General features: G+C 42.4%; 1 protein-coding gene across 2 annotated transcripts; it reads right to left on the bottom strand.

Moving 5' to 3' along the window:
• Nucleotides 1-43,907: 43,907 nt before the first annotated feature.
• LOC311132118 (angiopoietin-1-like) lies at nucleotides 43,908-124,810 on the bottom strand. Of its 2 annotated transcripts, none has more exons than XM_084165321.1 (9): nucleotides 123,905-124,810; nucleotides 85,831-85,986; nucleotides 85,236-85,357; nucleotides 82,369-82,601; nucleotides 63,423-63,550; nucleotides 62,363-62,464; nucleotides 59,664-59,830; nucleotides 48,012-48,142; nucleotides 43,908-46,425 (listed from the first exon to the last, which is right to left on the bottom strand). In XM_084165321.1, the coding sequence occupies exons 1-9, from the start codon at nucleotides 124,349-124,351 to the stop codon at nucleotides 46,262-46,264; spliced, it is 1,650 nt and encodes a 549-aa protein (XP_084021447.1). In that variant the 5' UTR covers nucleotides 124,352-124,810; the 3' UTR covers nucleotides 43,908-46,261. The 2 variants fall into 2 exon arrangements, with proteins under 2 accessions (XP_084021447.1, XP_084021448.1); XM_084165322.1 differs by having other exon boundaries at nucleotides 63,423-63,547.
• Between the last annotated feature and the right edge of the window lie 19,369 nt (nucleotides 124,811-144,179).

The following is a 144,179-nucleotide window of genomic DNA, read 5'->3' as shown; positions in this document are numbered from 1 at the left end:
CAAAGGTTGTGCGCAGGGTCCTGTCACTGGATAGGTCCAGGAGGCAGTCCTCTAGCTCCGACTACAGGTTACTGCCAACGCTGGTGGCAATGAACGGTTGTCGGATCCAGAAGTGGTTTTTGTCTGTCTCCTCTTTAAAGTTACTCCTGAAATGTCCAATAAGTCCTTGGAGGTGATGAGTGATCATTGCTTTTGTCACATCATCCAGGTGCAGTTAATTCTCCTCAATAAACTCATGGAGTCCAGTTAACATCTCCACACTCCCCTCCTCCACTTGTGCTGCCCAGCAATCCAACTTCTTCACAAACCCCTCAACTTTGTCGGCCAATGACATAATGTTAGTATTGGGGCCTTGCAGTGACATGTTAAGTCCATTCAGTCTATCCAAAAATGTCTGTCAAGTAGGCCAGGTTTTCCAGCCATTTAGGATCAGTCAGGCATTCTGCATAGGGTGACTCTCTATCCAGTAGGAATATGCGCACTTCATCTCTCATTTCAAAATACTTCACTTTGCGAAAACCACCTGACCTCAGCATGCAACAGTAACGATTGGTGCTCAGATCCCATTTCTTTGCACAGAACAGCAAACAGTCTCGTATTCATGGGGCATGCCTTTATGAAGTTCACAAAGTTTGAAGCACGCTACTAAGCTCATTATCATGAACCTTGGAAGCAAGAGCTTCACTGTGTATAACACAATGAGTGAATACTACGTGTGGTGCAATGGCTTGTACTTTTGCCTTCAGACCTTTATGTCATAGCACCAGGCCGATCTGCACACACGCACACACACAGGGGTTAAAACAAAACGATAACATCCCCTTTCATGTAAAAATAATAATGAGTTTAACTGACCAATTCCAGTCCTTTTCAATATTGGAAATAAAACAAAAAAGCCATCATTGTTTTACATTAACAGTATTCTTTCCTAAATATTTGATGTAAAATGACTCTTGTATGAAAATGAACTGGGGTTATATATGCATTAAGGCAAAGCTTTTTTAGAGAATAGAAAGTCGGTAGATTTTCCAATCAAGTACCATTTACTTTCTGTTATAACCAAATGCATTCTGATATGCATAAACATAGTAAGTAATGTGAATAGCCAAGTTAATCAACACCACTAGATGACTATATTGAGTGTACAAAACATTAGGAACACCTTCTTAATATTGAGTTGCACCCCCCTTTGTCTCAGAACAGCCTCAATTCATCGGGGTATGGACTCTACAAGGCGTCGAAAGCGTTCCTCAGAGTTGCTGGCCCATGTTGACTCCAATGCTTCCCACAGTTGTGTCAAGTTGGCTGGATGTCCTTTGGCTGGTGGACCATTCTTGATACACACAGGAAACTGTTGAGCGTGAAAAACCCAGCAGCGTTGCAGTTCTTGACACACAAACCGGTGCGCCTGGTACCTACTACCATACCCCGTTCAAAGGCACTTAAATATTTTGTCTTGCCCATTCACCATCTGACTGGCACACATACACAATCCATGTCTCAATTGTCTCAAGGCTTAAACATCCTTCTTTAACCTGTCTCCTCCCCTTCATTTACATCGATTGAAGTGGATTTAACAAGTGACATCACGAAGGGATGATAGCTTTCACCTGGATTCACCTGGTCAGTCTATGTATGGAAAGAGCATGTGTCCCTAATGTTTTGTGCACTCCGTGACTACCATATTCCTGCCATTGCTGTTGCCATCTAGTGGTGTTGATTAGTTATTGCCATTCTTATTATGACAGGTGGAGCAAAGCAACAGAGCATTTACGTTGTTGGACTAGTATCACCCTCATCACTCTTACCCTCCCCACAAAAGCAAACACAATAATTTACAATACAATGTTTATTTAAGTAACTGAAAAGTGCTTCTTTTTTTTAGGGTTCTTCATTTTGTTGGCTTTTTAGGAGGGGTGTATGCCTGAAGTTTAGCGAAAGTACTCCCCCTTTTAAGGGCGCTCTCTCTGCCTGTGTAAGTGCTGGAGGTAGGGGCTCTGACTGCTGGGGTAAGGCAGCTGTGATGCGTGTGATAGAAGGAGTCAGGCGCAGGAGAGTAATACGCATTACTCCGTCGATAAACAGTTGCGCAAACATGCGACAACAAAACTCAGGTACAGGGGAAATATCTACCCTGGCAACAACAAGGTAAGGGTAGCTCAACCGAGCTACACACAGCTCACTACAAACAATCACCCCACATACAAGGAAGCAGAGGGAACACTTATACAATGACTAATTGGGGATAAGGACCAGGTGTGTGTGATTAATTAGACAAGACAAGTGGAGTGATGATAAATGGATCGGCAGCAGCTAGTAAGCCGGTGACGACGAACGCCAAAACCTGCCCGAACAAGGAGGGGAGGCAGCCTCGGCGGAAGTCGTGACAGCAGCTCTTTCTGGCTGTGTCAGTCCTGGAGGTAGAGCCTCTTACTGCTGGGGTCATGGTCCTCTTTCTGGCTATGTCAGTGCTGGAGGTAAAGGCTCTCACTGCTGGGGTCAAGAATTTCAAAGATAAGTTTAAAGCATTTGTTCATCTTCCCCTACCTCTCCGTACCCCCCCCCCCCCCCCCCCCCCCCCCCCCCCTGAGAGCAGGGGTGGATACTTCCACCTTGGCTGGGGTGAGCACTTCCTTGGCATGGGTGGGATTCTCCACCTTGGGTGGGGTGGGCTCTACCACCTTGGTAGGGATGGGCACTTCCACCTGGGCTGAGGGTAGCTTCATCACTGTGGCAGCAGTTGGGTCTTCCACCAGGTAGGGGTGGGACCATCAACCGAGGTATTACTTTTTTTTCTTTTATAAAAAAAATGCATTGTTGGTTAAGGGCTTGTAAGTAAGCATTTCACTGTAAGGTCTACACCTGTTGTATTCGGCGCATGTGGCAAATAACATTTGATTTGATTAGGTGGGACCATCCTTAGGAAGGACAGGTACTGCGTGGTGTACCCATTCTTTCAGATTGTCAAAAATAAATGGAGATGGTTATACTGTACTTAATGTCAAGTGGAATATAATAATAAAATAAAACCTTTGCAATCACAAAATACATCATAAAGAAATTGCATGCATCAACTAACATAGCCTACACCAGGCCTAGCTACATATAGACACTACACTACTCACCCTGTCTTGGGAACTAGGCGTAGGGTATACCATGCACAAACCCCAATGCACAGGGGGAACAGTGTCACGCCCTGGCTCTGGGGACTCTTGTATGTTGAGCCAGGGTGTGTAGGGTCTATGTTTTGTGTTCTATGTTCAGTTTCTAGTTCATGTGTTTTCTATGTTGGCCGGGGTGGTTCCCAATCAGAGGCAACGTGAATCAGCTGTTGCTTGTTGTCTCTGATTGGGAACCATACTTAGGCAGCCTTTTGTGCACTTGTCATTAGTGGGATCTTGTTCCGTGTAGGTTTGTGTGTTTATGACCGAGGACTTCACGTTTCGTTTTGTTGTTTGTATCGTGTTGCTAAGTACACATTAAAAAGATGTACGCATATCACGCTGCGCCTTGGTCCACTTCTTACGACGATCGTGACAAACAGAGGAAGGCCCTACTTTCAACAAACGCCCAAGATACCACCTTGTGATACCAATGACATATCTAACCTACTCCCTATCCGAAAAATCATTACATTACCTTATGGAAACAGCACAGGCAGCAAGGCATCTATCCCGGGGTGGCAGCTTGAACCAGCAACCCTGTGACACTAGTAAACCTGTGCCATAATGGATCAGACCTTTTGGATGTGGCTGTAAAACGGTCTCATACTGTACAGGGGAGACGACATTATGCACTGCAGACATCCTCATCACAAGGACTTCAGACTTTTTTTCTCGGTCTCGGGTGTTCAACATAACGTTTAGTTTCAAGGGACAAGGAAACACTAAAGTAGTTAAAGTTAGGCCTATTGTCCTCAGAAGGTGCTTGTACTTTAACAATGAGTGAATGTTACATACCTTTTCAATTCTTTAAACATTGCTAGTTAAAAATGTATATATAAGTATAGGCTCACCTTCTCCCTGTCAGAAAATCAAAGTAGACATACCTTATGATGGCACCAGCAGCAGCAAGGCATCTTTCTAAATGTCAAGCATCCTTTCAACAATGAAATAGTTTACTTGCAGCAGAGAAACTATGTGGACATCTAGCAAATCTAGCTAGCTAGATACTGACAGCTGGCAAATTAGAACTTGCCTACACATTGCTGTGCACCTTTGTGACGTAACGTTGTGATGCAACATGGAAACCTGTTTCACGCCATAGGGCATAGATGCGGTAAAGAGGTCAATATAACTCGACCAAAAAAATGGAATTGCCATGGAAACGCGTGGGGGAAAGGGCCGTGGGGGAAGATCCTGAGTTGCCTTATTGCCCCCCAGCAAAATGAGCCTAAATTTAGGCTATTGTTCATATGTGTATTTCACACTATGTTGAGGTAAAAATCAGAGTATAATGCTTATATGGATATCAACCCCAACACATGTTAATGTCATCGTGACCAATCAACTACATTACATTTAAAACAACTTTGACTACCACCACCGATTTCCGTATGTAATAATAATAATATAATAATAATGTAGCTATGCTAACCTGTTTATACGAACGGGAGTTAGCATTTAGCAGTCACTTCTTCTAAATCTGAAATGGGACAACTTCTACATGTCACATATAAATCATGGCGGATTTGATGAATATCCACTTTGTTAGATCAGATTTGTTGAATGTGCGGCAAACGTCTGCGTTCCATTGAATCCTTTAAGGCATCTATGGTTAAAGTAGACTAGCTAGTAAGCCTCTGTTACAGTTATCTTATTGGATAAAAGCATATTCTCTTGAAAAAAATAGAATCTAATATACTATAATGTATTGAAAATAAAGATTTTCGGATATCCAAACTGAAAGAATGTCATCTTTTTATATTTTGTAATGTTCAAGCATGGCTCAGAATCAATGATTTATATCTATTGCTCAGAACTCTAGCTAGCTAACGTTAGATAGCGCATGATAAAGCATAAACAGTATCTACAAAAACACTAGCTAACGCTAGCTAGCTACAGTGCAATCAGAAACTATTCACACCCCTTGACTTTTTCCATATTCTTTTTTCTTACAGCCTGAATTTAAAATTGATTCAATTTAGATTTTGTGTCACTGATCTACACACAATACTCCATAATGTCAAAGTGAAATTTAGTTTGTAGAATTTAAAAAAAATTAATACAATGTTTTAAGCTGAAATGTCTTGAGTCAACAATATGTTCAGGAGTAAAAATATGCTTAACAAATCACATAATAAGTTGTATGGACTCATTCCATGTTCAATAATAGTGGTTAACTTGATTTTTGAATGACTACCCCATTTCTGTACCCCACACATTGAATTATCTGTAAGGTCCCTCAATCGAGTTGTGAATTTCAAGTACAGATTCAACCACAAAGACCAGAGAGGTTTTTCAATGCTTCACAAAGAAGGGCACCGATTGGTAGAAGTGTAAAAATAAAAATATCAGATGCTGAATATCCCTTTGACCATGGTGAAGTTATTAATTAGGCTTTGGATGGTGTATCAATACACCAAGTCACTTCAAAGATACAGTAGTCCTTCCTAACTCAGTTACCGAAGAGGAAGGAAACTTCCCAGGGAGTTCAACATGAGGCCAATCATTTTAAAACAGTTACAGAGTTTAATGGTTGTGATAAGAGAAAACTGAGAACGGATCAACAACAATACTAACCTAAATGACAGAGTGAAAAAAAGAAGCCTGTACAGATGTCACGCCCTGGCTCTAGGGACTCTTTTAAGTTGAGCCAGGGTGTGTAGAGTTTATGTTTTGTGCTCGTTGTGTCTAGTTTTTGTATATCTATGTTGGCCAGAGTGGTTCTCAATCAGAGGCAACGAGTATCAGTTGTTGCTGGTTGTCTCTGATTGGGAACCATATTTAGTCAGGGGGTTTTCCCACAGTGTTTGTGGGATCTTGTTCCGTGTTGGTTTGTGTTTTGCACCTGTGGACGGCACGTATCGATTTGTTCGTGTATCATTTAATAAATAAGTATGTTCACCTTCCACGCTGCGCCTTGGTCCTCTATATCCAACGATCGTGACAACAGAATACAGATATTCCAAAATATGCATCCTGTTTGCAACAAGGCACTTAAGTAATACTGAAAAAATTTGGCAAATAAATTAACTTTTTGTCCTGAATACAAAGCGTTATGTATGGGGCAAATCCAACACACACATCACTGAGTACCACTCTTCATATTTTCAAGGATGGTAGTGGCTGCATCATGTTATGGGTATGCTTGTCATCGGCAAGGACTAGAGAGTTTTTAAGGACAAAAAGAAACAGAATACAACTATACGCACAGGAAAAATCCTAGAGGAAAGCCTGATTCAGTCTACTTTCAGACACTGGGAAACTATTTTACCTTTCAGCAGGACAGTAACCTAAAACACAAGGCCAAATCTACACTGGAGTTGCTTACCAAGATTGAATGTTCCTGAGTGGCCTCGTTACAGTTTTGACTTAAATTGGTTTGAAAATCTGTGGAAAGACTTGAAAATGGCTGTCTATCAATGATCAACAATCAACTTGACAGAGCTTGAAGAATAAAAAAAAGAATGGGCAAATATTGTAACAATCCAGTGTGCAAAGCTCTTAAGAGACTTACTCCAAAAGATTCAAAGCTCTAATCACTGCTTCTACAAAGTATTGACTCAGGGGTGTGAATACTTATGTAAATTAGATCTTTCTGTATTTGATTTTCAATAAATTTGCAGACATTTCTAAAAACACGTTTTCATTTTGTCATTATGGGGTATTGTGTGTAGATGATGAGAGAAAAAAAAGTACATTTAATCAATTTTGAATTCAGGCTGTAACATAACAAAATGTGAAGTACTGTAAGTCAAGGGGTGTGAATACTTTCTGAAGGTACTGTACCTGTGATAGGACATAGCTCATGTCAGTAGCTAGCTACAAATATATAATGTGTGGTTAGGCAATTGATGTGTTCATGCAAGTGACTGAATAAAACAAAAATAAAAACGATTTCACTCAATGTCATTTGAGCAAAAAACATAGCTAGCTAGCTAGCTAGCTAGCATGATAGTCATCAAATAAAAAGGTATTTGTCACAGGCTTCCTAAACAACAGTTGTAAACTAACAGTGAAATTAGGGCTGGGCGGTATACTGTATTTTACGATATACCGGTATTGATGCACGGACCGGTTTGAGTTTTTACTTGACCTTCTATAACAGGATTTTAATGTTTGGTTTGTTAATTATAGTATACTTCGCTACTTGTCATCTCTCTCCGCTCTCTCTCGCTCCCCATGCCGCTTTCCACAAAGACCTAGCCACGGCCCCACCCCACTCAAGGAGCGCATTTTTTGTTCCTCCTCCACACTTGCGTTCAGACTCTGAATGGTCAATGCAGCACTTGCAACAATGTTGATGACAACTGTCATGGAAATTCTTACATAGGGACACACAAAGTAAATCTTAAATGAATCATTGTTTATTGTCAGCGCACTGGAGAGGTTCCAACCAACTCAATGCACCATATGTACACATGTCGACCAGGAGCTCTGCTGGGGCAGTCCCAGCAGTTGTCTTATATACGGCTATACACAGACAAGTTATATTTGCATGATTTAGCATAATTAAGTCATCATTAGCATTTCGTTTCATTCATGTGACCGACCAATACTGGTTCATAACATGTGACAGACCAATACCTCACAAGGCTTCTTCTCTCTAAGCTGAGACCTTGGAACTGAGATATCTTCCATTCTCAAAACAAAGGTCTGGGTGTACTGCCAAATCGCAGCTACTGATAGTGAGGATTCATTCAGTCAGTCACTTGCATGAACACATCAATTGGTTTATAGAAAAGCACAAACATAGAACATAGAAATGTATAGAATAGAAAAGCACCAACATTAAAATGTCCATCACATTCCATCCTCTTATCACTTGTGTGATAATAATCATTACATTTTAATGTAAGCATTTAGATTTTAGCTTCTATATCAACACAAAAAAACAGACACTTCATAATTTCAAACACTTCATTCTGGGTTGTACACTCCAATTAGTATGGTAATTATATGATCATAATAAAGGATATATTTCTATTAATGGGAGTGAGTATCAAAAATACACACACATACACAAGGGATCTTTAGATTCAGAGGTGAATAAATCTCTCGATGTTAACCATTGTTTCGATAGCTCTTACCACAATCGGGTTAGTTTGACCTATGTTTTTCACTAACGGTCCCTGGGACATCAACTTAGTCAACATATAAAACCCTGTTGTTTAACAATTCTGCTAAGAACATCAAAAGGTTGGTGCTGGCTCATCAGCTCAGTGTTCCACATGATGTAAACAGGTTAAGGGTTCAGATGACCTTACCCTCAACTTGTTAAACGAAAACAACCTTCAATCATTACTCATTGTCCGTATCTACAGGGGGAAATGGGAGCTCATCCAGAGTTGGCAGCTCATTAGTTTCACCATCCTCTGGAGGAGCAGAAAACATGATAGCTGCTGAAATCTTATCAGCTAGAGAGGCACAGATCGCCTTACAGCATGTTAATACAATTTCACAGGGAAGAGAGAGAGAACACGTTATAACAGTTTCACACCAACCTTGATAAGAATGAGATTGGGGAAAGGGTAGCCCAAGCTACAATCTAGTGGCTCTCCTCACAATTTAGGGACATAGCTCTGTCTCTAGAAGCCTTGCCTTTCCAAATCATAATTATAACTATTGATAAATTATCCAACACAAATTTAGAATGACAGTCCTTAGTGCTAGGGGGTTTGAGGTTCACACTGTTCTTGGTGAAATTATCTTCCATGCATCTAGATACCATCTGTGGTCACCTTTGCCATAACCTCGAGAGAGGACAGACCAGAACAACAGTATAGTTTAGGGCATTTCTGATTCAGGAAATCCAGACAAATGATTTACTGTATGACAAATTATTACTACTACCAATATTCTTAATACAGATTTCTAAAACAAATGTCAAAGTGAATAACTACACACAGTTGAAACCATTTCCCCCCCCCAAATTGGCTTATACTCCCCTATCATCTTGGCATCTCACTGCAGAGTTACAGGGTCAGGGAGTCAGAGGGCTAATCCTTAGGGAGAAATCCCGACCATCCAGCAGACCCAATCTGGTGAGATTTGTTATTGAAGCAAGACAAAAACAAACAAACAACACAACAACAGCAATACTATTTCATATAAAACTAGAGGTTGGGAAAACTTCAATCCATTTGTAGTAACTGTCAACCATTACCAACATATCTTTCTTATTTTATAGGCAGGCATGTGAATAAAACAATTTGCATATTAACCAAAGGGCAAAGGGCCCCAGGGGACTGGTAATTCCCCCTTTGGACACATGACTCACATCATGATTCATGCATCCAAAAAAACAACAACACCGCCTGTTAAATCAAAGATAAACAAATTAGAATAACACATCAAATTTGAAATGATTGTATAAGGTAATGGTAAAATATACTAGAGGCAGGGGCAGCGCTCTCTCTCTGTCCTTTCCGTGGTCCGAATCACACATGGGACAATTGATAAATTATAAACCTATTCTATTAATTAGTGTTTACATAGCCCATTTAAATCTCACCCAATGTCTCCAGTCTTTCTAGTGAGGGTGATCAGGCCTCACCAAGAAGTCAGAACAGAGGTCAGAGTTCAGTCAGCCCTATTAAGTGAGTGTTTGTTTTCCTGTACCTCAGACATTTTTTAAAGATATTTCAAACATTTCAAACATTTTGTGTATCAGGTTTACATTGGGTTTTTCAGTACATTTCTTCTAATCAAGAGAATTTACATGTGTGCAACCAAAACTCTGACAATATAAACTTTCATTTGTGTCCAGCATCCTTTCTAACCTATGAAAAAAAAGACCCCACACTTCTAAATCAAACAGAGTATTAACCACTAACAAATATTCATTAACAGGTGGGATGTGTGTGGTTGCTGGTGTGTGTGTGGCAAAAATCGTAGGCCTTGCTTAATTTGGGAGGTCCCTTAACAGCTGGATCCGGGTACTTTTGACTGCTCTCCCTTTCAAAGGGAGAGATACAGAATCATTGATAAACAAAAAAAAATTGTAGCGGAAATTCATCAGTCCTGGAAGAAAGAAAATAAACATAATCGAGTTTACTGCATCTTGGGGAGGAAGTCTTAATAAACCCCTCAGAGCTCCTCTTAAATCCCTGGTGCTACCCAAACTATAGAATTGATAAATAAATTGTCAAAGATGTGTCTTATTCAATTATTCACTTCTGTCCCAAATTTCCCAAGTCGTTCTTACAGCCTTTTTGAGTTCAGTGTGTACTGGCGGCTATCTATTGTTCCACAGGAAGCTTATCTCTTAACCCAAACACCAGATGGCTTAAACACGAGAGCAGTGGACCAGGCCTTGAAGAGTGAGCAGCCTCTAATTCACATCGCAATGCTCAATCCCTCTGTCTTACATCTTCAAATTACTAAGATATTGCATTTTTGGATTGCTATCTGAAAGCCAATTACCATTCACTTTGTTACTTTCACTAGTCTCCATATCTGTTTCCTTCAACTTGGACTTCCTTCCATATAGGAAGACCTCAATCACTACTCACGACCACAATCACTACTGCTTAAACATATGGATCACTCTCAAACAACATTCTGCCTTTCCCCCTATTTCAAGGTTTAAAACAAAACAAAACAAACATGATAACTTTCTCCATATTGGAAGGCATTGTTTTCATTTTAGTGTACCTTCAAAAAGTTACTTTATATTTGTATTACCAATCTCTGTTGAACATTCACTTTCTGCTTCAATATTTATTAAATCTATATTATTTAAAGATTCATATGTAATGCTTTGGAGGGATCAATATGTATTAACTGGGTTTCACTGGGTTTCACTGTCTATCAGTCCCCTGTAGATGGCATGCTCTGTCCATAATAAGTCACTACCTAGCACGTTAAATGATTGCGTTGGTGAATACAGAAAATCATTGGTTCTATTTAACAGGGTATGGGCTTATTTCAAAATGTATTACCAGGGTGGAGGAAATCTCATAATTTTATTATTATTTTTGGTCATTTAGCAGACGCTCTTATCCAGAGCGACTTACAGGGGCAATTAGGGTTAAGTGCCTTGCTCAAGGGCACATCGACAGATTTTTCACCTTGTCGGCTCAGGGATCAGAACCAGCGACCTTTCGGTTACTGGCACAACGCTCTTACCCACTAAGCTACCTGCCGCCCTAATAAGCGTGTATAGTTTATTGGTTAGGGGTAAATCAAGTCCCATACAATGCTTTAACCTCATTCTCATCAAATTTTCACGTACGTCTACGTGTGGGTGTGCAAGTTGTATATTATTATTATTTATATTGTAACTTCATCAGATCCCTAGTAACCCATTATACAAATAATGTTACTTTATCTCTAGTAACCCATTATACATTTGTGCTACATCATAAATTCCTCCTCTACACCAGTGTTCTATTCATACATGGGTTTAAATATTCACTAGTGTTCTATTTAACAACATATTCGGAAACAGTACATTCTCCTTTCATATCTCCATACATAATCCCTTTATAGTGTTATAAATCTTTAGGTTTTCACCTCCACACAGCAGCAACAATCACAGCGCAGCAGCCTGAGAGGTAAACATCTTTCAATGGCTTCTCCTGTCAGTGCTCATTACCTGTAGATCGAGGGGCGGTGGTGGACAGAACCCCTAGATAATGTTATAGATCTAAAAACTCAGAACTGGTTGGGGCATCCATTCTTTCACGCGCTCAGTAATCCTCTTTCACACTGGAGCTAGTCCACTGACAGCTCTCATTCACTCAGTAATTTATAGCTAAATGTCTCAATCAATCTTATTATCCATATTCCAATCTTAATAGTAATAATTTCATTCCATTTGTTTTCCAAATTTTAATCAGCCAAATTTCCATCTTAATAGTAATTTCCAAATTTCAATCAATCTTATTATCTTAATATCCACATTTCAATCAGTTTAATATGTCATATCTTACAATCACACAACTTTCACATCCACATTCACTTAGTACTATTCCCAAACACACTCAGTAATCTCCCTCATTACCCCATGTGCATCGTCAACGATTCTCTTGTCGTTACTTGCTATGCACCATAAAGTGCCTTGCAAAAGTATTCATCTCCCTTGGCATTTTTCCTATTTTGTTGCATTACAACCTGCAATTTAAATGGATTTTTATTTGGATTTCATGTAATGGACATACACAAAATAGTCCAAATTGGTGAAGTGAAATTGTAAAAAATAAATAACGGAAAAGTGGCGTGTGCATATGTGTTCACCTCACCTCCTTTACTATGAAGCCCCTAAATAAGATCTGGTGCAAACAATTACCTTCAGAAGTCACATAATTAGTTAAATAAAGTCCACCTGTGTGCAATCTAAGTGTCACATGATCTCAGTATATATACACCTGTTCTGAAAGGCCCCAGAGTCTGCAACACCACTAAGCAAGGGGCACCACCAAGCAAGCGGCACCATGAAGACCAAAGAGCTCTCCAAACAGTATAGGGACAAAGTTGTGGAGAAGTACAGATCAGGGTTGGGTTATTAAAAAATACCAGAAACTTTGAACATCCCACGGAGCAGCATTAAATCCATTATAAAAAAATTGAAAGAATATGGCACCACAACAAACCTGCCAAGAGAGGGCCGCCCACCAAAACTCACGGATCAGGCAAGGACGGCATTAATCAGAGAGGCAACAAAGAGACCAAAGATAACCCTGAAGGAGCTGCAAAGCTCTACGGCGGAGATTGGAGTATCTGTCCATAGGACCACTTTAAGCCATACACTCCACAGAGCTGGGCTTTACGGAAGAGTGGCCAGAAAAAAGCCATTGCTTAAAGAAAAAAATAAGCAAACACGTTTGGTGTTCACCAAAAGGCATGTGGGAGACTCCCCAAACATATGGAAGAAGGTACTCTGGTTGAGACTAAAATTGAGCTTTTTGGCCATCAAGGAAAACGCTATGTCTGGCGCAAACCCAACACCTCTCATCACCCCGGCAACACCATCATGTTTTTCATCGGCAGGGACTGGAAAACTGGTCAGAATTGAAGGAATGATGGATGGCGCTAAATACAGGGAAATTCTTGAGGGAAACCTGTTTCAGTCTTCCAGAGATTTGAGACTGGGACAGAGGTTCACCTTCCAGCAGGACAATGACCCTAAGCATACTGCTAAAGCAACACTCGAGTGGTTTAAGGGGAAACATTTAAATGTCTTGGAATGACTTAAGAATCTGTGGTATGACTTAAAGATGGCTGTACACCAGAGAAACCCATCCAACTTGAAGGAGCTGGAGCAGTTTTGCCTTGAAGAATGGGCAGAAATCCCAGTGGCTAGATGTGCCAAGCTTATAGAGACACCCCAAGAGACTTGAAGCTGTAATTGCTGCAAAAGGTGGCTCTACAAAGTATTGACTTTGGGGGGAGTGAATAGTTATGCATGTTCAAGTTCAGTTTTTTTGTCTTATTTCTTGTTTGTTTCACAATAAAACATATTTTTCATCTTCAAAGTGGTAGGCATGTTGTGTAAATCAAAAGATACAAACCCCAAAAAATCCATTTTAATTCCAGGTTGTAAACAAAATAGGAAAAATGCCAAGGGGGTGAATACTTTCGCAAGCACTGTACACACTCACTCACACACACTACAATGACACTCCCACAAAAAACCCACACACATTCACATACACTACATATACACACACACACACACGCAGATGACAACACAATCACATATACATACACTCTTAGAACAAAGGGTTCCAAATAGGTTCTTTGGCTGTTCCCATAGGAGAACCCTTTTTGGTTCCAGGTAGAAGCCTATCTGAATACTTTTGTAAAAAGATATGTCGTAAAAAAAAAAAAAAAATGTGCAAACATTTCTAAAAACCTGTTTTCGCTTTGTCATTATGGGGTATTGTTTGTAGATTGATATTTATATACACTGCTCAAAAAAAATTAAGGGAACACTAAAATAACACATCCTAGATCTGAATGAATGAAATAATCTTATTAAATACTTTTTTCTTTACATAGTTGAATGTGCTGACAACAAAATCACACAAAAATTATCAATGGAAATCAAATGTATCAACCCATGGAGGTCTGGATTTGGAGTCACCCTCAAAATTAAAGTGGAAAACCACACTACAGGCTGATCCAACTTTGATGTAATGTCCTTAAAACAAGTCAAAATGAGGCTCAGTAGTGTGTGTGGCCTCCACGTGCCTGTATGTCCTCCCTACAACACCTGGGCATGCTCCTGATGAGGTGGCGGATGGTCTCCTGAGGGATCTCCTCCCAGACCTGGACTAAAGCATCCGCCAACTCCTGGACAGTCTGTGGTGCAACGTGGCGTTGGTGGATGGAGCGAGACATGATGTCCCAGATGTGCTCAATTGGATTCAGGTCTGGGGAACGGGCGGTCCATAGCATCAATGCCTTCCTCTTGCAGGAACTGCTGACACACTCCAGCCACATGAGGTCTAGCATTGTCTTGCATTAGGAGGAACCCAGGGCCAACCGCACCAGCATATGGTCTCACAAGGGGTCTGAGGATCTCATCTCGGTACCTAATGGCAGTCAGGCTACCTCTGGCGAGCACATGGAGGGCTGTGCGGCCCCCCCAAAAAATGACACCCCACACCATGACTGACCCACTGCCAAACCGGTCATGCTGGAGGATGTTGCAGGCAGCAGAACGTTCTCCACGACGTCTCCAGACTCTGTCACGTTTGTCACATGTGCTCAGTGTGAACCTGCTTTCATCTGTGAAGAGCACAGGGCGCCAGTGGCGAATTTGCCAATCTTGGTGTTCTCTGGCAAATGCCAAACGTCCTGCACGGTGTTGGGCTGTGAGCACAACCCCCACCTGTGGACGTCGGGCCCTCATACCACCCTCATGGAATCTGTTTCTGACCGTTTGAGCAGACACATGCACATTTGTGGCCTGCTGGAGGTCATTTTGCAGGGCTCTGGCAGTGCTCCTCCTGCTCCTCCTTGCACAAAGGCGGAGGTAGCAGTCCTGCTGCTGGGTTGTTGCCCTCCTACGGCCTCCTCCAAGTCTCCTGATGTACTGGCCTGTCTCCTGGTAGCGCCTCCATGCTCTGGACACTACGCTGACAGACACAGCAAACCTTCTTGCCACAGCTCGCATTGATGTGCCATCCTGGATGAGCTGCAATACCTGAGCCACTTGTGTGGGCTGTAGACTCCGTCTCATGCTAGCACTAGAGTGAAAGCACCGCCAACATCCAAAAGTGAACAAAGCATCAGCCAGGAAGCATAGGAACTGAGAAGTGGTCTGTGGTCACCACCTGCAAAACCAGTCCTTTATTGGGGGTGTCTTGCTAATTGCCTATAATTTCCACCTGTTGTCTATTCCATTTGCACAACAGCATGTGAAATTTATTGTCAATCAGTGTTGCTTCCTAAGTGGACAGTTTGATTGTAAACTATACTGAACAAAAATGTAAACACAACATGCAACAATTTAAAAGATTTTGCTGAGTTACAGTTCATGTATGCACTCACTAACTGTAATTCGCTCTGGATAAGAGCGTCTGCTAAATGACTAAAATGTAAAATGTAAATATAACAAATATATTTTTTTAGTAAATATAAATACATTCATTAGGCCCTAATCTATGGATTTCATATGACTGGGCAGGGGCGCAGCCATGGGTGGGCCTGGGAGGACATAGACCCACCCTCTTGGGAGCCAGGCCCAGCCAATCAGAATGAGTTTTTCCCCACAAAAGGGCTTTATTACAGACATAAATACTCCTCAGTGGAGGTCTTGGGCTGGCGTGGTTACACATGGTCTGCGGTTGTGAGGCCGGTTGGACATATTGCACAATTCTCTAATTATGGTAGGGAAATTAACATTACATCTCTGGCAACAGCTCTGGTGGACATTCCTGCTGTCAGCATGTGTAATGAATACTCAGGGAGAAAAAGGTGTAGATTCACGCGCAGAGCGCGGCAGATGTTTATTACGCCTTCGCAGAAGGCAGGAACCGTGGTCATACACAGACAGGCAAACAAAACTAGGACTGGCTAAAACTGGTTCTCACAAACGAGCTAGGAAAAGGCTTAGTAGAGTCTAAACCAGGGGTGTCAAACGTCCGGCCCGCGGGCCGGATCAGGCCCGCAAACAGGTTTAATCCGGCCCGCGAGATGATTTTGTAAAGTATAAAAATGCGCTGCAATTTTTCAATAAAATAAACTGCTGTTCCAATTGCGTCCACTGGATGGCGCAATCGCAATTAAGCAAGCAAACTGTATATACCGGGGCAGAGCAAGTAGGTCAAGTCTGTGTTTACTCACAGCCGAGACATCAGTGACGCTGCAGTGAAAGCTAGCTACTTCATTGCTAATGAAATCGCAGTGGCTTCAAAACCATTTAGTGAGGGTGAATTTGTAAAAACATGCATGAATTTGTAAAAACAAGGCAGCGGAGATTGTGTGCCCTGAAAAGCGTCAGGCTTTTGTAAATATCAGCCTGACAAGAAACACAGTTGCAGACAGGATTTCCGATCTTTCAGTGGATTTGGACAGCCAGTTGAAGCAAAAAGTAAAGTCATTTATTGCGTTTTCGGTTGCAATTGATGAAAGCACGGATATTACAGATGTTGCACAACTGGCCATTTTCATCCGCGGAGTTGATGACACATTGACCGTCACCGAGGAGTTCGTGGAGTTGGTGCCGATGACAGATACAACGACAGCAGCTGATATTTTCACCGCACTCGTCGGCGCGCTGGACAGGGTCGGAGTGGACTGGTCCCGCGCTGTCAGCCTGGCTACAGATGGTGCGCCCTCAATGATCGGGAAAAAAGCAGGCGTTGTGACAAAGTTCAGAGAGAAAGCTCAAGGCTCACGCACAAGCACTTGAATCACATCCTGAAGTTGGCTGCCACTCAGGATGTGACGCCTGATATTGATGCGCTGGTGAAAGCTAAAAGATGCCAGGTATCAGGAGTCAAATAAACTATGCAACCCCACTTAAAGTGCTACATGAGACACCCTGATATAGTTCTGTGATCTGTGATATACTTCTGTGAGTCACTGAGGCATTGTGTGTTTGTGTGTTCTTTGTCCTCAGAACTTTCAAATAACTTGAGGTGTTTTATGATTAATAGTGATGTTGTGCTTTTGGACACACTGTCCTCAGGCTCCAGCTTTATGTTTATATGTTTTTATGTTGATGTGCTATTGTTTTTAATTGATTTTATTTTATTTGTATATTTAACCTATTCTTGACTCTGTGGTTCTTGCACTTGTTTGGGGAACAGGATTTCATTCTTTTTATCTACATTTCTGCCTGAGAAATGACCCCCTGATATAGTTCTGTGATCTGTGAAACAGTTCTGTTAATCACTGAGGCATTGTGTGTTTGTGTTCTTTTTCTTTAGAATTTTAAAATAAACTTGACGTGTTTTATGATTAATAGTGATGTTGTGCTTGTACTATTTTGGACACACTGTCCTCAGGCTCCAGCTTTATGTTGTATGTTGATCGTATTAAAACAAAGAAAACAATCTGAAGTTGTTGTTTTTAAGTTATATATACCATGATTTTTCCGGTCCGGCCCACTTGGGAATAGATTTTCCTCCATGTGGCCCCTGAGCTAAAATGAGTTTGACACCCCTGGTCTAAACGAACAATACCTCACAAGGCACAAACAGAAAGAACTGAACTAAATAAGGAGCTGATGAGACCAGGTGAGTAACTAACACAGGTGAAATCAATGAACAAAAATGAAAGACAGGGCTACGTTCAAGAACACAAAGAAACAGGGCTACGTTCAAGAACACAAGGTGAACTAAGAAAATAAATACAGAACCTTACAGTAAAGAGGCAGTACGTGACAGGGTTGATGCGATGGGTTATCTTGAAGGGACCAATGAAGCGAGGACAGAACTTTTTGCAGGGAAGGCGGAGCCGGATGTCTCTGGTAGAGAGCCACACAAGCTGTCCGGGGTGAAAGAGTGGCGTAGGTTGGCGGCGTCTGTCGGCAAAGCGTTTCTGGGTATTAGAGGCTTCCTGCAGATGCCGGTGAGCTGTCTCCCATACCCACTCACTATGCCGAAACCAGTCGTCGACAGCTGGGACAGTACCAGGCTCCTCCTCCCAGGGAAACATGGGGGGTTGGTAACCAAGGTCACACTGAAACAGAGTAAGGTGGAGGGATGAATGCGTGATTGAGATCTGAGTGTATTCGGCCAAGGCCATATACCGACTCCAGTCGTGTGGAGAGGCAGGATATTGTTGGGGGAGGTACTTCCCTATTGTTGGTGCATTCAACTTATTATTATTTTTAATGGGGGGGGGAGGGGGGGTAGAAGGATTACTTTATACTATTCCAGGTATTCCTTAAAGAGGTAGGGTTTCAAGTGTCTCTGGAAGGTGGTCAGTGACTCCGCTGTCCTGGCGTCGTGGGGGAGCTTGTTCCACCATTGGGGTGCCAGAGCAGCAAATAGCTTTGACTGGGCTGAGCGGGAACTGTGCTTCCATAGAGGTAGGGTAGCTAGCAGGCCAGAGGTGGATTAACGCAGTGCCCTCGTTTGGGTGTAGGGTCTGATTAGAGCCTGAAGGTAAGGAGGTGCCGTTCCCCTCACAGCTCCGTAGGCAAGCACCATGGTCTTGTAGTAGATGCGAGCCTCAACTGGAAGCCAGTGGAGTGTGTGGAGGAGCGGGGTGACATGAGAGAACTTGGGAAGGTCGAACACCAGACGGGCTGCAGCGTTCTGGATAAGTTGTAGGGGTTTAATGGCACAGGCAGGGAGCCCAGCCAACAGCGAGTTGCAGTAATCCAGACGGGAGATGACAAGTGCCTGGATTAGGACCTGTGCCGCTTTCTGTGTAAGGTAGGGTCGTACTCTGCGAATGTTGTAGAGCATGAACCTGCAGGATCGGGTCACCGCTTTGATGTTAGCGGAGAATGACAGGGTGTTGTCCAGGGTCACGCCAAGGTTCTTTGTACTCTGGGAGGAGGACACAGTGGAGTTGTCAACCGTGATGGCGAGATCATGGCGCGGGCAGTCCTTCCCCAGGAGGAAGAGCAGCTCCGTCTTGCCGGGGTTCAGCTTGAGGTGGTGATCCGACATCCACACTGATATGTCTGCCAGACATGCAGAGATGCTATTCGCCACCTGGTTATCAGAAGGGGGAAAGGAGAAAATTAATTGTGTGTCGTCTGCGTAGCAATGATAGGAGAGACCATGTGAGGATATGACAGAGCCAAGTGACTTGGTGTATAGAGAGAATAGGAGAGGGCCTAGAACTGAGCCCTGGGGGACACCACTGGTGAGAGCACGTGGTGCGGAGACAGATTCTCGCCACGCCACTTGGTAGGAGCGACCTGTCAGGTAGGATGCAATCCAAGAGTGAGCAGCGCCGGAGATGCCCAACTCGGAGAGGGTGGAGAGGAGGATCTGATGGTTCACAGTATCAAAGGCAGCGGATAGGTCTAGAAGGATAAGAGCAGGGGAGAGAGAGTTAGCTTTAGCAGTGCGGAGAGCCTCCGTGACACAGAGAAGAGCAGTCTCAGTTGAATGACCAGTCTTGAAACCTGACTGGTTTGGATCAAGAAGGTAATTCTGAGAGAGATAGCAGGAGAGTTGGCTAGAGACGGCACGCTCAAGAGTTTTGGAGAGAAAATAAAAAAGGGATACTGGTCTGTAGTTGTTGACATCGGAGGGATCGAGTGTAGGTTTTTTGAGGAGGGGTACCACTCTCGCTCTCTTGAAGATGGAAGGGACATGGCCAGCGGTCAAGGATGAGTTGATGAGCGAGGTGAGGTAAGGGAGAAAGTCTCCGGAAATGGTCTGGAGAAGAGAGGAGGGGATAGGGTCAAGCGGGCAGGTTGTTGGGCGGCCGGCCGTCACAAGTCGCAAGATTTCATCTGGAGAGAGAGGGGAGAAAGAAGTCAAAGCATAGGGTAGGGCAGTGTGAGCAGGACCAGCGGTGTCATTTGACTTAATAAATGAGGATTGGATGTCGTCAACCTTCTTTTCAGAATGGTTGACAAAGTCATCCACAGAGAGGGAGGAGGGAGGGGGAGGAGGAGGAGGATTCAGCAGGGAGGAGAAGGTGGCAAAGAGCTTCCTAGGGTTAGAGGCTTGACATTTAGAGTGGTAGAAAGTGGCTTTGGCAGTGGAAACAGAGGAAGAGAATGTAGAGAGGAGGGAGTGAAAAGATGACAGGTCCGCAGGGAGTCTAGTTTTCCTCCATTTCCGCTCGGCTGCCCGGAGCCCTCTTCTGTGAGCTCGCAATGAGTCATCAAGCCACGGAGCAGGATGGGAGGACTGACCCGGCTGGGAGGATAGGGGACATAGAGAGTCAAAAGATGCAGAAAGGGAGGAGAGGAGGGTTGAGGAGGCAGAATCAGAAGATCGGAGGGAGAAGGATTTAGCAGAGGGAAGAAATGATAGGATGGAAGAGGAGAGAGTAGCGGGAGAGAGAGAGCAAAGGTTGCGACGCACATTACCATCTGAGTAGGGGCAGAGTGAGTAGTGTTGGAGGAGAGCGAGAGAGAAAAGGATACAAAGTAGTGGTCGGAGACTTGGAGGGGAGTTGCAGTGAGATTAGTAGAAGAACAGCATCTAGTAAAGATGAGGTCAAGCGTATTGCCTGCCTTGTGAGTAGGGGGGGACGGTGAGAGGGTGAGGTCAAAAGAGGAAAGCAGTGGAAAGAAGGAGGCAGAGAGAAATGAGTCAAAGGCAGACGTAGGGAGGTTAAAGTCACCCAGAACTGTGAGGGGTGAGCCATCCTCAGGAAAGGAACTTATCAAGGCGTCAAGCTCATTGATGAACTCTCCAAGGGAACCTGGAGGGCGATAAATGACAAGGATATTACGTTTGAATGGGCTAGTGACTGTGACATCATGGAATTCAAATGAGGAGATAGACAGATGGGTCAGGGGAAAAAGAGAGAATGTCCACTTGGGAGAGATGAGGATTCCTGTGCCACCGCCGCGCTGACCAGATGCTCTCGGGGTATGCGAGAACACATGGTTAGACGAGGAAAGAGTAGTAGGAGTAGCAGTGTTTTCTGTGGTAATCCATGTTTCCGTCAGCGCCAAGAAGTCGAGGGACTGGAGGGTAGTATAGGCTGAGATGAACTCTGCCTTGTTGGCCGCAGAACGGCAGTTCCAGAGGCTCCCAGAGACCTGGAACTCCACGTGGGTCGTGCCTGCAGGGACCACCAGATTTGAGTGGCAATAGCCACGTGGTGTAAAGCGTTTGTATGGCCTGTGCAGAGAGGAGAGAACAGGGATAGACAGACAGAAAAAGGCTACAATAATGCAAAGATCGGAATGAAATGAACTAAACATCTGGGAAAGCGAGAGAGCGGGGCCTCCCTCACTTATGTTTCACTGAAACACTCAAATATAACTCTCCCAACTTCCACTTTAGAAATTAGAATTGTTGTAAACTACAGCGGTTCAATGTTTTCTAGGAATAGACTAACTTAGTTTATTCAGCTACTGTAGCTAACTTGGTACAGTATTCTTCCGTGAAAACCATCCAGGGCACCGAATCCTATGACGCCATAGCCAACTAGCATGCCAGCCTCCAATAACACGGTTTAGCACCAATACTCGGTTCAACAAACCACCAGTGTTTTAACACGCCAAGCAGATAATTCGTGTCCGTGTCTAACGTTGTGTAAAGTTTTGGGTTAGTTTTGACAGTTTGAGTGAGTACGTCGTCAACTTATTCAGCCAGTTAGTTAGCTAGACTAGTTAGCATAATAGCTAGCCATTGCTCTCTGCCAACGAACCAACCCCTCCTCCCACGGCACGAACACACAGAGAGAGCCAAGCTAACGTTAACTAGTCACCCATGTCCCGAAGTCCCTTGAACGACTCTGGTTACCAGTATGTAAAAACAAAACACAAATAAATGTAGGTTATAACTTACCCTTAGTAGCTACTATTAGCCAGTTAAGTGCAAAGCCATCCACTGAATCGATTCAGCCAGTTCGCGTCTGTCCCAACGGAGAGAAAGCGTCTCCAAATAATAAAGCTAGGTCGTTTCAGCTATTGTTTAGTTAGCTATCCAGGTAGCAACACGCTAGCTACATTTCGAGTATAGTAGCTACTAACTACCTAACGTTAACGCTTCAGATAATGAGGTTAGAAAAACAGCTGAATGGTAGGTAGCTAGCTGGCATAATTACAGGTACTCTTAAGCGTGAAATAACATTGGAAACAACTATCCACGGTTGCTAATAGTTACCAGTAGCTACCCGCTAGCTAGCTAGCTTTATTGGTCCAGGTAGTGAGTTAGCTAGCCTCGTGTTTCACCGGGCTCAGCCGAATACAATACTACCTACAATAATGACCTACAATAACCTACAATAACTACCTAGATAAACTACAATCTAAATACATGGTTTAAGCTTTACTCGACACCATATGAGCCAAGCTTACCTCCTCAGTCTCCCCACCAGTCCTGTGGCTGAAATCAGTGAGTTGAATGGTGTCGGTGTGGAAGACTCCAATCTGGAGGGTAACGCTCTGTGTCAGTTGCGTAATGAAGCCAGTGGCCAATGGCTGCCCGTCCAGGGTGTTAATCCTTAAGGGAGGGGTGACAGGTATAAGATAAATGTCAAGATCTTGTACTAGCTGGTGATCGATAAAACTACCTGCTGCTCCCGAATCAATCAAGCCCTCTACATACTTCGTAACCCCCTTCACGGTTATCAATACTGGGATGGAGAATTGCTTCTGGGAGATATTTAGAAATAAGGACACGCCTACCTGCATGGCAGCGGAGGGACCCTTCTCATCTCTCCGTGGGGGGGAACAGGGCAATGGCTGAGTAGATTATCTTTCCCTCCACAGTATAGGCAGAGCACTTCTTGGATCCGCCTTTGATGTTCGATACACGGGAGAGGAGCGTGACCCAACTGCACAGGCTCTGGAAGACTCGGACGGGATGACAGAATCATGGAAAGAAAAGGTTTTGTGTTCCTGGGTGGCAGAATTCTTTGGCGGTTGGCAATGAGGTGGTCGATGGAGATGGACATACAAATGTATTGATTTAAATCCTGAAGGTCACCTCTACAGGCCAGCTCCGTCTGAAGTTCCCTGTTGAGCCCTCTTTGGTAGACGGTAAGTAAAGCAGCCTCACTCCATCCACTCCCTGCAGCCATGGTGCGGAACTCGAGGGCATACTCGGCAGCTGAATTGCGACCTTGTTGAAGGTCTATGAGGAGGTCCCCTATAGGACGATCGGAAGGAGAGTGATCAAATACCTCTTTGAAGAGGATGTGGAAATGGGTCTCGGATCCGAGTTCTGTGCTGTTGGCAGGACATATGGCGGTGGCCCAATCCAGGGCTTTGTTTGTGAGTAGAGACACAACAAAATCCACCTTGCTCTTGTCGGTGGCAAAGTTAGTGGGGTTGTGCTCAATGTATTTGCTGCATTGCATCAGAAATCCCTGACATTTTCCAGGTGAATCGTCATACTTTCCAGGCATGGATATGAATGAAGGAGGGCTATGGGTTACGATACCTGGCATCGGAGGAGTAGGGATAGGCTGGCGGAGAAGATGGCCGATTACCTCCATACGCTTCTCTTGCCGGGTTAGGCGCCACTGTAGCCCCGCTGAATCCATTCCGTTTTAGGTGAGGTATTCTATAATGAATACTCAGGGAGAAAAAGGTGTAGATTCACGCGCAGAGCGCGGCAGGTGTTTATTACGCCTTTGCAGAAGGCAGGAATCGTGGTCACAGGCAGGAAATGGTCATACACAGGTAGGCAAACAGGCAGGTGAAACAAAACTAGGACTGAAGGCTAAAACTGGTTCTCACAAACGTGCTAGGAAAAGGCTTAGTAGAGTCAAAACGAACAATACCTAACAAGGCACAAACAGAAAGAACTGAACTAAATAAGGAGCTGATAAGACTAGGTGAGTAACTAACACAGGTGAAATAAATGAACAAAAATGAAAGACAGTGCTACGTACAAGAACACAAGGTGAACTAAGAAAACAAATACAGAACCTTACAGCATGTTAATTGTACACTCCCTCAAAACGAGCGGCAGGTAGCTTAGTGGGTAAGAGCGTTGTGCCAGTAACCGAAAGGTCGCTGGTTCTAATCCCCGAGCCGACTAGGTGAAAAATCTGTCGATGTGCCCTTGAGCAAGGCACTTAACCCTAATTGCTCATGTAAGTCGCTCTGGATAAGAGCGTCTGCTAAATGTAAATGTAAAACTTGAGAAATCTGTGGCATTGTGTTGTGTGAGAAAACTGCACATTTTAGAGTGGCCTTTTCTTGTCCCCAGCACAAGGTGCACCTGTGTAATGAGCATACTGTTTAATCAGCTTCTTGATATGCCACACCTGTCAGGTGGATGGATTATCTTGGCAAAGGAGAAATGCTCACTAACAAGGATGTAAATACATGTGTGAGAGAAACAAGCATTTTGTGCTCATTGAACATTTCTGGGATTTTATCTTTCAGCACATGAAACATGGGACCAACAATTTACATGTTCCGTTTATATTTTTTGGATTTTGTTCACAAGTCTGATTGTCCTTTAGCCATACCTTTATGTTTTTTGTGAAGGTGCGATAGGTGGTGCAGTTATATGTGTCTGATTGCAGTGTGTTCAAGACATGAGAAGCTCTCACAGAGAAAGCAGTTTGACTAAAGGTACTTTCCATAAGAGAACTATACAGTCACCTCTCATGGCAGACCTTCTGGATCTGCTGCCATGGGTTTGGGTTTTCTGTTTGACAAAAGTACTAGGTGGGGTGGAGCCAGGCCTTTTAGGATCTTGAATACAAGACATGCATCGGTGTATTGCACAAGATTTTCCCAACTCAGGAGCTCATACTTTCTGAGGATGTAACAGTGATGATAGCTATTGGGCTTTCTATCAAGCACTTTGAGAGCCTGTTTGTAGACAGACTGAATGGGTTTTACTGTTATACAGCAAGCTTGGGCCCAACTAGTCAAGCAGTATGTTAAGTGGGGGAGTATCATACCATTGAAGTTCAGTTTATTCATGTGGTGATGTTATTGTGTGCTCAACAGCCTAATCAGTTTTTAAGTGAGGCATGAGGTTATCTTTGGATGAGGCACTTCTCCTTTGTAATATGTGGTCTTGTAAAGAGGTATTGCTCTGGGTGTGTGTCTTCGTCAGCCATCACACCTCGTTATCTGCAGCCACGCCAGGGTCTCTGTCAGGTCCAGAGCATTTCACAATCAGCCAAACGCTTTTCATCCTTCATGTCCACGCGTGCAGCACATATATTACTTTTATTGAGTTGGAGGGAGCCGTATAATTCAAAACACAATCCAATATTTTTGTATCAACATTGATGTGTAATAGATTTTGAAATGTACAGTGACTTGAACGTTGTCGCCTAACAACATTGATGTTTTCATTGTTTCATGTTTCATCCATCATATTCAGTGAAAAGCAAAGAAAACAGTCAACATTTCCCCCCCCCTATACCAGTTAATTTATGCTTTGTAATAAAAAGAATGTCTTGGATATAATAAGTTAGAAATGTCATAATGAAATTAAACAAACAAAGGCCCTTCCCAGCTAAAATCCAGCAATGTGTCACAGCGGAGCCCTAAAACATGATTCAAGGTCATTATAGACAGGCTACCCAGGGTCTGATTTAGCCTTCGCTAGCATTGGAAAGAGCAGCCACCACCTTGCCTCACCTCGCTCACGCACCATTCTAAACCAGCTGTCATTTCCACTACCACAAACCATCCATCATGCTGAACACCTATTGAGTTCTTCAAGACGGAGGGGGGTTCCCTAACCTCACCTCTGTTTATACGCTTGTTCCTTTCCATTTATTTTGCTTTTTTACTCATAGTTGATGCAACCCAACATTACTCTAGCGCAACATTCTTGTGGGTTTTCTCCCCATAGCCAGACAGGAATATATATTACTCTAAAAACTAATAGGGTGTGCCAATAGCAACCACTTTCTTTGCAAAAGTCAAGAATGTAAGATTGAGGATCGTTGACCTTTTGGTGTTTTCAGAGCAGTTCACAGGCAGTCATCAGTGTCGCAATAGGATCATGGATTTTTAAAAGAACATTGTTTATTTCATGAGAGGCGCAGATTTATTTTACACATGGTACAGGTCCAACACAAGTGTAACAAATCTCAGAAGTACATCAACTTGATATGGATCATGTCTCTGATAACAAAAAAAGGGCTTTGCACATTTGGAGGAAACAATGTTTCTTTCATTTTCTAAGAAAGAGCCATTAACCAAAAATGCATGACCTAACACCTAATCTTTACAATTCTACAGAGACCACCGGGAAGGTTTTGGATTTCAGAGTCTGCTGCAATGAACAAGGGAATGACTTGGAATTGTGTGCATTGATGTCAATACTTGATGTAACGATTTTCAGTAGACTTGCATGTTATGAATTTTATGAGCAGAGTTTGTTTCCAGGGCTCGATTAACCCTTGTCAAACCTGTAACTAATTTTGGGACATCTGTTTTTATAGTCCCATTGAAGAACCGTGGAGAAGGAGATAAAGGAATGTGGCCTGTCATGGAAAACTGTTCCCAAAAAGACTGAAGATCGTTAGCAGTGGTAAAAGGGGTAAATTGGTCATCAAAAAGAAAGGACCAAGGCACTCTTCATATAATTAATTAAAATGCCTTTATTTGTATGGCAACAAAGATTGACTTTTTAATGTATATTATTGTTTACTGGGTGATGTCCAATGACTATTGACTATTAACTATTATGTAACCACTCCCTCTTCAATCAGGGTTGATTGTAAAATGCTTTGTTCAAAATAAGACATTGTATTATCGTATCTTTGTACTCCCTGACGAAGGCCATGCAGCTGAAATGCGTCTGAGTTGTAAAAGCTTTGTTCCATTGAATAAGCCATACAAATAAAGGCATTTTAATTAATTATATGAAGAGTGCCTAGGTCCTCCTTTCTTTTTGAGGATTAAATATGTTTTTATAGTTGGTTGAACTGCATCAGCTGTATAGTCTGAATCCAACCATTATCCAAACAACTTACACTGTATGTGTGCTAGAGGGGTATCAGATGCCTCTTCATTGGCTCTGTTGTGTCTGTCTTGTACTGTAATAGGTTACTGTACCTCAGTGCAGCTACAGACATCAAGTCAGTCATTCAGGAGTTAGAGTGCAGGATCAGCATCATGTGCATCTTGTTGCACAGACTCCAAGCATTGGAAGGCCTTACAGGCGGATGCCACAATCTGAAACAAATCTAGTAATGCTATTTGTTAAATGTTTCCCTGATTTAAGGACCCTAGGGGTTGATCCTAGACATTGTTATGCAGTAGTTGTTATTGAATTTGAATTTTTGGACACATGTTGGACGCACACGGCGCTGAACAAGCTGCTTTTCATTGTTTACAAATAATGTAGATTAATATTTGACAGATGACCATTTCCCTCTGTTTTATTTTCAGTGCTAAACAGCTGCCATTGGTTAAGTAAATGTAATCTACTGATGTAACCAAATTAGCCTCCTTCGGTAAATCAGATAACACTGCAACGATGCAACGGCCTCTGCGTGTTAGCATGGAAAGAAAAGGCCCCCATTCATTGTTTAAAGCTACATTTGATTTCCCCCAAGAAAGCAAACAATTTCTATTCACACCCTTCATACATGAAGGCACCCAACTGTTGTATCCAACTGGCTAGCATGCCAGACCTGGCTCAAGTTTTGGGGTTTTCCAAGGTTATTCAGACTGATTCATCTTACCATTAGTCAGGGTGCTAGAGCTCAGTACACGTTGAACAGTAATTGCTCATGAACTGCACTTTTTCTACCTGTATTCATTTTCTGTATATGTCCTTTGTCCATCTTTGATTTTGAGCCACACCCGAAATTTCCCCATTGGGAAATAATAAAGTCATCCTCCTCTTAACTTAATTTCACCAGCTGATTGATTCAACAGTAATGAATTTAACTGTTACACCAAAGGTATACTCTTAGAAAAAAGGGTTATCGAGCTGTCCCTGTAGTAGAATCATTTTTTGTTTCCAGGAACCCTTAAAGTACCAAAAAGGGTTCTTCAGGGACAACCGTAGAACGTAACTGGCGAACACATCATATAGGCCTAGGCTATTCGTAAGCAGGTAACAGCCAGTGGCTACATTTGTTTTGACACTTATGACAGCAAAGTCTTCTAACCTTCTGTCGCTATCTCAAAATAAATGTGCTTTTCCAAACCCCAGTTGTTCTGACTTTTAATACCAGTGGCTCTTAGTATTCTGAACATCATAACTTTTCAGTTATTTTCCTTCAAGGTAATATCCATTCTAACAATCTTTTAAATCTTAAGTCGGAAGTTAGCAGGAATTTTTACTTATAAAAAGTTAATCAGGGGGCCAAAGGACACATTCTGTTTTCATAAAGACAAGCATTTCCGCTATCCTCTTAGTTTTCATATTCTCTGTGTGAGTAGGTGGTCTCAGGGGGTTGAGATGGCTCTCTTGTGTTCACACTGCAGGTACTGTCTTTTCTCTTATCAGATTTGGCCTGCAACCAGCACCGTCTGCAGCCCAGGCCCCCCTTCAGCAAACAGGAAATGATCTGTCTTCAGCACAGCCAACAGGCCGTGGAGGCAGGAGTAGGGGAGGGCTGAGGGGGGGCCTAGAGTCAGAATTCACTTCACCTAACATCCTGAACATGTGAGCCCCTAGTTGGACTTCTGTCTACTTCTGAAGACATCAACATCCTCTTTTTGCAATGGAAAAGAAGAAAGAAGAAAACATCCATGTCTCCTGCACAGTGGAATGATTCCCCATCGCCCATCCTATACTTCTATGGTGGAGGGAGTCACTCACAAGACTCTATTGGTGTGAAGTTTGCCACCGGAGCTGCCGACCCTAATGCTCCTGTTCATTGTGTTTCTGGACCCCACTCTTCCCCCCACCCTAGCCCCTGTATGGAGGACATTCCAGTAAGGGTGTCAGGTCAGCGCAGGAGCTGAGGGATAAGCAGCAGTTTGCAGGCAGACATAATTTGTTTAACCTCTGATTAGGCCCCAGGAATGTAAACTATGAAGAGACACCGGAGGTCCCGACAGCATCGTTTGACACCTCTGCCATCTGTCATTGTAGAGAGCAGTGCATTAAGGGGCCGAGTTGAGGTGGAGATAAAAGCAGCTGCCCCGCACCTATGGGTCCTCATAATCTCAGCACAATTTGCCTAAATGTCCTGTAGGAGGACTCGCTCATGTCTCTCTCCTCTGTGTTTCTCCTCTATTTGACTTGGTGTGGAAGACCAAGGTATTGTCATAAGAGTGAGGGGCAAATTGCCTCTTTTGGTAGAAATGTAGGACCCCACTGCGCACACACTGGTTTAATCAACATAGTTCCACGTATTGTGATGTGGAATCAACGTGGAAACTACATTGGATTTGAACAGTCATCAATTTGTACTGTTTTCATCTCATTTCAACCAGCGTTGTAAACATTGAAATTAGTGTAAAACTTCAATTTAAATACATTGACTTAATCTGACTAACACGTTGTTACATCAATCTAATTTCAACTTAATCCTCAGAACTATGTATAAATTGAAATTGCGTAGAAAATTCCACGTATAAACATACAAAATATTTGTCTTCCTATATTCAATACATTGGCTTGTAGTAATTATGTTGAACTTCATATTTGATTCAACATATTTTATTTGACCTTGTTTCAATGTTGATAGTAAAATGGTAGGTTTGAATCAATGTCATTGTTTCAACTATCAGTTATCCATGGTTGATTGGATCTTTGGAAATTTAGAAGTAGTTACCATTAGCCCTATAAATATGATGCCAAATTCATGATATTAATAATAAACTTTTACCTTTGGATATTGTCTTTTATATATATATATTATTCATAATATACAGTATATATATGTAGCCTGGCGAATGTAAACCCAGCACAGGACACAAACTAATTTGGGGTTGTTTATTCTGTCGAAGCTTAAATTTAAAATAGGATAATTGTCACAACTTCCACCGAGGCTGCCTCCCCCACTTGTTCGGGCAGGCTTCGGCGTTCGTCGTCACCGGCTTACTAGCCACTGCCGCTCCATATATCATCATTCCATTTGTCTTGTCTTGTCAATCACACACACCTGGTTCTTATCCCCTCATTAGTCCATGTATAAGTGTTCCCTCTGCCCCCCTTGTCCTTGTGGGTGATTGTTGTTTGTGAGAGTAGTGTAGCTCGGTGGAGCTACTCGCACTTTGTATTGCTAGGGTAGATATTTCTCCTGTGCCTGTATATTGTTGGAGTATCCCGTACCATATATTGCCAGGGTAGATAGTTTCCCCTGTGCCTGTTTTCGTGTGTCGCTATCCAGCGCTATTGTGTACGACGGAATAAGCTCTGTATTCGGTGATTTACCCTCCTGCGTCTGACTCCTTCTATCACACTCATCACAGAATCACCCACCCGCTATGGAGTCAGCGGGAGAGGAGTGCATTACATTTACATTACATTTAAGTCATTTAGCAGACGCTCTTATCCAGAGCGACTTACAGTTAGTGAGTGCATACATTTTCATACATGCCTGGAGTTGTGGCACGGGTCCAGGAGCATTCCACGATGCTGGCCAGCTTGGGGGAAGTGATGGATCGGGTTCTTCAGGTCGTCCAACGCCTGGAGAGGAGAAGACCCGATCTGTCGAGACCAGCTGGCCAACCGGATTCAGCCACCTACACCCCAGCACCCGGAGGAATCCAGATATCCCGACCACGGGCGTTCGACGGGACGGCGGCGCTCTGCCAAGGATTCCTCCTCCAACTGGAGCTCTACTTCTCCAGCATTAGGCAGGCCCCATCGGAGCGGGAGAAGGTGTCCGTCCTCGTTTCCTGCCTCTTGGGGAAAGCCCTGGAGTGGGCCAACGCGGTTTGGAAGGAAGGAGGAGCCGCGTTGGAGAACTACGGGGAGTTCGCTTGCCTCTTTCGAGCGGTCTTTGATCACCCGCCCAAGGGTTGAGAGGCGGGCGAGCGGCTGGTCCACCTGAGGCAGGGGACGAGGACCGCGCAGGACTTCGCGTTGGAGTTTCGGACTCTTGCAGCGGGGTCCGGGTGGAACGAGCGGGCCCTGATCGACCATTTCCGGTGCCATCTGTGGGAGGACGTCCGACGGGTGCTAGCCTGCCGGGACACCGTGTTGTCTTTCACGCAACTGGTGGACATGGCCATCCATTTGGACAACCTGCTGGCAGCCAGAGGATGTCCTGGTAGGGGTCTGCCCGTTCCCACCCCGGACGACTCGGATCCCGAGCTGATGGAGCTGGGTGGAACCGCCGTCCGAGAGAGTGGAGGACGACAGCGACAGTGCCACTCTGGTGGCACGAAGGGACAGTACACCACATGTGGTCCTCTGTAGCTCAGCTGGTAGAGCACAGCGCTTGTAACGCCAAGGTAGTGGGTTCGATCCCCGGGACCACCCATATACAAAAATGTATGCACGCATGACTGTAAGTCGCTTTGGATAAAAGCGTCTGCTAAATGGCTTATTATTATATTATTATGTAGTCGTCAACGCTCTTTTGGGTCTGGAGGCGGCAGGCAGGGCACTCTCGCATCACCCCAGGTATCGAACAGCCACACTCGTTCAGAGCCCTCTGCTGCGCACTGTACCCTACCTATCTACTTTCCCGATCACACGGTAGTTCCCCAGTGTAAGGCGCTAGTCGATTCAGGCGCAGCTGGGAACTTTATGGACAGGGCATTCTCACGCCGTCAAGGCATTTCATTGGTTCCCCTATCCATTCCACTCCCCATCAGAGCACTTGATAGTCGACCATTAGGGTCCGGGTTTGTTAAGGAAGTTACTGTACCAGTCACCATGATTACCCAGGAGACTAATTGTGAGCAGGTTACTTTTTCTATTATTGAGTCTCCTGCTTTCCCTGTGGTATTAGGTATCCATTGGCTAGCACTCCACAACCCCACCTTCTCATGGCCGCAGAGGGTTCTCACGGGGTGGTCGCGAGAGTGTCAGGGTAGGTGTCTAGGTGTTTCCATTGGTGCAACCACGGTGGAAAGTCCAGACGGTACCTCCACCGTGCGCATTCCCCCCGAATACCTCGATCTGGCGCATGCGTATTTATAAGACGCAGGCGACAAAATTACCACCTCATCGGGCAGGGGATTGCGCGATAAACCTTCGGGTAGACGCTGTACCTCCCAGGAGTCATGTGTACCCCCTGTCGCAGGCTGAAACTGCGGCTATGGAAACATACGTCACGAGTCCCTGGGTCAGGGTTATATACGTCCCTCCACTTTACCCTCCTCCTCAAGTTCTTCTTTGTGAAGAAGAAAGACGGCGGTCTGCGCCCGTGTGTTGTTTATTGATCACTGAACAAGGAGACGATAAGATTTAGTTATCCTCTCCCCCTCATTCCTTCAGTGATTGAATCAATGCATGGGGCATGCTTCTTCACCAAATTAGATCTCAGGAGTGCATACAACCTGGTGCATGTTCGGGAGGATGATGAGTGGAAGACAGCATTCAGCACAACCACAGGGCAATATGAATGCCTGGTGATGCCCTACGGTTTGATGAATGCTCCATCCGTCTTCCAGTCCTTTGTGAACGAGGTGCTTCGGGACATGCTTGGTCGCGGTGTGGTGGTCTACATCGATAACATCCTGTTGTATTCCGCCACGCGCGTCGAGTATGTGTCCCTGGTTCGCAAAGTGCTGGCCCGACTGTTGGAAAATGACCTTTATGCCAAGGCAGAGAAGTGTATGTTTTTCCAGCAGTCCGTCTCCTTCCTCGGATACCGCATTACCACCTCAGGTGTGGAGATGGAAGGAGATCGCATTTCAGCCATGCGTAATTGGCCGACTCCAACCACGGTTAAGGAGGTGCAGCGCTTCCTTAGCTTCGCCAACTACTATCGAAGGTTTATCCGGGGCTTTGGCAAGGTCGCAGCTCCCATTACATCCCTGTTGAAGGGTGGGCCGTCCCGGATCCGCTGGTCTGCTGAGGCTGACCTGGCCTTCAGTAGACTGCGGGGTCTGTTCACCTCAGCCCTGGTATTGGCCCACCCCGATCCATCACTACTGTTCGTAGTGGAGGTGGATGCGTCCGAGGTAGGGATAGGCGTTGTCCTATCTCAACGCTCGGGCACGCCACCCAAGCTCCACCCCTGTGCTTTCTTCTCTAAGAAGCTCAGCCCGGTGGAGCAGAACTACGACGTTGGTGATCGGGAGCTGTTGACTGTTGTCCGAGCTTTGACCGTGTGGAGGCATTGGCTCGAAGGGGCGAAACACCCTTTCCTCGTCTGGACGGACCACCGTAACCTGGAGTACATCCAGGCAGCGAGGAGGCTGAATCATCGCCAGGCCAGGTGGGCCCTATTCTTGATTTTACACTGTCATACATTCTGGGTACGAAGAACGTGAAGGCAGACGCACTGTCCCGGCTGTATGACATAGAGGAGAGGCCCAGAGACAACACCCCTATACTCCGGCCTCCTGCATTTTGGCGCCGGTAGTATGGGCGATGGACACGTATATAGAGCAGGCATTACGCACAATCCATCTCCACCTCAGTGTCCAGCTGGGCTGCGGTACGTGCCTGCTCTTATCTGTGATCGTCTGATCTACTGGGCACACACGTAACCCTCCTCTGGTCACCCAGGTATCGGTCGTACAGTGCGCTGCCTGACCGGAAAGTACTGGTGGCCTACCTTGCCTAAGGACGTGAGGGTGTACGTCTCCTCTTGCTCTGTGTGCGCCCAGAGTAAGGCACCTAGGCACCTCCCAGCGGGTAAGTTACAACCTTTACCAGTTCCACAACGACCATGGTCTCACCTAAGTGTTGATATTTTGACTGATCTTCCCCTCTCCCAAGGTAACACCACCATCCTGGTCGTTGTGGACCGCTTTTCCAAGTCCTGCCGCCTCCTTCCTCTGCCCGGTCTCCCCACAGCCCTACAAACTGCGGGGACTAGTTGTCTGGACTAGTTGTCTGCATCTGCTGATGATGTTCATTCCAAGGAGACCTGGTACTGTAGTGTGTGACTGCTGAGGATCTTTGGCTACCAGGAAGCCACACCCGGGTAAAGTTGTCCCCATGGTCTCTACGTCTAACTAAAGGTAACCTAGGTAAGGGGTGTCCAACCCATTAGCTGCAGTTATCTTAAGCCATCCTGCTGTAGAAAGCATGTCTTCATCTTCCCCTAATAAGTGTTCTCTGAAGAATGACTCATGAATAGTGCTGACTTGGCTCCCGGTATCCAGCAAACAGTTTGCAGCGAGCCCCCCAATCTTGAGATCTACAACTGGACATTTGCCCACTAAGTGCTCAAGAAACCTGTCACGACTACAAGTACTGTCGGGTAAGCCTACAGATTTTCGCCGAATTGCCCGGCTCTTGGCAACCAAGTATGCTAGGCTTCTTGCACACTAGCATCTTGTGTGGTAGTGGACTCATTTACTGACATGCTCTTCTTTGTGCACTGCTTAACAATGTGCCCCACCCCTTTACACTTGAAGCAAATTGGCTGACCATCATCAGTAAACTTCGGTTTGGCTCTAGGTTTCCCACCTGTGTCATTACCAGTCTTCTCCTTGTTCAGAGCAAGACCCCGGACTGCGTTTGTTAGCTCCCAAATGGCTTTACTCTGCTCGGCCACCACTTTGAGAACAACTTCCAAAGAGACAGCTGATTTCTCCTGTACATCAATGGCAGAACACTGTGAATCCCTCGCTGTCTTGTCACACACCACTTTCCTACTCTTGACAACCTTAGTGTTACTGGGCTGGTCCTCCAGTGACCAGGTGATGGCTTCCTCATGTACATCAAACAGACTAGACTGAGGCCTCTTCCGGACTAACTTCCGCAGCTCTCTCTTGAGAGCAGGATCTATGACGCCCTCAATGAACTGGTTTCTGACAGTTTTATAAATGTTATCCTCGGGAATGACGTCTTGTCCTTGTTTCAGTACTGAAATAAGCATCTGCGAGAGTGCATGTGTGTAATCATGAAAATCCTCTCCCTCTCCCTGATGGCAGCCATAGAAGGTGTGCAACAGCTGAGATGCACTGCGCTTTTCTGTGTAAGCCCACCTTATATACGAGAACAGGTCACTGGGCTGCTTTGACTCCCCACCCATGCGTAACCGCACTTCCTCTAAGGCTGACCCCCTCAACAGAGATCGTATGAAATCTATATTTTCATCAGTACTCTGATCTCTGGCTCGAATTACACATTCAACCACCTCAATGAACTCATTAACTAACCGACCATCCTTAGAGACATCACCACTAACCCATATGAACTTGTGGACCCATTACCTAGAGCGGCAATAGTTGCCATTACTTCGTCATGTTTCCTATTTAGCTCTGCAATCTGTGACTGTAAGTCAACTACAGGGTTACCCTCACCACCAGTGGCGGCGTCACCATCACCTGCTGGCTCTGTCATTGTGAAATGTTTGTACACAAACTCAGTTCAAGGATATAATATAGAGTAGAAACAGTCTCTGAAAGTTGCTGGATGGATGGAGAGGATGGCAGATGTTCCTCTGCGATAGTCTGCAGTGATCTATAGTGGTTCACGGCGTTCTCTGGATCCCGGCAGTCTGGTTACAGAAGTTCCACAGCAACCCCAGGCAGGCCTCACTCCCCGTTCTCAGATCCCCTGGCACCGTCCCTCGTCAGATCTCTCTGGCCCCGTACCACTCTTCACCACTACCGTAATTATGCACTTCACTACCCTAACAAAGCTATCAGAACTGGGGGAAATGTCATATCAACAGATAAGTTACAATTCAAAAATGAAACAAATACAACACTCTGAAGCTTTACACAAAATAGAATGTAATTCTGATAATTACTCACACTTCAAATAATGTTATCATCAACTCCACAACGTGGTTCTGTGAGCACTGGTATTCAGCTAACAAGAAGCTAACATCCTCATGTCAATCTGAAAGTATCAACAGGCTAACATGACCATCTGGCATAAATATTACAAAACTAACACTTATACACTGCAGATGATGCAAAATATGATATATTCCGGTACCAGAGTAAGATAAAAAGTATTATTTACCCATCTAATGTAACATTGGACCCACGATGGATTTCAACAGTTCTCCAGTGTAATTGCTTGCTCTCACTCTTACACACCGTGCATGTGCAATCCCATAACCGCTTGCACACCTTATTAATGAATCTCTTGAAGGGACAGTGCCATCTAGTGGATATAAATGAATACAGCGACACACTTTTACCACCTGGCTGAAGAAAAGCACTAAATAAAATCAAACTTTAAATGCACTTCAAATAAAGTTTGATATGAATTAGTCCTATTTTTCAAAGTAGATTTTTGGTTGACATGAGATGTGACTACAACATTTTAATAGCTTGTAGATTAAATTTGAACCAACCATCCTTCATATACAAGACAATATCCAAACGTAAAAGTGTATTTTTAATACACTACATGAACAAAAGTATCTCATTCCAAAAATCATGGGCATTAATATGGAGTTGGTCCCCCCTTTGCTGCTATAACAGCCTACACTCTTCTGGGAAGGCTGTCCACTAGATGTTGGAACATTGCTGTGTGGACTTGCTTCCATTCAGCCACAAGAGCATTAGTGAGGTCGGGCAATGGTGTTGGGCGATTAGGCCTGGCTCGCAGTTGGCGTTCCAATTCATCCCAAAGGTGTTCGATGGGGTTGAGGTCAGGGCTCTGTGCAGGCCAGTGAAGTTCTTCCACACCGATCTCAACAAACCATTTCTGTATGGACCTCGCTTTGTGCACGGGAGGATTGTCATGCTGAAACAGGAAAGGGCCTTTCCCAAACTGTTGCCACAAAGTTGGAAGCACAGAATCGTCTAGAATGTAATTGTATGCTGTAGCGTTAAGAATTCCCTTCACTAGAACTAAGGGGCCTAGCCCAAACCATGAAAAACAGCCCCAGACCATTATTCCTCCTCCACCAAACTTTAAAGTTGCAATATGCATTCGGGCAGGTAGCGTTCTCATGGCATCCGCCAAACCCATAATCGTCCGTCGGACTGCCAGATGGTGAAGCGTGATTCATCACTCCAGAGAACGCGTTTCCACTTCACCAGAGTCCAATGGCGACTCCAGCTGACGCTTGGCATTGCACATGGTGACCTTAGGCTTGTGTGTGGCTGCTCGGCCATGGAAACCCATTTCATGAAGCTCCCGATCAACAGTTCTTGTGCTGACGTTGCTTCCAGAGGCAGTGCTTCAACACTTGGCGGTCCTGTTCTGTGAGCTTGTTTGGCCTACCACTTTGTTGCTCCTAGACGTTTCCACTTTACAATAACAGCACTTACAGTTGAACGGGGCAGCTCTAGCAGGGCAGAAATTTGACAAACTGATTTGTTGGAAAGTTGGGATCCTATGACTGTGCCACGTTAAAAGTCACTGAGCTCTTCAGTAAGGGCCATTCTATTGCCAATGTTTGTCTATGGAGATTGCATGGCGGTGTGCTCGATTTTATACACCTGTCAGCAACTTGTGTGGCTGAAATAGAGTATCCACTCATTTGAAGGGTTGTCCACATACTTATGGCCATGTAGTGTATCATGAATTTAGCATCCTATTTATAGGACTAATGGTAATTACTTCTAATCTTCCAAAGATCCAATTAACCGTGGATTAATTATAGTATACTTAGCTACACGTTGAGATGATGGTGTCCTTTGTTGGGCAAATCATATGTTAATGTAGCCTACATAAACCTAGCTTCAGTCCGAATTTACTTTCACATACAGCTTGTGACAGAAAAGTTAGGAGTTACTTTAAACTATTCAATGCTATTTAGGTAGTCTACACAAATGAGTGTGGAAGCTGATCACAGTCTAAATGTGTTTACATGATAGCTCAGCTGAAACAAACACAGCTTGCTTCCAAAGCTAAGCAGGGTACCTACGGTGCCTTCAGAAAGTATTCATACACCTTATTCCACCTTTTGTTACAGCCTGAATTCAAAATGGATTAAAACAAATAATAATCTCACCCATCTATACACAATACTACATAAAGGCAAAGTGAAAACATGTTTTTAGAAGTGTTTGCAAATTTATAGAAAATTAAATACAGAAGTATATCATTTACATAAGTATTCACACCCCTGAGTCAATACTTTGTAGAAGCACCTTTAGCGGCGATTACAGCTTTGAGTCATCTTGGGTATGTCTGTACCAGCTTTTGCAAATCTGGATTTGGGGATTTTCTTCCTTGCAGATTTGATCAAGCTCTGTTGCGTTACATGGGGAGCGGTGGGATTCATGTCTGGGCTTTGGCTTGGCCACTCAAGGACTTTCACATTCTTGTTCTGAACCCATTCCAGCGTTGCTTTGGCTGTATGCTTGGGGTCATTGTCCTGTTGGAACGTAAATCTTTGCCCTAGTCTAAGGTCGTTTGCACTCTGAAGCAGGTTCTCATCAAGGATTTGCCTGTATTTTGCTCCATTCCTTTTCCCCTCTTTCCTTACCAGTCTCCCAGTCCCTGCCGCTGAAAAGCATCCCCATAGCATGATGCTGTCACCACTATGTTTCATGGTAGGGATGGTGTTAGACAGGTGATGAGCTGTGCCTGGTTTTCTCCCGACATAGCACTTTGCATTCAGGCCAAAAAGTAACATTGTTGTCTCATCAGACCACAGAATCCTTTGCCTTATGCTCTCTGAGTCTTTCACATGCCTTTTTGCAAACAAGTGTGCTCTCATGTGCCTTTTTCTCAGGAGTGGCTTCTGTCTATCCACTCTCCCATAAAGCCCAGATTGGTGAAGTGCGAAGGAACTACAGTGAGGGAAAAAAGTATTTGATCCCCTGCTGATTTAGTACGTTTGCCCACTGTCAAAGAAATGATCAGTCTATATTTTTAAGGGTAGGTTTATTTGAACAGTGAGAGACAGAATAACAACAAAAAAATCCAGAAAAACGCATGTCAAAAATGTTATAAATTGATTTGCATTTTAATGAGGGAAATAAGTATTTGACCCCCTCTCAATCAGAAAGATTTCTGGCTCCCAGGTGTCTTTTATACAGGTAACGAGCTGAGATTAGGAGCACACTCTTAAAGGGAGTGCTCCTAATCTCAGCTTGTTAACTGTATAAAAGACACATGTCCACAGAAGCAATCAATCAATCAGATTCCAAACTCTCCACCATGGCCAAGACCAAAGAGCTCTCCAAGGATGTCAGGGACAAGATTGTAGACCTACACAAGTCTGGAATGGGCTACAAGACCATCGGCAAGCAGCTTGGTGAGAAGGTGACAACAGTTGGTGCGATTATTCGCAAATGGAAGAAACACAAAATAACTGTCAATCTCCCTCGGCCTGGGGCTCCATGCAAGATCTCACCTCATGGAGTTGCAATGATCATGAGAACGGTGAGGAATCAGCCCAGAACTACACGGGAGGATCTTGTCAATGATCTCAAGGCAGCTGGGACCATAGTCACCAAGTAAACAATTGGTAATACACTACGCCGTGAAGGACTGAAATCCTGCAGCGCCCGCAAGGTCCCCCTGCTCAAGAAAGCACATATACATGCCCGTCTGAAGTTTGCCAATGAACATCTGAATGATTCAGAGGAGAACTGGGTGAAAGTGTTGTGGTCAGATGAGACCAAAATTGAGCTCTTTGGCATCAACTCAACTCGCCGTATTTGGAGGCGGAGGAATGCTGCCTATGACCCCAAGAACACCATCCCCACCGTCAAACATGGAGGTGGAAACATTATGCTTTGGGAGTGTTTTTCTGCTAAGGGGACAGGACAACTTCACCGCATCAAAGGGACGATGGACAGGGCCATGTACCGTCAAATCTTGGGTGAGAACCTCCTTCCCTCAGCCAGGGCATTGAAAATGGGTCGTGGATGGGTGTTCCAGCAGGACAATGACCCAAAACACACGGCCAAGGCAACAAAGGAGTGGCTCAAGAAGAAGCACATTAAGGTCCTACCATTAAAATTATAGACTGATCATGTCTTTGTCAGTGGGCAAACGTACAAAATCAGCAGGGGATCAAATACTTTTTTTCCCTCACTGTATGTAGTTTTGTCAGAGTGGTTATTGAGTTCTTGGTCACCTCCCTGAGCAAGGTCCTTCTTGCCCATTTGCTCAGTTTGGTCGGACGGCCAACTGGGCAGAATCTGGGTAGTTCCATATTCTTTACATTTCCCAATGAAGGAGAACACTGTGCTCTTTGAATCTTTCAACACTCTAGGAATGGTTTATTACCCTTCTCCAGATATACAGTATGCCTAATCACAATTCTATCTCGGAGATCTATGGACAGTTCCTTGGACTTCATGGTAAAGTTTCTGCTCTGACATGCACTGTCAACTGTGGGACCTATATAGTAAGGTGTGTTTCTTTCTAAATCATGTCCAAACAATTGAATTGACCACAGGTGGACTCCAATCAAGATGTATTGACATCTCAAGGATGATCAAAGGAAATTGAATGCGCCTGATCTCAATTTGGATTGTCATAGCAAAGGGGTGTGAAATGTCTAAAAACATGTTTTCACTTTGTCATTATGGGGTATTGTGTGTAGCTGTGTAGCTGAAGAGAACCTGCACTGCAGAGCTTACTTGATGCACATAAGGCTTCCACAAGAGAGTGCCACTGTATCTGGTCTGCAGCCTTCTTGGTGAATGTTCCCCAGGTCAGGCCATACTCCATCTCCTTCTCTATGTCGCTTTCTGGCATCCTAGCTTCCTCTTTCCATCAGGTGTCCAGCATAGGGCAATATCAGGGGGGTGTTTCTGGTCGTAGTCTGGCAGAGAAAATGGGCTGCTTAATAAAGTAGCAGACAGGGCCTAGGGCCCTTTATCAGGTGTAGGGTTGTATGGCGGGAACCTGATTACCGAGATTTACCGGGATTTACCGCCCAAAACCACTCCCTTTTCCTGGGATAAATAACTGCCAGCAACCAGTAAATTATAATACATTATTTATATGAAGAGCATGGCGTGAAATGGAACTGTTAAATTATATGCGATGTCTAAATCTGGCTTCTCTACGGCCTCTGCATGATGAATTATCAACGCTCAGGGACGGGACAGACAGCCCATCTCAGTATGCAGCGCAGTTCACAATGCATGTAGACCTATCATCTCATAATGGTAACTTTTGTTCTTGTGACAGGTAGGCCTGCATTTGCTGCAGCATAGTCTATGCTAAAATAATATAAAGACCGTATGCGCGTCTAATTTACCCATTTCCATCTGGCTTTCGGGGTCACCTTCATTTTTAATTGTAAAGATATATATTTTTTAATTGGAGTTGCAGTTTTAAAACAGCCTATCACTCGATCAGGCTCTGATCAGTCCCTACACCCAAACGAGGGCATTGCGTTCATCCACCTCTGGCCTGCTGGCCCCTGCGGAAGCACAGTTCCCGCTCAGCCCAGTCAAAACTGTTCGCTGCTCTGGCACCCCAATGGTGGAACAAGCTCCCTCACGACGCCAGGACAGCGGAGTCACTCACCACCTTCCGGAGACACTTGAAACCCCACCTCTTTAAGGAATACCTGGGATAGGATAAAGTAATCCTTCTACCCCCCCTTACCCCCCCCCCCCCAAAAAAAATAAAAATAAACATATTGTAAAGTGGTTATCCCACTGGCTATAAGGTGAATGCACCAATTTGTAAGTCGCTCTGGATAAGAGCGTCTGCCAAATGACGTAAATGTAATGTAAATGAATATCGTTGCTTTAAATTAGTGCACGCGCAAGCACCCTCTCGCAGTCTTTCTCTCCATCAACTCCATTCAAATTGCATCCAAATAGATAATCCTGTTCGAGATTGGTATGTAGCCCTATACAGTGCATTCCACATTTGTTAAATTACAGCCTTATTCTAAAATTGATTAAATTGTTTTTCTCCCATCATTCCTCTACACACAATACCCCATAATGACAAAAAATGGTTTTTAGACATTTTTGCTAATTTATAAATATCATATTTACGTAAGTATTCAGACCCTTTACTCAGTACTTTGTTGAAGCACCTTTGGCAGTGATTACAGCCTCGAGTGTTCTTGGGCATGATGCTACAAGCTTGTCACACCTGTATTTGGGGAGTTTCTCCCATTCTTCCCTGCAGATCCTCTCAAGCTCGGTCAGGTTTGATGGGGAGCGTCGCTGTACAGCTATTTTCAGGTCTCTCCAGAGATGTTCGATCGGGTTCAAGTCCGGGCTCTGGCTGGGCCACTCAAGGACATTCAGAGACTTGTCCCGAAGCCACTCCTGCATTGTCTTGGCTGTATGCTTAGGATTGTTGTCCTGTTGGAAGGTGAACCTTCGCCCCTGTCTGAGGTCCTGAGTGCTCTGGAGCAGGTTTTCATCAAGGATCTCTCTGTACTTTGCTCCATTCATCTTTTCCTCGATCCTGACTAGTCTTCCAGTCCCTGCCGCTGAAAAACCACCACCATGCTTCACCGTAGGGATGGTGCAAGGTTTGCTCCAGACGTGATGCTTGGCATTCAAATAGTTCAATCTTGGTTTCATCAGACCAGAGAATGTTGTTTCTCATGGTCTGAGAGTCCTTTAGGTGCCTTTTGGCAAACTCCAAGCGGGCTGTCATGTGCCTTTTACTGAGGAATGGTTTCCGTCTGGCCACTCTACCATAAAGGCCTGATTGGTGGAGTGCTGCAGAGATGGTTGTCCTTTTGGAAGGTTCTCCCATCTCCACAGAGGACCTCTGGAGCGCTGTCAGAGTGACCACCGGGTTCTTGGTCACCTTCCTGCCCAACGCCCTTCTCCCCCGTTTGCTCAGTTTGGCCGGGCGCCCAGCTCTAGGAAGAGTCTTGGTGGTTCCGAACTTCTTCCATTTAAGAATGATGGAGGCCACTGTGTTCTTTGGGACCGTCAATGTTGCATACATTTTTTGGTACCCTTCTCCAGATCTGTGCATCGACACAATCCTGTCCCGGAGCTCTACGGACAATTCCTTCGACCTCATGGCTTGGTTTTTGCTCTGACATGTACTGTCAACTGTGGGACCTTATATAGACAGGTGTTTGCCTTTCCAAATCATGTCCAATCAATTGAATTTCCCACAGGTGGACTCCAATCAAGTTCTATAAACATCTTAAGGATGATGAATGGAAACAGGATGCACCTGAGCTCAATTTCGAGTCTCATAGCAAAGGGTCTGAATACTTATGTAAATAAGGTATTTCTGTTTTTCATTGTTAATACATTTGCAAACATTTATACAAATCTGTTTTCACTTTGTCATTATGGGTATTGTGTGTAGATTGCTGAGGATTAAAAAAAAATGTAATCCATTTTAGAATAAGGCTGTAACATTACAAAATGTGGAGAAAGTCAAGGGGTCTGAATACTTTCCGAAGGCACTGTATTTTCCACGTTGATTCCACATCACAATACGTTGACAAATTACTTTGAAACAACAGTGATTCAACCAGTGTGTGCCCAATGGGACCTGAGAGTGCATGTGTCAAAGGAAGTTGTGGTGAGAGAGACTTGTGAATGAATACATTGTAATGTGACTCCAAAAGCAGTCAGTTTCAAAATCAACACATTGTACAGGGATGTAGAGCATGGCGTTTGCAACGCCAGGGTTGTGGGTTCGATTCCCACGGGGGTCCAGTATGAAAAAATAAAAAATAATAATTCTTCATGTATGCACTCACTAACTATAAGTCGCTCTGGATAAGAGCGTCTGCTAAATGACAAAAATGTAAATGTAAAATGTACATAAAAACACCCAATGCATACCCAGATTGAAAAACATTAGTGCATCACATGCTTTTTTTATTTAGTCCAACAATATGGCATTTCGACCATTTGTTACAAAAAATGTTGTTTAAATAAAATAGCAAACAGTTTAATGAGGTAAAAGCAGAGTCATTTAAGGCACATTTCTCAACTGTTATTATTATTACTTCTATGTTTTATGCTCAACTTCAAAACACCACAGTGGTTCTGGCGGAATAAAAAACAATAAGGAGTAGCTTTCCTCAGGAAAGTTATTTTACATTAAATTATACAATTGTAGTATGTTAATTTCATAGTAATGAGTTCCTGATACCATGTCTCTTTCCTCAACATGTAGCCTAACCCTTATTAATACTGTATATTAAACCATACATTATTTCTTGTTGTTTCATGCTGGTAGTAATGCAATACAAGTTCACACAGTACACTTAAATTAATCATGAATTTTATGCCTCCGCCAAACGTTATTAAAATGACAATTTCTAAGCTGCATTGATGAAAGAGAAAGATCTGTCTGGATCTGGGGTTCAGTGCGGTTGTCTGTCTAAGCAAAGAAACATTCGAGGGACATTGTGGAGTGTTTCCAATAAAACGGGACTTGTCTTTTGGTCAGTGGTTAGAGTTCAAAATATGTACAGACCACATTTCTGTCAATGCCCTATAGCCACCTCCGAAGTCATAAAAAGGTGATTATTCATAACATAACCTCTTCCCCTTTTTAAAGCCATAGGTTTGCAAAAGCAAAGCAAACTGAGGAGTACCATTTGAAGGGAACATTTATGAAGATGTGGATCGAGACATTGTAGACAGCATAACATAAATTAGGCCAACATTTGAACTGATAACACATTTGTAGAGTAGATTATAATATTTTACTCTAATAGCGCTGATCCAAGCACACACAATGGCTAGGTAGGGTTTTTTATGTGGTCGGAATAGTCCAAATCATCTACACTTTGCTATTGCCCAATACTATAGTGTTTTCAAATGTAAAATCACAATCTGATGTCCAAAGGATTCCAAATCTCTCAGAAAAAGTATAATTGCACCATCCATTTCTATATGTTTTAGGGGTGTAGATGTCTAACAATACTTGAGACGGAAAACTGACCATTATCATACAAATACACATAAGATAAAGATAAGTATGATATAATATGCACTACCTTCAATTGGTTTGGTGTAACAAATAATGTTGTCCTTCTCATACACAGTTATATCAGTTACTGTATGGCAATGCTTTAATATTACATGTACCTGCATTCATTACAGTACGTTCTTTTTCGTATTTAAATGAGGAAAGAAGATCACCAAATGTTGAGCCTTGGCAACCATCGGTTGTTTGTCAGCCAATAGCAAATGCAGATAAATCCCCATCAGTGGCCAAATCCAATAATAACGTGGCATCTTGAACTTTGAAGATAATCAGTGCACTCTGTCAGGACAACAACTAGTGGCAGCAAAACCATAGACTGAGCCATGCTTTTTCTCAGAACTGCCTCTGGAGTCCGCAGTACATATTAGACCAACATTTTATACTGAAGGTGACCTTATAAGCTGTAAGCTTGTGGCTTTTCCTCTCCAGAAATGATCCAGAGAGACTTATGTAAAAAAACATCACGTCATTCCAAATGTATTAGGCTATATAGGAATAAAAAGCATGAAATACAAAACATTATTCAATGTCCCAATGTCTTCGTGCAACACCTCTATAAAAATGTATATATCTCCCGTATGGTTGTGAGGACATTCCAGATGCACAGAGTTCATAGGGAGTCATGTAGTCTGAAGGAGTCTATGCAGTCTGTCATGTAGTCTATGGGTAGTTGTGTAGTCTGTCATGTAGTCTACATATGCCGACAAAGCTGCCATGTTGCAGTCAGTCAGTTCCCGAAAAGGAGAGGTCTAGTAGTCCACAGGCCTGGGGTGAGAGCTGAGAGCTGAGCTCTACTTGAGTTTATGCCTCAAATATAAAAAAGAGCAAAGCAGTCTGTCCTCCAACTTCGCAGGAAGTTCACCACTCACAGTTCAGCTCTGTGATAAGATGGGTGCCCTCTCGTTCCACAAGCCCTCTTCTCGCCAACCACACTTCCAGGCTGACTCCTGGAGTATAGCTACCAAGCAACAGCCAGGTGGTGTAGAGTTCACCTCTGGACAAACTCCAAAATCGTTATGGTGAGACGATAGTAACAGGGTAAAGCAGGAAGCGTTCCTCCCAATATAGTTGTCCCATTGGCCTAAGGGCAGAATGTCTAATGCTGCATCTGAAATGGCACCCTATTCCCTATATAGTGCACTAATTTGAACCAAGTATTGTACTATATAGGGAATAGGGTGCCATTTCCGAAACACTCAATGTCTATGAGAAGTCCAGTGGTCGAATCATCATGGTTGTTGCTCGTAGCGAGTAGCTGGGACCCTTAAAGTAGTGCCACTTGATGCCATTTAGCTTCCCGACGTGTTGCCCTTTGGTGAAGTACATTCCGTTGAGGTTGGACGGGCCGCAGGCGTCGAACCACCAACCTGGGCAGAGCAAAGAACAGGGGGGGAAACGGAGGGAGAGAATAAAAGAAAGACTGTAAACTTCACATTGAGTTCTCTGTTCTGGTTCTGTAATGTTGAACCTTGACAGTGTGCCACAGTGAACTCCAACACTAGCTATAGCAGTTGTTCACACATCATTACAAAGGTATCTGGTCACTGTGGTATAGGTACACAGGGGCTGCCTGTTGCTAACCACCTTTGGGACCTGTTTACTCTCAATGGTATTCAGAGAAAGGGTAGATGTGCATGGGTTTAAATAGGCTCTGTTGGGAATGGCATTCGTAAGAATTACATTCCCTGCATATGATGATGTTGCACCCCTTTCTTCTTCATGCTTAACCTTTGCATGGACCTTTTTATCCTCTTAGTAATTTCAGCAAAATACATTGCTAGCACCAAAAGAGCACATGAAAATGAGCAACACAAATCTTTCCATTTCAGGGAGGCATAGTGTGGCTGATGTGATGTGTCAATCGGAGGTTGACATATGGTGCGGAACAGCCCTTCCCCTCAGGCCTAAATGCCAGTGCCAGTATGGGCTGTGACATTTCACAGACATACCAGCGAGTCCCACAGTTAGTACTGCTGTCCTCGTCTTTGGCATGGGGATCACGTTGGTAAAGGTTTCCCATTGGTTCCCTGTGACTTGTGTTCCCATGGGGATTTATTCCGATTGGATCAGTATCCTCTGTTTCTAGGGCTGAGATTTTACTGTCTTGTAAAAACAGATGCCCCTGCTAGAAACACTTGGTGGTCTGTTTCCAGAACTGGATAGTCTTTTGTCATTGTCACCTCAGTATACTAGTGAACATTCAGTAGGTCTGGGTTAGGTCTGTTCACTATGACTGAGCTTGTGTATGTATGTAGGTCAGTGGAGGCTGGTGGGAGGAGCTATAGGAGGACGGGCTCATTTTAATGGCTGAAATGGAATAAATGTAATGGAGTCAAACATGTGGTTTCCATATGTTTGATGTGTTTGATACCTTTCCATGTATTCTATTCCAGCCATTACAATGAGCCCATCCTATAGCTCCTCCCACCAGCCTCCTCTGCTCTGATGTAAGTAATTGCCATACTTCAACAGACCCTGTTAAGTCTGACCTTACTTTCTTAATCTTTTTCTCCTCTTTGGTTACTAATGTTTTTCTCAATGTGTCTATTTCCCCCACCGCTTACCACTGCACTGATAATATGTAAATCTAAGTCAGTGCCCTGCTAAGCACATTGCTGGATTGTGAGACTGGCTGTTTTTTTTTTCAGCAACAGACCTGCCTAATTCTCAGTTGAAACATCGTCTTTTGTGTTTAATAGGCTAAATTACGCATTATTTTAACATATGACCCAAGAGTGTCCTGTTCTTTCAATTTGTAATCTATGACATTTCAGATTTAGATATTATAATTGATCCCTAATTAGTTTGGATGTAGTAAACTACTTTTTCAAAGTAACTTTAAGGGTACCTTTAGTGTAGCTCAACTTCTTCCATTGTGAAGTAATTGGTAGCTTGGTAAACTATATTTTCACCACTGCAGTGTGGTGCATTATGGGGACACCCTGGTACTTACCCCCTGTGAGCATGAGGGCACACTTGCATATGCAGTTATCATTGTCCATGTCCTTGGTGCTGAAGTCTGCTCCGTGGATCACCATACTGCTCTGTCTGCCAGCTGTCCCACTGTGACTCTTCAGGAACAGTCTGAGAGGAGGAAGTTGGAAAAGGAGGACAGAACAGACATAACACACTGTACGAGACCTCCTGAGAGTTATATTTTCAGCAGTGATTGACTGTGTGCATCTGCTCTGCAAACAGTCTCTCCCCTGAGTCAACATAAACGCAATAAAGAGAGAGAAAAGAGGGAGAAGGGTAGACAGAGTTGTCTGGAAAGCAACTTTTTTCACCTGCAGGGCTCAGAGCAGCCATTTACAGTATAACAGGAGCAGAGAGACTAAAGACCAAGTCATTAAGGGCTGACCCAGGTACAGCCCACTGATGCACCATCAAGTAGGCGACATACTGTTACTCTCCTCCCCTTAGTCCTGTATGTCTCAGATGCATAATGTCCCTCCTTATGTGTATGCACTATGCCCACTGTCTTCCCTCCTGTGTTAATACAGTACAGTATGATACAGTACTCTCTTTCAGAATGATCACAGAGGCCTCCTGCGCGTACTATGACAGGCCTATTACTATTACTGTATGGCAGGACCTTTTGTGGAGAGAAAGCATATTAACCCTAAGACATTGTATGTTACAGTATGGCAGGCCTGCTGTCTGCAGGGCGGCTCAGTCTAACCTGCACATGTGGAACCTGTAAATCAACCAGGGCTCCAGTTGTACTGGTGAGAGACGCAGGGAACCAGCTGACACATACTGGAAGGGGGGGGGGGCAGCATCATGGAGCCCCAGTCTGGGGGCACCGTGGCTGGGGTGGGCTGAGATGGATGTCCCTGGATGGGTGGGTAATGTAATGCTGTTGTCTCATGCTGATCCACGGACATCTGCCATGTCCCCAGAATAGTGTGTTTTGTGGTGTTCTATTTTTAGGTTGAGTGACTGGCATTGCAAGTCCACAAGACATTGTCTATTGATGAGGTGATTGACAAGCGCAATCTTGCATCTCAAATTGAGATTTGTGCTACGATGTCATTAAGATACTTGACCTCGACTAATGTTGGATGCTTTCTGACTATTGATTAAATGATCAAATAGAGTCAATGACTCCAATCCATACACCTTGGGAATTTTCCTCATCGATCCACCCACTCCATTACTAACTTTCTCAGATCCGATCATCACTCTATCTTTCTCGCCACTCAGACCCTAAAAATTATCCTCAACTGGAAACAAATAGGGCCTATATGTGCCTAAACACACTTGAGGGTGTGTCGTTGTGAATTGTGAAATCACTCTTGGTATGAGAGCAGAAATGCTGTAGCGTGGGTCTTCTCTATCCTGCTGTGACCTGCATCATTAGGAGCTCGTTCTGAGGCCTGCCCTTCTCTAACCCACATTATCACACGCCTAAGAGCTTTCTCTCCCCAAAGATGGACTCTCAGAGCCAAGGAACACTGTTAGAGGACCATGCCAATGCGTCTGCTCTGCACTCTGAAACATGTTCTGTTGAGCAAAATAATTTCCTGAGATCCATTGCCGTCAATTGGAATGGACAGGGGAGTAGGCTTAGTCAAGTTGTGTTTTTTCCTTTGAGAAAGGTTGGAAAGACTGTTTTCTTTTTTTTTGGGGGGGGGGGGGGGGGGATATTCACCTGCAATATGCACCTCCAACTGGTGGCAGTGTTGTGGATAAGAAAAGTGTGTAGCGAGAGACATCATGCCCAATGAAACTGAGGGGCGGTAAAATATATCCTACAACATCTATGTACAACGAATTAATGCAAATATATTATTTTCCGTTGCCCCTCAAAATGTAGTTGACTGATACTTCTGCTTGTAGCTGTGTGGTTTCAGGTTAGATTCATGAAGTTGAGACAATGGTCAGTGATGTGTATTCTTGGAGCAAGTCTTTAGACAGCTGTGTAGATGGATGATTTGTACAGAGAGATGGAAAATAAGTGACTATGTCACTGTTGGGAATTCAACTAAGCTACTAAACCAATACTGTATTATGTAGTGGAGAGTCATGGCTCTAATGAGTGGTTATATCTGAATCAAAGGAAGGTTGGATGAATAGAACATGTTGAAATTAGACATGGTAGTAGAGTGATGAAATAGTGTGCATTTATGGGGGTCGGAGTGGAGTGTGTGTTTGTGTGTGTGGTGGGAGTAGTGAGTCTTCATCTGTGACACGTGCTGAAGCACGACTCTGACCCTTCAAGACTACAGAAGTCCTTGCAGAAACTCCACTGTAGGCCTATACTACTCATATCACAAAACACCGCTTGAGTTCCTGGCAGTGTAACTTCTGCTAATTCCTGACCTATGCAATCCAGGATGTAGCCTGCTACTGCTCTGATAAAGAACAGACACAGTCTGTGTATTTAGAAGACATTTACACAGCCTTATGACCGCACACAGAAACATTGCCAAAACACGTCATGAAGAGAGATTCTCCGCATGACACTCGTCCGACCTATAAATAGTTTTGGTCTGTATTTACTGGGTGTGTTGTGTTTTTACCAGACAATTTACCAGATAATCCACCTCATTTGACATCTGCGTCCTGTCATGTCGAGTCCATTATGTGCTCAAGTGATAAGTAGGGCGATCCGAGGCAACAGTTACAGAGTCACTCAAGAGGAAGAGACGGTTTTCCTGTGTGAGTACAGTTGTTCTGCCGTCTCTGTTTCTCAGCAGAAACGTTTAGCATGTCATGTCACAGGCTGTATTTCATATCCAGTGTCAAACATCTGCGCAACCGATGCGGGCCCTTACAGCCTCTGAGGGCCAACTGATCCGATTGGCTCTTGTTGGAATAACTCGAGCAAATTAGATTGGCCAAGGCTCATTAATAAACACAATGTTGGATTGTGGGGGATTGATTTGGGCTTTCTCAATGACACCCCGAGGGAGGAAGTGTTGGTGTCCTGCCATCTAATTCTGCTAATGTCTAAAGGGGATGCTCATTTGTTAGTGCTCTTTCATCGCCTGATGTTGAGTATTAGGATATATTCCAAATGAATACAAATTGTAATAGTATTAATACTACACATCAGTATTAACTTTTTGTTGATTTCAATCGCAATAAGGAAAGGACTCCAGAGTATTGCAGAGTAAGAGTGTGAAATGACCAAAATTGGGGTCAGTTGAGGTTTGTTGGTTTATGAAAATAAGTGATCATTTGAAACTTGAAGGGACAACAATAACCAAGCTTTCCCCAAATATAGTCAAGACATCCTTGCCGAACCAAATAGAGGATTCTATTGTGCTAAATTACACGGTATGCATTGACTAGTCCACTGAACCAACCTGCCTACAGTCTTTAACAATGCTTTTAAAGCCCACTCCAAGATGCATGAGGAAATCCATGAGGGCAACACTTTATCATTAGTGTAAAGTCTGCAAACCTACAACACCATGTTTAGAAGTACAGAATAACACTTTACAGCAAGGCTATATTGGGCCTACAACGTATGTAGAGTTTGCTCATTCTAGGCTGAATTACATCATGCTGCATCTAGATAGAATTGCTGCAATCTATCTCACTTCTCTTCTGCTTCAACCACTTACATTAGTCCTACCTAAAACCTGCATTTATGCAGCATAAGAACATTGTTGTTTATTTCGCAGTGCAGTTTAGATGGAATTCAGCCATCTGCCTGCAATGAAGCTAGCAGTAATTGAGTTCCTGTCTCTGTAAGGCTATATCAAACCACCAAGGCTCAACCAGTGACAGTTAAATTTAACAGAGACTTCTACTCTACCTGGGGGAAAAAAAACAGCCCCAAAGTGCTATAAGTCACGCCCGCCATAAAGGTCCATACATCAGGGGCGCTCGGTGGAGGCGGCATTCCTCCCCAAACACTGCAAAATAAAGAAAATCGTAAATATGTCTTTCCGCTCCACACGGGCGAGACATGTCAGACTGCAGCTGAACACACTGTGGATATGCCAGGGCCACAGCCCATCTATTATCTGCCCGCCACGTCCCATTTCAAAATGCCCCATGTTATCCCAAATGGGGGATATTGCTGTCGTACTTTATTGTACAGTATGTACTGACATTCTGAAGGGATTCCTCCAGAGATGTTTGAAGCACATCGTAACATGTACAGTGGGGGAAAAAAGTATATAGTCAGCCACCAATTGTGCAAGTTCTCCCACTTAAAAAGATGAGAGAGGCCTGTAATTTTCATCATAGGTACAAGTCAACTATGACAGACAAATTGAGAAAAAGAAATCACATTGTAGGATTTTTTATGAATTTATTTGCAAATTATGGTGGAAAATAAGTATTTGGTCACCTACAAACAAGCAAGATTTCTGGCTCTCACAGACCTGTAACTTCTTCTTTAAGAGGCTCCTCTGTCCTCCACTCGTTACCTGTATTAATGGCACCTGTTTGAACTTGTTATCAGTATAAAAGACACCTGTCCACAACCTCAAACAGTCACACTCCAAACTCCACTATGGCCAAGACCAAAGAGCTGTCAAAGGACACCAGAAACAAAATTGTAGACCTGCACCAGGCTGGGAAGACTGAATCTGCAATAGGTAAGCAGCTTGGTTTGAAGAAATCAACTGTGGGAGCAATTATTAGGAAATGGAAGACATACAAGACCACTGATAATCTCCCTCGATCTGGGGCTCCACGCAAGATCTCACCCCGTGGGGTCAAAATGATCACAAGAACGGTGAGCAAAAAATCCCAGAACCACACGGGGGGACCTAGTGAATGACCTGCAGAGAGCTGGGACCAAAGTAACAAAGCCTACCATCAGTAACACACTACGCCGCCAGGGACTCAAATCCTGCAGTGCGAGACGTGTCCCCCTGCTTAAGCCAGTACATGTCCAGGCCCGTCTGAAGTTTGCTAGAGTGCATTTGGATGATTCAGAAGAGGATTGGGAGAATGTCATATGGTCAGATAAAACCAAAATATAACTTTTTGGTAAAAACTCAACTCGTCGTGTTTGGAGGACAAAGAATGTTGCATCCAAAGAACATCATACCTACTGTGAAGCATGGGGGTGGAAACATCATGCTTTGGGGCTGTTTTTCTGCAAAGGGACCAGGACGACTGATCTGTGTAAAGGAAAGAATGAATGGGGCCATGTATCGTGAGATTTTGAGTGAAAACCTCCTTCCATCAGCAAGGGCATTGAAGATGAAACGTGGCTGGGTCTTTCAGCATGACAATGATCCCAAACACACCGCCCGGGCAACGAAGGAGTGGCTTCGTAAGAAGCATTTCAAGGTCCTGGAGTGGCCTAGCCAGTCTCCAGATCTCAACCCCATAGAAAATCTTTGGAGGGAGTTGAAAGTCTGTGTTGCCCAGCGACAGCCCCAAAACATCACTGTTTTGGGGCTGCATGGAGGAATGGGCCAAAATACCAGCAACAGTGTGTGAAAACCTTGTGAAGACTTACAGAAAAAGTTTGACCTGTGTCATTGCCAACAAAGGGTATATAACAAAGTATTGAGAAACTTTTGTTATTGACCAAATACTTATTTTCCACCATAATTAGCAAATAAATTCATTAAAAATCCTACAATGTGATTTTCTGGATTTTTTTTCCTAATTTTGTCTGTCATAGTTGACGTGTACCTATGATTAAAATTACAGGCCTCTCTCATCTTTTTAAGTGGGAGAACTTGCACAATTGGTGGCTGACTAAATACTTTTTTTCCCCACTGTACTTATTATTATTTTTTACCCCTTTTTCTCCCCAATTGGTAGTTACAGTCTTGTCCCATCGCTGCAACTCCCATACGGAGTTGGCGAAGGTCGAGGGCCATGCGTCCTCCGAAACACGACCCTGCCAAGCCGCACTGCTTCTTGACACACTGCTTGCTTAACCCGGAAGCCAGCCGTACCAATGTGTCGGAGGAAACACCGTACAACTGGCGACCGAAGTCAGCGTGCATGCGCCCAGTCCGCCACAAGGAGTTGCTAGAGCGCGATGGGACAAGGACATCCCGGCCGGCCAAACCCTCCCCTAACCCGACGACGCTGGGCCAATTGTGCGCCGCCTCATGGGTCTCCCTGTTGCGGCCGGCTGCGACACAGCCTGGGATAGAACCCGGGTCTGTAGTGATGCCTCTAGCACTGCGACGCAGTGCCTTAGACTGCTGCGCCACTCGGGAGGCCACGTGTACTTTTGCTCTGTACAGTATGTCTGCCTGTACATAAGATTGATACCACTCCGAAAAATATCTGAAATATTTGGAGAAAAAACAAAACATGTTCTGGCTGACTACAACTGATACAGTTTGATGACTCTAAAGCCCATTATCCTACAGTACATACTCGTTTAAGTGTATTTTTCTCTCTCCTTTTATGTGTGTAACGTGGCACTAATTGTGGCAGTCTTTCAAATGTACCTCTTTCGTCTCTTGACTGACACAGTTCAACCTAGCCTGCTGCCTTCCTTCCTTTTATCCGTCTGAGAAGGAGGTCGGAGACGACCAAACCTGCTGAGGTCCAGGCAGTGCGTGCTGTCGCACACCTGGCAGTCATTAGCCTGCTGAACCGCAGCCTGATTGGCTCATAGCAGAGGTTAATCACCATGCCCAATGGATCACTTCCTACACAGAGTTGTTTGGCTGTAGCCCATTTGCTCGCCTGCTGCTGGGTGTCAAATAACACCATGGAGACAGACAGACATACAGACACACACACACACCGACTGTAATCACTGAGGTAGATCATACTGTATGCATCCCCTGTTAATTTCTTTCAAGTAAAACCTTAAACTGCAACTCAACGAAAGGGTCATAAAATATCAGAATAATACTACAGCCGCTCACCTAAATCATCTTTTAATTTTATATTCACAACATAACGTTGAATACAGCTACCTTAGCATTTGATTTACAGACAGACAGTATTCAGCATTGCTGCCTCCCCACTGTACTGTGGTTATCAGGCAGACTGCAGTCCGGATGAGTGTTGGATGAGTAAACTGAGCTCTAGGAGTTAGGGTTATCAGGGATCCCATCTCAGTGCGAGGCTAGGACAGAGGGGTCGCAGCCGAGCTAGACAATCCCCCCTTTGCCAAGTCCTCCTCAAAATCCCCACATCAAATACATCTGAGGGGATTGTCTGATTCCACCCGGGATCTTCTATTATCATATGGAGATATCCCGGGATTTAGGGAACTTGGCTGGTTGGAGAGGAAGGATATTGAATAAAGATGTAATAGTCAGTTGAAGAGTAAACATACAGGGCTTTTCTCCAACGGAGAGGATTTCGGCGTACATGTGAAGGAGAGTGTGTAGCTGTAAACCTCACTTGTGTCCATACATACGTTTAGCAACTCCCATACAGCTTTTTAACATAGTTAGAATGTTCCGGAGATGATGGTTTTATTAAATGCCTAGGGTGCTGTATTAAATCCTCACATGCAACATTAAAGCATAAATACAGTGAAATATACTCAGTATGGTACATGCATGCAAGCACAAATGACCATGAATTAAATTATTATAAAATAAAAAATTACTATAAAATAAAAATAAACATTCCGTTTATAATGTAGATAAAGTAATCATCCTAAATAACTCATACTGTAGTTAGTATTTAATATTTACTGAAACTCTAAATAGCTTATAAAGGATTAACGAGTAGCCTAAACAGTTACATAATTCAATACTTCAATATGCATTGTTAATATGTAAAATGTTCCCCCTGGATCAGTGTGGTACAGGACCACTACTCAGACTTATGTTGAAAAAGATGTTAGGCATGGGTCAGAGCCCTTCTGTAGCCTGTGTCATGTTATCAACTCTGACCCCTGACTGATGGCTGTCTACTTGACTCTGACCCCTGACTGATGGCTGTCTACTTGACCCCGTCCCATGAGGAATAACATGTATGTGGGGCTATCTCATGCCCGGCCGACCCCCGGAAATACTCTCCCTGACCTCCCAGTCACACACATGCACACACACAAAAAATATCCTGGAAACGAAAAACCTTAATGTGAGGCCCCATCCATTTGTTAGTCAAACCTTGCAACAACACTAGTGTTTTGGTTCAAAGCACACCTTCTAAACAATACACAACTTAATAAAACAAGATTAGACACAAATGCATTATGAATAAGATCTGTCCACAGATTGGCAGTGTGAATGGTTGTTGAGTCCAACAACAGTAAGTAATGCTGCAGGAGGGCTGCCAACCTGACAGTATTGATCCTCTTAGGTAAATTACAAATTGAATCCAAATCCATTGAGCTGATTGTTACATTCTTAGGAGTTATAGACATTATCATCTATAACGTGTAAACAGATGAGTAACTAAATCCACTTATTCTGTAATTTGAATGGTGTTATGGACATCTAACATCTATTTCCCTTCCCTGCCCCTCTGCAGTAAGAATGTATATTTCCCCATAGCTCTCGCTCTCTCTCTCTCTCTCTCTCTCTCTCTCTCTCTCTCTCCTCTCTCCTCTCTCTCTCTCTCTCTCTCTCTCTCTCTCTCTCTCTCTCTCTCTCTCTCTCTCTCTCTCTCTCTCTCTCTCTCTCTCTCTCTCTCTCTCTCTCTCTCTCTCTCTCTCTCTCTCTCTCTCTCTCTCTCTCTCTCTCTCTCTCTCTCTCTCTCTCTCTCTCTCTCTCTCTCTCTCTCTCTCTCTCTCTCCCTCCCTCCCTCCCTGCTCTTTCCTCCCTCCATCTTTCCCCAATAAGACACCTAACAGGGTCTAAGGCCTCATTTTGAGGCCCATACTGTAAATGTTGATAAATGAGTGTTATCAAACTAATGTGTTGATACAATGGAGTTCATTACAACGCTATTTACAGGTCATGACTAAATGACTGTACAACCCACTATTTCAATTGCAACCCACTATTTCACCAAGCTAACAATTTCAGTCCATTATATAGACTGCTCCTTTGTATGGTTTACAGAGAGAGACATAGCTTTCAGCAATTATGGTAACCTGATTCACAACGGAGCGAAAACCAAAAAGCTAATTTCTCAAGCCTGTGTGGTCATGGTTCAGTGGGAGCTGTGTAGTTCTGCGCTACAAGGTCAGCCCGTAAATACTCTTCCAGCAATGTCAACAGTATTTGTACAGTATAAGTTAAGCAGCATTGTTGACGCCAGCTTACAGTATATTGTAATATATGGGCATGGTAGGCATTGTCCTTTAGGGGTAAAATAAGACATTACATAATGGGAAAATATGGGGGAGAAAAGCAATAGGAAGAAGAAAGGTAGCTGCACACACTAATTCATATTTAAAAGACAGAACAAGTGATAATATTTTCACAAACACTGTACTCTCTTGCTGTAATATTGACTCTAAGATACTGTTTCATCAGATGATTTCATGTTTATATGGATGCAAGCTATTGCCAGCACAAACATCATTAAGCAAGGCTTCAACACAATGAACAGGGAAGAGTTGCACAGACTATCCAAGACTTCTGCATCAATCCCATAATGCACTGCTACTGTGTCCTCTGGAAATGACTATGTCACACCCTGAGAAGAGAACCAGGCCAATTGACTTACTTCTCCAACTACAACCAAGATCTACATTACGATGTATTGATTTAATAGCTTTATTATATTTTATGTATTATGCTGGCTGGATACTGAATAAAACAGTGTTGGCGAGTCTTACTCAGCCTCTGTGCTTTGGAAATCATTAAAATAGGGAGAACAGTAATAAATGTGACAGTTAGTCCTTGCTGTATATGATTTAGATTAAGGATTAGAATCCTATATTTCTCTGGGCAATAATTGCACTTCTTTCTAACCAAGTAAATTCTGTCTGGCTTTATATTTAGACACAACTAATGAGCTGGCAGTAAAGCAAACATTTCCTGGCAAAGCTTCACATTGTTTATGATAAATGGGCACACTTGTGCATTGGTGGACTACAGCTTTAAATTGCCATCTACGGTTTGCAACGGCTGCATGTGGGTTTGTGGGCCGGTGTGTGTTTGTGTGTGTGTGTGAGTGTGCATGACCGTACTATTTTTGTTTATGTGTCTTAACAAATGTGTCTGTCGGTGTAGATTGTACTATTCCAGTAAAGCCCCCACCACCGATGCCCAAAAGAATCCAAAAACAAAACAAAATGTCATGCTATTTCTCGCTACAATCTCGTACTTCTCAGTACAACAAATGCAAATTGAAGAACTTTGTTGCAGATTGTTTGGGATTCCAAAGGGGAGGTGCCAGTGCCGAGGAGAACCGAATATAGATGGCAGCCCTCTCCAACCAGTTTGTTTGGGGCCTGGACCTCTGGTTTGTTTTGGCCAATGTTCCTGAGAAGCAATGAGTGATTATCATACCACAACTAGTTGCGAGAACAAATCTATTTATAATGATCAGCAGGCCGATTAGATTGCTCCACTCAGTCCTGAACAGTCCGAGCTCCGACGAGCCTTCCTCCCCTAAACTAAAGCCCAGTGTAGGCCCAAAGACGCCTCTTTCTGCCCGAAGACACAAACAACCACAGTTTCCCCTATCAAAATAGCAAGAGGTTACAGTATATGTGCGGTACTTTGCTTATTTGTGTGTGTGAGGGAGGGAGAGAGAGGGAGGGAGAGAGAAACAGAGAGAGAGAGAGACCACATCGTTATGTCCAAAATAATCTACTTTGAGTGCAAATAAATCACTATCCCTGTTCAAGTGTCCTTTTACATAGATAAACATACCTGAATTATCACCCCTTGAACCGTATCCTACATGGTCCTCCTCCGCACTTAACAAATCTCCCCTTGCCAAATACCATGCAAAAGGGAGAAGGAAGTCAGTGCCTGTGCGGTCAGTATCAAACGCTGAGAGGTAAAAAGGGATGGAGTTATCCGATCCTCAAAATGGAACATACAAACCCGAATTTAGTCTCTGAGCAAATCAAAACAAATTGGTTGACCTCTCCCGATAGCGTTATTCGTAAAAAAAAAACATTTCTGTAGGGCACAGAGAAAACCCAGAGAGTGTGTGCACCAGGTCCTAACACTTTAAGAGGGAGACTTCTTAAAGTAAATCCTGTCGTCACATAATCCAAGACATTTCCACAAATTAGATATTGACAATCGCCTCACTCTCTACCCGACACGACCATTTGGTCCAAAAATCTGAACGTTGCAAAACACCATTGAAGTATAGGCTTTTCAGCCATGCTGTAAGTGTCTCCCTTCCCGGCAGCATAAATGGCTATAATGTCTTTGGAAAACAAACATAAATCCATCTAAAGTTGAAAAGATGACATTTAGAAACTGAAGTAGCTTCTTATCAGAAGGGACTACAAATCCGGCGAATCACCTCAATTGGAACTGTGAGACCATCTCCTCTCAAATACCATTTATTGCTCGGAAATTTCTGGAATGTTCCAGTAGTTTTCCACATCTAATGAATCCAAGCATATGCCAGAGTTTGAAGCATATTTAACCCTCTTGAAGATGCAAAAAGTTTCACCCCTTATTCAAGAACCAAGTATCAGTTGGGGAAACACTTTACTGTATATAAATATCTGTTATGACATATGATACCATTAAATGGAAATGTCTCCATTTTAGATATCAGTCAGTAGTGGCAACATGAATTTGAGGCTTATCAAGATACAGCTCTTTAATAGTACCTGTAGTTGCGTTTCTCACTGTCGATGTGAAAGCGGTCATACAGGGAGAAGGCCTGGTGTCCGTCCCAGTCGGTGAGCTCCACACGGAGTGCGTACTGCCTCTGGCTGGTCAGCAGGTATACAAACTCATTCCCCAGCCAGTGCTCTGCAGAAACCATCCCGAAGCCCTGCAACAGAGGAAGAAAAGGAAGAGGAGGCCAGTGTCATCACTGAGGCCCACAGGGAATCTTACTGTAAATTCCGGGATACAGGATACAAGTCATTCCCGATCCCTTCCAAGGTCTTCCTGGAAAAGATGCAATCTCTCCACCACGGAATTTGTTATTAACATTTTTGTCATAGAGTTATTATTTCAGACCTTTTTTTAATGTCTTCATCAATGACTGCTTCAGGATTGACGCCTAAGCAAATGCAATTTTGACTTCAGACTGGGCTATCGTGTCTACCATTGATAATGGCCCTTTATACCGTATACATTCTTATACACACACTTGTCTACTCATGCACATCAGCTTGGTCTCATTAATAGTGACTGCCATGAGAGAGACTCACTCAACCAAGCATAATAATGGAAAAGCAGGTACATATTACAACATATAACATGGATTATTTCATACAGTGGAACACAAAGCATGAAACCAAGCATGAATAGCCCTACCTGTTTATGAGAGCGTAAATTGGGATCTGCTGAAAAAGGCACACAAAGCACCTTTTCCACCCTTCCTCTCCCCACCCAAACCAAACGCGTAATAAACCCCCTTTATTACACAGTCCAGAAGAATGACAACAGACGCACGCAATGCCAAGCGTGCCTTCTCAAATCATTTCAACAATTACAATGTTTATATGTGATCACAATGACTCCCATCGTAGACAAAGTGCTTTTGACAGCAGCAGCAGTAACTAACTTGCAATGAGGAGTATTAGAAACTAGTATGACATGATGACTCAAAGAGACTGGTCTGGAGCTCTGAACGGTTCCATTGATGATTGCTGGGAAGGGTTGGGGGTGGGTTGAAGGGGGAGATGTCTGTGTTTGTGCCGAGAGCATGTGGTGATTAGGAGAGTGGAAGGTATAAAGTAAATATGGGTCATTCCTCCAGCCTGAGACACGTCCTGCTGTGTGGGTGGAAGGAGAAAGTGGCTGGGCCACGACCTTAACTCAATCTGACTTCCCGCTCAGACCGATCTGCCTTTTAGCGCTGTCCAATGCCACCCCTTATGACTCAGTTTAATCTCTGGAAACCTGGCTGAAGGCTGGAATGGTTGGAGTCAAACACTGGTGCTTCCCTCCTATTGTCCCACATTTGAGTGTTCATACACACGCAAACCTGGCTGAATGCATCTACCGGTAATTTCAGAGAGGAGGTTTGAAGTATTGTTGGGTAGTGAAGTACATTTTTTTGTAAAATGATAAAGATTGATAGGAAGTCTTATTTCATAAAGTTTGCCATACATTCTGACAAATACTTATTTAATAAGGTATTGGAAATTGTCAAATTGTTTGGTGTCTCATACTGGTTAGAGAATGCATGCATCATTTATTATCCTGCTACACATACTATATCTAGTACTGCTAATATAATTATAAACATTACGGTCATAAGATCACATACTTGACGACTAATAGTAGGGAACGCTGCCAGAGTGCTTTCCATACTCCCACAAAATGGGAATAGCCCATCGAAGTTTGACTGTAAGATTTATGAATCCTTTAAGTGTATTGAATAAAATTGCACAAGCCCACAGAAACCAACAGCAGTGAATTTAATCACACAATAAAACACTATCAATCACCTTCAGGCTCTTCAAGGAGGAACTCTGAGGGAGGCAAAGGACCACACCGATGGTGTGCCAGTATTCGGTGGCAGTGCCAGGGTCCATGCTGATTCCCTTGCCACATGTATTCCACGCTCTCCACCCTTGGCTGGAGGGGTGCCATGGCTCCCTCACCGCTTCTAACCAGCTGGACTCTCTGTCCGTACCTCTTTACCCTCCAAACGAGCCCAACCCTTTTCACCCTTGCCAAATCTATGTTTACCCTCTGCAGATCATCTATTCCCATCTGCCCAGATCGGTCATTAAAACACCCTCCATATTGAATCTGGTGTCCAGCTGCTATTCTACCTACTTTGTGTTAGCATACGCTACAGATAATAGGAATGGCAATGGGGTCGCTCATCGTGCCTAAAACCAAACAGAGCCTCTTTTAGCCCACCAGTCGCTATCCATTCCCTATCCAGCAGATGTTGATCACAACACCTGCCGCGGTTACATAAGACTAAACAAATGTATTGTTTTCGGACTAACGCTTTCCTGTTTAAAATGAAGAACAACAGTGTGTCAGGCCCAGGGTTGAGTTGGGTTTCACGCCAGCCTCCGACACTCAAGTTAGTGTCTCTAATCTGAATCGGAATCCCTCCCAGTGTGCAGATGTTCTAGTGGTACAGCTGGTTTTGCCGGGTAGGAAACATCTGATAGGATTGTTCCACATGGGCCTGGCCACTTGAGAACACAAGATAATCCTACCTCAATTTCAACATGTTAAATCAAAGACAGAGAGGCGAGAGTACACCCATTTGTCATAATTTACTGTAACAGAGGATGTGTGTTGGAAACAGACTCCTCATCAATGCATGGCTTTATCTTGAGCGTGTGGTGCTGTAGAGTTGGGTTGTTTGTTATTCTTCTTGTCTTACCATCTTGTACTCCTTCCACGTTTTCTGGAAGTCCACGCTGCCATTCTCTCTTCGCTGGATGATTGTCCATCCACCGCCAGCGGTCTCCATGTTACAATGCACCTGTAAACACACATACACGGACAATCATTAAGTTCTCAGACCGCCTACAAACACATTCTACATGCTCCTATCTTACATTTTAAAGCACAAATATAGACATGGTAGGTTAAACTTGCTGTTGTGAACCATCATTCTAAAATACAGCGGGCCTAACTAGTGATTCCTTCTCATGAATCATCAGGGGGAATTTGAAGTATTTTGAGTCCTCCTCAAGCTTAATAAATGTCTCTTGATCCTCCAACAACTCCCAGGAGGTGATCCCAATCCCAGGCCTGGTTCAGATCAAAGTGGATGGGGCCAGTGGTGTGGAGCTGGACACATACCAGTGGACACCTGGGTGGAACATGGCCCTTAACCCAGGCATCTGTCCTATGTAAGCTGATAACAGGGGTATCTATCTGCTGTGGTGCTTTTTGTTTGAGGAGTGGAGAATGTCTGGAGGTCTCTCACCTCGGCCAAGACCCCAGCTGAACACACAGCGCCCACTCTGGGTATAATACCCCCTGACAGAATTATTCTCAGAAACCAGACACGATGCTTTCTCCTTTATCTCCACCTCATCCCTCACTCATCCACCAACCTTCCCCCTCGAACCTCCCTGCCATCTGTCTGAGGTCTGGCAGCACCCTGTTGAGGTGGTGAACACCTGTTTCACCCCCCTCCTCATCCCCCGCCAACCTCTTGTATACCCTTGCCCTCATCAGGCTGCCAAGTGTATATTTTGAGCCTTCGATTATTCCTGAAGCACTGAAGCAACCAATAACTATCATAGCCCCCTCCATTGGCTGCTAACCAGTGGGTTAATGTCTTTGGCTTTCTTGGACAGAGTTGAAGCTTGCTCTAGTAACAAAAATACACTAACCTCTATTAAACACCCATCAAAGAGCTGCCTAACGTGATGAAATGGTAGCTATCTTCAGATGGCAGTCCCTATATAAAGCTCTGTTTGGCTGCCCACCTTTTTGGTCTCCTGGGCATTGATATGTATGGTGTAGACCCCGTTCTTGTGGAAGCCAGCTTGGTACAGATCGGCACAGTCTCGAAACGTCTTCTCTTCGTCCACCCTCTTCGTGCTGTTTGGGACTACTGAGGAAACATGGGATACATATTTGGCATCACAACTTCAGGCTGTGGAAATTCAGACCGGTACTAGAAAGACTTCAGAAAATAGACAGTGTAGTCTATTGTACTCCTAAACAAAACAAACATTAGCCGCTCAGTTGTAGCATTTAAATGTTAAACTGTCACAGTTAAATTGAGTTTTACTTTCAAAGTATCAACAAGCAACTTCCATATACCATCATTTTCATATGACATATTTAACTGACAGGTGTCAATGAGGTCTTTAAAAGCCCTGTGCTCAGCACTTGGCCGCTGTTTTCTATCCATTAACAAAATATACTGTATGACAGCTGTCGCTTAAAAACAAAATCATTTGCACGTCTACCCATCCATTTGTCAGGTAACCTACATAAGGTGTGAGTTAGAATGTGTTGAAAAGAACTCCATGTTGAAAGGTCATCCAACATAGGTATGCTTTAAGCGATAAAAAGGGATTTAGTAAAATGGGGGGATATGCTGATGAAAGTATAACGACGTCAATAATCGACTGTTCTTGTCTCAATCAAGACAGCATGCTGTGCAATGCTCAAATCAAAATGTAGCTTACAGTAACACTGTTTTAACATTAATTTCAGGTACTGTATATTTGTATCTGTAAAAATGTGAATGACCTTGATGCTGAGTTTACAGAGTAATATAAATCTATACCTGGTGACTGACCCTTTGAGGTTTTTCTATTTGCTTAAGTTTTATTTTGGTATGTCATTTTTAATCACAGTATTTAAATAAATAATTAACTACCTTTAGTTTCATGTCACATATGAGCCATCAAGCAGTGGGGGTTTTGTAATATCAAAACTGACAGTTTTCATTTATCATGATTACCATCTTTACATTCCAGAAAATGAATATGTAAGAAAGGTGACACAGAAGCCAAACTACAAGGTCTCCGTGTGGATATCCATATAACTCATGATAAAATCAGAGGGTGACTGGCTGGCTTATTAGCAAGAGAAAAGCAGTTTTGTCAAGTGGATGGTCTCCCGCCTAGAGAGAAAGGGTGTCTACCTTTGACAGGCCTGTTCAAAGAGACAGCTGTTTCTATTTCCATCTGTAGATAATTATGGCAGCAATATTTTGAAACCAAGCAAGGGGCTGAGGACAAAACACTACTAGCTATAAATGTCAAGTTCCTGTTATAACAAGTGGTTTATATTTACCCTCCAAGCCCTTGTTATGTCGATGGAAATTCAATTTTTTCCCCCTCCAAAATGAGGGGGCGCATCTCAGTTTTTACACCATTGTTTTTGCTATTGGGATTGTTTACGCAAATGGGATGTCAAAGCGAAATGTGTCAGTGATCCTTACACTCCACTTTGATCCTCCCTCCTCAGCTGAACAGCCAGTGGAGACACAGGCTGCGCGTTAGGCGTATTATTTCAGCCATTTTGACGAAGTATTGAGTGTCAGCGACAAGAATATCCAGCTGTGACAGGTTGACGGAGTGGGACCTTGCGCTGCGGAGTCTAACACAACAAAAGGCCGGCCCTGTCGTGCCTCAATTTACCTCACACTGGGAGATGGCAGGACACATTAGAGAGGTGGGAGAGATGGGAACTTTCTGACTCAAAGTCCGTCACAGAGAGGACAAATTTCACAATCAACGGCGTGGTTGAAGTCTACCAGAGACTGGGGACTCCCTCCTATAGGAGCAGCACCCTTGAACAGCTTGCAGCCTGGCTCTGAAAATATTATTTATGTCCCAATATTTATTTACAGACAAATATTTTGTGGTTCAGTGGGGACTCGTATTCAGTAGGGGGTTCATGTGAAAAGGACAGCAGGGCTTGGGTGTTTGCATAAATCAGTACCCTTGCCAAATGAGCCCAAATGTACCCAGAGAGGCCGAGACGCAGAGCTAAAAGGACTCTCATGAACCTACATGGACCCAAGCAGACCCGTGAGGCCCCTCAAAGACCCCTGGGGATTGAAAAGGTCCCTATGCATCCCACTGTGGACCCTGAAGGCACCTCATGGAGTCAAATGGACACACGTGGACACAAACACAAGAACATGAACCAAAATGGACTGTGACAGATCTAGCAGACTCAATTCGAAAGGATGTTAAAAAATACAATAAAATCGACTCAAACCCACAAACAAAGATCTGAGTGAAAGTCAAGCAAACCCAAATAGGGTCAATAGAAGTCTGGAATAAGTCCATGATAGATGGTGCAATTACACACCTCATGGATATTCTCTCTATTTCCTCCAGAGTATCTTTGCAGCGTCAGGTGTCACGTCAAGACAAATGAGTATGCTTAAAACATGAGCATAGTTCAATCATAAAAGGCCTTAATAGAAGTCATCTGATGATTTACTCTCACCGTAAATGCCATTTTGAAGCATTGCATAGAACTCTGAGCTAAATGCGGGGAATTAAAATAAGATCCTACTACGTCCAGACATGGCTATCCCAGCTGTAAAAATGATTGATGCCTTTCTTTAGGCGGGATAATAGAATACCGTGAAAGAAAATCATATTTAGCGACCAGAGACTTTTAAGAGCGTTCCAACACTGAGGTCAATTACCATTAATAACGGTCCTTGGCTCATTGTGCTATAATAAGGTTTCGGTAATAATGACGACCTAAACCTGAGCTCAGTGGCATCTGGCCACATCAAAGATGGTTGGACTAGTAAAAAAAGATGAAAAGGCATTGAAAATGTAAATAAGTATAAATAAACGAGAAGTACAGTAACATTACAAGTCAAAAGTTTGGACACACCTACTCATTCAAGGGTTTTTTCTTTATTTTTACTATTTTCTACATTGTAGAATAATAGTGAAGTCATCAAAACTATGAAATAACACATCATGTTGTAAACAAAAAAGTGTTAAACAAATTTTTCAAAGTAGCCACCCTTTGCCTTGATGACAGCTTTGCACACTCTTGGCATTCTTTCAACCAGCTTCATGAGGAATGCTTTTCCAACACTCTTGAAGGAGTTCCCATATATGCTGAGCACTTGTTGGCTGCTTTTCCTTCACTCTGCAGTCCAACTCATCCCAAACCATCTCAATTGGGTTGAGGTCGGGTGATTGTGGAGGCCAGGTCATCTGATGCAGCACTCCATCACTCTCCTTAGTCAAATAGCCCTTACACAGGCTGGAGTGTTACAGGAGGGGGTCGCAGTTCCGGAGCGACCCACTAGGTGTCATCCTCTGACAACCTTAGGCACCTCCTCACTCACAGTCTGGACTAATCAGTATCCTATTGGTGTCACCTGTGTCTACCTGTTCACCTGTGTATTTATGCCCTCACTTCCCTGTGTTCCCTTGCTCATTTTTCTCTGTTAGTTTCTCTATGTCCAGCAGTACTACTCAGTGTCTGATCGGAGACCTATGTACAGGTACTTGAGAAGTGTTTTCCCTGTTTCGTTATTTGATTCAGTCGTAGGTAGTATTTCGTATTTTGGCTGTCAGCCGGTTTTTGGAGACTTATTTGCTCCGCCTTTATTTTATCGTGATAAGTCCGTTATTTTGTATTCTGGCTTCGGGACCACCAGTAAAGATCCTTGTTTCACAATCTCTGCCTGCTGCCGACTGTATATCCTGCATCGCACCTGGGTTACACCTCACACCAACCCTTACACTCCAGATGGGATGGCATATCGCTGCAGAATGCTGTGGTAGCCATGCTGGTTAAGTGTGCCTTGAATTCTAAATAGATTACAGACAGTGTCACCAGCAAAGCACCCCCACACCATCACACCTCCTCCTCCATGCTTCACGGTGGGAACTACAAATGCGGAGATCATCCGTTCATCTACTCTGCGTCTCACAAAGACACAGCGGTTGGAACCAAAAATCAAACATTTGGACTCATCCGACCAAAGGACAGATTTCCATTGCTAGTTTTTTTTTTGGCACAATCATGTCTCTTCTTCTTATTGGTGTCCTTTAGTAGTGGTTTCTTTGCAGCAATTCAACCATGAAGGCCTGATTCACACAGTCTCCTCTGAACAGTTGCTGTTGAGATGTGTCTGTTACTTGAACTCCGTGAAGCATTTATTAGGGCTGCAATCTGAGGTGCAGTTAATTCTAATGAACTTATCCTCTGCAGCAAAAGTAACTCTGGGTCTTCCTTTCCTGTGGCGGTCCTCATGAGAGCCAGTTTCATCATAGCGCTTGATGTTTTTTGCGACTGCACTTGAAGAAACTTTCAAAGTTCTTAAACTTTTCCAGATTGACTGACCTTCATGTCTTAAAGTAATGATGGACTGTCGTTTCTCTTTGCTTATTTGAGCTGTTCCTGCCATAATACCAAATTGGGCTATCTTCTGTATACCACCCGTACCTTGTCACAACACAACTGATTGCCTCAAGCACATTAAGAAGGCACACCTGTTAATTGAAATGCATTCCAGGTGACTACCTCATGAAGCTGGTTGAGAGAATGCCAAGAGTGTGCAAAGCTGTCATCAAGGCAAAGGGTGGCTACGTTGAAAAATCTCAAATATAAAATATATTTTGTTTTGTTTAACACTTTTTTGGTTACTACATGATTCCATATGTGTTATTTCATAGTTTTGATGTCTTCACTATTATTCTACAATGTAGAAAATAGTCAAAATAAAGAAAATCCCTGGAATGAGTAGGTGTGTCCAAACTTTTGACTGGTACTGTACGTTTCTGGACAAACTTCAGTAACAATGTTTATAGCATTTTAGAATCTGATCTCCCTTTTTAAACTGTTCCCCATAGTAAGTGTCAGTGATGATTTGAATCTGAGCATTAAAGGAAATGCTAGGGCTCAGTTTTCAAAACAGAGCCTAACTCAAGTAGACGCCATCCAATGGCACGAAAAGCTAACCCTCCCCGAACAAAAACACAAATCCGTTTGGTAAACAAACAAATCCTCCCCAAAAAATCCTCCCTTGTAACTGAGCTTCATCGCATCTAGATTTAGACACCATTCGGCAATGGGAGTGTTGCAACAGGCGATCAGTTGAGAACTACCTACCCCTTTACCTCCACTGGACAGGACCTCCCCTAGGAGCCATTATAGGTTGAATTATTCGGCAGGGGTGAATCGGGTGACCCCAGCGCCCGGTTGGCCCTCATCGCCACCGTGGAGGAGGAAGGGACCAACCACGGAGCCAGGACGTCAATGTTCCATTTCATTCTCCTCTCGTTAAAGCAGCCACCAATCCCGGCGGAAGGCTGGATGCCCCAGTGACCCCAGAAACACCCTGAGCTGACAGGGAGATAACATGGCTGACTAGGTGACAAAGTGGAACATGGCAGACTACTTGCCAGGTCAGTTAGTGATTTGTTTTTCAGTTAGTGACTTGTTTTTCAGTTAGCGACATGTTTTAGCAACTTAATAAACCCTAATGACATATTTGGGTCACAACATGGCACGTCACAGGGATTGGTTGATATGAGCCAATCAGTCAAGAGCTTTAATGTTCCTACTGTCAGAGCTATGAAAAGAGGTAGCTGGTGATCCATTTTTTTCATGGAACATTAAAGCTATGAAGTAGAACAGCGTGATTAATACAAAGCACGTGTTAATCATGCCATGCACATATCCACTCACCATGGCTCAGATATCCATTCATGCCTGCTCATTTCCTGTTGTACGGGTGAACAGCCACAGGAAACAGTGTGGGGTCTGGGCCGTCACAGCAGAAAGTAGCGAACATGAACAGGGTGCAAGGTTTCTCGCTACACAACTCCACCAATCCCAGCACACACTTTTACTTGAAATCTCCTGTGACTGAATGTGATCGAGGGCAGACTTGGGATCAAGTGGGTTTGGGATTTTGCTGTTGTGTTGAGACGGAGGGGGGGGGGGGGCAATGAGTTCACTGCATTGACTAAACCTGAGGGTCGTGTTGCTGTCGGGGTCAAGCGGTGAGCCGAAGGGAAATCCCCGCTCCCCCTACTTATCGCAGTGGGGAGACACAAAGGAAGAAAATAGTTGATTACCCAAAACGGTGGCTGTTTGACATTTCACTCAAGTGGTAACCACAGCCTAGCTGTTATGGTGAAGTAGGATAAACCATTACCATAAAGAGAGCACCACACTGAGTAACAAGAGTGACGAGTGCTTCTTGGAAAAGAACGACCACTGTGGCTTCTCCCTCAAGCAGAGTTTAAGGGACTGGGTATCCCTCTGCCTCCCTTTATGGAACCATGTTTATGGTATTGGCATCATGATATGACTGTACAGTCTGGACAAAACTCATTTCCCCTTTGCGAGGCCAAACAGTTTCCAAACACCTTTTTCATTTCATATCCTTTTTATTTTTATATTTTTATCTTGCACCTGTAATAACAAACAAAATAACTGTAATAAAGGAAGTGGTAGCTGACAATCTCAATACATTTCTCACAACAGTTGCCTCAAATTTGGTTGAGAAGCTACCTGGTTGTACTGAAGTGTATGGGAAGGGTCAGGTCCTAGGCTATTACTGCAAGATGGATGTACAAGCTGATGCCTTTTCCTTTACAGCAGTGTCTCAGGCAGAAGTTGTCAAGAGACTGTCTGAACTAAACTGCTCTAAAGCTACAGGCCTCAACAATATCCCTGCCAGGTTTCTAAGAGATGGTGCTGAACTTATTGCCCCTGTGTCACCCATTTAATCAACATATCTGAGCAGGGTAGAGATCCCACGGATACGAAACATGCTAGAATGACCCCTATCCACAAGAAGGGCTGCAAACCAGACAAGGGCAACTATAGACCTCTATCTATTTCAGTGGCTGTCAGTGCCTTTTACGATGAGGGAGGACGATTTCTTTTTTTCATGAGTATGGCCTTATTTGTATTACAGCATGTTGGATGACTGTCAATCATATTCCATTTACCCAGTTCAATGTAACATCGATAGGTTTAGGCTACTACATGATACTCTAATTTTCCCTATACCCATCATGAGGTTGCTACACCTAGCCTATGAAGGAAAGTTTACAACGTAAGTGCACACAGGTCTAGAGAGAAAATTTGAGATGACAGACAGTGACACATGGACAGACATTGACACATTCAATACCGCCTTGCACACCTTTGCCTGCATCTAGCTTATCTAGGGTGTAATCATTAGTCCAACAGTTGCAAACGAGAGTTTCTATTGGACAAATTCAGGTATTTTTTATCCCCGTTTCGTTTGCTTCCGTTTAAGAAACGTTTTTCAACAGAATCGGCAGAATGAATACACCCCTGATCACGCATAAACAGAGTTCATTTTCATAGCAGCCATGTTGTATTCATTCTAGCCTCTATCCACTCTCCTCCTCTTACCTTTTCCCTTCGTTTGTAGACTTCAAATGAACCTCACATCAGCTGTATGTGACCAGGCGAAAAAACCATTCCAAGCCAAACCATGTCAGAACCGCTACACACAGCCAAAATCGTTGTCCCCATATTAACTAAAATAACGTCCTAGTCAACATAGCTAATATAACTAATGCGCTAGTAAACCCGCTACAATCATGCAGCAATGTTACAGTGTATAGTCAGTAAGCAGTTAGACCGGCAGGCCCCGGTGGCAATAAATTAATAAAACCAAAAGCTTACCTTGACTTTGAAGAGTTCCAGTGTTGTGTTGGATAGTAATTGCCAGCTAGCTAACATAGCATCCCTCTGTTTGAGCCGGGTGTTTGAGTAACTAAACTAGCCAGCTGCATTTGCTAGCTAAGTAAGTGAAACTGAAAGTGAAAAAATATATTTGTTGAAAACTGTTGACAACTATTGTCTTTCAATTCAATTCAATTTAAGGGCTTTATTGGCATGGGAAACGTGTGTTAACATTGCCAAAGCAAGTGAAGTAGATAGTAAACAAAAGTGAAATAAACAATAAATATTAACAGTAAACATTACACTCAGAAGTTTCAAAAGAATAAAGACATTTCAAATGTCATATTATGTATATATACAGTGTTGTAACAATGTGCAAATAGTTAAAGTACAAATGGGAAAATAAATAAACATAAATATGGGTTGTATTTACAATGGTGTTTGTTCTTCACTGGTTGCCCTTTTCTTGTGGCAACAGGTCACAAATCTTGCAGCTGTGATGGCACACTGTGGTTTTTCACCCAGTAGATAAGGGAGTTTATCAAAATTGGGTTTGTTTTCGAATTCTTTGTGGATCGCTGTAATCTGAGGGAAATATGTGTCTCTAATATGGTCATACATTTGGCAGGAGGTTAGGAAGTGCAGCTCAGTTTCCACCTCATTTTGTGGGCAGTGTGCACATAGCCTGTCTTCTCTTGAGAGCCAGGTCTGCCTACGGCGGCCTTTCTCAATAGCAAGGCTTTGCTCACTGAGTCTGTACATAGTCAAAGCTTTCCTTAAGTTTGGGTCAGTCACAGTGGTCAGGTATTCTGCCACTGTGTACTCTCTGTTTAGGGCCAAATAGCATTCTAGTTTGCTCTGTTTTTTTGTTTGTTCTTTCCAATGTGTCAAGTAATTCTCTTTTTGTTTTCTCATGATTTGGTTGGGTCTAGTTGTGTTGTTGTTGTTGTTGTTGTCCTGGGGCTGTGTGGGGTCTGTTTGTGTTTGTGAACAGAGCCCCAGGACAAGCTTACTTAGGGGACTCTTCTCCAAGTTCATCTCTCTGTAGGTGATGGCTTTGTTATGGAAGGTTTGGGAATCGCTTCCTTTTAAGTGGTTATAGAATTTAACGGCTCTTTTCTGGATTTTGATAATTAGCGGGTATTGGCCTAATTCTGCTCTGCATGCATTATTTGGTGTTTTACATTGTACACGGAGGATGTTTTTGCAGAATTCTGCATGCAGAGTCTCAATTTGGTGTTTGTCCCATTTTGTGAATTCTTGGTTGGTGAGCGGACCCCAGACCTCAGAACCATAAAGGGCAATGGGTTCTATAACTGATTCAAGTATTTTTAGCCAGATCCTAATTGGTATGTCAAATTTTATGTTCCTTTTGATGGCATAGAAGGCCCTTCTTGCCTTGTCTCTCAGATCGTTCACAGCTTTGTGGAAGTTACCTGTGGCGCTGATGTTTAGGCCGAGGTATGTATAGTTTTTTGGGTGCTCTAGGGCAACGGTGTCTAGATGGAATTTGTATTTGTGGTCCTGGCAACTGGACCTTTTTTGGAACACCATTATTTTTGTCTTACTGAGATTTACTGTCAGGGCCCAGGTCTGACAGAATCTGTGCAGAAGATCTAGGTGCTGCTGTAGGCCCTCCTTGGTTGGTGACAGAAGCACCAGATCGTCAGCAAACAGAAGACATTTGACTTCAGATTCTAGTAGGGTGAGGCCGGGTGCTGCAGACTGTTCTAGTGCCCTCGCCAATTCGTTGATATATATGTTGAAGAGGGTGGGGCTTAAACTGCATCCCTGTCTCACCCCACGGCCCTGTGGAAAGAAATGTGTGTGTTTTTTGCCAATTTTAACCGCACACTTGTTGTTTGTGTACATGGATTTTATAATGTCGTATGTTTTTCCCCCAACCCCACTTTCCATCAATTTGTATAGCAGACCCTCATGCCAAATTGAGTCAAAAGCTTTTTTGAAATCAACAAAGCATGAGAAGACTTTGCCTTTGTTTTGTTTTGTTTGTTTGTCAATTAGGGTGTGCAGGGTGAATACGTGGTCTGTCGTACGGTAATTTGGTAAAAAGCCAATTTGACATTTGCTTAGTACATTGTTTTCACTGAGGAAATGAACTAGTCTGCTGTTAATGATAATGCAGAGGATTTTCCCAAGGTTGCTGTTGACGCATATCCCACGGTAGTTATTGGGGTCAAATTTGTCTCCACTTTTGTGGATTGGGGTGATCAGTCCTTGGTTCCAGATATTGGGGAAGATGCCAGAGCTAAGGATGATGTTAAAGAGTTTAAGTATAGCTAATTGAAATTTGTGGTCTGTATATTTTATCATTTCATTGAGGATACCATCAACACCACAGGACTTTTTGGGTTGGAGGGTTTGTATTTTGTCCTGTAGTTCATTCAATGTAATTGGAGAATCCAGTGGGTTCTGGTAGTCTTTAATAGTTGATTCTAAGATTTGCATTTGATCATGTATATTTTTTTGCTGTTTGTTCTCTGTTATAGGGCCAAAAAGATTGGAGAAGTGGTTTACCCATACATCTCCGTTTTGGATAGATAGCTCTTCGTGTTGTTGTTTGTTTAGTGTTTTCCAATTTTCCCAGAAGTGGTTAGAGTCTATGGATTCTTCAATTACATTGAGCTTCTTTTTCCGTAGTGTATTTCTGTATTGTTTTAGTGATTCACCATAGTGAAGGCGTAGGCTCAGGTTTTCTGGGTCTCTATGTTTTTGGTTGGATAGGTTTCTCAATTTCTTTCTTAGGTTTTTGCATTCTTCATCAAACCATTTATCACTGTTATTACTTTTCTTTGGTTTTCTGTTAGATATTTTTAGATTTGATAGGGAAGCTGAGAGGTCAAATATACTGTTTAGGTTTTCTACTGCCAAGTTTACACCTTCACTATTACAGTGGAACGTTTTGTCCAGGAAGTTGTCTAGATTGGATTGAATTTGTTGTTTCCTAATTGTTTTTTGGTAGGTTTCAACACTACTTTCCTTCCATCTATAGAATTTCTTAATATTATTCAGTTCTTTTGGCTTTGATGCCTCATGATTGAGTGTTGCTCTGTTCAAGTAGACTGTGATTTTGCTGTGGTCTGATAGGGGTGTCAGTGGGCTGACTGTGAACGCTCTGAGAGACTCTGGGTTGAGGTCAGTGATAAAGTAGTCTACAGTACTACTGCCAAGAGATGAGCTATAGGTGTACCTACCATAGGAGTCCCCTCGAAGCCTACCATTGACTATGTACATACCCAGTGTGCGACAGAGCTGCAGGAGTCGTGACCCATTTTTGTTGGTTATGTTGTCGTAGTTGTGCCTAGGGGGGCATATGGGGGAGGGAATGCTGTCACCTCCAGGTAGGTGTTTGTCCCCCTGTGTGCTGAGGGTGTCAGGTTCTTGTCCAGTTCTGGCATTTAGGTCGCCACAGACTAGTACATGTCCCTGGGTCTGGAAATGATTGATTTCCCCCTCCAGGATGGAGAAACTGTCTTCATTAAAGTATGGGGATTCTAGTGGGGGGATATAGGTAGCACACAGGAGGACATTTTTCTCAGTTGAGATAATTTCCTTTTGAATTTCTAACCAAATGTAAAATGTTCCTGTTTTGATTAATTTAATAGAGTGAGTTAGGTCTGCTCTATACCAAATTAGCATACCCCCTGAGTCCCTTCCCTGCTTCACACCTGGTAGTTTGGTGGATGGGACTACCAGCTCTCTGTAACCTAGAGGGCAACCAGTGGGTCCGTCTCCTCTATACCATGTTTCTTGTAGGATGACAATGTCTGTATTTCCGATTTCTTTGGTGAAGTCCAGATTCCTGCTCTTTAGGCCAAAGGCAGATGACCTCAGGCCTTGGATATTCCAGGATGAAATAGTGAAGGCTTTGTGTTCCATAAAGTGTCTAATGTTGTTGGTTGTGTGGTTTGGCCTCAGGCCAGTAATTGTGAGCAGAGCCTGCTGAGCATCTGGTACATGCCATTGGCTTGGGCTAGTGTAAGAGTGGGTGTTGGGCCTGTTTGCCTGCTCACGGCCTGGGCGTATGTGTGACTTTCATGTTGAGGCCCTCTTTGTTGGAGTGGGGGTCTTGGGGTGGGTAGGAGGGGCATAGGTCTGATCTGAGGGGGCCTAAATGGGGTGTGGGCATGGTTGACTTGGGGGGGAGTTAATTGGTTGGGGTGGGGGTGTAGATGTGGTTGATGGTGCTGTGGTCTGGATGTAGGTCCTCTCTGCGGGGGTCCTCTATGTGTAGGTCCTGGGGGGGGTCCCGCAGGTCTGGGAGAGTGTCTCGCTGGTCTGGGCGGGGTGTCGGTTGATCTGTTGCTCCTGTGTGAGGTGTTGGGTCTGCGGTTGAGGGCGATATCCTTTAGGGTCCGGGCGAAGGTGGGCACTGCTGCCTTGTATAGGTGGACCTGGTCGTAAAGGCTGTTCACGTCCAGGGTGGAGTGGTGGGCCAGGAAGACATTTGGTTTTGATGCACAGTCACGGGAAATACTTGCGTTTACCCGCTGTATGGTAGCAGGGTGGAAGTATTTTCGTGGTAACAGGGTTGAGATAACCACTTGTGCGTTGGGGAAAGTAGAAGAAGCTTTTTCTATCACGCCCTTGAGTGATGTGGCCACCCTTTCCTGCTGTGTTCTCAGGTCGTTTGTGTCTTTCTCTCTCTTTGAGTCAACTACTCACCACATTTTATGCACTGCAGTGCTAGCTAGCTGTAGCTTATGCTTTAAGTTCTAGATTCGTCTCTGATACTTTGATTGGGTGGACAACATGTCAGTTCATGCTGCAAGAGCTCTGATAGGTTGGAGGACGTCTTCTGGAAGTTGTCATAATTACTGCATAAGTCTATGGAAGGGGGTGAGAACCAAGAGCCTCCTAGGTTTTGTATTGAAGTCAATGTACCAAGAGGAGGACAGAAGCTAGCTGTCCTCTGGCTACACTATGGTGCTACCCTACAGAGTGCTGTTGAGGCTACTGTAGACCTTCATTGCAAAACAGTGTGTTTTAATCAATTATTTGGTGACGTGAATATGTTTAGTATAGTTTTATCTAAAAAGGATAACTTTTTCAATGTTTTACAATTTCTATTTTTATGAAATTCACTGAGGAGGATGTCCTCCCCTTCCTCCTATGAGGAGCCTCCACTGATCTATTTTGAGTGTGCTGTCTAAAGTGCTGGAAAAACTAATTTATGAACAGAGGAATATAATAGCAATAATATTTTTTTAACGAACTACAGTCTGGTTTTAGAAAGTCCCACTCCACTGACACATGTCTATTGTTTTTAATTGACTTTATCAGAGCATAAGTTGACCGGGGACATTTCTGTGGAATGGTTATGCTGCATCTGCAGAAGGTGTTTGACACGGCTGATCATAGTATCATGCTCTACAAGTTAAAATGGTGGATGTGGTGGATGTTAATGGAAAACATTCTAGTGCGAAGGTGATTAGCTGTGGGGTTGTACTATTATGTGTGTTTTTCTGCGTTATTTGTAATTTATTTTGTACATAATGTTTCTGCCATCGTCTCTTATAACCAAAAAGAGCTTCTAGATATCAGGACAGCGATTACTCACCTCGTATTGGACGAAGATTTTTTCTTCAATGAGGCGCCCGCGAAGGATATCATACAGACACCCGACAAGGCCCAAATCCCCGTCATTCGCGTGAGGAAGAGACGGAGATATCGCGGACGTAGATCGGGGTGCCTTGTAAGGATCCGATGGCGAGCGAGTAAACTGCCTCTTCCATCAATCCTATTAGCCAATCTTCAATCATTGGATAACAAATTGGATGACCTAAGGTTACGGTTATCCTACCAACGGGACATTAAAAACTGTAATATCCTATGTTTCACCGAGTCGTGGCTGAACGACGACAATGATAACATACAACTAGCGGGCTATACGCTACATCGGCAGGATAGAACGGCTGACTCCGGTAAGACAAGGGGTGGCGGTCTGTGTATATTTGTAAACAAGAGCTGGTCCACAAAATCAAATACTAAGGAAGTCTCGAGGTTTTGCTCGCCTGAGGTAGAGTATCTTATGATAAGCTGTAGACCACACTATTTACCAAGAGAGTTTTCATCTATACTTTTCATAGCTGTCTATTTACCACCACAACCCAATGCTGGCATTAAGATTGCACTGAATGAGTTGTACAAGGCCATAAATCAACAGGAAAACGCTCATCCAGATGCAGCGCTCCTAGTGGCCGGGGACTTTAATGCAGGGAAACTTAAATCCGTTCTACCTAATTTCTACCAGCATGTTAAATGTGCAACCAGAGGAAAAAAAACTCTAGACCACCTTTACTCCACACACAGAGACGCATACAAAGCTCTCCCTCGCCCTCCATTTGGCAAATCTGACCATAACTATCCTCCTGATTCCTGCTTATAAGCAAAAACTAAAGCAGGAAGCACCAGTGACTCGGTTAATAAAAAAGTGGTCAGATGACGCAGATGCTAAGCTACAGGACTGTTTTGCTAGCACAGACTGGAACATGTTCCGGGATTCTTCAGACAGCATTGAGGAGTACACCACATCAGTCACTGGCTTCATCAATAAGTGCATCGATGATGTCGTCCCCACAGTGACCGTACGTACATACCCCAACCAGAAGCCATGGATTACAGGAAACATCCGCACTGAGCTAAAGGGTAGAGCTGCCACTTTCAAGGAACGGGACTCTAACCCGGACGCTTATAAGAAATCCCGCTATGCCCTCCGACGAACCATCAAACAGGCAAAGAGTCAATACAGGGCTAAGATTGAATCGTACTACACTGGCTCTGACGCTCGTCGGATGTGGCAGGGCTTGAAAACTATTACAGACTACAAAGGGAAGCACAGCCGTGAGCTGCCCAGTGACACAAGCCTACCAGACGAGCTAAACCACTTCTATGCTCGCTTCGAGGCAAGCAACACTGAAGCATGCATGAGAGCACCAGCTGTTCCGGATGACTATGTGATCACGCTCTCTGTAGCCGATGTGAGTAAGACTTTTAAGCATGTCAACATTCACAAGGCCGCAGGGCCAGACGGATTACCAGGACGTGTACTCCGAGCATGTGCTGACCAACTGGCAAGTGTCTTCACTGACATTTTCAACATGTCCCTGACTGAGTCTGTAATACCAACATGTTTCAAGCAGACCACCATAGTCCCCGTGCCCAAGGACTCTAAGATAACCTGCCTAAATGACTACTGACCTGTAGCACTGACGTCTGTAGCCATGAAGTGCTTTGAAAGGCTGGTCATGGCTCACATCAACAGCATTATCCCAGAAACCCTAGACCCACTCCAATTTGCATACCGCCCCAACAGATCCACAGATGATGCAATCTCTATTGCACTCCACACTGCCCTTTCCCACCTGGACAAGAGGAACACCTACGTGAGAATGCTATTCATTGACTACAGCTCAGCATTCAACACCATAGTGCCCTCTAAGCTCATCACTAAGCTAAGGATCCTGGGACTAAACACCTCCCTCTGCAACTGGATCCTGGACTTCCTGACGGGCCGCCCCCAGGTGGTAAGGGTAGGTAACAACACATCTGCCACACTGATCCTCAACACGGGGGCCCCTCAGGGGTGCGTGCTCAGTCCCCTCCTGTACTCTCTGTTCACCCATGACTGCATGGCCAGGCACGACTCCAACACCATCATTAAGTTTGCCGACGACACAACAGTGGTAGGCCTGATCACCGACAACGATGAGACAGCCTATAGGGAGGAGGTCAGGTGGTCCTCTGTAGCTCAGCTGGTAGAGCACGGCGCTTGTAACGCCAAGGTAGTGGGTTCGATCCCCGGGACCACCCATACACAAAAATGTATGCACGCATGACTGTAAGTCGCTTTGGATAAAAGCGTCTGCTAAATGGCATATTATATTATTATTATTATTATAGGTCAGAGACCTGGCCGTGTGGTGCCAGGACAACAACCTCTCCCTCAACGTCACCAAGACAAAGGAGATGATTGTGGACTACAGGAAAAAAAAGAGGACTGAGCACGCCCCCATTCTCATCGACGGGGCTGTAGTGGAACAGGTTGAGAGCTTCAAGTTCCTTGGTGTCCACATCACCAACGAACTATCATGGTCCAAACACACCAAGACAGTCGTGAAGAGGGCATGACAAAGCCTATTCTCCCTCAGGAGACTGAAAAGATTTGGCATGGGTCCTCAGATCCTCAAAAAATTCTACAGCTGCACCATCGAGAGCATCCTGACTGGTTGCATCACCGCCTGGTATGGCAACTGCTTGGCCTCCGACCGCAAGGCACTACAGAGGGTAGTGCGTATGGCCCAGTACATCACTGGGGCCAAGCTTCCTGCCATCCAGGACCTCTATACCAGGCGGTGTCAGAGGAAGGCCCTCAAAATTGTCAAAGACTCCAGCCACCCTAGTCATAGACTGTTCTCCCTGCTACCGCACGGCAAGCTGTACCGGAGTGCCAAGTCTAGGTCCAAAAGACTTCTCAACAGCTTCTACCCCCAAGCCATAAGACTCCTGAACAGCTAATCATGGCTACCCGGACTATTTGCACTGCCCCCCCACCCCATCCTTTTTACGCTGCTGCTACTCTGTTAATTATTTATGCATAGTCACTTTAACTCTACCCACATGTACATATTACTTCAACTATCTCAACTAGCCGGTGCCCCCGCACATTGACTCTGCACCGGTACCCTCCTGTATATATAGCCTCCCTACTGTTATTTTATTTTACTTCTGCTCTTTTTTTCTCAACACTTTTTTTGTTGTTGTTTTATTTTTACTTTTTTTGTTAAAAATAAATGCACTGTTGGTTAAGGGCTGTAAGTAAGCATTTCACTGTAATGTCTGCACCTGTTGTATTCGGCGCATGTGACCAATACAATTTCTTTTGATTTGATTTGAGATAACAAACTTTCTCTGCATCTTGCAAAAACAGAATCCATCTTAATTGGTTCCAGAATAAAGCTTGCAAGGTCCCCTGGTTTTAGTGTCAAAGTGGACAACTCAGTGGTTACACCAAAAAACTCAGTCAGCTACCTTGGAAGGTTTTAACCAAGATAAACCAAAAAATACAAATCCTATCTTGATAGTGACACCCTAAAGACTCTGGCAGGTGCACTAGTTCACTGTCACTTTGATTATGCGTGCACATCATGGTTCACCAGCATCCCTAAATATTAATACGCTACAGACCAGCCAAAACAAGCTGGTGAGAGTTGTACTTAAACTCCCCCTCGTACTCATCTGGAGATCGAGTATTTTAATCAGCTTGGCAGACTATATGTAGAGAAAAGGCTCATGTTAATTCAACATGGTCTGGTCCATATCATTATTACTGACTTAGCCCCCAGGTACCTATCAAATTATTTTACTTATATTAGAAATGTTCAACAATACAACACCAAAGCCAGAGACTGATATTGCCTGTTTTAAATTTAAGAGTCTATCTGTTAAGAACACCTTTTTATATACCGGCGCTGTTGAGTGGAACAAACTACCACAGCAACTCAACGTCATGCGACCATAACTTCATTTTAAAAGAATGTCAAAAGCTGGCTAATGATCGAGCAATATAAAAAAAAAAATATCTGTATGTAATGCTGTAGGGCTATTATGACAATGTCTTCCTGTCCTTTATTTTGTTATGTGTTATATGTGTAACCAAAGTATGCCTAGTAGGCTAGGTCCACTGTGTAGCCTAGGCCTACTATGTTTATGCTTGTTAATTTATGAACCATTTATTTAAGAGGACCACAATGGAAATACGTTCTGTAACACATATGCATGTGTTTCACTGTTCTTTTCAGGGTCGAGCCCTTAACTAGGCATCTTCTTGAAAGAGAATACAGTATAATGTCTGGCAACACGAGACCTTTAGCTACTATACTTAAACAAATGACTGATGATTGGCTGAGAGAAATTGATGATGAAAAGATTGTGGGGGCTGTTTTGTAAGACTTCAGGGCGGCTTTTGACATTATTGATCATAGTCGGTTGCTGGAAAAACATATGTGTTATGGCTTTACACCCCCTGCTACATTGTGGATAAAGAGTTACCTGTCTAACAGAACACAGAGGGTGTTCTTTAATGGAATCCTCTCCAACAAAATCCAGGTAGAATCAGGAATTCCCCAGGGCATCTGTCTAGCCCCCTTACTTTTTTCAATCTTTACTAATGACATGCCACTGGCTTTGAGTAAAGCCAGTGTGTCTATGTATGCGGATGACTCAACACTATACACGTCAGCTACCATAGCGACTGAAATGACAGCAACACTTAACAAAGAGCTGCAGTTAGTTTCAGAATGGGTGGTGATTTCAAAAACTAAAAGCATTGTATTTGGGACAAATCATTTACTAAACCGTAAACCTCAACTAAATCTTGTAATGAATAATGTGGAAATTGAGCAAGTTGAGGAGACTAAATTGCTTGGAGTAACCCTGGATCTTAAACTGTCATGGTCAAAACATATTGATACAATAGTAGCTAGGATGGGGAGAAGTTTGTCTATAATAAAACGCTGCTCTGCATTCTTAACAGCACTATCAACAAGGCAGGTCCTACAGAGGGACTTAGGAAAATTGCAATTGGCTCAGAACAGGGCAGCACTGCTGGCCCTTGGATGTACACAGAGAGCTAACATTAATATGTCAATCTCTCCTGGCTCAAAGTGGAGGAGAGATTGACTTCATCACTACTTGTATTTGTGAGAGGTATTGTCATGTTGAATGAACCGAGCTGTCTGTTTGAACTACTGGCACACAGCTCGGACACCCATGCATACCCCACAAGACATGCCACCAGAGGTCTGTTCACAGTCCCCAAGTCAAGAACAGACTATGGGAGGTGCACAGTACTACATAGAGCCATGAATACATGGAACTCTATTCCACATCAAGTAACTCATGCCAGCAGTAAAATTAGATTTAAAAAACAGATAAAATTACACCTTATGAAACAGCGGGGACTGTGAAGCAACACAAACATAGACACATGCATACAAACACATGATAACATACGCACTATAGACACATGTACACATGGATTTTGTGTTATAGATATGTGGTAGTAGAGTAGAGGCCTGAAGGCACACACTTAATATGTTGTGAAATCTGTTATGAATGTATTGTAATATTTTTAAAATGTATAACTGCCTTAACTTTGCTGGACCCCCGGAAGAGTAGCTGCTGCCTTGGCAGCAGCTATAGGGGATCCATAATAAATTCAAATACAAATACCTCCGTCTTTGTTGCAGAGGCTGATGAGGTTGTGCACGGTGTCCATCATCTCCTGCTGCTGCCTCTGCATGGCGGTGCTGTTGCCTGTCGTCCTTGTCAGCTGAGTCTCCAGCTCACGGATCACCCCACTCTGCTTCGCCACCAAGGCCTGCAGGCTGCCCTTCTCCTCCCGCAGCATCTCCAACTCCTCCTGGTGACGAGACTCCATCGCCTGCATCTTCTGCTCCAGGAAACTTGGGAGTCAGAAGACCCGACATAGGAAAGTTAGTTATGCCTATAGCTTTAGTTTATGGAGAACTGTAATCTAAAGCTATAACTAACTTTTCTTTATCGCATTAGTCCTCTTTTCGTGATCTGGTGCTTACATGGTTGTATGGTAGTTACATAATAGTTACCAAATAATTACTGGTATTTCTTTGTGATTGTCAAAAACAGTGGAATTCCATCACTTTCTATGTTATTTTCTACATGCCTCCTTTTGATAGATTGAGCAAGTGAATTGTCATTCTAAATACGCTGCGGCATATTCCCTTCTCCCAACCCCAAAACATGTTCAGAACTGTAACTGTGGTAACATGTGGTATGGGAACCCAACTACAGTGCATTTGGAAAGTATTCAGACCCCTTCACTTTTTCTACATTTTGTTATGTTACAGCCTTATTCTAAAATGGATTAAATAAAACATTTTCCTCATCAATCTACACACAATACCCCATAATGACAAAGTGAAAACAGGTTTTTAGAAATTGTAGCAAATTTATTAAAAATAGAAACAGAAATACCTTATTTACATACTTATTCAGACCCTTTGCTATGAGACTCGAAATTGAACTCAGGTGCATCCTGTTTCCGTTGATCATCCTTGAGATGTTTCTACAACTTGATTGGAGTCCACCTGTGGTAAATTCAATTGATTGGACATGATTTGGAAAGGCACACACCTGTCTATATAAGGTCCCACAGTTGACAGTGCATTTCAGAGCAAAAACCAAGCCATGAGGTCGAAGGAATTGTCCGTAGAGCTCCGAGACAGGATTGTGTCGAGGCACAGACCTGGGGAAGGGTACCAAAAACAAATCTACAGCATTGAAGGTCCCAAGAACACAGTGGCCTCCATCATTCTTAAATGGAAGAAGTTTGGAACCACCTAAACTCTTCCTAGAGCTGGCCGCCCGGCCAAACTGAGCAATTGTGGGAGAAGGGCCTTGGTCAGGGAGGTGACCAAGAACCCGATGGTCACTCTGACAGAGCTCCAGAGTTCCTCTGTGGAGATGGGAGAACCTTCCAAAAGGACAACCATCTCTGCAGCACTCCACCAATCAGGCCTTTATGGTAGAGTGGCCAGACGGAAGCCACTCCTCAGTAAAATGCACATGACAGCCCGCTTGGATTTTTCCAAAAGGCACCTAAAGGACTCTCAGATCATGAGAAACAAGATTCTCTGGTCTGATGAAACCAAGATTGAACTCTTTGGCCTGAATGCCGAGTTTTATGTCTGGAGGAAACCAGGTACTGCTCATCACCTGGCCAATACCATCCCTATGGTGAAGCATGGTGGTGGCAGCATCATGCTGTGGGGATGTTTTTCAGCGGCAAGGACTGGGAGACTAGTCAGGATCAAGGGAAAGATGAACGGAGCAAAGTACAGAGAGATCCTTGATGAAAACCTGCTCCAGAGCACTCAGGACCTCAGACTAGGGCGAAGGTTCACCTTCCAAAAGGACAATGACCCTAAGCACACAGCCAAGACAACGCATAAGTGGCTTCGGGAAAGCCAAAGCCCGGACTTGAACCCGATCGAACATCTCTGGAGAGACCTGAAAATAGCTGTGCAGCAACGCTCCCCATCCAACCTGACAGAGCTTGAGAGGATCTGCAGAGAAAAATTGGATAAACTCCCCAAATACAGGTGTGCCAAGCTTGTAGCGTCATACCGAAGAAGACTCGAGGCTGCTTCAACAGTAAAGGGTCTGATTACTTATATAAATGTAATATTTCAGTTGTTTCTTTTAAATACATTTCTAAACATTTCTAAAAACCTGGTTTTGCTTCGTCATTATGGGGTATTGTGTGTAGATTGATGAGGGGAAAAAAAACATTTTGATCAATTTTAGAATAAGGCTGTAACTAAACAAAATGTGAAAAAAGAAAGGGTCTGAATAAATTTTTCCGAATGCACTGTGTATACATTATGCCCAGACTTGAATAGAAATACAAATGTTTATGTCAGTGGATTCAGTTACCATGAGTTGCACACAGACAATAAACATACATACATTTCATCATACACTTAGCAGATTAGTGTAAACCCTAACTGTATCCTATGGTCTTCCATTTTATAATTATAATTATTATAATATAGTCTGACGTTGAATTGATTAACAAATTCAGAACTAAATGAAAGATAAATGGGCGGTGATTTTATAATTGCACAAGCTTTGAACATTTCTCTCAGTAAAGGAATCCATGTCTATGAACTTTGAGTGCAGCTCTCAAATATAGGAATCAGTAGAGGTTGTTTTTTTCAGAAGGCATATGAATGGAAGAATTCAGTACAGCTGTGTTACTGTATTTACAGTGAGCACTGGGGACGTGAGGGAACTTTTAAACGGACAATGAGAGACAGTCCCACTGGACCAATCAACAAACAGGACTCTGAAAAGTCATCCAAAAGCCACATTCGATTGCTCCCATCGCAATATCATTAAAGTACAGCTTTCAAAGAACAGCTTATGTAGGAAACTATGGCCTCATGCACTTTATACTGTTATTGCACATTGAGCTGATCTGTGTATGACTGAGTCTCTGGACAAAGAGCATGATGTCTTTAAATGTGTCACATTGTGTTGGAGGCCTGTGAGTTTACCCATTCTTGTCATGGAGCTTGCTGATCTCATTGGTCTGCACCATGAGCTGCTTCTCCAGCTTGTTGGTGGACAGGGAGTTCTCAAGCAGCTGAATCTCTAGTCTGGAAGTTTGATTCAGAACCTGTCCCAAGACAGAAATAGGTTAGCGGTATCCGGCCTCATAGAGTTGTTCCAGCAAAACAAAATGTAGGTAAGATGTAAATCATCAAGCCCTCTTTAGGAAGAGGTAATAAAGTATAGGTGTTGCATAAAGAGAGGTTGTTCTTCTGACATATGGTAATACTCAGTTGCATATAAAGGCAGTGATTTTGCTTAGCGAACCTTTTTTGTTGCACATCAGCTAAAATCAAACCCCACAAGTGCTACTTTTGTCCTCTTCCTTCTAAAGCTACCCCAGATATCAAGAGACGTTGAAAACCTAAACATACATATGCATATCATATAAAGAGAGCCTAGGTATTTATATGGCATCCATATTTTCTTTGGCCAGTTCCCCTGTTGCCTTTTTATGGTGGTTTAATGTGGAATAGCTGAGTCAATGGTGCGTGAGATGGATCCCGAAGGGAGTGCGATAAGGTTGGGGGGATATAGTACCTGCGTCTCCACATCCGTTAGCTTGCGCGTCTGCTCGGCCGTCTTGGATAGGAGGTTGGTGCCCATCTCCAACATGGCGGCCGTGTGGTTGTGAACGGCACTCTGCTGCAGCTGGGCCATCTCTGTCTTCATGCTCTCCTTTATGTAGTTCTCAATCTGAAACACCCAACATATAGAGATAGATTATGAGAGGATGGATGAGACACAGAGCATGAAACATACTAAAACAGATGGCCCGTAATGCAGACGCATCAAAACTGGGGTATGTTGAAAAACACAAGCAGCAGAGGATAAACAGACGCTACAAATCACACAGAAACAACAAAAATAGAAATATGTTTGAAAACAGCGACAGTTGAGAGACGGGTCATAAAAACAATGGTACGACCCTTGAACAAGGGTGTTGTTCGACACTGACACATTCAAGAAATGAAAACAGGTAACACTCAATTCAATCATTCAATTACTTTATAGTTGAAAGAAAGAACATGCATGACAAATGGATACAATCCACATTGATCAAGATGAAAATGTCATACATTCTGTTATCATTGTAATATTCCCTCAAGTGGACATTTCAAAGGCTTTCCTATCAGCATCTCCATGTCATAGATCAACTGAGTTGATTTTGTCTTTCCATCACATAATTAGAACAAAAAACTTCTTCATTGGGGAACCACCCGTGAAGAATGAGCTTCAGAATATACGTGCATCCAGATGTAGGTCATTAGTTAAGGAAGGAAGAACCAGAGATGGCCAGATACTCACTGGTGCTTATCTTGAAAGCACTCTTTCATCCCTTATCTCGAAAGTGAACGGATGATAAGGCCGAGGGAGGGTTTGAATAGATTATTCATGAGGATTAACCATCAGCATCAGTTCATGCACGTGCGGTGATGTTCGGCCCGTTACATGTTTCACCATCTGCACTGACACTTTTCAAAACATTCATGAATAAACTTGATTTGGTCAATCTGACAGTAGCCCTTCTGAGCTCACTCTCTACTAGGGTATTTTCAGAAATGCATCAACCAGTTCCAAACATTAGTGTTGCATGCGCTGATGCCCTTAGTCAGCAACTGTTCCTGGAGCGCAGGCACCTTGTTGAACGAATAGAACAGCACACATGGAGACGTCACTAGCCAAGCTCCACTACTCAATCGAGTGTGAAGGGAAATATTTTGCTGCGAGATTCTTCAAGAAACCATTTGTGACACCACAGTCTCTCACTCCATTTTTCCATCCCTCTGAAAGTACAGATTGTTCGTATTATCACATTAGCAATGATATCCGGTGATACACTATGACAACATGGTTGAAGGAGCCTTACATGTGTGGCACCTAGGGACCTGACTTGCACTATGACTGAGTCACTCACAGTCCTATTCTAGATAGCACAGGCACTGGGATAGGCAAGTCTTTCATGCTCATGCCAGACCTTTTGTTAGATTTCAGTGGAAGAATGATGGGGTTGTTGTTTATCATGCCCATTATAGCTAGTGTATGAGTGGTAGTTGAAACTTTAAAGACTGTAGAAGTTTAAACTTTAAAGATTGTAAAGGTTTAAACTTTAAAGACTATAAAGTCTTAAAGGGGTAATCAGCAGTTGCTACATCCATTTTTGAACTCTTTAATGATATATACCCATTGATTCTTGAAGATTATAACTTATAAAATGCCCCATCAGAACCGAAAATATAAGATCGTTTTACGCCAATATTTGTCAACAAAGTAAATGTAAACAAACAGTATATAGCCTCTTAACATGGTTAAAACTATAATTTTGAAATCATGAATGGTCAGTCCTTGCATCCATACCTCTGGATATTCATTTGTGAGTGGTTACATTTGTCCAGCACCATCCCTCAGCCTTGAACTGAAACAGGGGTGGGGATCCCTTTGTTATTGTTTCAGCTGCTGATTGGCGCTTTAAACGTTTATTATGTGTGTGTTCCATTACAGTTGTATTTAAGGTTACGTGCACAAGACGGACACATTTTTTATCCCACGGTTGTAAATAGTAAATGCTTTGCAGAAGAACAAAAAAGTGAATTAATTGCAAAGCCAATCCCATGACAAAATAGAGACAAAATGGAGAAGATGTATTTGGTTTAGACAGAATGATTCTGACCACACTCTTCCTAAAGCTAAAGAACATATGTATATTTGGCTGAATCTCCATCAGTAGAGTTAGAAGACCAAAGTCATTAGAGCTGGGAGAGTGAAGTCACTTTAATGTGTATAACATATTCAAAAGATTGGCACTTACAAAAAGGGAAATACTCAACTGTCATATTGCTTGCCTATATAAAGGATAGATTTCAACGCTTCGATCAACCAGGGAGTGAACAGACAATAACACAGACAGAGCAGAGACAGTTCCTTTCAATTCTACAACGGTGACAGCGTTCTACCCAGCAGCCATCAGCAAATCTCTGCCACTTGGAATTAGTGTTTTGGTGTAATATCCCTGTCTTGGCATTGATATAAAAGCTAAGTATAGCATTGTTTCAGGCCCGCTTTCAGATATAATAGCGCTCCTTTGGTGGTGAAGTACAGCAGGCTGATCTAAGTGTCACTTCCCACAAAACCTCCAAACTCCGTTCTAGGAGTTTAGAAAGAACATGAAGAGTCTGGAACTGGAACTCGGTTAGGAACCCCAATATTAGAACGGATTGAACTGGCTTATAATCAGGAATCAGTTTCAAAACAGTCTGAATCGATAACCTCAGGCTCATTGCACAACTTAGATTTTAAGTATTTCTATTTGGAGACCTGTGCCTTTAATGGTGATATACTGTAGTCCTCTCCAATGCTTCAAAGCAGCTTGTACTCTTTATATCCATTTGTTAATACTAGCCTGTGTAAATGTTGCCTGATATGCTTTGCTTGCACCCAGCGTAAGTCACCTTGAGAGGACCACGGTGGAAGTGACACCGGCGGCCCTTCAGAAACTTAAGCTCAGCGCTCGTCGCTCATGGCCAGTCTCCCAGGGAATGTGCCTGACTCACGAATCAATCTGACAAGGGTCATAAACGGAAAGTACCACGGAGAAACAAGATTACATAAACACGCCCCGGCAAGCGGTACCGGAGTGCCAAGTGTAGGTCCAAAAGGCTTCTTAACAGCTTCTACCCCCAAGCCATAAGATTGCTGAACAGCTAATCAAATGGCTACCCAGACTATTTGCATTGTTCCCCACCCCCACCCCCTCTTTTACGCTGCTGCTACTCTCTGTTTATTATCTATGCATAGTCACTTTAACTCTACCTACATGTACATATTACCTCAATTACCTCGACTAACCTGTGCCCCCGCACATTGACTCTGTACCGGTAAAAATACCACTTAGGAAGCAGTAAAATAGTCCAATGTGGGTGTCAAGATATTTGGCTGTTCTTCGCCCACCGCAAACTGACCAAAATTTTCCAGACAGTGAACAGCGCAGGATTAGAAAGCAGGATAAAGCAAATAGTATCTTCGTTGCCAGTGGTAGAAAGTGAGAAGAGGCACACACTTGTCGGGATTTGGGAAAGCAATGCAGAGCTGGCCAAATGCCAAAGTCTGATTCTCCATGACATCTGACCAGACAAGAAACACAAGTTAACCTAAAAATGCACTCATATTCAGCAATGTAATTCAAATGGAAACTACTCAAAGAAACCCACCATGCTCCATCTAAATGCAACATACAAATACAAATAGCTGTTGGCCAATGAATAATTCTGATTCTTTGATATAAATTCACATTTGATAGAGAGGAATCTGGGCTATTATCCGAGTCAGAGGAACCATGTTTGGGACCAGTTCAGCTTGGCTTAGCAGCAGCTGGAGCACTTGTTAAACTCCACACACAGCCCACCAGCTGGGGGTCACTCCAAATAAGTTGAGGTCAATCATAACTATGGTGTCAGGTTTAACCTCTTACCTAGACTGTGTATCATTATCAGAGCCACTGAACATAAAGGTGATAGAGGTTGTGTGACTGATTTACGCATTGCTTATTGCTTACACATGTTATATTACGGTAACATGTTATAAATGTTAGTACATCTAATAAGGAAAAACAGAGCATATTTACAAGCCTGTTTTCTTTATTTTGCTATGTGCAATGTTTCGTTGTCCTACAGACCAGTTTGAGCAATATATCATCACAAGTTCTTTCCTCAATAGGGTTATCAAAAACCCATTCATCATTGTGTCCGAATCTAGACAATCTGAAACTTTGTCAAGTTCATATCTACATTTTGCTGTCTTTAACTCTGTTTATTCTACTAGAAGTTTAATTATTTGTGTCCTTGTCAAGAACACTGTCACTTCACAATCAACATGAAACGCAAACATTTGACAGTTTGAAACCGGAAAGAAATTAAAATGTAACACCACTTCCCATGAAAAAAAAAATACATCATATATTAACTCCCTTTTTCCCGTCGCTTTTCGAGGTGACAAAGTAAGATTTATTCTTTGGGACATTCCAGAAGGTGTAATAACAATAGCCTTGCTTTGAGAACCACTAAATCTTGCCCTCCTTTTACATAAACGCTGTTAGCTAAGTGAGAGCCACATAAACAGAACTTTATGTTTCCCAAACTGCTACTTTACAAAAAGGCATAAAGGTTTAAGGAGTTCTGGTGTGGAGGGCCTTGGGTACGTCTAGACCGCCCGTAGCTTCACTAACGACACTGCCTGACACGCTGACCCCCTCGCCACAGCGTCCAGGGCTCCTTCGCGGTATTAAGTGGGTCGCAAACGGCACTGTAGCTGTGTGTACAGGCCTGCCTTAGTCATTTAGCAGCTTTATGAGCTGTGGGAAATGAGTTACAGCTCCCAGTTAATGATAAAACAATCTGTTTTCAGCTGTGTGGAACAAAATGAAGACGGCACGAAAGAAAGCAACATGAGGCTCAGACCAGAGGAACAGTTTATCATTGAAAAAGGGCAAACACTTAGGAAACGATCCACTGTACTGGTTATGTTGTGAAGAAGAACACTATTCTTTCATAAGACAATCCATGGCTATACGTGACCAAAAATGCAAGTTCTTGATATCGTAGCAGAGGCTTCCAAGCTGTCCCTTGAAGCAAAATAAGCTGATACTCCATTACATCATTGTAACGGATTGCTAAAATGTTTACCATTTTCCTGACAGTTGACATTTGAAGGCTTTCTAGCCAAGAGGAGGGATGGACATGGTTAGACTTGAGAGCTTGTTTTCTAAACAGCCGTGGTGCTGGGAGCCACTGCAGGCAGAGCTACAAGACAGACAGTAGGCCTGGAGTTTTAATACTTACTGGTAGTGCTCTGTTGTAGACTAGCTTATCTCTGGCTCTGTGGGGATCTGGGGTTGCCTCTCCCACTGACGGGACCCAACCATCTGAAAAGCCTTTAATGGATACGGTAAAGGAGCTATTACTGTTGATTAGCATCTCACTCAATAGCACAGGGCACCTTGAGACAGATGCCAGCAAATGTGCTAACGCCTTCTTATCGCCAAACAACAGTGAAAGGGGGATTTCAAATATTATTTGTCACGTGCCGAATAAAACTGGTGTAGACTCTACCGTAAAATAGTAACACAAGAGGAATAAAATAAAATGCACAAGAATAGAACTATGTACAGGGAGTACCAGATCATTGTGCTGAGGTACGAGGTACAGTATTTGAGTTAGGTATGTACATGAAGGCAGGGTAAAGTGACTAGGCATCGTGATAGATAATAATAAGAGTAAAATAAAGAACAGAGTAGTAGCAGCATATGATGAGTGTAAAAGTGTGTGTGTGTGTAATGTGTATGTATGTGCGTTTGTGTTGTCAGTATGCATGTGTGTGTTACAGTGGCTTGCGAAAGTATTCACCCCTCTTGGCATTTTTTCTATTTTGTTGCCTTACAACCTAGAATTAAAATACATTTTTTGGGGGGTGTGTATCATTTGATTTACACAACATGCCTACCACTTTGAAGATGCAAAATATGTTTTATTGTGAAACAAACAAGAAATAAGAAAAAACTGAAAACTTGAGCGTGCATAACTATTCACCCCCCCAAAGTCAATACTTTGTAGTACCACCTTTTGCAGCAATTAAAGCTGCAAGTCTCTTGGGGTATGTCTCTATAAGCTTGGCACATCTAGCCACTGGGATTTTTCCCATTCTTCAAGGCAAAACTGCTCTAGCTCCTTCAAGTTGGATGGGTTCCGCTGGTGTGCAGCAATCATTAAGTCATACCACAGATTCTCAATTGGATTGAGGTCCGGGCTTTGACTAGGCCATTCCAAGACATTTAAATGTTTCCCCTTAAACCACTCAAGTGTTGCTTTAGCAGTATAATTAGGGTCATTGTCCTGATGGAAGGTGAACCTTCGTCCCAGTCTCAAATCCCTGGAAGACTGAAACAGGTTTCCCTCAAGAATTTCCCTGTATTTAGCGCCATCCATCATTCCTTCAATTCTGACCAGTTTCCCAGTCCCTGCCGATGAAAAACATCCCCACAGCATGATGCTGCCACCACCATGCTTCACTGTGGGATGGTGTTCTTTTTTTTCTTTTTTTTCTTTTTTTTTTTCGGGGGGATGGATCAGCTTAATATTGCAGATAGATTGTATCTTCTATCAATGTAATTGTCTGCATCACTTCCAATCCCCCATGTTTTTTTTATTTTTTATATATATATTCCCCTTTATTACTTTTCAACCCCACCATCCTTTCCCTACTTGGAGTAAATTAGTGAACAACAACTCCCAGGCCTCTACTTCCGGTCTATACTTACTATCTACACCTTATGGACAGAGTTAATTTTACAATAATTCTATATCTATATATATATATATATATATATATATATATTTATTTATTTTTTTGCTCCTAAACTTCTTCTACTCTCAACCTCTCCGATCATTTTCATGATGTCCATCCGGTTTGCTTCTAAATGCCACATCTTTCTAACTGTGCTCTTTCCCAAAAGCTCCCAACATACAACCTATATACTTATTATGGACACAGTATGCTTACATTATTAGCTATCTTTGTTATTATTTGTTGTTATTTGTTATTAGTCCCATCCTTCAACTCTATTCAATACCTCCCATCTATCTCTTAACACCATCCATATAGGATTTCTATTTGCCATATATATTTCAACCATACTGTGATGTTTTACAAAAGTTCTGAACCTTTCTATTCTCATTGCTTCTACAGATTGTGAATTAAAAATAAACATTTTTGCTAAAAGTATTATTATATTATTGATTGATTGACTATGACTTTTCAGATCACCCAGTAATGCTATCTGCAAGGTTAGTTCCAGGTAAATATTGCAATCCTTTAGCCATTCCTGGACCTGTGTCCAAAAACAAGCTACAAATGGACAGAACCAAAACAAATGATCTAATGATTCTATCTCTTCACAGCAAAATCTGCAGAGCTGGGAAGATTGTATCCCCCATATAAATAACATTCTATTGGTAGCAAGAATTTTATATAATAATTTAAATTGAAAGATTCTAATTTTTGAATCCGGTGTCGTTTTGCGTGTCAGTTCATAAACACTATGCCATGGGATCGGTACGTCAAAGATCTCTTCCCAACTATTTTGCAATCTATATGGGACTGCTGTCAATCCTTTGGTCCTTAAGTGAAACTGATATACTTTTTTATTTATCACAGTTTTCCTTAACCAATTATGTTCTTTAATGCAAGGCCGACAGACAAGTTCCTTACTTTCTCCCCCTTCAACTTTCCTCTTCCACTTTTGCGGTAAGGCTGCAATTATTTGGTTGTAATTTTGGGTAGAGCAGACATTTCCATATGTTTTTGTTAGCTGCATGTGCGACATAACTCCACCAGTCCTACCGATGATATCATTTACGAAGATTATACCTTTTTTAAACATTCTGTCAAAAAATAAAGTTTTTTTGTCAATTAGTATATTTGAATTTAACCACAATATTTGTTGCATTATTTGTTCTGTCGTTTCTGGAGGATTAAATTGAAATTGCAACCAACTTTCTATGGCTTGTTTTAGAAATAGTGACATTTGGGAGATTATTTCCTTTTCAAATAACTGAAAGTGAGAGGTTGTAATCTGAATAAAGGGAAAAAGGCCTTTCTTGAACAGTGGGTGAGACAATCTTACTAATTTGCTTGAGAACCAGTTCGGATTTAAGCATAACTTTTGGATGACTGAAGATTTTAGTGATAGGTCTAATGCTTTAATATTTAATAATTTCTGTCCTCCGAATTCATATTCATTATATAAATATGCTCTTTTAATTTTGTCTGGCTTGCCGTTCCAAATAAAATTGAATATTTTTTTCTCATATAATTTAAAAAACGGTTTGCTAGGCGTAGGCAAGACCATAAGCAAATAGGTAAACTGGGATAATACTAAAGAGTTAATCAGGGTGATTTTTCCACAAATTGACAGGTATTTTCCTTTCCATGGTAGTAAGATCTTATCTATTTTTGCTAACTTTCTATTAAAATTTATTGAAGTGAGATCATTTATTTCCTTTGGGATATGTATTCCGAGTATATCCACATCACCATCAGACCATTTTATTGGTAAACTACATGGTAATGTAAAAATTGTATTTTTTAGTGATCCAATACGTAATATAGTACATTTGTCATAATTTGGTTTTAATCCAGAGAGGTTAGAAAATGTATCTAGATCCTCTATGAGGCTGTGGAGGGATTCTAGTTGTGGATCTAAAAGAAAACATGAATCATCTGCGTACAATGACACCTTTGTTTTTAAGCCCTGTATTTCTAATCCTCTGATATTATTATTGGATCTGATTTTAATAGCTAACATCTCGATGGCCACAATAAATAGATATGCCGATAGTGGACAACCTTGTTTCACTCCTCTTGACAGTTTGAAACTTTCTGAGAAATAGCCATTATTTACTATTTTACACCTAGGGTTACTATACATGATTTTGACCCATTTTATAAGAGATTCTCCAAAATTGAAATGCTCCAGGCATTTACAGTGGGGAAAAAAAGTATTTAGTCAGCCACCAATTGTGCAAGTTCTCCCACTTAAAAAGATGAGATAGGCCTGTAATTTTCATCATAGGTACACATCAACTATGACAGACAAATTGAGGAAAAAAAATCCAGAAAATCACATTGTAGGATTTTTTATGAATTTATTTGCAAATTATGGTGGAAAATAAGTATTTGGTCACCTACAAACAAGCAAGATTTCTGGCTCTCACAGACCTGTAACTTCTTCTTTAAGAGGCTCCTCTGTCTTCCACTCGTTACCTGTATTAATGGCACCTGTTTGAACTTGTTATCAGTATAAAAGACACCTGTCCACAACCTCAAACAGTCACACTCCAAACTCCACTATGGCCAAGACCAAAGAGCTGTCAAAGGACACCAGAAACAAAATTGTAGACCTGCACCAGGCTGGGAAGACTGAATCTGCAATAGGTAAGCAGCTTGGTTTGAAGAAATCAACTGTGGGAGCAATTATTAAGAAATGGAAGACATACAAGACCACTGATAATCTCCCTCGATCTGGGGCTCCACGCAAGATCTCACCCCGTGGGGTCAAAATGATCACAAGAACGGTGAGCAAAAATCCCAGAACCACACGGGGGGACCTAGGGAATGACCTGCAGAGAGCTGGGACCAAAGTAACAAAGCCTACCATCAGTAACACACTACGCCGCCAGGGACTCAAATCCTGCAGTGCCAGACGTGTCCCCCTACTTAAGCCAGTACATGTCCAGGCCCGTCTGAAGTTTGCTAGAGTGCATTTGGATGATCCAGAAGAGGATTGGGAGAATGTCATATGGTCAGATGAAACCAAAATAGAACTTTTTGGTAAAAACTCAACTCGTCGTGTTTGGAGGACAAAGAATGCTGAGTTGCATCCAAAGAACACCATACCTACTGTGAAGCATGGGGGTGGAAACATCATGCTTTGGGGCTGTTTTTCTGCAAAGGGACAAGGACGACTGATCCGTGTAAAGGAAAGAGTGAATGGGGCCATGTATCGTGAGATTTTTAGTGAAAACCTCCTTCCATCAGCAAGGGCATTGAAGATGAAACGTGGCTGGGTCTTTCAGCATGACAATGATCCCAAACACACCGCCCGGGCAACGAAGGAGTGGCTTCGTAAGAAGCATTTCAAGGTCCTGGAGTGGCCTAGCCAGTCTCCAGCTCTCAACCCCATAGAAAATCTTTGGAGGGAGTTGAAAGTCCGTGTTGCCCAGCGACAGCCCCAAAACATCACTGCTCTAGAGGAGATCTGCATGGAGGGATGGGCCAAAATACCAGCAACAGTGTGTGAAAACCTTGTGAAGACTTACAGAAAACGTTTGACCTGTGTCATTGCCAACAAATGGTATATAACAAAGTATTGACAAACTTTTGTTATTGACCAAATACTTATTTTCCACCATAATTTGCAAATAAATTCATTAAAAATCCTACAATGTGATTTTCTGGATTTTTTTTTCTCATTTTGTCTGTCATAGTTGACGTGTACCTATGATGAAAATTACAGGCCTCTCTCATCTTTTTAAGTGGGAGAACATGCACAATTGGTGGCTGACTAAATACTTTTTTTCCCCACTGTATATATAAATTCCAGTCGAACTTTATCAAATGCCTTTTCGAAGTCTGCTATGAATAGCAGGCCTGGTTTCCCATATTTTCCATAGTGTTCTATTGTTTCCAATACTTGCCTTATATTATCTCCAATGTATCTTCCATGTAAAAAACCTGTCTGATTAGAATGAATAATATCCGACAATACCTTTTTAATTCTATGCGCTATACATTTTGCTAGGATTTTTGCATCACAACACTGAAGTGTAAGGGGCCTCCAATTTTGTAAATGGACTGGATCTTTATATTTTCCACTTGTATCCTGTTTCAGTAATAATGAGATCAGACCTTCTTCTTGAGTGTCAGATAATCTACCATTTACATAGGAGTGGTTAAAACATGCTAATAACGGTCCTCTTAGTATATCAAAAAAGGTTTGGTATACCTCGATTGGTATGCCATCCAACCCTGGAGTTTTCCCGGACTTAAAGTCTTTAATTGCATCAAGAAGTTCCTCCTCTGTAATTTCACCTTCACATGAGTCTTTCAGTGTGGCTGTTAATTTGACATTATCAATAGGAAAAAAATATCTACAATTAGCTTCAGTTAGAGGAGATTGAAAAGAAAACATATGCTTAAAATACTTTGTTTCTTCCTTCAAAATATCATTAGGTGAATTATGGGTGACTCCGTCAATTGTAACCAGTTTCATTACGTTCTTTTTGGTAGCATTCCTATGTTGAAGATTAAAAAAGAATTTTGTGCATTTTTCCCCATATTCCATCCAGTTTGCTTTATTTTTATAATATATTACACTTGATCTTTCTTGAATAAGTTTTTCCATTTCTTTTTGTTTTTCCTCTAATTTATTCTGAGCCTCTATGTTACAGTTTTTATTGCCATCTATCTGTTCTGTTAGACTTTCTATTTCCTTTCTTAGTATAAACTCTTTTGACCTAAATTGCTTTTGTTTTCGAGATGAGTACTGAATTGCATGACCTCTAAAGGCACATTTAAATGTGTCCCATACAATAAGGGGATTCGCTGTACCTATGTTATGTTGGAAAAAGTCAGTTATAAATTCCTTTGTTCTAATTATAAATAAATTATCATCTAATAGGCTTTGATTACATTTCCAATATCCTCGCCCACGTGGAAATTCAGTCAGAGTAATGTATATGCCTATTATATGATGGTCCGACCGCATTCTGTCCCCTATCAACACTTTTTTTTACTTTTGGTGCCAACGAGAATGAGATAAGAAAGAAGTCAAGACGACTAGCTTGATTCAGTCTCCGCCATGTATATCTCACTAGATCAGCATATTTAAGCCTCCATATATCTACTAGTTCTAATGTATCCATGACATTCACAATTTCCTTAAGAGCATGTGGGTGATTGTTTGTGGTGTGATTTCCTTTTCGGTCCATTGAGCTATTTAAAACAGTATTATAATCCCCCACCATAATAATATTGTCTTGAGTTGCTTGCAGGCTTGATAATTTATTATATATATTGTCAAAGAATTGTGGATCATCATTATTTGGTCCGTAAAGGTTAATGAGCCATATCTGTTTATGGTCCAATACCATATTTAAAATAATCCATCTACCTTGCGTATCTATTTGGACAATTTGCACATTCGGATCGAAATTACATATCATCACCCCTTTTGAATTTCTTTGCCCATGGGAGAAGTATATTTCCCCCCCCCCATTCTTTTTTCCACGCTACTTCATCTCGAATTGTTGAATGAGTTTCCTGTATACAATAGATATTATATTCCTTCTCTTTGAGCCATGTAAATATTGTTCTTCTTTTGTTATTATCAGCTAAGCCATTACAATTATAACTGGCTATACTTATTTCACCATACACCATAATGAGATACAAGTTTCAAGTCTATTTATCATTATATATGTTTGTAAATTTACCAATAAAAAATAGCGTAATGATTGAGTGTCCATATAGCTGTACCGTGATATTTGCATTGCTACGGAGTAACCCTTCAATTGTTCTCCACTAATTCCCCCGGTAAAGCCCCTCCCCATCCCAAGTTGAGCCGTCATCCCAGTGATCAGCATCCCCCCCACGTCCCTCCGTATCCCTAAGGCCCCGAGAGGCCAGGACCCATCCATCGAAAACAGCACACAGTGCCACCCACAAAACAGAAGCAGGTTAACCGCCAAAAGCATTTCCAATGCTTTCACCTCTATATATATATATATCTATATAACAATTTTTTTATTTTTTATTATGCATATCCTATTTTCCATCATTATCAATTAATATGCGTAATAATGTCGGCAGTTCACGCATAGGATTCTAACATATAACCAGGATTGCCATTGTATTACATTTAATTCATTGACAAGCAATTATTATCCTAGCAAATAATTCCCGCGGTCCATCCCATACCCCCCCCCCCCAACATCCCCACCCCCCCCACAACAGATGCCAGACCAGCACACACGCACATACTCACATACTCCAACACACTCAACCCCCCTCCTCCACAATCCACCATAAAATCCGATACTCAACGGCTGTTATATCCCAGAGCCCAACTCGAGAAATAACTTGATCTACGAGTGCACATACAGTTAAAGCTGATTGAGAAAGCATGCAAATTGAGCAGAAATTGACAACAATGTGAGATTTGATTAATCTACTTAATCTATGTCAAGTCCTAGGTGATGGAGATCAGATCCACCCTCTTCACCTGAGACACAAACACTCTGATCCCCTGTTGTAACCATTTTCCCAAGCATCTCCATGCGGTCAGACCTTTGATTATTTTGTGCCACCTGGGCCACAATGATAAACCCCCTCTCTGATTGTCTGAGTGTGACCCCCTCCCCATGGGTTACTGCAGCCAGTGTTGCCAGCACTGCCACTACCTGGGTGGGCGTACCCCACCGGAATCCCCACCGGCTAGGTAAAAGGTCGTCAAGGTTCTCATTAGCAGCTTTGAGAATTTCCTTGTATATTATGCTCTCCCATCAGGGGGCTCTGGCTTTGTAGGACCAACCCTGCCAGGCAGGCTCAGAATCTTGAGGGGGCGGTGCTGCTCAAGTAGGTCTCTGACCGCATTTATTTCTCTATTTAGGCTGCATATTCACAGCAGGTCCATAAAATAGATGGGAACTTCTCTTTGGTGTATGGGTCGCTCAGGTGGGTGTCCAGGTTATAGGGTTAGGTATCTTTCCATCATGATAGGACAATGAATAATTAGATTAGATGTATACTATATTTAAAAATGTATATCCCTCATCTACACAAAATTGAAAGCTCTCTCTCTCACTACCCCTGTTCATAGACCCCCGGTCGGCTCTGGGATATGCAACCATTTCCCCTCTCACTCACTTAACGCCGTACCTTTTCAAACACAAAAATGCACACCACATGGTTGACTGCGGAAGAAATGGGCCGAGCGTGCAAACGCACCCGCATCCACATCTGCTGCAAGGGGGAAAGGACGCCAGAGAGAACACAGGATCAACCACAACAACTATCCGCCAAAACAACAACCTCCCGCCAAAAAATCCATGTTCTAATTATTTGTATATAAAGATGTATTATTCTGCTTGTTATATAGTTTTATCCATTTATAAAATACTATACTTACTATAAATATTATTTAATATTACAATCCCTATCATTGCTAGTATCAGGTGCTCCAATATTTGACTCCTCCATTACAACTTTTAGAATAGCCATGGAGTAGTCTTTGTGTCTCTGAACATTTGGTTGTCAATATATAATTTATCCACCACTAGTGCAACACGTTTCCCTTTTAATCTGTTTTCCTTGAAGATTGGATACAGAACTTTGCGCCTTTCTACAATCTCCTTCGGGAACTGATCATTCATGCCTATTTTCGTGCCAGCAAGTCTTTTTCCCAGGCTTTTCACCATAGCTTTGTCCTTAAAAAAAGCAAATTTGGCAACGATTGGGCGCTCATATTTCTGTCCTCTTTTTCCGAAACGATGTACACGTTCGAGTTGGATTTTATCGACAGCCTCGAGTGGGATTTGTAGCGCTGTATGCAGGAAGTCCTTCATAATATTCTCTGTTATTTCTCCCTCCTTTTCCTGAATACCCGTAAGTACTAGATTTTCCCTCATCGATCTAGTTTGGATGTCTAGTAAGGCTTCTCTCAGAAGATTGTTCTCCTTTTTTAATTCCCTAACGTCAGTTTCCATTTTAGAGACTGTCACTTTTATTTCTTTGGTTTCTTTCTCCATTACCAAAGCTTTTTCGTCACTCATTTGAAGACTCGCTTTCAACTCTTTTACGTCTTTACTGACCAGTTCTAATATGCCCAATTTGTCATTTATCGACTTCAACAGGTCGCTTTCCACACTTACCATACCTAGTGGTGAAAAGCATATATCATCTGTATCTGTCGATGAGTCGCGTTTTCTTTTGGGGATCGGCTCTCCACGCTTGTCTTCAGTCATGTTTGGGTGTTGCTTGTTGTAGTAATATTTGTCGATATATTTCTCTAGCCTTATGATCTTATTTCTGTTATTATCCAGATTGAATTATATTAACTGCGAATATATGAAATGCTAATATTTAGTCTAACTTACTGATTTTGAATATTATGTTTTTATCTTGAGGTGTTTTGTACCGATTTCTATTCAATACGCCATCTTGTTTACGCGCCTACTCTGGTCTTGGCACCTGCGCTGGTGTTCTTGGGGTGATGAGAAGTGTTGGGTTTGCGCAAGACATAGCATTTTCCTTGATGGCCAAAAAGCTCAATTTTAGTCTCATCTGACCAGAGTACCTTCTTCCATATGTTTGGGGAGTCTCCCACATGCCTTTTGGCGAACACCAAACGTGTTTGCTTATTTTTTTCTTTAAGAAATTGCTTTTTTCTGGCCACTCTTCCGTAAAGCCCAGCTCTGTGGAGTGTACGGCTTAAAGTGGTCCTATGGACAGATACTCCAATCTCCGCTGTGGAGCTTTGCAGCTCCTTCAGGGTTATCTTTGGTCTCTTTGTTGCCTCTCTGATTAATGCCCTCCTTGCCTGGTCCGTGAGTTTTGGTGGGCGGCCCTCTCTTGGCAGGTTTGTTGTGGTGCCATATTCTTTCCATTTTTTAATAATGGATTTAATGGTGCTCCGTGGGATGTTCAAAGTTTCTGATATTTTTTTATAACCCAACCCCGATCTGTACTTCTCCACAACTTTGTCCCTGACCTGTTTGTAGAGCTCCTTGGTCTTCATGGTGCCGCTTGCTTGGTGGTGCCCCTTGCTGGTGTTGCAGACTCTGGGGCCTTTCAGAACAGGTGTATATATACTGAGATCATGTGACAGACCATGTGACACTTAGATTGCACACAGGTGGACTTTATTTAACTAATTATGTGACTTTAACTAATTATGTGACCAGATCTTATTTAGGGGCTTCATATCAAAGGGGGTGAATACATATGCACGCAACACTTTTCCGTTATTTAGTTATTTTTTATTTTTTAAAACAAGTTATTTTTTTCATTACACTTCACTGTAAGGGTTGGTGTGAGGTGTGACCCAGGTGCGGTGCAGGATAGCCAGTAGGCAGTAGGCAGAGATGGTGAAACAAGGATCTATAATGGTGGTCCCGAAGCCAGGATACAAAACAACGGACTTAACACGATAAAAGAAAGGTTTCCAAAATCAAGCTGACAGACAAAATACAAAATAGTAACTACGACTGAAATAATAAAGAAACAGGGAGAACACTTCTTGAGTACCTGTACATACTTCTCAGATCAGACATTCATTAGTATTGCTGAGCATAGAGAAACTAGCAGAGAAAACTGAGCAAGGGAACACAGGGAAGTGAGGGCATAAATACACAGGTGAAAAGGTAGACACAGGTGACACCAATAGGATGATGATTAGTCCAGACTGTGAGTAAGGAGGTGCCTAAGGTTATCGGAGGATGACACCTAGTGGGTCGCTCCGGCACTGCGACCCCCTCCTGTAACAATGAAATGTCCGAATAATAGTAGAGAGAATTATTTATTTCAGCTTTTATTTCTTTCATCACATTCCCAGTGGGTCAGATATTTAAATACACTCAATTAGTATTTGGTAGCATTGCCTTTAAATTGTTTAACTTGGGTCAAACGTTTCGGGTAGCCTTCCACAAGCTTCCCACAATAAGTTGGGTGAATTTTGGCCCATTCCTCCTGACAGAGCTGGTGTAACTGAGTCAGGTTTGTAGGCCTCCTTGCTCGCACACGCTTTTTCAGTTCTGCCCACACATTTTCTATAGGATTGAGGTCAGGGCTTTGTGATGGCCACTCCAATACCTTTACTTTGTTGTCTTTAAGCCATTTTGCCACAACTTTGAAAGTATGCTTGGGGTCATTGTCCATTTGGAAGACCCATTTGCGACCAAGCTTTAACTTCCTGACTGATGTCTTGAGATGTTGCTTCAATATATCCACATAATTTTCCTTCCTCATGATGACATCTATTTCGTGAAGTGCACCAGTCCCTCATGCAGCAAAGTACCCCAACAGCATGATGCTGCCAGCCCCGTGCTTCACAGTTGGGATGGTGTTGTTCGGCTTGCAAGCGACCCCCTTTTTCCTCCAAACATAACGATGGTCATTATGGCCAAACAGTTATATTTTTGTTTCATCAGACCAGAGGACATTGCTCCAAAAAGTATGATCTTTGTCCCCATGTGCAGTTGCAAACCGTAGTCTGGCTTTTTTATGGCAGTTTTGGAGCAGTGGCTTCTTCCTTGCTGAGCGGCCTTTCAGGTTATGTCGATATAGGACTCAATTTACTTTGGATATAGATACTTTTGTACCTGTTTCCTCCAGCATCTTCACAAGGTCCTTTGCTGTTGTTCTGGGATTGATTTGCACTTTTCGCACCAAAGTACGTTAATCTCTAGGAGACAGAACGCGTCTCCTTCCTGAGCGGTATGAAGGCTGCGTGGTCCCATGGTGTTTATACTTGCGTACTATTGTTTGTATAGATGAACGTGGTACCTTCAGGTGTTTTGAAATTGCTCCCAACGATGAACCAGACTAGTGGAGGTCTACAATTATTTTTCTGAGGTCTTGGCTGATTTCTTTTGATTTTCCCATGATGTCAAGCAAAGGCACTGAGTTTGAAGGTAGGCCTTGAAATACATCCACAGGTACACCTCCAATTGACTCAAATTATGTCAATTAGCCTATCAGAAGCTTCTAAAGCCATGACATCATTTTCTGGAATTTTCCAAGCTGTTTAAAGGCACAGTCAACTTAGTGTATGTAAACTTCTGACCCACTGGAATTGTGATACAGTGAATTATAAGTGAAATAATCTGTCTGTAAACAATTGTTGGAAAAATTACTTGTGTCATGCACAAAGTAGATGTCCTAACCGACTTGCCAAAACTATAGTTTGTTAACAAGAAATTTGTGGAGTGGTTCAAAAACAAGTTTTAATGACTCCAACCTAAGTGTATGTAAACTTCCAACTTGAACTGTAAGTATTAAACCCCCTGAGTAAATACATGTTAGAATCACCGTTTGCAGCGATTACAGCTGTTAGTCTTTCTGGGTAAGTCTTTAAGAGCTTTCCACATCTAGATTGTGCAACATTTGCCCATTATTCTTTTCAAAATTCTTCAAGCTCTGTCAAATTCGTTGTTGATCATTGCTAGACAACCATTTTCAGGTCTTGCCATAGATTTTCAACCAGAATTAAGTCAAAACTGTAACTCGGCCACTCAGGAACATTCACTATCTTCTTGTTAACCAACTCTAGTGTAGATTTAGCCTTGTGTTTTAGGTTATTGTCCTGCTGAAAGGTGAATTCATCTCCCAGTGTCTGTTGGAAAGCAGACTGAACCAGGTTTTCCTCTAGGATTCTTGCCTGTGCTTAGCTCAATTCCGTTTATTTTTTGTCCTGAAAAATCCCCAGTCCTTAACGATTAAAAGCATACCCATAACATGATGCAGCCACCACTATGCTTGAAGATATGGAGAATGGTACTCAGTAATGTGTTGTATTGGATTTCCTCCGAACAACACTTTGTATTCAGGACAAAAAGTGAATTGCTTTAACACATTTTCTGCAGTATTACTTTAGTGCCTAGTTGCAAACAGGATGCAAGTTTTGGAATATGTTGTACAGGCTTCCTTCTTTTCACTCTGTCAGTTCGGTTTGTATTGTGGAGTAACTACAATGTTGTTGATCCATCCTCAGTTTTCTCCTATCACAGCCGTTAAACTCTGTAACTGTTTTAAAGTCACCATTAGCCTCATGGTAAAATCCCTGAGCAGTTTCCTTCCTCTCCTGCAACTGAATTAGGAAGGGCGCCTGTATCTTTGTAGTGACTCCAGTCACCCAAGTCATTGTCACGAATACCGCCGAGGCTGCTCCTCCTCCTTGTTCGGGCAGGCTTCGGCGTTCGTCGTCCCCGGAGTACTAGCTGCCAACGTTTGATGTTTTCGATGTTTGTTTTGTCATGTCTAGTTTAGTGCACCTGTTTCGTATTCTGTCATGATTATGTCACCTATAAGTTTCCCTGTGTTATGTTTTGTAGTAGTGTGTTATTGTCCGCCTGTCGTTTGTTTCGAGGTACGGTACTTTTGTTTGTGAGTGTTTTTACGCAATTCGCGTATTAGTTCGCCTCCGGTGTTTCGAGGCCATTTATTTTGTATGTTGTTCAATTACTTCAGTAAAGTCGTTTTGACTTATCCGCTGTGTCCTGCGCCTGACTTCACCACCGCATCCACATCAGTACCGTGACAGTCATAGGCTCTCTGCTACCGCTCTGCTACCGCACGGCAAGCGGTACCGGAGCGCCAAGTCTAGGACCAAAAGGCTCCTTAACAGCTTCTACCCCCAAGCCATAAGACTGCTGAACAATTAATACATTGGCCACCCGGACTATTTACATTGACCCTTCCTTCTTTTGCCCATCTTAATATTTTATTTTTATTGGCCAGTCTGCGATTTGGCTTTTTCTTTGCAACTCTGCCTAGAAGGTCAGCATCCCGGAGTCGCCTCTTCACTGTTGATGTTGAGACTGTTGTTTTGTGGGTACTATTTAATGAAGCTGCCAGTTGAGGACCTGTGAGGCGTCTTTTTCTCAAACTAGACAATCTAATGTATTTGTCCTCTTGCTCAGTTGTGCATCGGGGCCTCCCACTCTTTCTATTCTGGTTAGAGCCAGTTTGCGCTGTTCTGTGAAGGGAGTAGTACACAGCGTTTCTTGGCAATTTCTCGCATGGAATAGCCTTCATTTCTCAGAACAAGAATAGACAGACGAGTTTCAGAAGAAAGTTATTTGTTTCTGGCCATTTTGAGCCTGTAATCGAACCCACAATTGCTGATGCTCCAGATACTCAACTAGTTATTGCTTCTTTAATCAGCACAACAGTTTTCAGCTGTGCTAACATAATTGCAAAAGGGTTTTCTAATGATCAATTAGCCTTTTAAAATGATAAACTTGGATTAGCAAACACAACGTGCCATTGGAACACAGGACTAATGGTTGCTGATAATGGGCCTCTGTACGCCTATGTACATATTCCATTAAAAATCAGCCGTTTCCAGCTACAATAGCCATTTGCAACATTAACAATGTCTACACTGTATTTCTGATCAATTTAATGTTATTTTAATGTGACCCCAAACTTTTGAACGGTGGTGTAATTCCACTTTTACATTATGGGGTTTTGTGTGTAGGCCAGTGACAAAAAAATATCAATTTAAATTCAGGCTGTAACACAACAAAATGTGGGAAAAGTCAAAGGGGTGTGAATACTTTCTGAAGGCACAGTAAGTCACTATGAGACAGTGAGTGAGACACTGAGATGATACGAATTAGGAGAGCAACTCAGGCTGAACTCACAGTTAACCTCTACAACTAGTATTGGTCTCCACACAGTTTGCTGCTTCAGTGTTCTTAGATCTTCATGTCAGTAGTTACTATGGTACACTGAAGTATAATTACAACTATTCCTTAAGTGTCAAAGGCTTTCATTGACAATAACATTCAGTTTATGCAAAGAGTCAATATTTGCAGTGTTGACCCTTCTTTTTCAAGACCTCTGCAATCTGCCCTGGCATGCTGTCATTTAACTTCTGGGCCACATCCTGACTGATGGCAGCCCATTCTTGCATAATCAATGCTTGGAGTTTGTCAGAAGTTGTGGGATTTTATTTGTCCACCCACCTCTTGATGATCGACCACAAGTTCTCAATGGGATTAAGGTCTGGGGAGTTTCCTGGCCATGGACCCAAAATGTCAATGTTTTGTTCCCCGAGCCACTTAGTTATCACTTTTGCCTTATGGCAAGGTGCTCCATCATGCTGGAAAAGGCATTGGTCATCACCAAACTGTTCTTGGACGGTTGGGAGAAGTTGCTCTCGGCGGATGTGTTGGTACCATTCTTTATTCATGGCTGTGTTCTTAGGCAAAATCGTGAGTGAGCCCACTCCCTTGGCTGAGAAGCAACCCCACACATGAATGGTCTCAGGATGCTTTACTGTTGGCATGACACAGGACTGACGGCAGCGCTCACCTTGTCTTCTCCGGACAAGGTGTTTTCCGGATGGCCCAAACAATCAGAAAGGGGATTCATCAGAGAAAATGACTCCACCCCAGTCCTCAGCAGTCCAATCCCTGTACCTTTTGCAGAATATCAGTCTGTCCCTGATGTTTTTCCTGGAGAGAAGTGGCTTCTTTGCTGCCTTTCTTGACACCAGGCCATCCTCCAAAAGTCTTCGCCTGCACTCACACCTGCCTGCTGCCATTCCTGAGCAAGCTCTGCACTGGTGGTGCCCCGATCCCGCAGCTGAATCAACTTTAGGAGACGGTCCTGGCGCTTGCTGGACTTTCTTGGGCGCCCTGACGCCTTCTTCACAACAATTGAACCTCTCTCCTTGAAGTTCTTGATGATCCGATAAACCGTTGATTTAGGTGCAATCTTACTAGCAGCAATATCCTTGCCTGTGAAGTCCTTTTTGTGCAAAGCAATGATGACGGCACGTGTTTCCTTGAAGGTAACCATGGTTGACAGAGGAAGAACAATGATTTCAAGCACCACCCTCCTTTTAAAGCTTCCAGTCTGTTATTCTGACTCAATCAGCATGACAGAGTGATCTCCAGCCTTGTCCTCGTCAACACTCTCACCTGTGTTAACGAGACAATCACTGACATGATGTCAGCTGGTCCTTTTGTGGCAGGGCTGAAATGCAGTGGAAATGTTTTTTGGGGATTAAGTTCATTTTCATGGCAAAGAGGGACTTTGCAATTCATCTGATCACTCTTCATGACATTCTGGAGTATATGCAAATTGCCATCATCAACACTGAGGCAGCAAACTTTGTGGAGACCAATACTTGTGTCATTCTCAAAACCTTTGACCACGACTGTACACAACATGAAACCAAACCAACATCTCCAACCCAAATCATTGCATATAAAACCAGTGCCTAAAATAATTTGGCATGTACTGTAGAGCCAATACACCCCTTTCTGTCCATCAAAGGCTCCTAGGCTCAACATTTTCACAACAGTGAGAATCGTGCATGCTGAAGAAAACTTCTAAAGACGTGGCGTTTTCTTTTGTTTCCAAAACTCTGATTTAGGGTCTTGTGCAGTAAGGAAAATAAGGACTTCCAAATTCCGATTGGTTGCTATATTTTTATGCGTTTGGGCAAATGCAGATTATCCAATTTAATTTACTAATCTATTAGGATTATTTATTTTCCAAATGATTATCATGTAAGGAAATGCACTTTCAGAATTTTCTCAATTTGATTTACAACACTAAATCTCTCCTCCATTTACACGGTCCATTTACCAGACATGAAAAAATGTAATGCATAAACAAAAAATCCAAGTAAAGTTTATCCCACATTATTAAATTGCCATTATATTTAATAATAATAATAATAATAATAATAATAATACATGGGACTTATATGTGACTCGTTTCAGGAAACTAGGCGTATGTCGCGCGTCACAACTTCACAGGAGAGGCATTTGAACGTAAACATGTATTTTTTTATCAAAATGTGTTTTTTGGCAGAAATGCCTTCTGGAACATGTGAACTTTCATGTGCCTTAATAACAAACTTGTATGCCATCTGTAAATACAAATAAAATTGTTAAATTACGAGCCTAGTTGGTTTAGCCACAGAAAAAGATAGGAACCTTCCCGTTAGCCATGATTGGCTGAGATAATGGTGGGCTGGACATGCCAAGAGATGAGTTCGGATTGGTCTGCCATGTAGCATGCTTCTGTCTATAACGAAGGGCTGCTCAGTATGTGTAGGTAATCCTTTCTAACGCAGCTTTTTTGAAAGATATCACGAATAACTACAAAAGTGTTGCGCTCCACTTTCTGGAGGACAGAGTTTGAAATCAGTGGAATGCCTGGTGGAAGCAGAGTATGATAGCTAAGGAGATGGAGAAAATTCAGGTGTTTGATTGCGAATAAGCGGAGGGAGTCGAAAAAAGAACACACAGAAGGCTCTGGATTACATCTTCAAACTAAGGCCGGGCAACCATGGCATCCGTGACAGAGAGGGAGAAGTGTTCATCCATGTACACGGGTAAGAGAGTCTAGCTAGCTACATTTTCAGATATTATACGTTTCTAATTTTGCCAAAGTCATTTTCATTGCCAGTTAAAGCTTACTGTTAGCTAGTTAGCTAACGTTACGTGTATGATCTGTGTAGTATTAATATTCGTATCTCAGAGCCATTTGCATTGCTAGTTATAGCCTCATGTTAGCTAGCTAGCTAACATTAAATATTGTTGGTTAGCTATCTGCAGATTCATGCAGGGTAGTAACATTATGAGTTGGGATTATGGATCATTGTTTAGCTAGCTACATGTCTAAACAAAAGATTCCACTATGCAAGATACCATTTCACTGTACCGTTTAAACCTTCTGTATCCTGTGCATGTGAGAAATAAACGTTGATTTTATTTGATAGTGTGTGTTTACCAGAGACGGTAATATGAAGAAGAACATGACCTGCACCAAAGTCAAATTAGTATATAACGTTAGGCCAATGAGACAGTGTTCAAGTTCTAAAATTCTCTGGTAGAATGCCCTGCTTTTATTTAGTCACACTCACACTGTAATTAGCTCGCCATTAACTTGTAAAGAATGATCTTGTTGTGAGTTTATTTTCCTGTAATAATTAATATAAATTAGCGAAAGTTAAGACATTGTCAGCTATATGATGTGGTCATTATTTGAACTGGCTAGCCAGCTAATTTAATGTTAGCTAGCTAGCTAACAAGCTAGAAACAAACCAAAACATTGTTTAGAAAGCTGATTTTAGTTGCCTGGTTTGCTAGATTGACATACACAAAATATTTTTTTTTAACGGATGGGTTTATTGGTGTTAAAATACACCAGTTATGCTATTTTGGACCACCAAGCTGCTGATGTCATGCATGTGAATCCTTAAAGAGATGGGGGGGGCTAAGGCTTAAGAGGGTGTGAATGATGCTGAATGGGTGTAGACAAAGAAGAGCTCTCCGGTAATTGTACCAAAACATTTTTTCGAAAGTGGGGTTACAAGTTTATCAACTGTCAAAGCAGAATTACTTTGCCATTGTTCCTGAACTGTAATGTATGATATACATTTTTCTAGCTCTGAGTCTCTACTTTTATCCAATGTAAAAAACACAATTTGGAATCACTTTACACTTTACACAGATAGCTGGAGGGAGGGAGTTCCAGAGCCTAGGAGCAACCCTGGAGAAGGCCCTGTTGCCGAAGCTCTGGAGCTGGGACCTAGGGATAGCAAGGTGGCCTGCTGTGGTGGAATGGAGTGAGCGTGTAGGTTGGCACTTATTACTGTTGTGTAACAGCTCGCACATGAATCATTGTACATGATTTATGTGAAGGACAAGCACAGAGCAGCCATTGCATCTTGCAATACCTGGAGAGATCCTACATAAAATCCATTAGTACAATTATGTAAACAAACTGATCATGAGAAAAGTACAGATACTGTAGCACTGTTTTTTAAAATCAAAATATCAATCAAACATCACTTTTTTTCTCTTTGGACTGAAGGATTGCATCCAGACTGATTTTAGGGCAGATTGTGAAATACTTAATACAAACTATTAAGTCAAAGCTATTTATTTATGTTTTAGTATGTTTTAGTAACAGAAAATATAGATAATGTTCTTGGACAGTAAAATTTAGTGCAACTTGAATCAGATTAAAGATTCAAAAGTTTATAAAGCTAGACAAAGGTCAAACATTTATAAATGGAAAAAAGCCTGAGAAAAGTAAAACTATATCTGAACATATGACTGCCAAAATTGTTCTGTTCCTTTTGGGAAATATGATCTTACTTCATCCATCAGATACATTCATTCTTATGTGATTGGAATAATTTATCCCAATCTATTTATAGAAATCTCACACATCAATTCAAGGGCTTCAACAGTCGGCATCATGTACTAAACGAAACACATCCTCGGCAGCCAAGGTAACAAGCTACAATCACTTCACAGGCAATGACAACATTTAAAAATAAGAGCCAATTTCACAAGAAGAATAAGTTAACATAACCAAGAAGCAATACATTTTTGATATCCTGCCTTATAAACATTAACTTACTCAAAACATGAAAAGAGGGACGGAGAAAGTGTTTGCTTTGAATTTCAGATCTCCTCTCTGAACGGCTGCAGGGATCTTGTCCAACAGAAATGTTGACTTTTCTCTTTTTGATTTGGGTGCTGTGATGTGGAAGGTTTGTTTGTTATTACAATCAAGACTCTGAAAATGAATTTTTAGTGTTGGTCTAGACAAGGATTATTTGGCTATCTTATGTGACCATATTCCAGTGGCAACACACTCTTATAAATCTCCAAAATCTTTTACTACAGAGTTTTGTATATTTGCCCCATGTATGGTAATACATTTGTGTTTTCACCATGTCCAAAAACGAGATAAAGAACAGTAATAGTGTAATAGAGTATGAATTACTCATAATATTTTCACTATGTATATTAATCAACATATAATTGAATTATAGGCTATCATTGTAATAACCACATTTTACTGTTTTGCTTCCTAATGTTGAGTCCAGGTCACTTAGCATCATTCTTGTGAATTCATCGAGAGTGAAAATAAATATTTTGCAGCCGTGATTGTGTATGGATGTATATTTTCACAAATCCTTGAGTTACAAGGAGCTCTCTTATGTCAAAGCAGGCCCTCAAATTACCCCAATTAATTATGTGTATCTGGACGTTTGGGAGAGGAAACACATGCATTCATCCAAGACATGGGAATGCGGAAAGAAAACCAAACAACCAAACAAATTCAACTCTGCTTGGAGGAGTTGGACCCCCAGTAACAGGGCAGTTTTCCAAGGAATTGAGCTTGTGATTCTCTCAAACATGGGAAAGTTTCCACTGGGTTTCATCCAAGTAGGAATGTGGCCGATAATGGCTGAGTAATCCCTTCGGCACTGCTGTTTCAATCTCCCTAGCCCTAGAACACATAGGAATACCAACCCACGGGAGGTGGGTGATTACATCCAAACATTCGGAGTATCTCTCTCTCTTCCAGCACATTTCAGACATAGGTGGAATTGGTTTGCCTCAAGATAGCCAGAAAGCCATAATACATTTGGTATGTGTGCAATCTCAAAGTTTGTGAATATGGTAGGGGTTTCTCATAACATAATAATAACCACTATATTCCCTCACTACCAGCAGCAGCTAAACATCTATCAGAACTGTTGCCTCTTCTAATCAAATTAATGGCCATTTAATGACAGTGATTGTTACATTCAGCGTCACGTCGATGTTTATCTTCCCCACTAACATCCCGCTAAAGAGGCGAAAGCTTATAAATTCTCTAGTCATCCAGGTTTACCCTCGCAAACAGAAAAACCTATATAAACTCCCAAGTCAAACCCAGGCCCCCCTTCCTTCCTTTGCTATGGATACATCACACAACGAGCCACACTGTTACATCAGGACTAAATTATGAGACACTTCTTCTTTGCCTCATCTCCTCATCTCACAGTGTGGGTGAGACTGGACCATGTATCATCCGTAGCTGTGTGGGTCTGAACTCTGGACAGGGGGCTTTGATATCCAGCATCTGTGCTGACAGCGGTAGTCATCGTGCCCTGGGGCAGTATGGGGCGGAAGGGGGCGGCACGGGGGGTCAATGGCGTGGAGGCCGCAGAGGCAGTGGCTCGGAACAGCCCCTTTTTCCTCAGTTACGGTGCATGCTGAACAACAGTGGAATCAAAACAAAGCAGCAGGAAGAGGTACAGTAGCCCTCACCAGATGGAACTGCTTTGGTCTGACCTCAGCTCATACCAGTGTAACGATGGGAAAATGGATGCTAATGGCTGCTGAGGCAGTGTGTCTCTTTCATAGATTGAAATGTCTATACGATATATATTTGTTTTAATCTTAAGAAAATATCCCAATGTTTCTCCAATGTTATAGCTAGTTTCACATCCTAACCAACAACTCAGAGGTCAAGTCTTGTAAAGTAATAACACTTTGACTAATTCAACCTCTTTTCCTTTGGCTAACCTACAATCTACATGTCAACATGGAGAGAAAGCAGTTACATTCAAGCAAAGCCCCACACTTGGAGCTGTGGAAGCTCATAGTCATATCATATGGAAGATCCCCAGGCAGACCAGACCAGACCTGCACAGTAGAGCTCTGTTTGAACCCTGTAACATCATCCTAACCCAGCGTGGTCCTCTCCAGTCTCTTACAGCGCTACCTCCTCCGAGGGCCCAGAGCAGAGCAGCAGAGGACCAGAGGATACGCAGCACAATGTCGCCATATCCCCGGGCTTTCATCTGGCTGGACCTCTGTTTATATTTGCTTTCTCAGACTGAAGTGCAGGAGAAGTGTGTATACACAGTGACAAGCAGGGGCGAGATTAAATGATTGAAACCAGCGCACCACAAAGACAAGTACTGTAGGACCATTATCCCCAGGCTGAGCTGAAGGATAAGGGACGCTTATGGATGCTTTCCGCTAGACCAGTGGTCTCGAACAGGTCGATTGCGAGCTACCAGTAGCTTTCAGCCCACCTCTTAGTAGCCTAGCTCGCCAAACAATTCTGAAAGTACATGCAATTTTCACGTGTTCCTCTGCAAACTGTCATAAACAAATATCACAAATATTAGACACTGCAAGCACCCAGCTTCTGTCTAATTAACGCAACTTTGACATTATCCCACCCCTGGTTGGGATAAAACCAAACCTAACACAATATCTGCCAATTAATGTTCGAGCAATATTGCCCCTGTCTGTCAGTGGTGCACGCGTTTGTCTATCAATCCATGTAGCCACAACTGTCTTGTGGGTTGGTTGACAGAAATACTTTCCCCAAAACCTTCTCAATGAAATGTTAACTGCAAAGTATGCTTACCTGGCAAAAGTACATCATTTGTTATTTGCAAACCTTGCCATGACATGAGCAGCAGCAGTACAAAAGCATCTTTACACCTGCACATTAGAAGGCACATTCCTCACTCACTAGATGCGCAATTGAAGGGCCAGATGCGTAATTAAAGGAGCATTACACTCAAAAATCGAAATGCATTAGTTTTCTTCCAGACCTAAAAAATAATTGTCTTCTGATGTGATTTAAGCATTGGCATAGACTCAGAACAACCAATTTTGTTGTTTCTCTATGAACAATTGTAATTTTGAGTGTGAAAATAAAACGGATATCAAACATAATTTGGGGGGAAAATCACATATTTTATAGGGCCCCTGACCTCAGCTCGTACCAGTGTAACAAAGGGAAAATGGATGCTAATGGCTAGAGTTGTTTATTAACCATTATTTTACCAGGTATATTGACAGAAAGCATAGTGCACTACTTTCTCTTGTACACTAAGGACCCCGGGAAGGGTTGCAGGGGAGAGGAAAATAAAATAATGTGCCTATTTGAAAGCTAGAAAAAAATGAGTAGCTCACTGTTTCATTTTTTGAAAGTAGTTCTCATGCTAGAAAAGGTTGGAGACCCTTGCGCTAGACTATGGTTACCATATTATAGTATGCTATAGATATAATACTCCAAAATCATTATGTAATATTTGAGAGTCCTATTTTTGAATGCTTTAGATTCCTCTTAAATTGGGAACATGTTTCTTGCAGTAGTCACCTGCAATATAACATTATTGAAATGTCCTGAGTAGTAAAAAAAAAAAATAGTAAAATAAAGTAAAACAAAACTATATTATCAGGCAGATTGACACGATGACATACACAACTATACATTAAGAAGTTTGAGAACTTAATGCATAATGTTTCAAGCTCGGTGAATGAGTACTGGGGGGCTACAGAGGCAGATCCCACCTGACCATCTACGGACCACCATTAGACTGAATCCCATCCCCTGCTCCTCCAGTCTATCCAAACACAGCCCCTCCAGACCTGCTGAGGATTAACCCCCGCAACCCCAGCCTGCAGCTCCCCCTGGCAGATATGTCCACTCATACAAACATCTGCACCCATTTATGACTAAACAGGCTTAGAGCTCCATTCGTTTTCCAGCTACAGGCGTGTGTTCTGGGGCTGTCTCGTTGAGTGACTCTCTGGTGGTGGTCTGCATCAGTCAGGTAGTTTCAGAATTTCTACCCTCGACTACTGTTACTCCTCTTGTTGAAACTATCCCTTTATACCTGAAACACTGACAGTTTCATAGTACAAGAGGTCAGTCTTATCCTGACCCAACAAAGCCTGCTAGGGCTCTATCATAAGGGTAATTGAGACTAAATTGAGTACAGTTCTTCTCTTTAAAAAGTCGGGGTGTAATGTGGATTGACCTTTGACTCCTATTTTAAGCAGAGGTCTAATATTATGTGACAAGGGGAGAAAAGGGGGAAGGGGCCAATCACACTATCTACATCTTCACCAATTATCTCCAGTTGGCTCTGCCAGCCACAGCCCTGGTATTGTGTGGAATGTGAGAAGCCTGGCTTGGATCCCAGACAAGGCTAACACAGTGCTGGACAGGGTTAAGATGTTCTCCAGAGCTGTTCCTATAATGTCTGTGTGTGTTTGTGTTTGTGTTTGTGTTTGTGTTTGTGTTTGTGTGTGTGTGTGTGTGTGTGTGTGTGTGTGTGTGTGTGTGTGTGTGTGTGTGTGTGTGAGGGATGTGGATGAGGTGTCACGCCGGTCACAGCTCTAAACTGTTAAAAAAGGACCCAAACACGTCCCACACATAAGACAAAACCACCCACCCCACTTGAAGGAGTTGTGAGTGGCCTAACATATTGTGCAGTTTCAAACAGCATGTTAATATATCATAAGATATTGACTACAAAAAACTCTTCATCAAGCAACTTTTCCCTAAGCCTCACCCACACCAAAGACATAGAACAAATAAATGAGTGAGGTCGTTGCAAAGTGTGACATGGAAGCCTGACGTACGATTGGCCCATACGACAACAACGGCACAAGAACAGAGTAAGAGAAGGAGAACTCGGCTGTTCGTTATTTACAGGTCCAACTCTGGCTGTGAGGGAGTGGAACTGTTTATCTGTTACCCAACATCTCCCACACTGTTTCCCTCTCTCCCCACCTTCACTTGATTCTCTTCATTCGGTTTCCCACAGGGCGGGTGCTTTCATTACTTGTTATTTATCTGCTGTTCTGTTCGTTTATTCAAAGCGTCTCCGCTTCGACTGAAACTATTCCATTGCTCTCTTTCATCCCCAATTGTGATGTTTTGATTTGTAATCATGGAAAAGTTTAAGAAGCTGAACTCTCAGATAAGGTGAAATGGTGTCCTTTGGAACTTTGGCAAGCGGCCCCAGTGCTGACAGACAAAGGCAGCCACTCACAATGGAACATCTGTAGGACACAACCTCTAAGGGGATTAGAGCTCAATGGCAGTGTATGGTGATGGATCAGGAATTTACCCCAACTCCACGGAGTCAGCCTTATCTCTCAGATTAATAATTGTCAGATGGAAAAGGATTCCGATGGAAATTGTAGAGGATGAAACGTTACAGTGAACTTGAAGATTGGCTGAACCCGAAAAGAGATACAAAGAAACAACGGCTTAACATTATGTCTCTTTCTTTTCTGCCACATGCCAGAAAACAGAAATAGAAAGCACAGGCCTACATGTTTTTTCTGTGATCGCTGTCCCTCGAAGAAAAACAGCTGTAAATTTTGAAGGGACACATTTATATAAAGGCAGACTCTTATAGGGCCTGGTGGAAGTCTACAGGACTGAAATGAACCAGAACGAGCTACCCGATGGATACGTTCTGAGAAAGATGACAGAAACTTAACAAGGCAGAAAAATTATGACATGAGTTATAGCCTATGTCATATATAAATAATAAAAACCAGTGATATGCCATTCTTATCACAGCTGTATTCCAAATTCAGTAATGATATGTTGTAGTAAACTGTACTCCCTGTTCACCCATGACTGCATGGCCAGGCACGACTCCAACACCATCATTAAGTTTGCCGACGACACAACAGTGGTAGGCCTGATCACCGACAACAATGAGACAGCCTATAGGGAGGAGGTCAGAGACCTGGCCGTGTGGTGCCAGCATAACAACCTCTCCCTCAACGTGACCAAGACAAAGGAGATTGTGGACTACACGAAAAAAAAGAGGACTGAGCACGCCCCCATTCTCATCGACAGGGCTGTAGTGGAACAGGTTGAGAGCTTCAAGTTCCTTGGTGTCCACATCACCAACAAACTATCATGGTCCAAACACACCAAGACAGTCGTGAAGAGGGCACGACAAAGCCTATTCCCCCTCAGGAGACTGAAAAGATTCGGCATGGGTCCTCAGATCGTCAAAAAATTATACAGCTGCACCATCGAGAGCATCCTGACTGGTTGCATCACCGCCTGGTATGGCAACTGCTTGGCCTCCGACCTCAAGGCACTACAGAGGGTAGTGCGTACGGCCCAGTACATCACTGGGGCCAAGCTTCCTGCCATCCAGGACCTCTATACCAGGCGGTGTCAGAGGAAGGCCCTCATAGACTGTTCTCTCTGCTACCGCACGGCAAGCGGTACCGGAGTGCCAAGTCTAGGTCCAAAAGACTTCTCAACAGCTTCTACCCCCAAGCCATAAGACTCCTGAACAGCTAATCATGGCTACCCTGACTATTTGCACTGCCTCCCCACCCCATCTTTTTACGCTGCTGCTACTCTGTTAATTATTTATGCATAGTCACTTTAACTCTACCCACATGTACATATTACTTCAACTACCTCAACTAGCCGGTGCCCCCGCACATTGACTCTGCACCGGTACCCCCCTGTATATATAGCCTCCCTACTGTTATTTTATTTTACTTCTGCGCTTTTTTTCTCAACACTTTTTTGTTGTTGTTTTATTTTACTTTTTTATAAAAAAATTAATGCACTGTTGGTTAAGGACTGTAAGTAAGCATTTCACTGTAATGTCTGCACCTGTTGTATTCGGTGCATGTGGCCAATAAAATTTGATTTGATTTGATTTGATAGCAGAATTTATCGTATAGTATTCCAATTCCACAATATAAAAATGGCTACTATCTTATATTTGGGTCAAAATCGTACGTTCGGCAATGCTCGCGAGCTACAGTATTACTTCTAAACACAAGCACAATGACTTCCACTTGCTTGCCCAAAACGAATTCCTTATACAGGCATGTCATACTTAACCATTATTCAAAACAAGGTCAAATACCACTAACTGTTTCAAGATATTAGTTACCTGATATACAGTATAGGCCTATATGGTAAAATTATCCATATCACCTGAGTGACATGCTGCAGCACACTCACTTGTATTTATTATACCTGTGGTAATCCTAGGAAGAAACATTTGTTCCATTATTAAGAAAGGAATATACTCGGGGACAGAAGGAAACCCAAACATAATGCAGGACATTCTCAATTCATTCAACACATATACTAATGAGTGCAGAGCCGTAAGTGACATGTCTTTGAGGGTTATATAACAAAAGCCTGATACACCTAACCAAATACAAAAATAACATTGCAATTAAAGCTAGATAAATCCTGTACAAAGTGCCCAACAGAGAGTGATTCATTAAAACAAATGCAAGAAGTTTAACCACATGTACGCATGATGCCTCTCAGAAAGCCCCTCAAGACCTTGGGCAACATTACAGAGTAATTAACTCCCCCATTAATTTAGGTTGCATAACCGTGATATAAAGTTAAGGACTTTTCTGCCCAATATCAAAAGTTCTAACAGGTTCGAGGCTGACGACCACAATGAAATATGATTCCTGGAAAAAAGTTTGAAACTAAGTGAGCTGCCGTATTGACTGTGACAAACATACTAAATGCCCCTTTCCTGAAAGTCAAGAACATTAACCATGTTGGCCTCAGTGTTCACATCCATGTGGAAATACTGTGGCATTGCCATAATGGACTATCTTATAATTTATATTCCCTTGACATGCTGAGAAGAAAGCTTGGTTTTCTTTTCACCTTCTCTGCTAGTGCAAGTGAGGCAAAGATGAATTTATGGGAGCAGTAGCAGAATAGACCAACCCCTTCTGCTATTTTTGTGGTCTTACAAGTTTTGTGCTGGACAGGAAGGAAGCGCTTCTCAGTCTGTTGCATGTCCACTAGCTCGCTGCATCGTCCGATTGTTAGTTTTGGCCCGCATTATCAGCAAAAATGTACTTTGATAGAGGAAGTCACCCCTAAAATAGCTTGGTCTTTCCTTGGCTCTTTAGGCATGCTGTGTGGCCTTCTAATAGCATTAAGAACAGAAATATTCACCCTTTCGCTGTATTAAACATGTTGTATATCCATTAACCCCTGTATTTACACTAACCAGCATGGCCATGTTCAGTTTAAAGGCACAGCAATGGACATTTCACAGGGATAGCACTGTGAACACTGATATCATCTCTCCTCTTTTTACTTCAACAGCTTATTCTGGCAATGCCTCCCTCTGAAGAAACATTGGTTTGAAACCCTTTCTACTGTCTGCACTAAAGTGAAAGTGTGAAAATCTATCACTTTCACTCCCTAGAAGCAGAAGTTGTTTTTTTGGCTCCTCAAAATGGACCTTCATCCATGTTTCAATGACTTGAGTTGTCCTTTAAATATTGAGGAAGTAGAAAGGGGAACTTGAGTGTATCTGTCCTGTAGGTGATTTATATCTTTCAAATGTTGAATGCGCCTGGAAGTGATCAGGTGAGTGATACAAAACATCTCACCCCAAATCATTTTAACTACATTTAATGTTATTTTTTTTAAGGCAACCTTAATGATTTTTCCTCTACAACTGACCACGCACACTTCCCCAAGCCCTGCAGCGATGGCCTGGGGTGGGGATGCATTAAATACCCAAAGCAACAAATACCCAAAGATCACAGGCAATCTGATTCAATTCCCCCTTCTTTACAGGTCTGCTGGAGAAGTAATCCTTGGACAAACAGAAGCCACCTTTGACTGGGCAGGAATGTTATCAGTGCCTGCTCTTCCCTGGGCCGAGCAGAATTCCACGGAGGGAATGATCGGGACGGCCTAATGCTTCCCAAACAGCTGCTTGCTGCATCTACCCCCAACAGTTAAGTGCCCATGCATGGGGGTGTGTGTGGTATCGTTTGTGGGTTCTTTCATCAGGGGTGGCTGGAGTAGCATTAGGGCCAGCTCTCCTCTCGACAAGCAGTCAAGGCTTACGTGATTAAGATAGATAGACTGGCTGGGACACTTAATCTTCTGTCCGATGAAAAATGTTAACTGCATCCTGATGTTCCTACACGTCCATAATTAGGCTGAATTATCACTGTGTGCTTTAGGGCTGCCTCCTAAAACGTATCTTCTAATTCTTCTTATGTTGGTGTCAACTGGTTACTGTAACTTCTCTTATCAATCAACTTCATTGTTGACAAGATTATTGAATATTGTTCTTTCAGAATATTGAAGACATGCTGGTTGCAGGGTTTTTTCCCTTCGTTTTTCCCCTTGTTTTTCTCACTTGAGATGAAAAATGTCAGAGGTCTGCAGAGAACGCAAACGTGTCAGGGAAGAAACATGATGGTATTAGTGGTGATGGCAGATGCTTTCGCACACTCACATTTTTACGTTTGAGGAAAAGTTATTCCAACAGTCTTGAATTCAGTACTGTTTATATAGTATCATAGACTGTTGAAGTCCACTGAACAAAGAAAAAAACCAGTGAGATTCAATTTCAGTCTGATTTAAACTCAGACTCTTTTTTACACAGGGTGGCCTTACAGTAGGCCTACACTGTAAAAAAAAAAAAAAAAAAAGCAAATTTAACCAATTGCTTAATCAGCATTATTCTGTGAGTTGAGTGGACTTCAAAAGGACAATAATTTGAGCTAATGTGTTAAAGTGTGTTTACTCAACAAACCCTGCTCAAAGTTGAGTGAACATACACTTCAACATGAGAATGTATGTTGGTTCAGCTATATGCCAAAATGTTGAGCAAACTCACAATCCTAATGCAGCTGGTTGACTTACAATTGTACGTTGACTCAACGTCAATGCTATTTTGTTGCGCAAACTCACAATCCTTTTGCAGCTGGTTGCCTTACAATTGTATGTTGAATCAACATACTTTTTTTTTTTTACAATGTATAGATGTGGTCCTCATTATGTGATGTGATTTTTCTCCACTGAACAATATTTTGCATGCCAGTAGTTTTTCTTCATTTATATAGGTCATCTTTCACGCAACCATTTACAACCCACAGCTTATCTCAAGTTTTAAAGCCGTTTTTACCATTTAAATTCCTCTTCCCAGATACGAGATAAACCCAGTGTATAGTGATATGTGCGGTTTCTGAACAAAAGTCAAACATTTATTTGGGAATTGATATGTACATACCTGTATCTTTGTACTTTACTAGCGTGAGATACAACATACAGTAAGAAGGAATAACATCTCTACTACTTTCCTAACTACAAACTCAATCAACAGGTCATTGGAATGAAAGTTTGAGTAATTTATAAAGAACGACTATTTCTCACAACCTGAGGAGTGAAAAGATAACATTTCGGAGGTAGATGAAAAACAGTAATACTGTTGAGAAGCTTGCCCAAATAGCTTTTAAGAGGGTACTCTAATTACTAATGAGCAGAGAGCATAGCATGCTAATGGGTATTGATGACGTTCAGTTCAATTAATCCCACAATTCCATAGTAATCCCCAATCCATTATGCATTATGTGCAATTAGTTGTTCACTTTGTGCCAACATTTTTCAGACAAAAATGAACTATTGTGTGTTTAAGCAATTCATCATAGATTGGCCTTACTAATCTCATTGGAAAGTCACAATATTGTGAAAAGTACAGCAGAGCTGCTTTTCCGAGTTTAGAGTTTGTTTATTTGATTCATGTATTCATTTCAGAGAGACAGCCTATCTTTTCAGAGACAGGGTTCAAGTCTCAAAGCTAAGAAAAGCAATTCAGTTGCCAAGTGGTATCAGTGATGACCTCACAATTCATTAACATCACAGTGAATCCATATCTGTGGTCCTAAACACCTAACTGGCTTTACAAACAAATGATTATTCATACATAGGTAAAGGAACATGACACCTCACCATGAAAAGACTCATTCATTATTTGCAATATCTACTACAAAACAGGTCTTCATTTGTTGGAGGAAAAGGACGTGATGGAGCAACCTGGTCTCAGAGCATTTCGTATTATTCTGTATGTAAACCAAGTTGGTGGGTTTCGTATGGTATGAATTAATGTTGTATGATATGTTACGAATTACAATTTGTATTGTATGTTACTTATTTGTGAAATGTACAATATGTTGGAATTTGCAAAAACTTTTGATATGTTACAAATTCTAGCTAGCGTTAGCTAGGGTAGGGTTAGGGTTAAGGTTAGGGTTAAGTTTAGGAGTTAGGTCAAAGGGTTAAGGTTAGGGGAAGGGTTAGCTAACATGCTAAGTAGTTGCAAAGTAACTAAAAAGTAGTAAGTAGTTGAAAAGTTGCTAATTAGTTAAAATACTAAAGTTGTCTGTAATGAGATTTGAACTCGCAACCTTTGGGTTGCTAGATATTCGCATTATACACCAACCCATACACCCCTACCAACCACCCTCCTTTCATTTTTGCCTTAAGTAACCATCTGTCTTAGGTAACCATACCAAACGTAACATATCATACTAAACACGTTTCCTCAGATTTACATACAAAATAATACAAAATGCTCTGAGACCAGGTTGGACATAGTCATATGCACCACAGGCATCTGTCTCTTAAAACCCTAATAGAGAGTAAATTAGCAACACTCAATTTGAAATGTATGCAGCTTATTTTCCTTTCCTAAAATTCTTGGCAAGCCTAATGAGAAGTATATTTGTTTGTTGATTGCTTTCCCAGTTGTATTCACTGAGCACTGTATTGCAAAATCATTATTTCTGTTTCCCGCAATACTGTACCTTACCCAATTGTAACATCATACTTGCTTTAATTATTAAAACCTTGAAACTGCCCTTGCCTGTTGAGAATCCAATTTGAAGGTTACCCTTCAAAAGCATACAGAGCTTTGAAAATATAATGAATACACAATTCTGCACGGCAAAAGATACAGAAGGAAAAATTGAAGATGCATTCCCAATAACAAGTAAATATCACCTTTTATAAAATAAGAAAACTATTGTTTAATGTCTTTCCTATTAGTAAATCCTGTCCATCAATATACTGTACTTTGAAAATATCTGATGATGCTATTAACTTGTTTTCTTTATATTCTAATGCTACAGTCTGGACTAATGAGAAGTCCTGGGTAGTAGTACATAAAGGGAGCATTCTTCCCTTGCACTCTCACAGGGGTCCTTATTGGTTTCCTGTCATTAAAGAGACAGCACACTGGAGAACTCTGGGTGACTAACATAATACTACCACTGCTCTGTGACGGACGCAGCGCGGAACGTAACTGGACATCTGTAGAATTTGCTCAGGGAGCACAGAGATTTTCGGAGAAGTACTGAGTACTGATCTTACACAAATAGATCAATGGTTAATACATACAGTTACGTAATGAAACAGCTTCATGGATGTAAATTATATATGGATGTTCATTATTTGTCGGTATGTGACAGTCATACAAAGGCTTTTAACCAGATTTATAGGACCCTCATTCAGTATTGTAGGCTTCTGTATGAGATTTGCTCACAAAGTTTTACATTTGTCATAGTAATCATTCATCAATACAAGATCCTCTCCAAGATCTTAAACCATTAATAAAAGAGTCGTAGAACACAGTTCCAGCCATAGAGAACAGAAATGTATCCCTGACAATACTGTAAAGACTTTAATTAAGACAACCACAAGAAACCTCAAATTGAAAGCCAGAGAACATAATTCCCAAACACATACAACTTTAAAGGTGTTACAAAAAAACACAAAAAAACTCAGAAAGTAAACATAAAAGAACACCTGTGTTCACCTAAAGTCACCTACAGTTACTCCAGTCACCGCATTGCTTATGACAGTGTGACCACTTCTCACTTACCTTCTGCAGCCACTGAGTGTAGTTTTCCATGACGTGCTCCAGGTGTTGGATTTTCTGGGAAGCGAAGTCCTGTTCCAGTGGTGGAGCGTCTCTCTGCAGCGCATTAGCGTTGTTAAACTGGGTCGCTGCTTTCCCTTGTCGGCATGAATTCCCTCTGCTGTCATCGCTCTCAGGTAGGATAAAGGTGTAGGTGCACTGTCCATGCTGGACTCTGTGGTACCTCCGATTACTACTTTCACTACTACTACTACTACTACCACTACTACTACTACTACTACTACTACTACTACTAATACTGCTACCTGTGATGCCACCTGTGCTGCCATGTCCTGTGCTGCTGGCACTGCCATCTGCCCCTTTTCTCTGCTCCCCCCCGCCACAGCTTACTGCCACCAGTAGGGCTGCCAACGAAAGCAAGTGGCCGGCAAACTTGTTCCACAACATCATATCAGCCTTGGGGAAAGGTTGAAAAGTAAAGTCCTTGTATCGTTGGCTTCTGGAGGACTTTTCTTCTGTTTAGCGGTCAGTCTTGGGCCAGTTTTCCCTTTGGTTGGAGTAGAATCAGAGCGCTATAAGGATCACAGTCGATGTAGAACATGTGTCGTCCATCCCCGTGCTGGACCTCCTACTGGGAGAAGGTCTGGAGGGCATCGCCGGTGTGCTTACACACACTTACACACACAGACGAGTGTAATGGGCTTCTGGAGTGCTATGTGTCCGATCAGAAGTCAGCCAGAAGTCAGTCGTCTAGGGCTCGCCGTATACAAGTGTTGCACCGTGACAGCTTGTATGTTTATATAGATGATCCTTGTTTACACTATATCAACGCAGCATGCGCATGTGTATGTATGTCTACATGCATTAAATACGAGTGTCAGTGCATATGGATAGTGTCGTCAGACCTCCTCTTGTGTCTCTGCTCTGCTCTTCCTCCTCCGTCTCTGCTCTGGTTTCCCTGTGTGACTAAAGGACTGGAGTGAGGCTCACTAAAGAACAGCACCAGGCTTACAGCACACTCTGAGCCTGCCCCTCACAGAGACTGCAGAGGAATGTGTGTGTATGGACGAGTCTCTCTCTCTGTGTGTGTGTGTGTGTGTGTAAGGCAGAAAGGGACCCCAGCACAGAGGATGTGCTCAGACTGCGAGGATCGGTTTACAAGCTCTCTGACCTGAGGCTTGTGTGGTAGCCCTGCCCTTGTACACACTCAGTCTGTTCCCATCTCCCCTGCACTACAGTAAATAACAGACAGCACAGGACTCTCACTGTCCATCACTGAACTATATAACACAGGGGTTCACAATGCTGATCACACATGTAGAAGGTATTATTTCCCTGGTTTTTAGTAAATGTAGTTTTATCCCATTTAGGTGGTATGAGAATTCAATGTTTACATACTTTATCATATTGAATGAAGTGATATATCATATCTTGTGTTCTTTTCTCCTCTCACAAAAATAGCCACAACATGGTGCAAAACTCTGAGAAAGCTGTCAAAATTCCAATCTGGGAGAGCTCTCCGTGTTTTCAGGAAAACAAAACCGAAATCCAAGAGTGAGTAGATAGAGGAGGAATGTCTTCATCGGCAGCCAGCGAGGGAAGCCGAGGGAATACTGTGGTGAAAGGCCCAGGGTCAAAAGTCAAGTCCCTATTATGGACAGTGCTATGACATCCCTAGGATTCAGGGCAGGCTATCAACAGATACAAATGACCAGGTCCTCATCACTTCACTGTGGTCCACACCACCCAGATGTGTCTGTGATGTGTGTGTATTCTGTGATAGCGGGGACAACATGATGTTGGGCTCCCAGTGTGGGAGAGGAGGGGTGTGTGAATTAATACATGTAGGAGACCCAAGATAACAAACCCCCAGAATAACCCAGGCTACCCAAGACACAAAGCATGTGCAAACATTTCTGGGAAATCTGGGTACGGTTGATGTACTTCGCTGGCGTCCTAAAATATGGGCGCCTGTTACAAAGTCCAAATGAACCAGAGAGTCCTTGAATGTATTAAATCAAAACTACTAGCACTGCCATAAACATTAGCTTAAATGCCATGCCGTCAAATAAGATATACTATCAGTCTACTGTATACACACCAGGGTTGGGCTAAATTCCATTTGAAGGCAGTCAGTTCACGAAGAAAACTGAAATTCAATGATTGAAAAAAGGGCATCTATTTTCAATGACTTCTCAATAAACTGAAAAGGAGAAGCTATTTATGTGAGAGAAAAATAATAATTTGGGGATTTTAAGTTCAAATCACTTCCTGAATTGACTGACTTCAATTTGAATTGAGCCCAACCCTGATACATACGTAGGCATTCATCTAAAATCTAATCTAATCAAATCTAGTCACATGCTTCGTAAACAACAGACTAATAGTGAAATGCTTATTTATGGGCCCTTCCCAACAACGCAGAGAGAGAAAAAGATAAATAATACAACAAATAATAACACAATTAATAAATACACAATGAGTAACGATAACTTGGCCTTTTCCCCTTTATTCAGATTACAACCTCTCACTTTTGGTTATTTGAAATGAAAATAATCTCCAAAATATCTCTATTTTTAAAACAAGCCATATAAAGTTGGTTGAAATTTCAGTTTAATCCAACAGAAAAGACAGAACAAATAATACAACAAATATTATGGTTAAATTCAAATATACTAATTGATTTAAAAAAACTATATTTTTGAGAAAAATTAATAAAAACGGTATAATCTTTGTAAATGATATCATAAATAGGACTGTTGGAGTTATGTCACACATGCAGCTAACAAAAATATATGGAAATGTCTGCTCTACTCAAAAATGGAAGAGGAAAGTGGAAGCGGAAAAAAGTAAGGAACATGTCTGTCGCCCCTGCAATAAAGACCAAAAGTGGTTAAAGAAAATTGTGACAAATAAAAAAGTATACAAGTTTCATTTAAGAACTAACTATTTAGCAGTCTTATGGCTTGGGGGCTGTTCAGGGTCCTGTCGGTTCCAGACTTGATGCATCGGTACCGCTTGCCATGTGGTAGCAGAGAGAACAGTTTATGACTTGGGTGGCGGGAGTCTTTGACAATTTGTAGGGCCTTGTAGGGCTTTCCTCTGACACTGCCTGGTGTAGAGGTCCTGGATGGCAGGGAGCTCTGCCCGAGTGATGTACTGGGCCGTACGCACTACCCTCGGTAGCGTCTTGTGGTCGGATGCCAAACAGTTGCCATACCAAGCGGTGTATAACTTTTTGAGGATCTGAGGGCCGATGCCGAATCTCTTCAGCCTCCTGAGGGGGAAGAGGCGTTGTCGTGCCTTCTTCACGACTGTGTTGGTGTGTGTGAACCATGATAATTCCTTAGTGATGTGGACACAGAGCAACTTGAAGCTCTCGACCCGCTCCACTACAACCCCGTCGATGTGGATGGGGGTGTGCTCCGCCCTCCGTTTCCTGCACCACACTGCCAGGTCACTGACCTCCTCCCTATAGGCTGTCCCATCGTTGTCGGTGATCAGGCCAACCAACATCGTGTCGTTAGCAAACTTGATGAAGTTGGAGTCGTGCGCTGCCACGCAGTCGTGGGCCTACGTGCCAATACATGTGTACTATCAAATTACGAAGCAGAAATACGTTGTCATATCAGAAACAACCTCCTTTTAGCTCATATTGGCATAGTCTGTCTTTTCATAACAAGCAGAAGTTGTAAGTCCACAGGAGGAAACACACAAGCTGTTCGTATTTACAGCATTAATTGAGTTGTGTAATCTCAGATCTGAATTCTCATAGAAATGTAAACATTGAACATTGAGAAAACAAACGCAGTCTCAAAGTTACGGGACTGCAGTCATTTTTTTACTGTTGCGGTCCAAAGTGGGTCTTTCGACATAACACTTCCTTTGACAAAATGTGATAATCGGCTAACTTGTGACAATCAAGCACAGCATGGATTGTGTCAATTTTTCAAGGCTTCTATACAGCTGTTCTAAATCGTAATCTGGCTCATGTTGTGCTTTTGAAAAATAAATTAGCAACATTTATTTGGTTGTCAGTTGCTTTCTTCAATGTATGTGTACATATACACTACCAGTCAAAAGTTTGGACACACCTACTCATTCAAGGGTTTTTCTTTATTTTGACAATGTTTTACATTGTAGAATAATAGTGAAAACTATTAAATAACAGATATGGAATCATGTAGTAACCAAAAAAGTGTTAAACAGATTCTTCAGATTCTTCAAATAGCCACCCTTTGCCTTGATGACAGCTTTGCACACTTGGCATTCTCTCAACCAGCTTCATGAGGTAGTCACCTGGAATGCATTTCAATTAACAGGTGTGCCTTCTTAATGCGCTTGAGGCAATCAGTTGTGTTGTGACAAGGTATGGGGGATATACAGAAGATAGCCCTATTTGGTAAAATACCAAGTCCATATTATGGCTAGAACAGCTCAAATAAGCAAAGAGAAATGACAGACATGAAGGTCAGTCAATATTGAACATTTCAAGAACTTTGAAAGTTTCTTAAAGTGCAGTCGCAAAAACCATCAAGCTCTATGATGAAACTGGCTCTCATGAAGACCGCCACAGGAATGGAAGACCCAGATTTACCTCTGCTGCAGAGGATAAGTTCATTAGAGTTACCAGCCTCAGAAATTGCAGCCCAAATAAATGCTTCACCGAGTTGAAGTCACAGACACATCTCAACATCAACTGTTCAGATGGTCGAATTGCTGCAAAGAAACCACTACTAAAGGACACCAATAAGAAGAAGAGACCTGCTTTACGGTGGGAACTACACATGCGGAGATCATCCGTTCACCAACACCACATCTCACAAAGACACAGCGGTTGGAACCAAAAATTTGACCAATTTGGACTCTAGACCAAAGGACAAATTTCCACCGGTCTGATGTCCATTGCTCTTGTTTCTTGGCCAAAGCAGGTCTCTTCTTATTATTGGTATCCTTTAGTAGTGGTTTCTTTGCAGCAATTTGACCATCTGAACAGTTGATGTTTAGATGTGTCTGTGACTTCAACTCTGTGAAGCATTTATTTGGGCTGCAATTTCTGAGGCTGGTAACTCTAATGAACTTATCCTCTGCAGCAGAGGTAAATCTGGGTCTTCCATTCCTGTGGTGGTCCTCATGAGAGCCTGTTTCATCATATAGCTTGATGGTTTTTGCGACTGCACTTGAGGAAACTTTCAAAGTTCTTGAATTGTTCCATATTGACTGACCTTCATGTCTTAAAGTAATGATGGACTGTCATTTCTCTTTGCTTATTTGAGCTGTTCTTGCCCTAATATGGACTTGGTCTTTTACCAAATAGGGCTATCTTCTGTATATCCCCCCCTACCTTGTCACAACACAACTGATTGCCTCAAACGCATTAAGAAGGCACACCTGTTAATTGAAATGCATTCCAGGTTACTACCTCATGAAGCTGGTTGAGAGAATGCCAAGAGTGTGCAAAGCTGTCATCAAGGCAAAGGGTGGTTATTTGAAGAATCTCAAATATAAAATATATTTTGATTTGTTTAACACTTTTTTGGTTACTACATGATTCCATATGTGTTATTTCATAGTTTTGATGTCTTCACTATTATTCTACAATGTAGAAAATAGTAAAAAGAAAGAAAAACCCTTGAATGAGTAGGTGTGTCCAAACTTTTGACTGGTACTGTACAAGACAAGTATAAATGGAAGACAATTAAAATTGAGACAACTGAATTGTCTATAAATATCAAGATTTAAAAAGGTACAAATTGCATTAAAAAGTATGTTTATACACGGAACACAAGTCTCAATTGTCATAAAATTATTACATTGTCTCCAGATGACCAGATGACAACTGTAAATCACATTTTCCTTTTACATAAATAAATAGCACATTGTTTTCGTTTCATATTATGAAAGAAAAATAACTTTTACAAAATGCACAAAGTGAGTTTAATTGAACCCAGAGTTATCGCCCAATAGAGATTTAAGCAACTTAATCAGACCCTCTTCAATAGCTTAACACCCTTCGTGTATAACGAGGACATTTTGAATTAATTACATGGTTGTGCAATCCTTTCAGAGCCCCACTGTGGTGCTGACACTATGAGGACATAGAAGAGCCTTTAATCCCTAATCCCCAGGTTTGTCATGGCAATGCTGAACCTGCGCCAGCATCCATACCATTCAATGCAAGTGCTAATGCGGGTCATAGCAGTGTATTATTCTCCTGTTTGGAGTTTGGAGTCCAGGGCAGACCTGTCATATTCTGAGCTCCTACTGAAAGACCCACAGTCGAGTCCCACCGTGGTCTCAGGGGGCCGTAAAGCATACACACAATGGCTGTGTTAACACGCCTCAGCGTGATGACTTCACTTTTCAAACTTGACGGTTGAGAGGTGAGAATTAGGGAATGAAGCTGTGTGAATGCTTGTGTGTGTGTCTTGGTGTGAATGGGAGTAGCTACAGTGAGGGAAAAAAGTATTTGATCCCCTGCTGATTTTGTACGTTTGCCCACTGACAAAGAAATTATCAGTCCATAATTTTAATGGTAGGTTTATTTGAACAGTGAGAGACAGAATAACAACAAAAAAATCCAGAAAAACGCATGTCAAAAATGTTATAAATTGATTTGCATTTTAATGAGGGAAATAAGTATTTGACCCCCTCGCAATCAGAAAGATTTCTGGCTCCCAGGTATCTTTTATACAGGTAACGAGCTGAGATTAGGAGCACACTCTTAAAGGGAGTGCTCCTAATCTTAGTTTATTACCTGTATAAAAGACACCTGTCCACAGAAGCAATCAATCAATCAGATTCCAAACTCTCCACCATGGCCAAGACAAAGAGTTCTCCAAGGATGTCAGGGACAAGATTGTAGACCTACACAAGGCTGGAATGGGCTACAAGACCATCGCCAAGCAGCTTGGTGAGAAGATGACAACAGTTGGTGTGATTATTCGCAAATGGAAGAAACACAAAAGAATTGTCAATCTCCCTCGGCCTGGGGCTCCATGCAAGATCTCACCTCGTGGAGTTGCAATGATCATGAGAACGGTGAGGAATCAGCCCAGAACTACACGGGAGGATCTTGTCAATGATCTCAAGGCAGCTGGGACCATAGTCACCAAGAAAACAATTGGTAACACACCATGCCGTGAAGGACTGAAATCCTGCAGCGCCCGCAAGGTCCCCCTCCTCAAGAAAGCACATATACAGGCCCGTCTGAAGTTTGCCAATGAACATCTGAATGATTCAGAGGAGAACTGGGTGAAAGTGTTGTGGTCAGATGAGACCAAAATCGAGCTCTTTGGCATCAACTCAACTCGCCGTGTTTGGAGGAGGAGGAATGCTGCCTATGACCCCAAGAACACCATCCCCACCGTCAAACATGGAGGTGGAAACATTATGCTTTGGGGATGTTTTTCTGCTAAGGGGACAGGACAACTTCACCGCATCAAAGGGACGATGGACGGGGCCATGTACCATCAAATCTTGGGTGACAACCTCCTTCCCTCAGCCAGGGCATTGAAAATGGGTCCTGGATGGGTATTCCAGCATGACAATGACCCAAAACACACGGCCCAAAGGAGTGGCTCAAGAAGAAGCACATTAAGGTCCTGGAGGGGCCTAGCCAGTCTCCAGACCTTAATCCCATAGAAAATCTGTGGAGGGAGCTGAAGGTTCGAGTTGCCAAACGTCGGCCTCGAAACCTTAATGACTTGCAGAAGATCTGCAAAGAGGAGTGGAACAAAATCCCTCCTGAGATGTGTGCAAACCTGGTGGTCAACTACAAGAAACGTCTGACCTCTGTGATTGCCACCAAGGGTTTTGCCACCAAGTACTAACTAATGTTTTGCAGAGGGGTCAAATACTTATTTCCCTCATTAAAATGCAAATCAATTTATAACATTTTTGACATGCGTTTTTCTGGATTTTTGTTGTTGTTATTCTGTCTCTCACTGTTCAAATAAACCTACCATTAAAATTATAGACTGAACATGTCTTTGTCAGTGGGCAAACGTACAAAATCAGCAGGGGATCAAATACTTTTTTCCCTCACTGTATGTGTTTGAGTATATAATAATAAAAATAATAGATTGGATTTATATAGCACCTTTCTACCAACTGAGGTACTCAAAGCGCTTTACATAGTAAGGGGGAAACTCACCTCATCCACCACCAATGTGTGGCACCTACCTGGGTTAACACCCCTACTCTTGCAATAAGTGCCATTTGATTTTTTATGACCACAGAGAGTCAGGACACCTGTTTAACATGCCATCCAAAAGACAGCACCCTGAGCAAGGCAATGTCCCCTTCACTGCCCTGGGGCATTGGGATTCAATCTTAAGACCAGAGGGAAGAGTGCCCCCTACTGGCCCTCCAACACCACTTCCAGCAGCATCTGGTCTCCCATCCAGGGACCGACCAGGACCGATCCTGCTTAGCTTCAGAGGCAAGCCAGCAGTGGGATGCAAGGTGGTATGCTGAGAGAGGAGAGCTGTTTACCTACAACTAAATCCATAGGGGTACTTCAACAAGGCCTACATTACAATGAGCTCACAATGTAAGCTCACTTACCAAGATCCTCGAGGCAACAAATTAAGCTGCTCAATCGCTCACGGATTTCCTTGTAAGGAAGTGCATTTAAAAACAACATAAGAATAGAAGTATACACACCAGAAAGAAAAGAACAGCAGAGAGACAAAGTGGGCGTCTTGTCACAGGTTGGGCCTGGACCATGGATAACATGTCCCCGGATGAGAGATAGTGACAGACAGACAGACAGACAGACATGTTTAGTCTGCCTCCTAGCCCCTTGGACTAATTCCTGCTGCAGCAGATGACTTGACTGATTCTTTAAACAGCCCAACGTGGCACATGCCTGGAGGGATGATGTCATCTGGGTGAGACAGCTCGAAGAGTGACATCCCCAAGCCATTAACTTGAGCGGGCTGCCATTCCTAGTTATCCCCTCCACTCCTGAGGCCGAACTCAACACCGGCACTGGGCGCTGTCCGCTGTCAAAGCAGCCGGTTCTCGCCTTCTATCCTCCCCAGATGGCAAAGTTCAGGTCAAGTTTAAAGAAAGTCCCTGCCTGTCAATTTTCGCAAAGCGCTCTTTTATTGTAAATCTTGATTGAGGCATTAGTTCCTCTCGTCGTCATTGGCGGTGCCAAGATGTGGCAGTGTCACAGGAGGAATGTAAGGTATGAGCAGTGGTGGAAAAAGTACCCAGTGGTGTAAAGTACTTAAGTAAAAATACTTGAATGTTCTACTTAAGTAGTTTTTTGGGGGTATCTGTACTTTACTTTACTATTCATATTTTTGACTACTTTTACTTCACTACATTCCTAAAGAAAATTATGTACTTTTTCCTCCATACATTTTCCCTGACACCCAAAAGTACTCGTTACATTTTGAATGCTTAGCAGGACAGGAAAATGGTCTAATTCACACACTTATCAAGAGAACATCCTTGGTCATCTTCTATACAGCTGTTCTGAATCGTAATCTGGCTCACGTTGTGCTTTGAAAAATAAATTAGCAACATTTATTTGGTTGTCAGTTGCTTTCTTCAGTGCATGTGTACATATACACTACCAGTTTGGACACATCTACTCATTCAAGGGTTTTTCTTTATTTTTACTATTTTTTACATTGAAGAATAATAGTGAAGACATCAAAACTATGAAATAACACATATGGAATCATGTAGTAACCAAAAAAGTGTTAAACAAATCAAAATATATGTTATTATATTATGGCAAGAACAGCTCAAATAAGCAAAGAGAAATGACAGTCCATCATTACTTTAAGACATGAAGGTCAATATGGAACAATTCAAGAACTTTTAAAGTTTCTTCAAGTGCAGTCGCAAAAACCATCAAGCGAAATGATGAAACAGGCTCTCATGAGGACCACCACAGGAATGGAAGACCCAGATTTACCTCTGCTGCAGAGGATAAGTTCATTAGAGTTACCAGCCTCAGAAATTGCAGCCCAAATAAATGCTTCACAGAGTTGAAGTCACAGACACATCTCAACATCAACTGTTCAGATGGTCGAATTGCTGCAAAGAAACCACTACTAAAGGACACCAATAATAAGAAGACACCTACTTTGCCAAGAAACAAGAGCAATGGACATTAGACTGGTGGAAATTTGTCATTTGGTCTGGAGTCCAAATTTGAGATTTTTGGTTCCAACCGCCGTGTCTTTGTGAGTGTTGGTGAACAGATGATCTCCGCATGTGTAGTTCCCACCGTAAAGCATGGAGGAGGAGGTGTTACCAAATTGGGTACTTTCAGTGGTGGAAAAATAACAAAATGTTTGTACTTGAGTAAAAGTAAAGATACCTTAATAGAAAATTACACAAGTATAAGTGAAACTCAACCAGTAAAATACTACTTGAGTAAAAGTCTAAAAGTATTTGGTTTTAAATATACATAAGTATCAAAAGTAAATGTAATTGCTAAAATATACTTAAATATCAAAAGTAAAAGTATAAATAATTTCAAATTCCTTATGTAAAGCAAACCAGACAGCATAATTTTCTTGTTTTTTAAATTTACGGATAGCCAGGGGCATGCTCCAACACAAATGAAGCATGTGTTTAGTGAGTCCGCCAGATCAGAGGTAGAAGGGATGACCAGGGATTTTCTCTTGTTAAGTGTGTGAATTAAACAATGTTCCTGTCCTGCTAAGCATTCAAAATGTAACTGTTCTTTTGGGTGTCAGGGAAAATGTATAGAGTAAAAAGTACATAATTTTCTTCAGGAATGTAGTGAAGTAAAAGTAAAAGTAATTAATATATTTTTACACCACTGGGTATGAGTGAATAACAGTCGACAGGGAATCCCACCCATAGGTCCAGTAGCTGTGGCTTATCGCCATGGTAGTGTTTCAAAAGAGAAGACAAAACATCCATAAACCCAAGAAACGGACTAAATTAAAGATCAAGAGAGTGAACAGACAGAGAAAAAGATGAGTGTTTTTGACACATATATAATTTTGTGGCTTTTAATAGCTTTTATGGTTGAGACCTCACGGGTACTTGCCCCTACAGTTCATCAGTTTAGCATTGTAGCTAAAGCAAGCAAAAAGTTCAAGTAGTCATTCATCTTCAGGACCAACAAATTACAAAAGCCTACAGTATTTTGCATGCTAATGCTAACATGCCAATTGAACTATAATTCTTGCCTGTTACAGCGCCTATCTATTTCTTGAACTGCATTGTTGGTTAAGGGCTTGTAAGTAAGCATTTCATGGTAAGGTCTACACCTGTTGTATTCGGCACATTTGACAAATAACATTTGATTTGATTTGATTTGTACACACAACACCTTCAACACTCTGCAATGTGCTCTGTACCCTCATCTCTGAACACTTTTGCAGCATTCATAGGACTCTTTACAAATCAATTTGATCAGGTTTGTCACATAGTTTTACCTTATGTAACACAAGCCTGGCTTTTAATTTGCAATCAACAGATTGACTGACCCTGTGCGCAAACAAATGCGTAAACAAAAAATATGATCTTCGTTGCTTGTTGCGAGGCAATTGGAATTTGGTGCTACTTAGAGATATCTGTCATGTCATACAGCTAGCTACTCTTTCCTTTGCTCCATAATCTGAACAACAGAGTCAACACTAAACAATTTGTGTCTGCAGGTCTGCTTGGTCGGAGAAGGTTCAAGGTGGTTCACTGAAGTGTGGACAATCACTGCATTTCCAGGGTGATTGGCTTTCCAGAGCAAACTTGTTTAGATCCCCTATAGGCCGTTAGCTTCTGTAATCTGCTTGATCTGGCTAGTACTTAAACAAGTGGTCGGTGCTGCTATGCTGTTATCTTGGAAAGCAAAGGGAGGAGGGAGCCTTCAAAAGTGTTTACAGAAGATCATAATCATACTCCTCCATTCTCCCTAACAAGGCAAATAATGTCCCCTTAAAGTTTACTTCCATTTCCACCCACTGGGCAAAAACTGGTTGAATCAACGTTGTTTCCACGTCATTTTAACCAAATAATTCAATGTGATGACGTTGAATCAATGTGGATAACTGATTGGATTTGCAAAAAGTCATCAATACAAGGGAATGTCATATTTTTTTCACCCAACTTTTAATCTAAATCCAATGACAGGGTGACATTTTTGGTTGATTTCACGTTGACAACTTATCCAAATGTAAATCAAAACTAGACGTTGAACTGACGTCTGTGCTCAGTGGGCAGGGCCTAAACTAATGCAGACCTATCTCATACACTGGCCATAAAGACGGAGTAGGAGATCTCTAAAGATTACACTCCAACAGTCTAGGTCTGTGTAAAGAGGACCCCACCCCATACCTCTGCATTGAGTTAACGTCCCATTTAAGATCTATTGCTCTCTGTCATTAAATGTGAGCGACATTTTGGGTAAGACATCTCCAAGATTATAGTAGTGGACTGCATGCACGAAGTGCAACTGCCATCTGTTGAAAGCTGATACCGGTTGATGTCAACAGACTCCCTTTGCCTGTACATTCTTTTTAATCTAACAAAGAAATCTTAATCGTAGCCGCTTAATTGTAGTATTTCATTCAGTGCCCCTTCAACAATTATTTTCTCATCCACTTCATCAATACACTGAGTTTCTTAGTTTCTTCTGTGTGATTGTCTATGTAGCTTACTACTCTTCATACCTGGTGTTTGTCAGCCTTCCACAACATTGTCAACCCTGCAACCCGATCCACTATGGGGAAAAGATAGCAACGCAGCCGTAATTAGCCCCAACTCATTTAGCTGGCTACTTGGACCACTGTTTGACACGAGACATGATGTATGTGCCCCAAAGTCACTGACAGGAAGCTTTTTGTCATCGTCAGCCTCTGATGCATTGGCCAATGTTGTACATCAGACAGATGTAGCAAGCCCAGCTATCGTTCTACTTACTCTCCTAATTTCCCCATTGGCAAGCCGTGTTTGCACTCTTAATCTCGAATGCAGCCAGCATGCTGCCATTTGTCATGTTGTATTTTCATCTGCGGTAATGCGACTGGTCGTTCTAACATGGGAAAAGAGCATGACATCATCGTATGGTTATTTTCTGGACTCACACTGCCTTTGGAATCAACAACACATATCAAGTCAAAGAGTGTGTGTGTGTGTGTGTGTGTGTGTGTGAGTGTGGATGAGATCACCCACGTGAGAGCAATAAATGCGTCCACCTATGGCACTTTGCCTTTCATCTATTCAATTAGTATCCAACCGTTCCTGACTCAAATGCAGTTCCCTATCAGGTTCACTTACTGGGATATAAAAGCACTGAAGCGGTGCTGAAACATGGAAGTCACACACAATTAGCCACAGATAGAGTTCATGTGTGTGTTCATCCTCTTCTAGTTATCCCTCAACTTGGTTTTCTTGACAGTGCTGGCCTGTGTTTTCATAACACACACAGAGAAGCAGGATGATACATGGTGGTCTATCAACCCCCTGAGATGAATGGGGATAGGGATGGGTCAATCTCAGGTTTACTTACAGTACACTTCCCTTCTCTGGCTCCCAACACATGAAGGATGTAAGTGGAGAATCTGATAAGGCCTTAAACAAGGCAGAGTCTGTTTCTCTGTCCGCCTATCTGCTCCAGCCATCACCTATTGGGGGGCTGTTTGCAGATATCATGAGGTATGATGCAGCCAACACCAGATAGAGCAGAGTTTTGTCGATTCTGCCACCATGGTAATCTTTTAATGGAGGGAGTGGGAGTCCAAGAATGTTCACAATGTATTTAGCTTGTCAGGAAATGTACAATATGAGGACTCAAGTAAAAAAAAAAGTACTTCATGTAACAACTATCCAGTTTACGTTGCTGTAGATCTGTTTGGATCTGATGAAAACATATCTGCTACCTCGATAGATAATGTACTTCTTGTAGCAAAACCAAAGAAGACGTTCATTCATAACTCATTCTAAGTTAATACTGTATGTAAGATGTTCCAGTCTTGTTTTCCCATGTGATTAAATGTTTCTAAACGGTTATGACATCCATCTTCTGGAGTTTTTATGTTGTTGTTCATCAATAAACTGCAGTAAATCAAACCCTTTTCACTAGTGAACAAAAAATCACCTGCGTATGAAACAAAGGCCATTTAAAACACCTGTGGAGTGACTTGTAATCCAGCTAGATAAATGCTCACCACAACCTACTGTTTTATATAATGTTTTATGTACTCAAATGTAAATACTTGCTCTCTGGAAAAAATGGCAACCGAACATGTATGGCAACCAAGTCCCATGTGACCCATAACATTAAAGCCTGTCTTTCATGTTTTCAGACACAAACAGTGGGATGATGAAACATTTGTGAATCCTGTATCCATTTACAGTTGACTTACTTTACAAAGCCTCAGTAGTATTGAGTCACCCCCACCTGCTTTTGAATGGCTCACTGTAGAAACATTGAAATAGTGAAGCAATAGTCTGGATTTGAGGGTGATGGAAGTAGTCTTTAAACCTTTTTGTGGTAAATTAGAGAGAAATACAGGCACATATCAGGTAATACAATGCTAATTAATATATAGGTAAAGTGGAACTCATTGTTATAATATAATATTTAGTTGCTTACACAATAACTATTTTAAGTTGGCCTCACTAAAGGGGGAAAACATATTGGGATTGTGCTCACATCCGCTCACTCTCACACTGCCACAATAAAGAAACCCTTGGCTCTATTAGAATACTTTTGGCTATGAGATGCACAAATGACTTATTCATAAGATTTTCATGACAAATTGATGAGTTGAGAAAATGTGCAACAAATTATTTCATAACATGTACATGTAACTACCAAGATGTCCCCACCACAATAGTCTATTTTGGCATTTCTCTTCCCGTATCTAGATCTAAATCCATAGAAGCACCTGCAGAGTGTGGCCCTCCACTCTCCTATTTCCCCTGCCCTGATATTTTCCATCCACTGTCACCAGACCTGTGAATTCCTGTGTGATATTAGAGATAGCTACTGGTATAAAAATAGTACCCAGTTAGATAGCCATGTACAGGGGGACAGGTGGAGTAGGCACTAAAAGGCTGACTGGCTGGCTCGTCGGATCGTTTCAATGGCATGCCTTTATTTGATGCCTACAGCAGAAAATGATTAGTGTCACACTGTGATGTCAGGACACTCAACCTACTCAACTTGTGTGTGTGTGTGTGTGTGTGTGTGTGTGTGTGTGTGTGTGTGTGTGTGTGTGTGTGTGTGTGTGTGTGTGTGTGTGTGTGTGTGTGTGTCTGTGTGCAAGAACTACAGATGTAGGATCTTCATTTGATCACTCTTTTGTTGCTGAGAATTTTCTGCACAATAGGAAATGCAAACTTGTAGTGTATTTAAGGTTTAAAAAGGCTTGTAAAGTTTGTAATTTAATGACAGACTAGATTTGCCGAAAAATGTATAAATCCCTACCAAAAATGTCCATTAATTATAATCCACATAATAATTCACATTTCTTTTTGCTGCAAGATTATTTTCCTGCTGTAGCAAACTGGCTCAAATTAAGATCCTACATCTATACTGTTATCATCTCAGGTTCATCAAGGGCCTGGCCGAGTTTACCTCTTAATGGTAGTGATGTACTATGTTTTTATTTACGGCTGTAGAATTTTGATCTCTGAAAGTTTCATTGCATTGACTGTGCTTTTGGTCAGTTGATGTAGCATTGAACCGATCCACAAGGGTAACCCTACAAATATGCACCGGTCAATGTGAGCTATCATTGACACTTCCTCAAGTTGTTTTGACATCTCCTCCACATCTCTTCAATTCTATTGTGCATTCTTGCCGTAACTCGGAGTGATTCGATTGTTTTGCTTTTGTTTTCTCTTTCTCTTCACCAGATCGATGACCCGCCCAGTAATAGACCTGACCAGGTTTCGAGAAAATACATTGTTTTAGCTCTAGTGTTTTTGCCAAATAAGCTACAAATCTGAAGCTACAGTATAACAATGGATATAAACCTTGCGCTGAACCTCAAGCTGCTATAAGCACACTTGAACTGGATATGTACAAGCAAAAGCTGATCTGCCTCAAAAAGGACATGTACTTCTTAGAAAAACACACAGAACGTGCAAAAGCAACCCAAGATTAGCAACATTAAAGCAACATTAAATTGCTAAGATAAATTGTGCACAGCAAAATCCAAATTAAGCTCTCTTGCACCGAATTATCTTCTTGTACGCATGTGAAGTGGTGACCACCTATTGAAGCTCTGATAGTACAACACTGATAGTCTGAGAACCTCTGCCAAGCATGGGACTCTGCCAAACTGTGATGTTTTCAAATGCATTTAGGAGAGATATGGCATGAGCTTATTCTTATGATAAGACCTTCATGAAAAAAAGCCTAGATACAGTATGACCACATCTCTATGTGTACTCCTAAAGCTCTTTGCCAAGAAGCCAAAGTAATTATTTGTATCTCTTGTTGCGAGGTTAAGTTTAGGCTTCTTTAAGATTGTGTGAGTGGTGTGTAATGTCAAAGCAATATAAATAAATACTGTAACACACTGCTGACAGCAGCACTCCCTTAGGTTGACAAGACTTTCTGATTATGGGAGACATTTATGGACCCCAACTAAAATGATGAGAAGAAAACGGCGGCCATTGAGCCCTAGTGTACCATAAGTACAGTATTTCCACATAGGAAAGTCAGAGCTGCTTTCTCTTATTCCCTGAATATGGAAAGGGTCTGTAAAGGATCATTGTGCCATGTCTCACTGATCTGCAACACAATGAGGTGACAGAGTTTAGCGAGGACCTTAAACACTTTTCTGAAGTAGGGCCATTAGCTGCATATTAAAAAGGCAAATAATAAAACAATCAGCTCTACGTGTCTTCAGCCAACAGCAAGTTATCCTCCTTTTGGTTTGAGGGGATCACCTGTCAGGAACACTGACCGTGGTACAAACCAGACCTCGCTATCCTCCTCCACATTTTGCTTTACGATGTGAAGTAACTGTAGCACATGGAAAAAGGTGATTTCGGGGGTTAGATTCTTCACATACTGACTAAAAATGAATCTACAATCAAAGTCAATTTATTGTTGCCTTTAATCTATGTAATTTCTGTTTACATGGCTGTTAATTTGTACTAATCAATTTCATGTCAAGTCATTAGGGTGGAAGGTGGACAAGAATAAGCTTGGTCACGCTATGTATATGTTTACTGTGAGACTGTCACATCAAATAAAACCAGAAGTGCTCCAATGGTTTACATCACGTCACTTTGTTGTATGTGTCAGGAGGCCAACAATAAACACAATCAATGGAGCTCCCCCTCTCTCTGTGCCTCAGGATAGGTGTGTAAGGGCTTCAGCAGTTCTTTTAGTGTATGTCTATGTACTTGTCATGCACTGAAGTCACTATTAGCTCGTACAAATAAATGAGAACTAATTTCCATGAAGGGGAGTGAAAGCACCAGCACATGGTGTGCAACCTTTCTGACCCAGGGTTTGACCAGCTTGCTGACCGCGCTGGTTCTGTTTGTTGATCCTAGTTTTCTAACAGTTTACAGGACTGGGGACTGGTTATGCAGTGTCGTTTCCCCGTTTTCACAGATGGGCAGACGGCGGGTACAGCTAGCGCACATTCTCTGCTTGTTCAACCGTGTCTGAGTGACAGCCACCCGACGTTCTGTACTGAGTGAAGCCCATGTGTACTTAGCATGGAAAGCATTTGACAAAGCTAGAAGTGTGGGTTCCAACTGTAATATGTTCTTTATGAGTAATTACCCTGGGTTGTTGTAATAAGTCTGTTATAATGATCTTATAAATGAAGACAGCGATCCATTAATAATATATTCAGTGACACGTTACAACTGGCATTCTATTCCCTTGTGAAGTCCATTTCAAGATCCTTTTTATGTGAAGTAATAAAGCAGTAGGTAACATATGGCTGTGTGGATTTGTGAATACTGATGATGGGGAGTTGTAGTAATAAGTAAAGTTATTAAAACATTTCCAAACAGATCATTTCCATTCACTGTATACTTTCTCGTGACTTTGTCAGACTTCTTTTTCAAGGATATGGTTAGAAGCCAGCAAACTTGATGTAAAACATGTCAATCGGTTTCAGAAGGAAATAAGATGATCGAGAGGAAAATATTAGAAATGTATCCAGAGACTGAGTGTGGTTTTGTGGACAATGTTTTGTCTTTTTTTCTTGCTGAAGGCTTTGGCAAGCCAAACCTCAGCACTAGCAGTATTATGATAAATAAAGCGAACAGCGAGGATTTCATAAAGTCAGCCAAAACCAGAATCTGGCCGTGTGTGTTACCATTACAAACATATGTCTCCATGTCGGCAACGGTCTTCTCCTGTGTGTAAAGGTGGTGTTGTGGTGCCTTTGAAGGAAATGTAAACGGTGTACTGAAGCAACTTTTACTCAAAGAAATTGTTGCCATGGAACACGACTCACCATAATGGAACATGGCAGCCATTTTGTTTTCGCTAACCACACAACAGTCTGGGGTCATGTTTTGGGGAAGAGGAGTGTCAATGTTCTGAAAAAAAGGAACAGTTGATACAATAACTGCAACAAGTGTTAATCTCAAACCTCCAACTTCCTTGTTTGTTTTTGAGTAGCAATGGAAGTTGTTGTGCTGAAACTGAGTTATGGCCTTTGGGGCCACAGGTAATGTCTCCCAAAATACAATGATCATAAAAGGGTTGAAAGGTCGTCACTGCAGAGTTTGTCTGTTTATCACTTCCAAGCTTGAGTTGGGTTTAAAAACACATAGTTATCTTTGATGTGAAGGCAACACTCCAATTCTCCTGGAATGTCAAAAATGCTACTGAAGGTCCATGGTTCGTGAAGCAAGGGCCCAGTATTGAGAAGGTTGAAGGTAATGTTGAAGCTCACTCGGTGCCAAGTTTGTTGGTCTTGTCTGTTAAAATAACATACTTGCACACATTGTTACCAACTATATGAACCAAGACTATTTTGTGAACCCATCACAAGCTGTTGAAAATATGATATTTGATGAAACATTGTGCAGAAGCGTGTGGTTTACTGATCTAGGTCCATATCTTACTTAAAATAATGATTTATCCAACCACATAGCACGACTTATCATAAGTCTTTCAGATGATGCGATCGTGCCAGAGATACTATTTCATGCCAGAGATACTATTTCATGCCAAAGAGAAACTATTGCCCAAATTGAATATGTATGCATCCGGACCCTCCAAACTGATAATGACCAGCGGATATGCGCAAAATGGAAACTTGTATATAATCTATAGCTTGTCTATCACATCACACCATATTGAGCATTTCATACTCCGTTGGACACTCGCCAGCCTTTCAACACTACATCCAACTCCTGCTGCTCTTAACATGCTAGCTCTTTTTTCTTCCTGTCCTGCCATGGTGAGGGAGAGTGGGAGAGATCTTGTGCTAAGCACCTTCATATGCTGTGCGCCCATTGCCAAGTTAGCTCTCAACACATGGAGAACGGCCCGGAGCGATGAGCTCCTCTGGAACAGGGTCCGGGTTCGTCTGTCACTGTCACTTTGTTGGGTGACGCCGTTAGCACTGGATAATGGCTGTATGACAGAGTGGCTCCACCGAGGTCCCCATATGATAGGTAGGCGGGTCGACAGACTCTGAGAATAAGCTGACACTCTCCTTGGTAATGCCACATGTGGACAATGGACATGGTAATGGACATACAGGAGATGATAAATCTACCGTCTTTTTACCCCCGTCATTCCCACCACAGCAATATGTTCTTGATTACGGTATTAAAGTGCTCTTGAGGGGATTACAACACTAAATAGATATAAATCCAGGTCAGAACAAACTGTCAGCGCTATCTAAAAGGGTCTTAATGGCCGACACAAACTCTACCTGTACCTTCGGAGGAATTCAGCATTCTAGCTTCCCAGGAGGGCCCTGACGTGGAGTGGGGTGCGATTTTCTTTTTTTAGAAAAAATAATATTACTTGTTAAACAAAATCTCTTTCTCTGAGCAATTGTATTAGTATTTAATTATATAATTTCCCCATTTATTTGAGCGTAAAATATAGCTCAGTAATTGAATTATTTATTTTATACAGTCATTATTACTGATCTTTATCAACGGTGTCAATAATTTAGGATTCTACTTTGTTGGCTGATCACCAAAATGGCATTTGACCATTGTATTGAGAACATGGTAATTTTAATGTATTTTTAATTTTAAATGTATTTAACTATATGCAAGTAAATTAAGAACAAATTCTTATTTACAACGATGACATATCATCATGATAAGT

This window comes from Coregonus lavaretus, assembly GCF_964263955.1.
Source record: "Coregonus lavaretus genome assembly, chromosome: 7".
NCBI classification, from domain to species: Eukaryota; Metazoa; Chordata; class Actinopteri; order Salmoniformes; family Salmonidae; genus Coregonus; species Coregonus lavaretus.
Note: the sequence above shows the minus strand (reverse complement) of the source record. Positions and strands in the feature narration are given on the sequence as shown.

Bases quoted from the DNA above. Each gene is read 5' to 3' on its own strand.
- LOC311132118 (XM_084165321.1), bottom strand. From the start codon at position 124,351: ATGATGTTGTGGAACAAGTTTGCCGGCCACTTGCTTTCGTTGGCAGCC. The intron at 85,987-123,904 runs GTAAGTGAGAAG...TGGGTGTTTCAG, and splicing joins ACACTCAGTGGCTGCAGAAG to ATTGAGAACTACATAAAGGA. The intron at 62,465-63,422 runs GTGGGCAGCCAA...GTGTGTTTACAG, and splicing joins ATGCCCAGGAGACCAAAAAG to GTGCATTGTAACATGGAGAC.